General features: G+C 44.3%; 2 protein-coding genes and 2 long non-coding RNA genes across 13 annotated transcripts; 2 read left to right on the top strand and 2 right to left on the bottom strand.

The window, feature by feature from the left end:
* The first annotated feature begins 69,269 nt into the window (after positions 1-69,269).
* Positions 69,270-135,940, top strand: KRABD4 (KRAB domain containing 4). 9 transcript variants are annotated; one of them, XM_087860306.1, is made up of 7 exons: positions 69,743-69,922; positions 70,717-70,820; positions 72,823-72,867; positions 76,877-77,003; positions 77,319-77,414; positions 135,490-135,633; positions 135,808-135,940. In XM_087860306.1, the coding sequence occupies exons 3-7, from the start codon at positions 72,853-72,855 to the stop codon at positions 135,882-135,884; spliced, it is 459 nt and encodes a 152-aa protein (XP_087716432.1). In that variant the 5' UTR covers positions 69,743-69,922; positions 70,717-70,820; positions 72,823-72,852; the 3' UTR covers positions 135,885-135,940. The 9 variants fall into 9 exon arrangements, with proteins under 9 accessions (XP_087716429.1, XP_045651931.1, XP_087716431.1 ...); XM_087860304.1 differs by lacking the exons at positions 135,490-135,633; positions 135,808-135,940 and adding an exon at positions 93,360-94,352 and having other exon boundaries at positions 69,748-69,922; XM_045795977.2 differs by lacking the exons at positions 135,490-135,633; positions 135,808-135,940 and adding an exon at positions 89,894-93,345 and having other exon boundaries at positions 69,749-69,922.
* On the bottom strand, positions 70,449-71,430 carry LOC148106970 (uncharacterized). Its single transcript, XR_015723464.1, has 2 exons — positions 71,088-71,430; positions 70,449-70,913 (listed from the first exon to the last, which is right to left on the bottom strand). It is a non-coding gene; the product is annotated as an uncharacterized LOC148106970 (long non-coding RNA).
* ZNF674 (zinc finger protein 674) lies at positions 100,499-137,449 on the bottom strand. 2 transcript variants are annotated; one of them, XM_087860279.1, is made up of 6 exons: positions 136,793-137,449; positions 135,901-136,044; positions 133,891-133,935; positions 129,773-129,899; positions 129,361-129,456; positions 100,499-104,094 (listed from the first exon to the last, which is right to left on the bottom strand). In XM_087860279.1, exons 1-6 carry the CDS (start codon positions 137,210-137,212, stop codon positions 102,602-102,604), a joined length of 2,325 nt encoding a protein of 774 aa, XP_087716405.1. In that variant the 5' UTR covers positions 137,213-137,449; the 3' UTR covers positions 100,499-102,601. The 2 variants fall into 2 exon arrangements, with proteins under 2 accessions (XP_087716405.1, XP_087716406.1); XM_087860280.1 differs by having other exon boundaries at positions 135,901-136,004; positions 136,793-136,817.
* On the top strand, positions 137,097-142,053 carry LOC148106969 (uncharacterized). The gene is made up of 3 exons (XR_015723463.1): positions 137,097-137,221; positions 137,776-137,963; positions 141,079-142,053. It is a non-coding gene; the product is annotated as an uncharacterized LOC148106969 (long non-coding RNA).
* The last annotated feature ends 2,126 nt before the right edge of the window (positions 142,054-144,179 follow it).

The following is a 144,179-nucleotide window of genomic DNA, read 5'->3' as shown; positions in this document are numbered from 1 at the left end:
TATTCTTCTTTATGCTCGACTGTCTCACATTTGGCCAGTGAGAGCCCCTTTAAGCTGGCCCCTGTGTCCCTTTGACACAACCCCCTTGGTCTTTTAGTGCTTTCTTGATTTCGGACATAAGAAACTCCAGCCTCAGCTTATACTTTGCCTTGACCAAGCCAAGAACAGACCATTTCTCCAAGAAGCACTGTTTCCTTTTATAAGAGAATGGTATTTAGAAATCCAGATCTGGTTTCAATATAAGTTTATTGCTACTGGGATGTCACTGCTTCCAGGCCAGGGCAGTGAACAGCACTGCAGAGTAGAAGAGCCAGCTTCATGGGTGAGCTACCCGTATAGTCACACAGACACTCCTGCGCGGGAGAGCCTCGTGTTTGGTGTTTAACGCTCTGTAGTCACTGTCTTGAGATTCTTGGCAATTTTACCGATTTGTGTTTGGTAAGTGAGGCCCAGTGATAATGAAGCATGCACCAGAGAGCTGGAGCCTGGGCTCATGTATAGCTCCCCGAGACCGGTGCTTGGTTCCCCCATGTTCTGGTGCTCTGCGCCCTGCCCAGCCTCTCCATCTCCAACCCTTACCAGCAACCATTGTTGTCCTTTGTCCCCAGTGAAAACCTAGGTGTGAGCTCAAGAAAGGTTAGGGTTGAGTATGTTTACCCCACAGCATCTCGAGACAAGGTGCGGTGGTGGCATCCCTACCTGAGGCTGGCTATGCCACATCACATTCAGCAGGTGACTAAGCAAGGGTAGCCTCTCACCCATTACCAATCCCGGTCACTAGTGCATCCCAGCACCGAGGCTGCAATATACTTGGAGGTCTCCCATTAGCTGTCGGGTTGGGGCAGCAGGCCCCACAGGAAGAAGAGAGGCCTGGCTTAGCTTCCCAAACCCCCAGCGTTAGTCTAGAGGCTGGTGGGAAGAGGAATCCCACAACCATCAGGTTAGAGGCCCCATGTGGAGGCCCTGTGAGCATCTCCACTTGCCATGAGTATCCCGTACAAAGGGAGTACCCTGGGCCTGGGGACGCCCTTTCTTCTTCCTTCTCACTTCCAGAATCTGGTTTGTGTTAGTCTCTCCTGGCCAGCTCAAGGCAGCCTCCAGGACAAGTCACAAAATAAAAATTGTGAAATTTCAGTTATTCCACATGGGAATTAAATGCTCTTACATTTGCTTTTAAAACTGACATTGCACAATATAAAGATGAAGGGTAAAATTCAGGCTAATAATTTAAGATTTTAATGTTTCTTTACTTAGAACAACATAAAATAGCAAATAAAAAACACTATGACAAGTTGAGTAAGAAAGAAAGGAAAAAACTTTATATTTTAGTATTTTAAGGCACTTTAGTCCTGCTTTTTTTAAGATTTTATTTATTTGAGAGAGAGAGAGCACGAGCAGGAGGAGAGGCAGAGGGAGAGGGAGAAGCAGGCTTCCTGCTGAGCAGGGAGCCCAACGCGGGGCTCGATCCCAGGACCCTGGGATCATGACCTGAGCCGAAGGCAGATGCTTAACTGGCTGAGTCCCCCCAGTCCTGCTTTTTTGAACAAGACACCCTGCGTTTTCATTTTACACTGGGTCAAGAATTACGTCACTGGTTTTGGGAAAAAACCACATATATGTGTAATAGGTAATTATATTTACAATATATTATACACTTTTATGTATTAATCATGAAATCGTATGACATTAATATGCACATATATTAATCAGGAGATTGTGTTGATATTTTTCATTCAAATTTAACATCATAGGATTTCCCAAACATTTATTTTATACACACACATATTTTCTATTACACTGGAAATTTCGGTTCCAAGTATAATTAACATAATTAGTTATTTGCTCTACCTGTAATGCATACATACACCTACATAGTTTCAGATTTTCAATACCAAGGTTGCTACTAACAATAAAACTACCAAGTAACGTTTAAGATTTCTTTTCACTTCTTCTTTACTTCCGTACAGTCTAAGTACTATGTTAATAAGTTATTTGAAATAATTCTTGTCTCTCCGTGATTCTGTTACCCCTAATATGCCATTAAGTTCTTTGTTTGTTTCCAATTTTAGGCTTTGCTTTGTCTTCTTTTTCATTTCACTGCACTCTTTGGCAGCTAAACATTTATATATTTCAAAAGTGAATTCTATGTAAAAAGGCATCCTCAGAGAACTCTCTCTCCAAGTCCTCTTCTTTCCTCCTCAGCCCCTCTGTAGGCCCTCTCTAGGTCACCATTTCTATTAGTGTCTGGTTTTTCTTCCAGTTTTTTTTTTTTTTTATGACGTAGGCTCCATGCCCAGCATGGAGCCCAATATGCGGCTCAAACTCACCATCCTAAGATGAAGACCTGAGCCGAGATCAAGAGTTGGTCGCTCAGCCAGCTGAGCCACCAAGATGCCCCTCCAGTATTTTTTGAAAAAAAAAACAAAAAACAAAAAACAAATCCTTAGACCTATTCTTATTTCCTCCCTTTCATATACAAAAGATAAAACACTATATACATGCTTTGCACATTTGTTTAGCAAAATAGCCTCCATATCAGTATATCGACATCCTCTCGTTCTTTTTATATGCCCGTATAATACTTCATTATGAGGTTATACCTTCGTATATTCAACAGATCCCCTACTGGTGGACACTTCAGACAGTTCCAGTCCTCACTATTAAAAAGAATGCCACGGAGATGAAAAGCACAGTATGGGGAATACAGTCAATAACACTGCAATAGTGTATGGTGACAGACGGTGACTACACTCATCGTGGCGAGCCCTGAGTAATGTATAGAATTGTCGAATCACTATGTTGTACAGCTGGAACAAATGTCACATTGTGTGTTAACTGTACTTCAATAAAAAATGCCACAATAAATAACCTTGTGCATTTATTATTTCATAATTCTACAGGCATACTTACAGGGTAAATTCCCAGATGTGGGATTGCTAGGTCAAGGGGTAAATGTAATTTTGAGAGATACTGCCAAATTTCCCTCCTTGGGAATTGTACCCTGTTACACTCCCACCAGCAACGCATGAGAATGCTTGTTTCTCCACAGGCCTGTCGACAGCGTGCTTTGTCAAACTTTGGGACTTGGGCCAATGTGATTTGGGTAAAATGGTAACAGCGTAGTTTTAATTGGCATTTCTATTATTGTGAGTGAAAGTAAACATCTTTTCAAATGTCATTTGCATTTCTCTGTGAACTCTGCCATTTGCCAATGTTTTCTATGAAAATTTGAGTCTTTTCCTTCTTGATTGTTAAGATCTCTTTATTGAGTTAGAGATTAATCTTTTGTCAGTCACATAGACGTTCAATATTTTCTCCAGATTTGTCCTTTTACATTTGATTATGTGTCTTTAATGTAAATAGAATTTATTCATCTTCAATTTATTGATTCTTAACGTTGAGTCATGGTTCGAAAAGCCTTCTTTACTCCCAGGCTAAAAGGAAATACATTCCTCCTAAGGCCTTCCCTTTACTACTAAGAAACCCTGGGCACACGCAACAACCAAGCATAAGAAGACTGAAAGGTGGAAAGAAGATAACCGATTTCCAAGAGATGGCAAACTTGACAGCAACAAGGGAACTCTCTGGGTTTCTTTATTGCCTCCCTCATATATCCCAGACAGGGCCCTGCAGAAACCTCCAACTCGGAACTGCCAATAGGCACAGATGAAAAAACAAGCACCAAGAAAAGCTTGATATCCGTAGCCAAAGGACCAGGAAAGGGATGATATAAAAACAGAAAAGTTTTTGGTATTATCACCACTACCCCAATCAACCAACAGAAAATCTGCACCCCCTCCCCGACCCCATGGGATCTTCCAACCCCCACTGGCAGAAGCAGGTGGTGCGTGGATTCCCCTGCAGGGGTACTGATGCTCAGTACTCTAATCTCCCCTCACGCCAAGTGTTAGCAGGACCCCAACAGTGGGGAGCTAAGTATCCATCCCTGTCTGGCATCAACCATCCTGAACAAGGTGGTGCCAATAGGGTCTAGTCAGTGCTTCACTATCCACTCTTTCCCTGCCCCTGGTGTCAGCAGGGCCCAGTAGGAAGCTGAATCTCCTCCATGCCAACCCAGTTACGACAAGATTGAACAAGGTGGGATGAAACAAGGCAAGGAGCCCCATACCTTGCCCCCTCACCCCGTCCCCATCAGCCTAGCCCAGTGGAGAGGTGGGCCTCCTGCACCACTCAACATTAAAGAGGCAGAACGAGGTGGTATGAGGTGGGTTAATCCAAACTTTGCTTCCCCTCTACCCAAGTATTAGTAGGATCCAGTCAGAAAATGAACCTCCATCTTCACTGGGCATCAACAGGGCAAAAGGAGGTGGTGATAGGTGGGGTTTGGTGGCCATCCACTTTCCTCTTTCTTTCCCTCTGTGTCTGAGGGGCCCAACTCAAAGCTGAGGTACTACACCTATCCTGTAGTGAAAGAGCATTGAGTCAGACCTTGGCCTTCCTTCTCATGCATGTCGGTGGGGACTGGCGAGGAGCTGAGTTTATATCCACACCAGGAGGCAGAGAGGCGTCATGAGTCAGTGCCTCATTTTCACTGGAAATGTGTTAATGGAGCCAAGGACAGAGCTGGGAGACGAGAAAACGCTGAACCTATATACCCACTCAGCCCTCCTGCTAAACCTCAACCAGGAACTGCTTATTTAAAAAAATGGAATCATAAGATCCAGAGTCTACAAATATAATATCCAAAACATTCAGGATACAATCAAAAGTCACTCATCACAGCAAGAACCAGGAAAATCACAACATGAATGAGAAAAGATGATCAACAGAATGAAGATGAAATCAAATGATGAAGTTATCTGATAAGGATTTTAAAGCAATCATCGTAAAATGCTTCAACAGGCAATTGTAAATTCTCTTCAAATAAATGAAAAAATATAGAAAATCTCAGCAAAGAAATAGAAGTTGTATGAGAGAACCAAACAGATTATCAAACCGAAAAATACAATACTCAAGAGAGTAGAGATGACAGGAGATAAAATCTGTGAATTTGAGAACACATCAATAGAATTTTCCCAATCTGAACAACAAGCGAAAAAAATGGGCAGAGTCTCAAGGACTGATGGGACAATAACAAAAGAACTAACATTCGTATCATGGGATATCAAAAAGGAGAGAGAGAAAAAGGGGCTGAGAAAGTATTTGAAAAAATAATGGCTAAAAACTTCCCGAATGTGGTGAATTCAAAAGGACTCAAAAAGCTGAACTTTCAGGGCACCTGGGTGGCTCAGTGGGTTAAACATCCAACTCTTGGTTTTGGCTCAGGTCATGATCTCAGGGTTGTGAGATCAAGCCCCACGTCAACCTCCATGCTGAGTGTGGAGCCTGCTTGAGATTCTCTGTCTCTCTCCTTCTGCCCCTCCCCCCACTCTCTCTTGATCTCTTTCTCTCTTAAAAAAACAAAACAAACAAACAAAAAACAACAACAATAACAAAAAAAAAAAAACCTGAGTGAACCCCAAGCAGGATAAATCTAAAGAAATCCATGCCCAGACACAAAACTTCTGAAAAGTTCTGAAAACTAAAGAGACAAAAAAAATTATGAAAGCAGCCAGAGACAAATAATGCATTACTTATAATGGAACACCAGTTTGAATCACAAGGTATTTCTCATGTGAAACCATGAAGGCCAGCAGGAAATAGCACATTTTTCAAGTGCTGGAAGAAAAGGCCTGTCAATTGTGAATTTTCTCTCAAGCAAAAATATCATTCAGGCATAAAGAGGAAGTTCTTAGTCAAAGGAAACTAAGAGAATTGTTACTAGCAAACCTACCCTTTCACAATGGCTAAAGGAGATTCTTTAAATAGAAAATAAATGATAACAGATGCCTGGAACTTTAGAAAGGAAAGAACATAGGGATGGGTAAAAACAAGAAATGAGAACTAGAAGAGCAAAATAAACCCAGATGAAGCAGAAGAAGGGAAATGATAAAGATAAGAGCAGAAACCAATGAAATGAAGAACAGGACAACAATACGGAAAAAACTGATGACACAAAAGAAAGTTATTTTTAAGAAATCAATCAAACCGATAAACGTCTAGCAATACTGACAAAGATCAAAAAGCTAGAAAATACAAATCACCGATATAAGAAATAAAACATAAGCTATCGCTACAGATCCCGAAAGCATTAGAAGGGTCATAAAGGAATACTATAAATAACTGTATGCTCATAAATTTGAACTCTTAGAAGTGAACCAATTCCTCCAAATCCACAAACCACCATATTCAACCGTCATAAAGAAATAATAGGTAACCTGAATAGTTCTGTAACCGCTGACAAAAAGTGAATTTGTAATTAAAAAGCTCCTGAATGGTCTCACTGAGAATTCTACCAAACATTTACAGAAGAATTAACACCGATTTCACACAATTGGTTCCAGAACATAGCACAGACAGGAACACTTTCCAACCCACTTTACGATACTAATATGACCCAGATACCAACACCGAACAGAAACAGTACAGAAAAAAAAAAAAAACCTACAGAACCATATCGTTTGTGAGCTTTAATAACACAAAACACCTCCATAAAATATTAGCAAATCTAATCCAGCAATGTCTAAAAAGGATTATGCAGCATGACCTTGTGGGATTTACTTCAAGTATGAAAGGCCGTTTGAACGTTCGAAAATAAACCGTTGTAATCTAGCAAGCTAAAGAAGGCAAATTGTACGATCATATCAATTGACATGAAAAGGCTTCGGACAAAATCTGGTACCCAGTCATGATAAAAACTTTCAGCCAAACAGGGATAAAGGGGAACCATCTCAACTTGTTAAGGAACATCTACAAAAAACCTAAGCTGGGGTGCCTGGTGGGCTCAGTCAGAGCACAACTCTTGATCTCAGGGTTGTGAGTTCAAGCCCCATGTTGGGTATAGAAATTACTTAAAAATAAAACCTAAAAAAAAAAAAACAAAAAACCCTACAGCTGACATCTTACTTTAGTGGTGAAAGACTGAATGTTTTCTTCCTCAGATTGGGAACAGGCAATAATATGCACTCTTAACACTCTTACTCAACATAGTGCTGGAAGTTCTAACCACCGTAATAAGAAGAAATAAAAGGCATATGGATTGCACAGGAAGAAATGAAACTACCTATTTACAGGTGTCATGATCACGTAGCTAGAAAATCCTAAAGAATCTACAAAAAACTCCTAGAAATAGTAAGTGAGTTCAGCAAGGTTGTAGGATAGATCAATGCACAAAATCAATTGCATTTCTGTATACTAACAAACACGTAGAAGCCAATATTCCAAATACGATACCATTTACAGTCTCTCCTAAGAAAACGAAATCCTTAAGTATACATTTAAGAAAGCATGTATAAGACCTGTATGCTGAAAATTACATGCTGAAGAAAGAATGAAAACCAAATTAATGGAGAAACATAGTGTTTCATTGATCGAAATACTCAACATAGTAAAGATGCCAATTCTCCACCCCCCCCAAATTAATCTATAGGCTTATCGCAATTCCTACGAAAATACCAACAAGGTTCTTTGTAGGCATAGACAAGCTTATTCTAAAATCTGTTTGGAAAGGGACAGGCCCTAGAAAAACTAAAACAGTATCAAAAAAGTAGAATAAACTGGTAGGAATCACTTTCCCCAATATTAAGGCCTACCATATAGCTACAGTAGTCAAGACAACGTGGTATTGGTGGCGGAATAGACACATCAGTGAATGGAACAGAATGGAGAAGCCAAAAATAGACCCACATAAATATGCTCAATTGCTTTTTGACAAAGATGAAACACAATCCAGTGGAGGAAGAATAGCGTTTACAACAAATACTGCTGGGACAACTGAACATCTAGAGGTAGAAAAAACCACCTTTACCTAAACCTCATACCTTATACAAAAAAATTACCTAAAAATGGGTCACCTACATAAAGATGAATGTAGGGGTGCCTGGGTGGCTCAGTTATTAAGCATCTGCCTTCGGCTCAGGTCATGATCCCAGGGTCCTGGGATCGAGCCCCGCATTGGGCTTCCTGCTCAGTGGGAAGCCTGCTTCTCCCTCTCCCACTCCCTCTGTTTGGGTTCCCTCTCTTCCTGTCTCTGTCAAATAAATAAAAATGTTTAAAAAAAAACTAAAAATAAAAAATAAAGATTAATGTAAAATTATAAAACTTTAAAAAAATGGTGGGAGAAAATCATCTTGATGTAGGACTAAGCAAACATCATGACTAGGACTGGGCTTAAAAGCATAATCTCTAAAACAGAAACTGATAAATCCTACTTCATCAAAGTCGAGAACTATTGTTCTGTGAAAGGCCCTCTTAAGAAAGTAAAAAAGACAAGCAACAGATGAGAGAAAATCTTTGCAAACTACATACCTGGCAAAGGATTAGTATCCAGAATTATAAAGAACTCTAGGGACGCCTGAGTGGCTCAGTCGGTTAACTGTCTGACACTTGATCTCAGCTCAGGTCTTGATCTCAGGATCGTGAATTCAGGCCCCTCACTGGGCTCCGCACTAGGTATGGAGCCTACTTTAAAAAAAAAAAAAAAGAACTCTCAAAACCCAACAGTAAAGAAAACAAACAATACATGAGAAAACAGACAAACGACCTGAACAGCCATTTCACAAAAAATATACGAATGGCAAATAAACACATAGAAATATGTTCAACATCATTAGCCATCAGGAAAATACAAATTTAAACCCCAATGAGATATCATTACACACTTGTCAGAAGAGCTATAAATAGGGGCGCCTGGTTGGCTCAGTCGTTAAGAGTCTGCCTTTGGCTCAGGTCATGATCCCAGGGTCCTGGGATTGAGCCCCACATCAGGCTCCTCCACTAGGAGCCTGCTTCTTCCTCTCCCACTCCCCCTGCTTGTGTTCCCTCTCTTGCTGGCTGTCTCTCTCTCTCTGTCAAATAAATAAACAACATCTTAAAAAAAAAGAGCTATAAATAAAAAATAGTGAAAATGCCTAATGCTTTCAAAGATGTGAAGAAATGGGATCACTGGTACATTACTGGCGGGAATGGAAAATGGTGCACCCACTCTGATAAAGAGCATAGCACGTCCCCAGAAGACTAAACATAGCTTACCATACAACTCAGCAATTGCACTCTTTGGGGTATATCCCCAAGAAATGAACACTTATGCTCATACAAACACCTGTACACAGATGTTCACATATGTTTTCTTACTAATAGCCTAAAACTGGAAATAACACAAATGTCCTTCAGTGGGTGAACGGTCAAACAAACCGTGACATATCCATACCAATAAAGTATCACTCAGCAATCAAAAGGAACAAACTATTGATACAGCAACCATTTGGGTGGATCTCAAGGGAATTAGGCTGAGAAGAAAAAATTCAACCTCAAAAGGTCATGTGCTCTATGATTCCAGCTATACAGCATTCTGACGTGACAGAAGCATAGAAATGGCGAACAGATTAGTGGTTGCCATAAATCAGAGATAAGGGTGGAGGGTGTGGCTACAGAAGGCAACATGAAGGGTCCTGTTGGTGATGTAACTGTTCTGCACCTTGACTGCATCCGTGTCAATATCCTGGTTGTGATATTGTCCTATTGGTGTGTTAGTCTGCTCCGGCCTCCATAACAAAACACCATAGACCGGGTGGCTTAAGCAACAAACATTGACTGCTCACAGTGCTGGAGGCTGGAAGTCCAAGATCAAGATGCCACAGATACAGTTCCCTGTGAGGGCCCTCTTCCGGGCTTGCAGATGGCTGCCTTCTTGCCATATGCTCACATGGCCGAGAGACAGAGCTCTGGTGTCTCTCCCTGTCCTTCTAAGGACACTAATCCCATCACGGGGCCCCTACTCTCAAGACCTCACCTAAAACTAATTACCTTGCAGAAGCCCCGCCTCCAAATACTATCACACCGGAGGGCAGGGCTTCAACATAGGAACTAGAGAGGGAAGCACAGACATTCAGTTCATTACAGGGAATTTTTTTATTATTGTGATAAAACGTCCGTAGCATGAAGTTTACCATTTAGACTACTTTTAAGGGAACAATTTAGTGGCATTAAGCATAGTCACAATGTGGTGTAATGATCACCACTATTTCCAAGACTTTTTCATCACTCGAAACAAAAACTCTACAACCGTAAGTAATTAATCCCCATTCCCCTTCTCCCCCAAGCCCTGGTAACCTCTATTCTACTTTTTGTCTCTATGAATTCGCCTATTTGTGCTATAGTTTTGCAAGATGTTATCAGCAGGGGAAACTAGGTAAAGGGTACACAGGATCTCTCTGTATTATTTCTTAAAACTGCATATGAATCCACAATGATCTCAAAATTAAAAAAAAAAGAACTTCATTCATGTGTTCCTCTATTATTTGTATAATTTTATGTTTTTATCATTATTTAGATCTTGGATCCATTTACTAATTAACCTCTTAATGACCTGAACTGGTTGTCACATCACACAACCATGGGACAAGCACCCCTTTTCCCCTCCCCTCCCCCCCACCCACTGCAAACCCTTTCCACACTGGATCAAATCATTTTGGTCTTTTCGGCTTCTTCTAGTCCCGCTCTACCCTTTAACCATTTCAGCAGATGTTCCCAGAAGACAGTATACCTCCGAAGGAAAGACAGAAATTGCCGCAGGCACGAAATGAACGCTTAACTCTAATAAACATCAGCTGCGATGACAACAGGAAAAAATGACAATGATTTATTGACTGCTAGGACTTCTAACTAATTGACTCATTTAATCTTTACATCAGCATTGCAGGAAAGGTATGATTAGTCCGACTTTATAAATGAGGAAATTTAATCTTGGGGAGGTTAACTAAGCCAAAATCATGTCTATTAAAATGATGGAGTGTCTCTAAGAATGCAGGTACATTTGGCCTAAGAGCTCATGCGCTTTCCTCTGTGAAGAACTGAATTGAATCCAGGAACTCTCATTTAGAAAGCAGCAGGACATTCATTTGGCCCAGGTCTTTCTTTGTCCCAGGTCCCAGGAATACATATCAGACGCTAGCCCTGTATTACGTTGCTAGGGCTGCCATAACCCAATGCCACCAACTGGGTTGCTTGACAGCAGAGACTTCTTTTCTCACAGATCTGGAGGACGGAAGCCCAAGATCAAGTTGTCTATAGGTTTGGTTTCTCCCGAGGCCTGTCTCCCTTGTCTTGCAGACGGCCACCTTCTCTTCCCTGTGTCCTCTCATGCTCGTTCCTCTGTCTGTGTATATCCCTGGTGTTTCTTTGTGTTCAAATTTTCCTGGGATACCAGTCAGATTGAATTCGGGCCCATCCTAACAGCCTCATTTTAACTTAATCACCTCCTTAAAGGCCCTATCTCCAAAGACAGTCACATTCTAAGGTACTGGGGATTAGGGCTTCCCTGTAGAAATCTGGGGGGCATACAATTCAGCCCATAATGGGCCCTGAGACTGGGGGGAGGGGGAAAGAAAGTTCATAACCCAGAGAAGCACCTCTACAAAATCGTATGTGATTCAAGTGGATACAGTCCTTCTATTCGTTTCCATTTCCTCTCCTCTAGTGTCTTTCAAACTTTTTTTTGACCCTACCCATGAAAAAAAAAATCGTAAACACATTTTGCATTATAGCTCAACACAAACATATATATTTTTATAAAACCGGACAGGTTGTACAAATCCTGATCCTACCGTGTGCAGCGTGTTTTGACATTTTCTATTGTTATTTTCTATTTTATTCTGTTCTTTTTAATTAAAAGACTGCTAGTTGCCCCCTCACTGAATTGATTTTAGGACTACTCTCTTTTACGACCCGCTGTTTGAAAATCAATGCTCTAATTTGTGCTGTCAGCTGCGATTGTCAATTTTTTTGTGTTCATTCTACCTCTCAGAGCCGCGGATCCTCCTTCCCACCACCCCCCACATGTCCTGGATCAATTGGATTTTGCTTTTTACAAAGCCTTGACCCCCCTCATTCATTAGTGTCAGTCCTTCCTTCCATCGTTTCTGTCAAATGCCAGGGAAACTGCGACACCGTTTGCTTAGGTAACAAATAGAAACTCGCCATCTAATGGTGGAACGGAGACAACGCAGGCCGATTTTAAGCATCCTCCCGGGTTCTTTCTCTGCTCTCCCCCATTATCACTGTTTGATGCAATTTTCACAAACACTTAGCGACATTTCAGCAGGAGCTCTTTTAAAATCTTCTTGAAGTTCTGCACATTTAGTGACTCCTTTCACGGAAGCTTGACGATCGGGGTGCTAGACGCAGCTGCCTCTTACCTGAGTCTCAGCTGTCTTAACCACAAAAGCAACATGATAAAATGTGCCCCGGCAACTTCGTCGAGTCTGTCTTGCGGTTTCACAAAGAAAACACAGCTTGCTTCTGCCTCTCCCCTCTCCTATTTTCAACACACCAGCCAGATCCTGTTCAATCTAAGTCAGATCCCGTCCTTCTCTGCTTAAAACCCTCCACTGGGTTCTCCGAGTCAAAATCCAAGTCCTTACGGTTACGGAACACGTCCTACATGATGTGATCTGCTCAGGCCCCTGACACCACCAAGCAGGTGACCGAGCGCGACACTGTCTGCTTCCATTGGGCCGGGGGATAGGAGTTCGATGGAAGTCGGCTCCTTGTTTGGCCCCACTGGACCCGCGCTGGGAGATTGTGATGTGATTGGCTGGAGCAGGGTGGGTATTATCAAAAAAGATTTGCTGCTGGGTAAGGCCACCCTTTTCCTGTGCCTTTGGCTAGGGGACACGGGCTTTTCTTGGAGCTTTTTTTTCTGTCTGTTCCTGTTGGCAGCCGCCTGGACGCTTCTGCAGCCCCTCGTCCAGGATACAATGGGAGGCCAGGAGAAAGCGAAGGAAACTCACTCCCATGTGGTTCCTCAATCCTGCGGTCACTAAGCAGTCCCTCTTCTTTCTACCTTCCAGAGTATCCCTATGCTTGTTTGTGTGGTATTTCCAGGGTATTTGTAGTTTAAGAGGAAGGACCTAGGGGTGCCTGGGTGGCACAGCGGTTAAGAGTCTGCCTTCGGCTCAGGGCGTGATCCCGGTGATCTGGGATCGAGCCCCACATCAGGCTCTTCCACTATGAGCCTGCTTCTTCCTCTCCCACTCCCCCTGCTTGTGTTCCCTCTCTCGCTGGTTGTCTCTATCTCTGTCAAATAAATAAATAACATCTTAAAAAAAAAAAAAAAAAGAGGAAGGACCTAGAAGGAATGGGGTTACTTCACTTGGGAGAGAACCAGAAGGGAATAGTAGACTAGACAGCCTCCGAGGAGGGCCTGGGTATTAAAAACACAGAATGGTGTTTGTGTTGCTTTACAGGAACCCTTCCCACGCAGCACTGAAGAACCACGTTCCCCAGGAAGGACAGAGGGACTTCTGTGTACCTATCTTGCAGATGCGATAGAAACAAACAGGGGCGCCTGGGTGGCACAGCGGTTAAGCGTCTGCCTTCGGCTCAGGGCGTGATCCCGGCGTTCTTGGATCGAGCCCCACATCAGGCTCCTCCGCTATGAGCCTGCTTCTTCCTCTCCCACTCCCCCTGCTTGTGTTCCCTCTCTCGCTGGCTGTCTCTATCTCTGTCGAATAAATAAATAAAATCTTTAAAAAAAAACAAACAAACAGAAACAAACACATGGAACAACCCAACTAAGGTTGGGAGGTTTTGCCCTGAACAGAGGCATCCCGCTGGGGCTGTGAGTAGGGCTGAAACGCAGTCACGTTCCCCTTTCAAAATTCAGGGCCCTGGTGTGTGTAAAATTCTCTGCTTCTTTTTTATGAGGAAGATGTGCCATCCGTAATTCACTAGCCTAGAAATGACATCACTCTGTATGTACAAAGGTGCTATTTGAACTAGGAAGCACTAAATATATGTTCTATCTTCACTAGATTGCTAAAATAGTGGCCCCACTCTTCCTTTCTGTGCTTGTGGACTCAGAGTTTGCCGTGTGTTTGGGTCTCTGGGGAAGAGGAAGTTACCGTCTAAGCAACTGTCCCCCTTTGGTTTTCCCATTCTAGAAATTTTTCACCCACTTAAAATTTCTGGGCCCCTGATGGTACCCTTAGATTTTTAGAGCCTTTATAGAACAATGTTTTAGAAAATATCTGTTTGGATGTTTCACTAGGATTTTGGAAGAAAGGGAAGGCACATGCAAGTGTCAGTGTCTCATCTTCTACTTGAAATCTGACAATGACCTTCGAAAAACTTGCCCAGCATGTCTGTGTCCTATCAACCTTAAAATAATAAATAATAACACATAAATGATGCCATGAAATAAAGTGAAAACCAAATGTACGACTTAATTGAATTCTAAATGATATGGATACCAGAAGTTTATAAAAGAGGAAAGAATAGACAGAAGACTGTAGCCTCATCCCATACCTCGTAACAGCCAAAATGGAGCAGGAAAGCAGATACATAAATGACAGTAATACAATCAGGGAAATTTTCCTTCTTATTTTTTAAACTTTTTAAAAGATTTTATGTATTTATATGAGAGAGGGAGAGCAAGGGGGAGGGGCAGAGGGAGCAGAAGAAGCAGACTCCCCAGTGAGCAGGGAGCCCAACAACGTGGGATTCGATCCTGGTGGCTGAATCCCAGGACCCCAAGATCATGACCTGAGCCGAAGGCAGACGCTTCTCTGACTGAGCCACCCAGGCGTCCTAGAAATTTTCCCAAATATACTATTACTATAATCTTAAACTCTCCCGGCCCCTTCTTCTGTCCCTTCCCCTACCCTCTCTCTTTTTAGACACACACACACACACACACACACACACACACACACACTCATATACACACACACACCACCACACCACCACCACCACAGTACTATGGAGTTTTAGTGAAAAGTTAACTATTTTTGTTCATAGAAAAAGCTTCAGTTTTCTGAACATAAACTCATATAACGGATTAGAAAATATTCAGTTCTTATTTGTGTAGAATTAACCTTCCCCAAAGAGAGGTCTGGCTCGTGTCCACGGCTCTTGAGAAGTAACGTTTAAGTCCTTGTGAGTCGTATCTGCTAAGCGTCTTAGTTTAACGGGGGAGCGTCGGGCCACACCAGATAATCTAACAATGTGATCTGTGATGGGGGCTCTGGTTCATGTGCTATCAGCTCCCCTCTGGAGGAGCTGGAAAGTAGGGGCAGCCACACAGGCAGCCAGCTGTGTCTATGTGACTGAGCTCCAAGGTATTTACCCAAATGAATGGAAAGACAATCTTCACACACAAAAACCTGTGTGCTAATGTTTCAAGAGGCTTTATTCAGAATCACTCCAAACTGGGAACAACCATGATGTCTGTCAACAGATAATTACAGGGGTGCTTGGGTGGCTCAGTCGTTAAGCGTCTGCCTTTGGCCCAGAGAGTGATCCCAGGGTCCTGGGATCAAGCCCCGCATCAGGCTCCCTGCTCCGCTGGGAGCCTGCTTCTTCCTCTCCCACTCCCCCTGCTTGTGTTCCCTCTCTTGCTGGCTGTCTCTCTCTCTCTGTCAAATAAATAAATAAATAATCTTTTAAAAAAAAGATGATTACAAAAAACAAATAAGCAAACAACAACAACAAAACTACATTACATCTATACAATGGAATACACCCTTGACTCATGCAACAACATGGATGAATCATAAATGCATTTTGATAAGTGAAAAAAAGCCAGATTCAAGGCTACACATTATAGGATCCTATCTATACGACTTCTACAAAAGGCAAAGCTATAGGATGGGAAACAGACCAGGAGTTGCCAGAGATTGGGGTAGAGGACTAGTTAACTACAAATGGATTACACAGGAGAATATTTGTATGGTGGGACTGACCCTTCAGTCCAGTACTGGAGTGGTGGATACATGATTCGTAAAAAAAAACAAAACAAAACAAAACATAGAATTTTGCAGCACAAAGAGTAAACCTTATTGTATGCAAATGTTTAAAAAATCAACCAATGGGATGCCTGGGGGGCTCAGTCGGTTAAGCATCTGCTTTCGGCTTGGGTCATGATCCCAGGGTTCTAGGATCAATCCCCCCCCCCCCCCCCGCGTTGGGCTCCCCACTCAGCAGAGAGCCTGCTTCTCCCTCTCCCTCTGCAGCTCCCCCTGCTTGTGCACTCTCTCTCACACACTCTCTGTCTCAAATAACTAAATAAAATATTTAAAAAATAAAATCAACCGAGATGTCAGGGCATTCCAGGATAGGATGGACCCTGTGACAAATGAATGTCTGTATATTACAAATGTATGATGTAACCTCACTGAAGACTGCAAGGGGAAAAGGAGCTGACCTAATTAACTTTTTTTAAACAAATAAACTTATTTTGGAATAATTTGAGATTTATAGAACAGTTACAAACATAGTACAGAGAGTTCCCGTATACCTCTCACAGTTTTCCCCATTGTTTCCGTGGCGCGTTTGTCAGCAAGAAATCAACATTAGTACATTGCTATTAACGAAACTGCAGGTTTATTTGGATATTACTAGTTTTCCCATTACCATCCTCTTTTTCAGGTCCAAGGTCCAATCCAGTGTATCACATCGCATTTTGTTATGTCTCCCCAGTTTCTTCTAGTCCTCACCACTTTCTCAGTCTTTCCTTGTTTTCCATGACCTTGACACTCTTGAGGCATACTGGCCTTGTGTCTTGTAGAGTGTCCCTCATTCTGGGTTTGTTTGATGGTTTTCTCAGGATTATACTGGTGTTACGAGTTTGGGGGAAGAATACCACAAAGATAAAATGCCTTTCTAGCCTATCGGGTGGTGTATGTTATCAACATCACTTATGACTGATAACGTTAACCTTCACCACTTGGTTAATGTAGTGTTTGCCATGTCTTTCCACTGTAAAGTTTTCTTTCTCCTTTTCTCTACTCTAATCAGGATATGAGTCACTAAGTCTAGCCCACCCTAGGAGATGGGGCATTAAGTTCACTTCCTGCAGGAGGGAGTATCGACCTATATTATTTAGAATTTATTGCAAGCAAGACTTGTCTCTTCTCCCCATTTATCAGTGTATTCGACCATTTCCGATGCATTTGTGAAAACAGGGTTTTGTCTGAATAATCTAAGGCTAAATACAAAAAGGACCATACATAAACACTATACTACAGTTGATAAATTTCTCACAGGGGTTTAGCAGTTCCAAATAGACTTTACGTGTATATCAGTGTTGAACAAATGAGTGCCGTAGTTGCTCCTTGCCTGCAAAGGCATATGTTCCAACACCCCCCAGGGATGCCTGAAACCGCAGATAGTAGCAAACTCTATATATGCTCTACTTTTCCCTATACGTGCATACTTATGATGAACTTTAACTTCTAAATGAGGTACGGTAGGAGATTAACAACAATAACTAATAATAAAACAGAACAATTATGACAATAGACCGTAATGAAAGTTATGTGAATGAGGTCTCTCTCAAAATACCTTATTTTACTGTACACACCCTTCTTCTTGTGATGATGCAAGATGATTAAAATGCCTATGTGATGAAATACAGTGAGCTGAATGACATAGGCATTGTGGTGCAGTGTTAGGCTACTACTGACCTTGTGATGATATGCCAGAAGGACAATCGTGACCTGAGCCGAAGTCAGATGCTTAACCGACTGAGCCACCCGGGCGCCCCATGAGTCTTTCATTTTTTTTTAAGATTTTATTTATTTATTTGATAAAGGGGAGGAGAGCACAAGCAGGGGGAGTGGCAGGCAGAGAGAGAGGGAGAAGCAGACTCCCCACCGAGCAAGGAGCCCGACGTGGGGCTTAGATCCCAGGACCCTGGGATCACGCCCTGAGCTGAAGGCAGACATTTAACGACTGAGCCACCCAGGCGCCCTGGGGCTGATGCTCTATTGGCCCCCACAGTATCCAGTTATTTCTCTCATACAGTGACAGTATCTTTCCACGTTGGTGCCCTTTATTAAAACATAAGGCCCTTCAGGCAGAAATTGTGCCTTCATCAGTAATTTCTATTTCCCTAGTTCTGAACACTGCCAATATCTAGCTGCCATCCAAAAAATGCTTCTTGAAAAAAATTCATTCAGTCGGTCAAGCATTCATTTATTCATCAAATATTTACTAAGTGTGGAAAATCAAGCCGGGCAATATGGTAAACCTATATACACAGCAGTGAATAAAGCAGACCGCACATTTGTGCCTTCATCATATGTTAGAGCTAAAAAGAGCTATGGACAGAAATAAAGCAAGAAATGGTAGAGAGAGTCTTGACAATGCAATTATAAATATCGGGGTCACAAAAGGCCTCAGTGAAAGGTGATATATGAGGAAACACCTAAAGAAGGAGAAAGAGTAAGCCAAATGGATGTCTAGAGGAAGAGTATGCCAGACAAAGACACTAGCCAGTGCAAAGACCCTGAGACACAAGCAAAATTGGTATACTATAGACAAGGGTACCAAGGCAGGAGTTACTAGTGGTGGGGCCAGAAAGACAACGAGACAGCAGATTATGATGGTATTACATTATGTAGGTGGGCAAGGGAAAGAAGAAATAAGAAGAAACAGGGTATTATAGTAAATAGATACAAGATAACAGAAAAAGTCTAAATGTATCAGCAATCCTAATAAAAGTGAAAAGCTTAAATTTGTCTATTAAAACAAAAAATAAATACTGGACTTTTTGATATTTTTAAAGGCAAAAAGGCAAAAAAAAAAAACCCCACTGAAAATAAATGAATTGCCAAAGATAATGCCATGACATTCCTATGAAAATATGAACAATAATAATATCAGACGAAATTAAATTCAAGTCAAAAAACAGTAACAAATATAATAGTGTATGTTAATTATACTGGATTTTTTTTAAATAGACAAAGAAGTGAATTTTGTACTGATAAAAGAATGGCTTACAAAGAAGCTATATCAGGGGACACCTGGGTGGCTCAATCGGTTAAGCGTCTGACTCTTGATTTCAGCTCAGGTCATGATCTCAGGGTCATGAGATGGAGCTGCATGTTGGAAGTGTGGAGCCTGCTTAAGATTCTCTCTCTCTCTCTCTTTTTCCCTCTCTCACTCTCTCTCTCCCTCCCTTTCCAAAAAAAAGAAACTATATCAGTCTTGAGTTTGTACATACAGATGAAAAAATTTTTTTCAAGGACTGAATTATATAAAGTAAAAACTGACCAATAGAAAAACAATTGACACGAGCACAAATCCAAAGCTTTACTCTGACCTTACTTTGACCTTCAAGTCCTTGGGCTCCTTCTCCCTGACCGTGGTACCTACAGCTCCTTTGACTTACGCTGCTATTTCACAAACACATTCTCACCTCAGCCTTTGCCCAGACTCTTTTCTTGGCTTAGGACATCCTTCTCCAGACACCCACATGCTTTGCCCACCACTCCCCTTCATTCAGGTTTCTGCTCATGTGCAGGGCCCCCGAGAGCAGGTTCAAGGCTCTGCACAGAGGAGGTAAAAGAACTTACAAGGATTTTCTTGTTGGTATTTGACATAATTGGGTCCTAGACTCCCTCTGGAACCCTGAGTCCCAACTATTGGCAGTCCTGGATTCCCTATCCCCCGTCCATTCGGCTGAAATGGTACCTCATCAGAGAGACCTGCTCTTATACTCTAAAAGAGCATTCATCCTCCACTTCCACCATCCTTGTCATTCTCTGTCCCTTTATCTTCTCTATTTTTCTTCTTCCCACTTACCACCTGAAATATTATGGATATTTTCGTCTGTTTATTTATTTATTTATTTTAAGATTTATTTATTTTAGAGAGAGCGTGGGGGAGGGGGTGACAGGGGGAGAGGGAGAGGAAGAGAGAGAATCACCAGCAGACTCCCGGCTGAGCGAGAAGTCTGACACAGGGTTCGGTCCCACAGTGCTGAGATCATGATCTCAGCCAAAATCAAGAATCAGGCACACAACCAACTGAGGTACCCAGGTACCCTTGCCTGTTTATTTATTGTCTCTCCTCCAACCAGAAGGTAAGCCCCTTGAAAGCACAGTCTTGGGTTCATTCACTACTACACCCCGGGCACGTAAAACAGGGCCCAGGATGCGGCAGGTCCTTAACAAATACTTGCTGAGCTAATGAGTGAATCCTTGTAGGTAATTTACGTGCTCACTCATATTTTGACAGATTGAGTGCCTTAAAATACTCTTGAATATGGAGGATCTGAACCCAGTTAATAGGCTTGGCTTAACAAATTTATGTAAAACACAGAATCCAACAAATAGACTGCTTACTCTTTTCAACTAATGGGGCAGTTACTAAAAGAGACCACGTATTACGGCTCAAAGAATATCTCAGTAAATTCAAAAGATCAACATCACATGAGCCTATTCTTTCACAACACAAAATTTGACATTAACAACAAAAGAATAGCCAGAAAGGAGCTATGTACCAAGAAACTATAAATAACTTAAAAAAAAACTACTAAATGACTCAAGTCAAAACAGAAATAAAAACTGAAATTATGAAATATTTATGAATAAAGACCAAAGACACTATTATGTCAAAACTCTAAGTTACACATCTCCGCTCCACTTTTTCTCCCCCCTCCCCACTGAGAAGAATCGTAATTGTGAATTTGGTAAAATTAATTCCAGCCTTTCATCAATATTTGAATAAAGATAAAAAGGGTTGTTAACAAACTAATAAAACCAGATTTAAAAAAAATAACCACTGGAAGCATTCTTCATATATTCTGGCTACTAATCTTTTTTCTCTTATATATGCTTACAAATATTCCTCTCCCATTCATTTTTTAAAATTTTTTTAAAGATTGTATTTATTTATTTGAGAGAGAGAGACAGCCAGCGAGAGAGGGAACACAAGCAGGGGGAGTGGGAGAGGAAGCAGCAGGCTCCCAGCAGAGGAGCCTGACGTGGGGCTCGATCCCAGAACGCCGGGATCACGCCCTGAGCCGAAGGCAGACGCTCAACGACTGAGCCACCCAGGCACCCCTCGTCTCCCATTCAAATCACAAATATTGACTGAAGATGAGGCCAATTGAAAATTATAGGAAATTTTCAAGTTATTCAAAGCGCTACCCTCCCCAAAATAAAGACACCACACAATGGTGATTTAAGAGAAAGTTCTATGAATACTTCAAGGGCAGTTACTTCGAGGTTCCAATCTAAATCCAGAAAGAACCAAAAGTTGCACAGCTCATTCACACACACTCATGCATGCAAAATTCATATACCAATTTCACTAACAAATATACATAATAATGGAGACAACATTACCAATTACATTCCAGAATTAATCCATTTTGACCCAAAGGGGTTTGTCTCACAAAAGTAAGGGTGTTTCAGCATTAAAAAAAAGTAAACCTAATACTTCACTTAAATAGATTAAATGAGAAAAAAAATCATACACTAGCATTAAAAGTCACCAAAAAGCATATGATAAAACTCAACACTCATTCCTGCTAAACCTCTTGGCAAACAAATAACAAAAAGAAACTCCCTGAACTTGATAAAAAAGATTTATACAAGAAAGCAACAGCAAGCATCTCACTTATTGGTGAAATAAATGTTGTAAGGATTTTTAATGTCAGAATTTTTTAAAAAGATGATCATAATGGGGCGCCTGGTTGATTCTGTCAGTTAAGCGTCTGCCTTCGGCTCAGGTCATGATCCCAGGGTCCTGGGATCGAGCCCCGCATTGGACTCCTTGCTCAGCAGGGAGCCTGCTTCTCCCTCTGCCTGCAGCCTCCCCCGCTTGTGTTCTCTCTCTCTCTGACAAATAAATAAATAAAATCCTTTAAAAAAAAGATGATCATAATGTCTATCATCATTCTATTTTGTGCTGGAGAACACAGTCAACACAAAAATAGTAATTTGATTGTTTCCCCCTAAGGCAGACCTAATAAGTTGAGTAACGTCTTATGCAAGATATACAAGATACAAGATGAACATTCAAGAGCTAATAGCTTTCCCATGCTAACTATAATCGGATAGAAAATGTAATGACAAAATCTTCCATTTACAATGGAAACAAACCTATTTTAAACCTAACAATAATTTTTCTTAGATTTGATTTGAGAAAGACAGCAAGCAAGAGAGAACGAGCACGAGCAGGGGGAGAGGCAGAGGGAGGAGAAGCAGGGCTCAATCGCAAGAGCCAAGGATCACAACCCGAGCTGAAGGCAGACATTGAATCCACTGAGCCACTCACGTGCCCAAACCTAAGAACAGTTCTAACAAGAAATGGATAAGACCTATATTTAACAAAGTATAAAACCTCATCAAAGATAATCTGATTGAGTGAATGGATACATGAAATTATGAGATGCTGAGACTCAATACTGTAAATTATGGGGCTCTCCCCAACATAAGTATGAAATATTCAATAAAACTCTTATAATTCTATCTTTTCATCTCAAATACAACTTCCTCAAGGAGGCTGCCTCTCAGCACTCTATGAAAAATTATCCTTGTCCTCTTGTTTTATAATATTCTGCCCCCTCAATTTGTCCTATTCTTTTTTTAAAGATCTATTTATTTATTTGAGAGAGACAGAAAGGGAGTGGGAGGAGGGGCAGAGGGAGAGGAAGAGAGAGAATCTCAAGCACACTCCACGCTCAACGCCGAGTCCCACACAGGGCTTGATCTCACGACCCTGAGATCATAACCTGAGCAGAAACCAAGAGTTGGATGCTTAACTGACTGAGCCACCCAGGTGCCCCTGTTCTATTCTTTTTTATAAGACAATAACATAAAACACTAACTTTATGTTATATATTTATTTGTTTTCTCTTCTACTTGGTGGCTATCTTTATTAGAAGTAATCTTATAAGAATATATTCTTTTTCTTATTCACCACTATATTCCTAGCTGCTAGAACTGTGCCTGGCACATAGTTAAATGCTCATTAAATACTTTTTGGATGAATGAATAAATAAACACATGAAAGACAGAACATATTACTTCCATGTAATCGAACTACATTAACAAAGTGTTGAGTAGGAAAAATCTTTAAGGGTTCTGCTTCAAGGATGAGATAATATACGTTTGTAATTTGCACATCCCTAATGACAAGCAATTGAAAATCTTTGATATCTTTTTATTCCCTTTATACTGCTCACTCTCAACCGTCGTAAAAATTTTCATTGGTAGTGTCCAATTGAATAAAATTTTACTCTACATGGATGAAGACCATAATTATTTACTTTCCGACTTTTCCAGGATGAAGGAATTCACAGCTCCACCCATGTTGCCATATCTATGTAGCAATTTCCTTAATTTAGTGAATGGAAACTTACTGATTCGTTAACTCCTTCATTTCTCAAATCCCAGAGCTTCTCCTAATCCTGTTACCTGATTGTCAACTGTCCTATCCCAAACAGCCCATAGGCATTCTTCATCGTGGTGCTCAAGGCAAGAGAAAAGTAAAACCTCTTGCTCTCCTTTGGTATCAGGAAGACCCTTATTTTCCCAGTAGGAATGGATGGGAAAGCTTGTTTCCTGGTCAATGATTGTTTCTATGTTTGCGTGCCCATAACGAAGGCCTGGCCCCTCTTCTAGGAATTGGCAGTCAAAGGACTTTTTAATCTTTATAAGAGGGTCATTCCTAGTTTTTCCCATGATGAAATGGGAAACCTCCGAATCTCTTACCTAATAGCCCACATTAAAAAAAATTCTTTAAATCATGGTGGAAAAAGAGAGGTAGAGAAAAGGTATATATACCAGGAAAGTTAAAGATAGCGGAGCTTGTCTTATAAGAAAAGCAGCCAATGAGAAATAATTGCATTGGGCACGTTTTGTTCTCCCCCACTTTCTGGGCTTAGATACTCTACTGTGTGCTTCAGGAGGCCAATACACCAGTATGCTCCATAACTCAGCCATCTCCTTGGCAGGCTTTAACAATTTGGAGAGTATACATTTCTGCTTGATGTTAAGTCCTCAATTTCACTCATACTTGTCCTTCACTCAACTCTCCTTTGAAATATGATCTCCACCTTCTCCCCTTACCTAAATCTTACCTACCCTTCTAAGTACAGATCAAATTTCACCTCTGAATCCTTCCTTGCCTTATTCCAGGCATCACTGTCTTCTCTGAATTCCCAAATCACTTCTCAGTGGCAATGCACGGCCAGCAGGTCACCGTGAGGAACACAAATGCAAAACATTGTCCCTTTCCCTCACCTCATGCTCACCTTGCCCAAGGGTTTTCCTTTCTATTAAGGCAAATGAATAAGAACAAAAATAGACCAAAGTAGAAGAAACATTGCCAACAATTAAGGAATTGCATGAGAAGTTAGACAAGGGAGAAATCACTGAGCCCTGAAGTAGTTTGGGAAAGATTGGCCAAGAAGACACTTGACCTAGGTCTAAGGGAAATGGGTAGGATTTAGAAAGATGGAGAAGAGGGCATTATAGTGGACAGGACAGAAGTAAATGAAGAATCAAGGTAGAGGGGCGCCTGGGTGGCGCAGTCGTTAAGCGTCTGCCTTCGGCTCAGGGTGTGATCCCAGGGTTCTGGGATCGAGCCCCACATCAGGCTTCTCCGCTGGGAGCCTGCTTCTTCCTCTCCCACTCCCCCTGCTTGTGTTCCCTCTCTCGCTGGCTGTCTCTCTCTCTGTCAAATAAATAAGTAAAATCTTAAAAAAAAAAAAGAATCAAGATAGAAAAGAACAAGATATGTTCGAGGAGCAGCAAACAGGAAAAACTCAGAACTGTATTCTTTACTGCTCCTGGGCCTGTGCCTTGCCATGGTAGGTGCTCGGGAAGTATTATTGATTGATTGAATGAACTGTGAAAGGTAATAATATTTTTGCCACATAATAATCTGCCACTCGATGGATATACAGACAGAAGATAGCTTCATGTTACAGAAGTATAAGAGCGTGAATTTCCCCCAAATGTGAAATATTAGCTTATTATTAGCAGTATTAGTAAGATAAGACTTCATCTTTAAAAATGTAGTTGAAATTTAATAATTGAAATATAAATATGACCTCGGGGCACCTGTGTGGCTCAGTCAGTTAAGTGTCCAACTCTTGATTTCGGCTCAGGTCAAGATATCAGGGTGGTAGGATCGAGCCCCGCATTGGGCTCTGTGCTGGGCGTGGAGTTTGCTTGAGATTCTCTCTCTCCCTTTCCCTCTGCCCTTTCCCCCCAGCTTGCTCTCTCTCTCTCTCTTTCTCTCTCTAAAAAAAAAAAAGAAAAGAAAAAAGAAATATAAATATGACCTCAATCAGCAACATTGCCAATGGTCGTTATCTATTTATATTTAGTGATCCAAAATGCCAATATTTAAGTCAAATATCTACAAAAATATGTGCAGTTGATATTAGCGTAGTTCCCTTTTACTACAAGTGTCGACCTTTTTAATTTTTGAGAATGCTTCTTTTGAGACCTTGCTTCATGATGTCTTCTACAAATAAGGACTTCTGTACTCAATTAACCATTGGATATATTGTTTCTCCGAGAGCAATAAATGACTACGAGAAGAGCGTATCTATTTCTGGTTCCCAGAACCACCATTCCACAGTTGCTCGAAGCATAAACACAGCGCCCGTGAGTAAAGGCTTTCTCCTACTGAAGTCTATGACATGGCAGGAAGAGTTGGGCTCGCTGCTGTGAACTTAAGGGAACCAGTTCCCTCATGCCTGGCTGTGACCATCGCACGGACCACATACGAGCCCCTTTTCCCCTAAGCGTCAGACACCCTGACTCCGCTTTGAAAAACCTACCAGTCCAGTTGCTTAATCTCATTAGCCAAGTAATCTGGTTTGTGTTGTGGGAGTGTGTATGCATATGTGTTATGCATGCATGCACCGAGGTGGCAAGTACAGACGATAAGAACTCAAATTTAAAAACAAAAGAGGACAACTAAGTCTCAGGGAACATAAACCAATGTGTCCAAACCATGACTACATGGGGGGAGGATTTCACGTGTTCCTCCCGTTAAGGCATCTTTGACAAGGTCAGTTTTTTCACACCCATGAATGACTTTTCGTGGGTCATTAATTACACCCTTACATAATGATGAAGACATTAATAAGAAAGTTTGATATTAAATCAAAGAGATGAGAAAAGAATTCTTCCTCACGAAGAAAGAGAAAAGCTGTTTTCATATGGTTAAACAAATGGATGGAAGTGTTTTGTTGACTCTTGATTTCAGCTCAGGTCATGATCTCACAGTCCTGAGATCAAGCCCTGAGTTCAGCTCCGTGCTGAGCACGGAGTCTGCTAGAGATTCTCCTTCTCCCTCTCCTTCTGCCCCTCCCCCTGCTCCCTCTGAGTCTCTCTCTCTCTCTAAAAATAAGTTAATAAAGTCTTTTTTATTTTTATTTATTTTTTTAAAGATTTTATTTATTCATTTGACAGAGAGAGAGAGACAGCCAGCGAGAGAGGGAACACAGCAGGGGAGTGGGAGAGGAAGAAGCAGGCTCCCAGCGGAGGAGCCTGATGTGGGGCTCGATCCCAGGACTCCGGGATCACGCCCTGAGCCGAAGGCAGACGCTTAACGACTGAGCCACCCAGGCGCCCCGATAAAGTCTTTTTTAAAAACTCAGTTATGAGAACTGTATAAAAGCTGAACGTGCCTTAATTAATATAAGTGCGAACGAGCAGCATCACTTCCTGTCCCTAATTGTACCGAGAACTCCTCATGAAGACCATGATCAAAATAGTACAGACGTGGGGCGCCTGGGTGGCGCAGTCGTTAGGCATCTGCCTTTGGCTCAGGGTGTGATCCTGGCATTGTGGGATCGAGCCCCACATCAGGCTCCTCTGCTGTGAGCCTGCTTCTTCCTCTCCCACTCCCCCTGCTTGTGTTCCCTCTCTCGTTGGCTGTCTCTCTCTGTCAAATAAATAAATAAATAAAATCTTTCAAAAAAAAATAGTACAGACGTAAAAGATGGGCAGGCAGCAAAGTTTACAACGCCCTCCTCACAGCTAACCATCCTCAAACATACTGCGCTTTGAATTCAAAGTAGGCGTGACCCATGAAAACCCTTCTAGATCTCGCTCTAGACACGACTCTTTTCATCTTTTACTCAAAAAAAGCCAATGCTCCCCAAAATGATAGAATTTGCCAGTCCTCTGAAAACGTGATGGGGAAAACACACAGGTAACAACTTTGCTTTGACAGTCAACCGGCACCTGTATGATGGTCCATGTCAATTATTTCTCCAATTGTGGAAATATGATATATTTTAATTGAACACATAATTCCAGCATTCAGCATCCTTTTTTTTTCCTTCTGATTTTTTTGGCTTGGACCAGAGTTATCCAGTTTCCAATGGAAGGAATTTCAGGACCACAGCCCTTTATCTGCCTTCCCACACTGCTCATATCACAAGGCCAAAAGTACAAATACCTGCCCATAGCAAATAGCCCCAGCATATTTGCTCACAAATTCTCAAATCCCACGGAAAGCAGGCCAACAGCACCGAAGAAACTAGAAGGCAGTGCATTTAAAAACAACCTAACAAAACAGGTACCGTTTCTTATATATTTCACCACCACTCTGCTTGTGCTGGTGGTGCTGGTGAGGGGATGGGCAAAGGCCTTATTTTCTATACTGACTCTTTGCTACTTAGTTTAAAGGATTCCTGTCTCCCCCGCCCCCAAGGCACAACTGGGTGCCCCTCGTTCTTAGACCTTTGGACCCGAACACAATTATATCACCAGCTTTCCTCATTCTCCAGCTGGCAGATGAAGATCAGAACCTATACAATAGATAGATATAGATGATAGATAGATGATAGATAGATAGATAGATAGATAGATAGATAGATAGATGATAGATAGATAGATAGATGATAGATACATACATACATATAAGAAATTTATTAGGGGTGCCTGGGTGGCACAGCGGTTAAGCGTCTGCCTTTGGCTCAGGGCGTGATCCCGGCATTATGGGATCGAGCCCCACATCAGGCTCCTCCGCTATGAGCCTGCTTCTTCCTCTCCCACTCCCCCTGCTTGTGTTCCCTCTCTTGCTGGCTGTCTCTATCTCTGTCGAATAAATAAATAAAATCTTTAAAAAAAAAAAAGTAAGAGCAGAAAGAGATGAAGGGAAGACATTTAAATTCACCACAGACTTTCACAAAGCGTCAGTCTATTAGATATCTCATTCTGACATTAAGCTCAAACTCACCTTCTGAAAACTTGAGCTTAAGGAAGAATGTGGGACGTGAAAACAAACTTTTCAAGAAAAACAAAGTCTTTCCCATACCTAAACAATTTCCCCCAAGAGAGACAGAAGAGCTAATGCAGTATCCTTAAAAGACAAAATGAGATTATGAAGAGTAACATCTATAAAAGGAATTTCCTGGGTTTGCACCAAGATCCTGCTTCACTACATTGATGAGGTGAGAAATCAAACATGGGAATCCTTTGGGTCGACTGAGCGAGGCACACAGAGTACCAGCCTGCATCAACATCAGCCCTGCTCAGGAACCAAGGGATGACCGCTCCCAATAGAAATACAACCATAGCAGGGCGCCTGGGTGGCTCAGTCCATCGAGCATCTGCCTTTGGCTCAGTTCATGACCCCAGAGTCCAAGGATCGAGTCCCCCATCGGGCTCCCTGCTCAGTGGGGAGCCTGCTTCTCCCTCTGCCTCTCGCCCCACTTGTGCTCTCTCTCTCTCTCACTCTCTCTCAAATAAATAAATAAAATCTTTAAAAAAAAAGAAAGAGAGAAAAGAAATATAACCATATGTCCTATAACTGGCATTGACAACAGGCGGGGTCCCATACCAGCTGCTCTCTACCTACATTTAATTCTCACAGCAGTATTTTTATTTTTATTTCCATCTTAAAATGAGGAGACAGGGGCACTGAGAGGCTAACTAATTTGTCAAACTAGGTGTATAGAGGCTAACACAACTAGCAAGCGACAAAGTCAGGGGGCAGGCAGTCCTTGTCTTTCTGATGCCTCCTTTTACGGAACTCTGCCTCCCGGTGTTAGGGACTGACTGTTCATTCCCAGGGCTTCCATGGCCTGTTCTTTCCAGACATTCAAAGGACAATGGCATGGTTAACTCATGGAAAATACCATTATAAAAATCACAGAGGTTTTCTCTAGTCCAGAGACAGCCAAACTAACTACAAAAAACAGGGTGCCTGGGTGGCTCAGTTGGTTAAGCGTCTGCCTTTGGCTCAGGTCATGATCCCAGGGTCCTCGGGTCCAGTCCATCACTGGGCTCCCTGCTCAGCGGGGAGTCTGCTTCTCCCTCTCTCTCTGCCCCTCCTCCCTGCTTGTGTGCTCTCTCTCTTTCTCTCTTGCTCTCTCTCAAATAAATAAATAAAATCTTAAAAAAAAAAAAAAGAAAAACAAAACTCGCAGTCAGTCCAACGTTAATTTACCATGTCTTAAGGATTGAATGCTACATTTTTTATTTGCTAATATATCCCATTTCTAAAGAGTGTTGTATAGCTGATACTTTTGTTTTCAATTAGCATGGGGAAAATACAGGTTTTGAAACTGTTAAAGTTATCATGACAGTGCTTAAAATTATTTTTTTCAGACTGGGAAGTCTCAAAACCAGAGTGGGAAAGAGCAAGTTTGAATCATGCTTTTACAATACTGAGTTTAGCGGACTTACCCAGATGAAGGTCACATCCTGGCACTGAGAAGTTCTGGATTGTCCTTTGGCAGAGGGAAGCAGGGAAGCAACCTATTATAACCCACACCTCAACGTCCCCTTCCGGTGCCTTCCAGTCTTTTGAATAGCAATAACTTGTCTCTCCATCTTAACTCCTCAGCAATATGTCTATGTCCTGTCAATTGCTAATCACTGTCCTTCTATCTCTGCAATCTTTTCCTTCCCACTTCCTTTCTGTTGCAACTGCCCACATCCTCGTTCAGATACTTCTTCACTCTGGCCTCTGAAGTGGCTTCCTTCTCTGCCCCCAGGTCTTCCTTATATTAAGCCAGAGTTGATTTCTAAAGCGCATCAGTCTATCAACATAAACACACAGGTCATCTTCAAACCCTCCAGGGGTTCCCTAGTGCCAAGCCAGAAACAAGAATAACAATGGAAAGCAAAATGCAAAGTCAAACACAGTTCTCAGTTTGGCATTACAGGACCCCCCAGGATCTGATCTCTGTTTATTTTTCCAGACAAGATGGTTTCCCAACGCCCCATTCCCCTGCCGCAGAGCTCCTCTGTCATCTCAGAAGACAATGCAATCGCTCCCTAAAACACCTGTCGTTTTCCTCCCAGAGCATTTTGTGCTTCAAAACAATCACTTACCTGACATGTAAGTTCTGTGAAGGCAGACACTTCGCTATAACGATCTGTTAAATGAGTGAGCGAATGAATGGTATTCTCCCCGTGTGGAATGTTCTTTTCTCCCATCCTTACCTGTCTATGTACTCTCAGTTCCTTCCATGCTTCATTTAAATCATTCCTCCTCCACAATCCCTCCGTGGTGAGCTTCAGAGAGTCTGTCCCTTGACTCTGCTCTTCTCGTGTTTGGCTCTTCTCTGTTCTAACACTTCCACTGGCTGCCTCAGATTACAAGCACCCCTGTCTCTGGTTCCATCTGCTAGAAAAGCCCCTGGAGGGCAGAGGTAAAGGGTGTGTTCCAAGCGTGGGGCTTCGCACATGGTAGAAGCTCAAAAAACAAAAATCATGCATTAAACTGAAGTTTATTAAAGTGTCCAGGCCACACAATACCTTTCTCTCTACAATGTTTTTATCTGTATGATATTTTTTTATCTTCAGGGACAAAATGTGGAGTGTATATATTTATACACTATATATGATTAAATCAAAGATCAGTAACTTCTTCTGAAAAGAGCCAGAGAGTAAATGTTTCGGCTTTGTGGACCGTAAGATCTCTGTTACTCTTATGGCCAAAGCAGCCATAGACAATGTATAACTAAATGGGCATGGATGTATTCCAATAAAGCTTTATTTATAAAAGCAGATCGTAGAAGGGATCAGGATATCACCCCAAAATAGTCCACTTTGACATAAGAATTATTTTGAGTGAAAGGCATTTGAGTTCCTGGAATCTTCTATAGGCTAAAAGCAAAGCCTCCCGATCTTAAGAGCTCAACTGTCTTAATCCCCTTCCTGGGAACAACTCTCATCTTCTCTTCTCTAGGAGAGGAGAAGGTGACACCACACCCAAACAGACATGGCCACAACACTACCGTATCTCCCCCTCTTCTTCTAAGGGCCTCTGCTCCTCCCCATACCCCACTGAGATTACATATAAGCTCCAAATTCTAACTTCCCTCTGAATCACGTTTTGCTGTGAACTACTGAGTACCTCTGTGAATCAATGATAATCCACCTTTCATCAATTTAATTTGCAGGCCTCCAATGACAGAACCTAAGAGGGTAGAGAAAAAAGTTGGGGGTTTTTTTCTCCCCCAAAGTTGGGTTTGGCCCAAGGGGCACAGTTTTCCAACCTCGCAATGAATCATAACATCAAATTAGCAGGAACAAAGAATGCTGTGTTTCTTTAGTTTCTCCTCTCACTGAGGCAGACGAAACTCTGTTTCTAATTAGGATCAAAACACACTCATTCCTGTACTTCAATAAAGGGCTCCTCAGTGCTGATGTCTATGTTCCTGCTGGAGGGATGCAAAAATAAATATGTGAAAAGTCACTTGTGAGAGTCCGTTACACAAATATTTGGCATTTTGTGGTATCATTTCCTTCCTCTCTAAATTTCCCAATTTATATCCTGTTGATCTTTAAACCTTGTTTGCTAATTTTTTTGGCGTTGAAAATAGATTTCTGTTTTCAGAGTGATGTGTCATTCTATACATATCTAACATTTTCCCCTTCCAAAGAATTCCTTTCCAATGGAGGAGGGGAAAGCACATAAAAAACAAATTGAAATACTGGACTGAAAATTCATTATGGTCTCAACTATATAACAAATGTTCATAGAATCGGTAAGGGAATAATTCTCAACTGCAGAGACAAATTTTGTTTCAGTAGAGATCTCCGCCTTGTTTCTAGCACACACTTCTAGTCTGTCAGACTGTGGCCCCATTCGTCCTCAACGAACTATTTCGCGTCTCTTTGTAAATTGCAGGTAATTGATAGATCTACAAAGTCTATCTTGTCTGACAGAGATTTCGTTGACTTCTTCTCCATTTTGAAAAAACAATGTTAGTTCCTACCTGCAAATTGGACTGGATCCTGTTACTTTGCCCAAAGTATCCATTCTTGCTAAATTGTCGATTCTTCTGGTTTTCTTCAGCATCTGGCTACAAGGCTCCAAACTCACATTTCCAATCAATCTCTTTCCGTCCTGCCTCAGAGTCACCACGAACTAAAACCTGACTGCCCAAAGACACTGACTGTTGAGACTCTGGACTCCCTTGCAGCTGGCCTTTCCCCCCCAGGACCTAAAGAAACCTTGCAAGCTAAATCACGAAGACTTGATATAAACCTGGAAAGACTCACCATTGCAACAGACCAGGCCACTGTCTGGACCACTAAAGAAGTCCAGTGAAATGCTCAGGTCATGCATGTCGTGATAGGAGTGGTAACCAAGACTGGACAACATGACCAAGAGTACAAACATACTGACTTAAGAACTTCCGGAAGGTCAGAGAGCTGTGCTGCCTGACTGGTGCTCACAGAATTCTGGCCTCCAGAGAGGGTGCATGAGTAGTAGTGGGAAGCAACTACTATCCATTTGTTCCCCCAAACTTCTCTGACAGCTTTACAGTTGGTAACCTTTACAATTGATAATCACGTTCAAGGTGCCAACCAAGAAATAAGTCAAACATCTACGATTCTCCTGACCCCTGAGCTAAAGATTTTCCTCCACCCATTTTTGGGGATCTAGTTGTGGGTTTTTTTGTTTTTTGTTTTTATATCGGTGTTTTTCTTTTTCACTTCAGGCAACCCTCTTTTGAAATGCCTGATGTCCAGGATCCTAAAACAATTACCTTGGCCAGCAAATCTCAACTGATGGTTTAACTGGGTTTACAGGAACAATGGCAACAAGAGTCCTGGAAAGACTATTTCTTAGACCCTGCTTCCTCCACTGGGGTTTATGATCACCCCTGAGTTGTTAAGTGACTCATGCTATTCGCCTTCAACAAAAGGGGGGGGCACTGACCACATTAAATTTTACTGAGCCCTGGGCTCCCAGGAAGCAACAATGGCTAAGAAATCCCCCCTCCTTTTCCAGGAAAGAGCAAATGCAAAGGACCCCCCTATCCTTGGTATTCAGAGATAAGACCCACCTCCACCTTTCCTCATGACTCCTGATGACTCCCAGAAGATTCCTTGCCCACCTGCCCCATGACACCCTTGATCACTTGCCTCTGTAAAACCTCAAGTGTTCTCTTTCTTCGTTGAGATGTTTCTAATTAATGAACATTCTTCCTCTTGCAATGGCCTGAATAATACCACCTCCTTTACTGTCCAGTGCATTTTGTCTTTTTTGCTATGTTCAAAATTTTTATAATCAGCATTTATTGTCCTAGAAGAGGAAAAACTTAACTTTTTTCCTTGACCCTCTTAGGTTCTTGGACTGGGGCTCTGCAAATTGGATTGACAAAAGGCAGATTAACAAGAGAAAAAACAGTTTATTAACATGAGCATTGTACATATACACAAGAATACTCAGTAATGAGTATTATTAAGTAAGAACTCAAAGAGATGATTAGAACTTGGACTTACACAGCATCTTAACAAAAGAACAAAATATTTTAGAGAAGTGACAAAGGATACGGACTTCGAGTTTTGGGAGGCAGCAAATTGCGGGAAGGCAAATATATGGGGAAACGAATGGAAAATTGGACTAGTTAGTAATGCCTCTGGTATCATCTCTGGGCTGATAAGAGTCTAGAGTTGTCTCCAGTGATTAAGAATTTTCCTGCCCTTCCTGGGAAAGAAAGAGAAGGCAGAGAGTTTGTCTTGTGTCTGGTCATTCTCAGTTGCCTTCTGTATTTTGGGATGGCATGCTCTGACTGCCTTCATTATTCTTATATTTAAAAATAATAATAATAATTAAGTAGCACAAAAGTTCTTTTGTCTGCTTTCCTTCCAAAAAGTGTTTTGGTTTTCTATAATCACATGATGATTTTCCGGAAAAGGGACAAATGGTCTTGGAACTCTGTATTGATCGCTCTGCATACATTTTTTGGTGAGAGCTGCAGTCCTGGATAGTAGGCTCTCTATTTTACTGATGATGACATAGGCTCAAGGATATAATGCCTTGCTGTGCCAGACATGGAGTACACCGGCACTCACCACTTCTTTGCACCTTCTTCTATCCTCTCTTGGTTTTCAGGGGTCAGAAGTCTGGGAACCACATCCAGGATTCTGGATTCATTTTAGGTTCCCCTAATGAAAGGGAGATGCACAGAATTTGGAAGGTGAAGGAAAGGCACCGGGAGGTAGACTGATGAGGTTGGGGACTATAATTGAGGTTCAGCGGGGTGGGGTCCAGAGCCGACGACCGAGAAAGAATTCTTGAGACGTGTTTGGTGCAAAATGGTGGTTTATTAAAGCACGGGGACAGGACCCGTGGGCAGAAAGAGCTGCTGCACCGGGGTTGTGAGGAATGGCCCATTATATACCCTCAAGTTGGGAGGGGGTTAGGGATAGCGTAAGTCTCTAAGGAATTTTGGAAGCAAGGTCTCCAGGACCTTGAGGGGGCTAGCTACTGTTGGGAAAGGGTCATTTATTACTGTCTAATAAAACCTTAGTCATGAGACCCTTCAGATGTATATCGGTGGGTCATATGCTTGGGGATGATTGCCAATATATAACTTGGGGGGGTTAGAGATAAAGGAAGTTTCCAAAGGAATTTTTATACGTTAAAGTAGACTTACAGGATCTTGGTGGAGGGGAGGGGGTCAGGCTAAGACTGCCTTTTGCCCCCAGCAAAGTATTAACATCGAGGCAGCTGAGTTCCTACAGAAATGTCACCATGCCTGTTTCAAGGACTTGTCAATGGGCTGTAGGTAGTAAGGACTATTTCTTTGTCCTTTAGGGCAGCCAGGAGTGTCTGAGGAATGTTGCATACATCCCTTGAGGGGGGTTTGCAGGGTGTCAGCTTCTGCTTTGTCTTCAGCTTGCCTTCCGTTCCCTCGTTCCCTCATCAGGTAGACTTCTATGTGTCAAAAGATAGGATTTTTTTTTTTTCATTAGCCTCCATGAGTTTCTGTGCTAATCACCCGCCATGATGCTACCGGCAGCCATGACTCTGGGTGGTGTCTCCTGCGATTCCTTTCCCAGACGCCTGAAGCAGCCTCCCGAGTCTCTGAAGCTAGCAGTGGATCTGAGAGCCACCCTTCCAACCTTCCTATAAGCACCTAAGTCTCTGTGTTGTCACCCTTTTTGATTGAAATACCAAGAGTAAGTTCTGTTTTGTTGTCCTAACCCTAACTGATACAAGAGCGCCTAATGTTCTAGACCTTGTAAGCACAGAGCTCAACTTTTGATCCAACTCTGATTCCATAGACCAAGCTCCTTGTCTACTGTCTCCCTGGTTTGTCAGCAGTACCCGAATTGCACATTTTCTATCCAGGAAAGACCATCTCCTCCATGGTGTCCTGAGAGCAGGAAGGGAAATGAGAGAAGGCATGAGAAGAATGAGTCCTCCAGGACAATCTCCCCGAGGGGAAAAAACCCATTCTGTAGCTGTTGGACACATGAGAGAAATGTCAAAAGAACATGTAGGTATTTATTCTATACATTAAAAAGGTCCATCAAGAGGACCCTACAATGGACCCAGTTTCTAGTCTAAGTAACCTGAGTCCTACCCAAACTCTCCCCCACCATCATGTAGGGCCTGCGGCATCTGGGGTGAAGGACGGGGCTCCAAGCTAAAGTCTGCCCTTTGGCACCAGCCCATCACTTCTGACATCGCCTCTTTTCTTTCCCTTCTGGGTTTGCACCTCACCAACTCTAGGTGTCCATCTCATTAATCCCCGTTAATTGATCAGAGTTGAAAGTGTGACAGGTTCCCAGGATTTGAATTCCAATAAGGGCTACCCAAGTAAAGCCTTCTCCAACCCTGTCCCTTCTCTTGAGAATATGAGGGAAGGAGGATTTAGCAGACCACTGTGGATACATCTAGAAACTCTGATTTAACCCACACCCACAAAGCATGACACAGACACTATTCCTATGAGATAGGAGTCTGCTCTTTCCTTGGAAATTTTCAGAAAAGTTTCTCCGGTCTCAGGTTCTCATTTCAAACAGTTCAAACATAAAACACAGGGGTTACTACTAGGCTGTTACAAAACCAAGGCACAGAAGGATGGCTTAAATGTAAAACTATAAGGTTGTTGGTCTCTCCGCCCTTGGAAATGTGTGAGGACTGGTGTCAAGCCATTTAAGAAGAGGACTTTAACTTCTGCCCTCATCTTCAACTTCTCCATGGATTGAGTAGATTTCTTCTGACTGCTATCAGACCAGAAACAGTAATATTCTGGGTACATGTGAACACACACACACACACACACACACACACGAGCACGCCTGCATGCACAACCTCTTTTCTACCTCCAGTCTTTCTCAATTGTGTTACTTAAAATTAAATAAATATTGACTCTTCCCGTACACACACATTATGCTCAAAAACCTTTAGGTTAAATTCCCAGCTGTTATCAGCATTCAGGGTACAGTCCAAGACAGCCCCTAGGGTGAGCCTCTCCAAACCCTCTCCCCTGACGGGTAAAATATTGGGTAGTTCAAATCATTTCCACTTCAAAAAGGCTTTAAGAGTTGCTTACTGGTCTCCTCTGACAAAAGTCTTTTGAGCCTTTAACAGAGTGTTTTATTTCCTCAAAGATCAAAGTCACACAGCTCTATGAATAAGTGTATTCAAGATTAAGGCATTCAAGTTTGGCCTAAAAATCTAACCTCTGGCCCACGTTGGGCCCTCCATTTAACAAATATTTTTTACCTTAAATTTAATTTTTTAAAAATCATGCCTGCCTGCAACTCTCCATGGCTCCTCTTTATTCTGTGTCCTTCTTTCATTTAGCACATTCCACAACTACATTTGGGATCTCCTTTGTCTGCAACCCAGAAATGTAATCTTTGTCACCAATCCTAAGAGTTTAAATTTTCCCTGTTCTAGCACGTAGATGAGATCGATTAACACCCTACGGAGTTTTTTTTTTTTTTCTGATGTTTAATATTCAAGTAGGAAATTGAGGCTCGGTGACATCCGTGGTTTCACTCAAGGTGTAGTGAAGTAGGATAAGAGCTCAGGTCCTGGGCGCCTGGGTGGCACAGCGGTTGGGCATCTGCCTTCGGCTCAGGGCGTGATCCCGGTGTTGTGGGATCGAGCCCCACATCAGGCTCTTCCACTATGAGCCTGCTTCTTCCTCTCCCACTCCCCCTGCTTGTGTTCCCTCTCTCGCTGGCTGTCTCTATCTCTGTCGAATAAATAAATAAAATCTTAAAAAAAAAAAAAAAAGAGTCCAGGTCCTTCCAAGATGCCAATTCTGAGACCTGCCCCAGATACCCGGAATCAAAAACTCTGGGGATGAGGCCCAAGAACCTGTAGTAAGTGTAACAAGTCCTCCAGGTGAGTTCGAGGCTCACTCAAGTTTGGGAACCACTGCCCTACAAGATGCTGCACATCTGGCCCTTGCCAACGGTTCTGACCTCATCTAGTTCAACTCTTGCCCTAGCGCAGTCCACTCCAGCCACCCTGGCCTTCTCTTTCTGCCTGTTGAATACTCCAGACTGACATCTAACCCAGAGATATTTCACTCACTATTCCCTCTGCCTGGAATGCTTTTCCTGAGGTCTTGATATGACCTGTGCCTAATTACCTTACAGGTCTCAACTAAGATGTCATCTCCTCAGACAAGCCTTCCCTCACTACCTTCCCTAAAGTCACTTTCCTCAATCCCCTATCTCATTACTTTCTTTTATTTTCTTCGTAACTGTTATCGCCAATGCAGGGGAGGAGAAAGCATTTCCTCTACCCTTTTAGGTTCAGTACTCAAAGCCTGTGAATTAAAGTGACAAAAGACAGTTAACAGGAGAAAAAAAATACAGATTTAATTGATATTTTTAATTTTCTGTGTGTGTGGCAGAGAGGGGGAAGCTATATGGAAAAGAAGTGAAAACTCCAAAGTGGTGATTAGACCCAGGGGCTTATACACCATTATGAGCAAAGGAATGATAATTTGTGAAAAAGTGACCCAACAAAGGAGAAGGGATTTGGGTTCCTAAGGGCAGTAAACTGTGGGAAGGTAAGTATACGGGGGAAACTAATGGTAGATAAGAGCTGTTTTGTACAGTTCATTATGCAAACTCAAGTCAGTGCCATCTCCAGGGATGAGAGTCAACTCTGGTGATGAAGGATTGTTCTCTTCTTCCTGGTGTGTAAGAAGTAGACACCATGACAGATGGAAATTTTTGCCCTGCTTTTAGGCAGAAAGGGGGAGGGCAAAGAGTTCCTCCCGTGTCTCCTGTTTCTCAATTGCCTTCAGCTCAAAATAATCCTTACGCCAAAGTGGCATATTTGGGGGTGGTGTATTCTGACCCTCTTTACCACCTTAAATTATCTAAGTTTCATGTCTTAAATCTGTCTCCTCTCCCTGAGACTGTGAATTCCATGAAGGCGGGGACCTTATCTGTACTGCGGGCTCAGCTGTTAGTTGCTGAATGAACTGACCTGGATCTGTTCTGTCCCTGCTCAAGTGTTCCCTCAGATACATCTCACCTCACGTAATGAACAGAGGAATATTGCTATAAATTGATTGTTTTTTCCTTCTATCTCTAACTTAAAGAGGCAAAAATATGTGAAAATAATTTGCAAAATAAGTGACACCAAAAAAGCCACTTCTAAACAAAACTTGCTATGTACCCACTGAAGAGATCAAAATATGCTACCCCAAGACGTGCCTCTGACAGAAGAATTATTTTCAACCAAAGGCAATGGAGAACCGGCAGACACAGGAGAAGCTCTTTACCTCCCCCTCACTGCCTAAAAATAGAGTACAAATTTTCCCTTTTGTAAAGGAAATTTACATTTATAAAGGAAATTTCCATGTGTCAAGATGTCTCCCACCAGGAAGAGAGCTACTCCTGAGACAACTCCTCACTGGAGAGACAGCTTACTTGTTTACAAGACAAGCCTTGTTTACCCTGTATTTCCTCCCCTTACCTTCCCATAACTCACCTCCCCAGCCCAGAAGCCCCAAGCCCCCTTTCCATTGTGTTGCCTCAGATGGCATATAAACCTCAATCATTTGGCTGCCTCCTTGAGCCACGTTTTTCTTTGTGAACCCCTGTGCGCACATATGTAATTAAAACTCTCTTTTCTCCTATTCATCGGTTCTTTTATCAACTTCATTCACAGGCCTTGGCCAGTGGACCTAGGAGGGTGGAGGGGAAACAGTTTTTCCTCCCCTACACCACCATGAAATATTTTCTGCAAAAAACATTTTAGATTTAATTAATAAAATTCATTTTGCCCCTTAGAATTTATCAAGGGGGAGGCGGCCTTCCTTCTCAGCCTGCTCTGGAAGGTACTTGAAATGAAAAAAAAAATACACACACAAATTTTATTTATTTATTTATTTTTAAAGATTTTATTTATTTATTTGAGAGAGAGAGAGTTCACAAGCTGGGGGAGGGGCAGAGGGAGAGGGAGAAGCAAACTCCTTGTTGAGCGGGGAGCCCCATGTGGGGCTCGATCCCAGGCCCTGGGGATCATGACCTGAGCCAAAGGCAGATGCTTAACTGACTGAGCCACTCGGGTGCCCCAAACCACACAAATTTGAAAATAAAGACCCTTGGTACACATCCAGCAAGTTCTCTCCCATCCGGCCTTCTAAAATCCTCCTCCTCTTCTCCCTCCTCTGCACCATTGGTGCTTTGCTGTGCTAATTCTCTTCTCATTCACGTATCTTGTTTTAGATATTTGCCCAGATCTATTTCTTTGCAATGGGAAGTTATTGATTTTCACTGTTCATGTATAGGTCCAATGGCGATAATAAATTTTTTTTAAAGATTCTATTTATTTATTTGACAGAGATAGAGACAGCCAGCGAGAGAGGGAACACAAGCAGGGGGAGTGGGAGAGGAAGAAGCAGGCTCATAGTGAAAGAGCCTGATGTGGGGCTCGATCCCATAACGTTGAGATCACGCCCTGAGCCGAAGGCAGACGCTTAACTGCTGTGCCACCCAAGCGCCCCGATAATAAATGTTTTTGATTCAAAAGTACTATATAAAGGAAAGGTATTATTATAAGATTATTATACTATTTTTCAAGGACATCCACACGGGAGAAAAGGGCAGATGCTTCTGTTTCCTTTACCGGTTCCCTGTAAGCCATTCCCTGCCATCTGCGCGCCCCCCCCCCCCAACATGCATTGATTTTACGTAGAATCGAACAAGATTCTATGTCTTCTAGAGAGACCCAACCTTAAGTAAACGAAGCTAAGAAGCACGAAATCTGAATCAGAAAGTATCTTTAGGGAGACTCGGAAGGAAATGAAACAACTAATAGGTGTCCAGCTAGAAGGACCAGAGGAAGGTCTCCTGCCCCGACAGCACCTATCAGTCACCAGCTCTACTTCAGAAAGCCACTTATGTCAATAGCTACCAGTAAAACGAGCCACAACCACGTCTCACTGCGTCAGAAATTCTCTTTATAGAGAATGCCCCTGTGCACCGAATGGAAATCTCTGGAAGTATTGCCGTTCTCTTTTTCTCACTAGGCTTCCGTTGTGCAAGCTGCTGCTTCTATTCAAGGCCCCACACCCGCCAGAGTACCTGCCTAACCTGCAAAAAGAGAAAAACTGTATTCTAAGAGAACAACTTAGATTGTCAAAGAGCATGATGCAGCATTTCGGGCAGTTTCTTTTCCCATGGCCAGGATTTGCCCCAACGCCTACCAGGTCCACAGCACGGCATGCTTGCTATTTGTAATAGCGCCTCACATAAGAATCGGCACAGAGTACCATAAACGCAATTTGAATTCACGGGACAGTTGCAAAGTCGTAATCATATGAATAACACCTTGTAATAATGTCATTCCTGCCCCCGTAGGAGCCTCTGGTGCCTCATAGACACTTCTCTGTGGTCAGCTCTGCTCTGCAAACTAGCACTGAGCTTTTGTCACCTTGCTTCAGCAGGGTAAGTGAAAGAAATTTTGTCTTCGCTATTCTTTTTTTTTTTTTAAGATTTTATTTATTTATTTGAGAGAGTGAGAGAGACAGAGCACAAGCCAGGGGAGCAGCAGGCAGAGGGAGAGGCTCCAAGCAGGGAGCCTGATGTGGAACTCGATCCCAGGACCCAGGGAATCATGACCTGAGCTGAAGGCAGTTGCTTAACCGACGGAGCCACCCAGGCGCCCCTGTCTTCACTGTTCTTGAGCCAGCATTCCAAAGCGGAGGCCCTGGTACGAGTTCTCTGGTTAGGTAAGAAATTACTACAAATGGAACAGCAGCTTAAAACAATGCAAATTTAGTATCTCACAGTTCTGTAGGTCAGAAGTCAGGCATAGGGTGGCTGGTTCTGTGCTTATGGTGTGACATGGTTGAAATCCAGCTGTTGGCCTGCCTGGAGTCCTGTCTGGAGACTCGGGAGCAAATCCACTTCTAAGCTCATTCTAATTGTTGGCAGAATTCAGTTCCTTGCAGCTCTAGGACTGAGGTCCTCATTTCCTTGCTTGTTCTCAACTGGGGGCTACGTTCCCCTGTTAGAAATTCACCTACATTCTTTCTCACACTGCCCCCTTCACCTTCAAGCCAGCAACAGTGCCCTGAATCCTTGTGTTTCAAATCTCTGCCTTCCTCTTCTGCCACCAGCCAGAGGACACTCTGCTTTTAAAGGGAATACCTGATTAGGTCAGGCCCACCCAGGATAATCTCCCTTTTGCTATATAACATAACATCAGCAGAGGCCTAATATCCCATATTCACAGGTTTCAACCACCCTCAAAGGGGAGAAGATTATACAAAGGTGAGGTTGATTGGAAGCCATCTTAGAATTCTGCCTATGTCAGCCCACAGGGACAAAGGTGACAGAAATAGTGGATGTGGGCATGCGGAGGGTGTAACAGGCCTCCAAGGTCATTTCAAAGTCACAAAGTCCTTCAGCTTCCTCTTTCCTCTAAGTCTGCTTAGCACCCTTTTAAGGGGGCAATATTGAGCTCAGAACACACTTCAGCTGGTAATACTTTGTCTAACAATTGTGCTTACTGCCGGAACGTCCCCAAACCCCCCAAATTCAAGATCCCCTCTCATGTTCAACTTGTCACACATTTAATCACAAAGGGGCTCTGACAGGCTTTTGTTGCATTTTCTACAAGATTCCAAGTTACAGGTAAGATTGTGTATTTGTCACTGCCATATCCCCACCCACTCAACCCCCGCCACCCCCGTGCTTGTAGACGGAAAATTCAGAATGTATGTCTGCTAAATGGATGACATGTGTAATGACAGAACTGTCCCGTGGTTCCTCCGTGACATACTCATGATTGATCGAGTTCGCTGGCTTCACTAACCATTGTTTTTGCCAGTCGGTGTGGTATTTATAAAACCCTGTTTACATGAACTAGCATTTATCAAATGTCTTTGATGCGCAAAATTTCATGAGGGATGCAGAAAAACAATGACTAAAAAATCCTTCTCAAGGAATTTGCTCTCTGGTAGGAAAGACGGGCATATAAACAACCAGAGCAATAACATAAATCTGACCCCGCCACTCTCCTGATTAAAATTCTCAGATAAACCCCAGCTGTTCTTGGGTTAAAATCCAGAAGCCTGGCCATGGTATTCAAGGCCCTGTATACCTTCGTCTGTGCCACACTTCATTATGGTCCAGCCCTACTAGACACAGCTTTCTTTTGGACTCAAGGTCTTCAAACCCATGGTATACTGGTTGAATGTTTACCAATTGCCTCTCCAGACAAACCAAGACACAGACACTTAACTATAGAGAACAAACTGATGGTTCCCAGAGGGGAGGTGTGGAGGGATGGGGGAAATAGGTGATGGGCACCAGGTGACGTACAGAAGTGTTGAATCACTATATTGTACACCTGAAACTAATACAATAATGAATGTTAACTAACTGGAATTAAAATAAAAACTTAAAAAGCAAAAAACAAAAAACAAAAAACAAAAAAAAACCACCTCTCCAGAAAAAAAAAACAAAACAAACAAACTAAACCTCATTTGTAGCATTTGGCAGTTTCCACGGTGTAAATATTCCCATGGTGGTCAGTTTCAAGCTACTGACGCCAAGTGAACCAGATAACAAAATTGCTAAAGACTTAACAGTCAGCTCTTCAGAGTGGGTTCGAACCAGCTCCAGCACATCACTGCTTCGAATGTATTATTTCTTCTGGTCACCTTCTGTAATGGATTGCATAGTGCCCCCCCCCCCCCAAATTCATGTGTGCTCAGAATCAGAGATTGGAGGGATGTTGCCACATGCCAGTGAGTGCCTGGGGCTACCAAAAGCTGGAAGAAGCCAGAAAGGATGCTTCCCTAGAGTCCCTAGAGTCTTCAGAGTGAGAGCATGACATTGCTGCACCTTGATTTCTGACTTCTAGCTGCCGGAACTGTAAGAGAATAAAATCCTGCAGTTTTAAGCCACCCAGTTTATGGTATTTCATTATGGCGGCCCTAGCAAATGCATACATCCCCCACATTTTATCTTGGATAATCCCTTTCTGCCACTCAAGCTTCAACTTAAATATCACTTCCTCAGAAAAGCCATTCCTAACTAAATCAGATCCCCCCATAAATATTTTCATTGTGCTTTTTCTTTTTTTTTTTCAAAGATTTTATTTATCCGACAGAGAAAGAGAGAGCACAAGCAGGGGGAGTGGCAGGCAGAGGGAGAAGCAGGCTCCCTACTGAGCAGGGAGCCCGATGCGGGACTCCATCCCAGGACCCCAGGATCATGACCTGAGCCGAAGGCAGATGCTTAACCGACTGAGCCACCCAAGCGCCCTGTCACTGTGCTTTTTCTTCGGAGCCTGTTTTATACTTTATAATGAGATGATAGATAGATAGATATATAGATAGAAGATAGATAGATAGATAGATAGATGATAGATAGATAGATAGATAGATAGATAGATAGATAGATAGATGATAGATAGATAGATAGATGATTTTTTTTTTTACCTGTCTGTATACCTTACTTGACATAAGCTCCTTGAGGGCAGGGACATGGTCGATCTTGTTCACTGCTTTAACCCCAATATCTAGCAGAATTCATGTACTTAGATGTTCTTCCTCTCTCCTCACTCTCTCTTGGTGTGTCCTTCTTCACTATCTGCTCCTTCTCAAACTCCTTTACTGTGTCCTCTTCATCTCCCCAATCATTAGATGTTATAAGTTCCCACAGCTTTCTTTGTCCTCAAACCTCTTCTCTATCCGCACCCACTTCCTAGGTGATTTCATCTTGTTTCGTGGCTTTAACTACCATCTCTATGCTGACAAATCTCAAATTTATATCTCCCCTAACAACAGACCTGCTATCCAAATACCTACTTGAAATCACTACTTCTGTGCCTGTGACCGTGTTTTATTCCTTGATCTGGATGCAGGTTTCAGGGCAAGTCAATTTGTGAAAAGTCAATGACTATTTTTCTGTTAGAATATGATATTTCAATTAAAAATATTTTTTAGGGGCGCCTGGGTGCCTCAGTTGTTAAGCGTCTGCCTTCAGCTCAGGGTGTGATCCTGGGGTCCTGGGATCGAGCCCCACATCAGGCTTCTTCGCTGGGAGCCTGCTTCTTCCTCTCCCACTCCCCCTGCTTGTGTTCCCTCTCTCGCTGGCTGTCTCTATCTCTGTCAAATAAATAAATTTAAGAGAGAGTAAGAGGAAGCTCACAGAGGCAGAGGGAGAGGGAGAAGCAGACTCGCTGCTGAGCAGGGAGCCCAATGTGGGGCTCAATCCCAGGACCCCGAGATCATGACCTGAGCCGAAGGCAGACGCTTCACCAACTGAGCCACCCAGGCGCCCCTCAAAATTATTTTTTAAGATAAAAAATAATTAACAACAGGGGTGCCTGGGTGGCACAGTTGGTGAAGCGTCTGCCTTCGGCTCAGGGCGTGATCCCGGCGTTCTGGGATCGAGCCCCACATCAGGCTCCTCCGCTATGAGCCTGCTTCTTCCTCTCCCACTCCCCCTGCTTGCGTTCCCTCTCTCGCTGGCTGTCTCTATCTCTGTCGAATAAATAAATAAAATCTTTAAAAAAAATAATTAACAACAACAACAACAACAAACCCCTCCTCATCTTGCCCTCTTCACCTGCTCCTTCTTTTCCCATCTTGATATTTGGCAATTCCATTTTTCCAGCTGTTCAGGGCAGAAACTTTGGAGCCGTCCTCGATTTCTGACACTCCAAGTCCAATCCGTCAATTCTCCCATTCTTCCCTAGCTTCGAAATACATCCAGAATTTGACCTCTTCTCACTCCTTCCCAGTGGGAGCCGCCATTATCTCCTCTTCTCCCTCTGCCTGCCAGCAGTCTGTTCTCAGCACTGCAGCTCTGTCACGCCTCAGCTCAACACCTTCCAGGGACTTTGCATTCCACCCCGAATAAAAATCCAACCCTGCTCCTAGTCTGATCTTATCTCCTCCCTCTTTCCCCCTCACTCCCTCCACATCATTGTTTTTCCTTGTTTGTTCCTCAAACAAGCCGAGCACAGTTCTGCCTTAGGGCCTTTGTACTTCTTCTTCCCTGGGCTTGAAATACTATTCCCCCAAATAACTGCAGGGCTCACTCCCACCCTTCCTTCAGATTTTTGCTCAAACGTCACCTTCCCAGCAAAGCATTCCCCAACCACCCAATTAAAAAAAAAAAAAAAGTAACACATCTCTCTCCAGCAGTCCCTACCTCCCTTACCTAGCTTTGTCTTTCTCTTAATACGAATTCATTTATTGTCTGCCTGCACCCACTAGAATATAATCTCCACGAGACTGGAGATTATGTTCAGTGTTCTATACCTGGGCCTAGACCAGGGTCTAGCATATAGTAGGTGCTCAACAAATACGCAACACTCAGAAGGCAGATTTAAATTAAGTACTGGAGTAGATGTGTAATGAAACAGGTTTAAGACTACGGAAGAGAGGGGCGCCTGGGTGGCTCAGTCGTTAAGCGTCTGCCTTCGGCTCAGGGCGTGATCCCGGCGTTCTGGGATCGAGCCCCACATCGAGCCCCACATCGAGCCCCACATCGAGCCCCACATCGGGCTCCCTGCTCAGTGGGAAGCCTGCTTCTCCCTCTCCCTCTGCCTGGTGCTCCCCCTGCTTGTGTTCCCTCTCTCGCTGTCTCTCTGTCAAATAAATACATAAAATCTGGGGCCCCTGGGTGGCGCAGTCATTAAGCATCTGCCTTCGGCTCAGGGTGTGATCCTGGAGTTCCGGGATCGAGCCCCATGTCAGGCTAGGAGCCTGCTTCTTCCACTCCCACTCCCCCTGCTTGTGTTCCCTCTCTCGCTGTGTCTCTCTCTGTCAAATAAATAAATAAAATCTTTTTTAAAAATTTAAAAAAATAAAATCTTAAAAAAAAAAGACTATGGAAGAGAAAGGAATTTCTTCTGATACCTGTGGAAGGGTAGAAATCAATAATGCCTGACAAAGGAAGTAGTATTTGAAAATAGTCTGGGAACGTGAGTAGAATTTCCATTGTCCGAGAAAGGATAAAAAGCATTCCGTAATTCCTATACAAGCAAAAATAGAACAGGACTTGAAAACAAAATCCAGAAATGAATTAAAAAGAAAAAGAGATTGTCTCATATTATTAACCAGGACCTTTCCCTACCAATTGTGAGACTAACTGAAGATACAGGAGGGGGTGCCAGGCTGGCTCGGTCGGAAAAGCATGTGACTCTTGATCTCGGGGTTGTAAGTTTGAGCCCCACGTTGGGTGTAGAGATTACTTAAAAATTAAAAAAAAAATCTTTTTTTTTTAAAGATTGTTATTTATTTATTTGACACAGAGAGACAGCCAGCAAGAGAGGGAACACAAGCAGGGGGAGTGGGAGAGGAAGAAGCAGGCTCCCAGTGGAGGAGCCCGATGCGGGGCTCGATCCCATAAAGCCAGGATCACGCCCTGAGCCGAAGGCAGACGCTTTAACCGCTGTGCCACCCAGGCGCCCCTAAAAAAAAATCTTTAAGAAAATACAGGGTAAAACCTATGCTGGCTTAAACAATCTCAAGTAATATATAACTCTTAATAGAATCTGTTTAAGAGCAAAGAATTCACCAACTTAACTGTCAGAGTAAAAACATGTTAAAATTAGACCAGCAACGCCTCTCAAATTTAGCTGATAAACCTGCCTCAATCTGGTTTCAGTTTATTCTAAGCCTGTGCCTATAGGAAAACAAGTTTTTTGACAACTGGCTTGAATTGCAGTTTCTTATATTAAAAGTAGACTTAAAAAAATCACAAGCGTTTATAAACCTGTCTACTAAGATTTCTAGACCTAGCACTATAAAAACACTATAGAAAGTGACTTCTTCAATTTTGTACGTGCTTCACGTGATGTGACAAGTAAATAACAGTGTGGACAATGCAATATCGACATTTCTTGGCTGTGCTATTTGTAAGAGAAGGAATAAAATATAAGACTGAATGACTCCGCAGTAGAATCCATTTGATAAATATATCAGCACCAGATTTAGCAGTTTGGGTGGCCAGAGGGAGGGAACACTAAGGAAACTTGTTCGACGACAAAGCCCGGCTTTCTGATATTCGGGTCTTGGTTGGACAACTTTTTAGCCTGGGAGAGTAAGTCACGGGGCCTCATTTGATCTATACTATTTACAAAGTCAATTTCTGCTCTCATGTTCTATCTGTAGGAGGTAATGCATTTGGAATTAAGTCAAGAAGGCATCGCGGAAGCTCCAATGTTTTGAAATGCTGGTACAGAAAATCATACACTTTCCCAAGGTAATCTGAGATTCAAGAGGAAGTTATTTTAATTAGTCCAGATTCTGATTTTGACGTGCCTCTGGCTTACACCATGGGTCATTGTTTCCCCTTCTAAATTCATCCCACCGTGAACCATGGAATGTTACCATCCATCATTCAAGTTTTAAAATAATCACTGAGCAAGCCAGGTAAATCAGTTGTGAATCTGAGACGTCCCATAAGATCCAAATAAATTAAATGATACCAGCCTACACTCAGTGAGATCCAAGTAAAATTATGAGCCCTCTATTTTTCTTCTAGTCCATTCTCATGTGACAGGAAAGGAAAGAAAAAACAAAACAAAAACGAAACACCACTTCTCCGTCTTGTGCCCCTGCAAATTCCTTCCTAACTGGTGTTGAATCAGGGATGGGGGGTATTATTCAAGCCAACACTTACTGCTTCTTTTTCAGCCTGCTTACAGGACAGCACATGCGCGCCGCCTGAAATCCGACCTCAGACACTGGTCTCTATGTGACCCTGTGAACCTTGCCTGGGACAGTTTGGTTATACACATTCATGAATCATATGGCTATCACTTTCCCCTGTCACAGCTGGTTAACCTCAGGGAATTACCATGGGAACCCTCTTGCTGCATCAAGCACTAAGAGATCCAACCCAGATACTGCGTTACCTGGCTGAATTGAGTTTCCTGGGAAGCGCTCCTCTTTTCTCCCCCAGCCTGTGTCTCCCCGCAGTGAGAGAAGGACTTCATATGCCCCCATGGACCCCAAGAATTGCACATCTGTAATGAATTGCAAACCCAGGAGACTGACTCCCTCGCTTTCCTGATGTTTATATTTGAACTGGGATCTTTGAAACCTAGAGGTTTCCTCATTATTATATTAGCTTATAGGAATTCCAAATATTTTAACCCAGGTGTAGGGCAGGAGTCATTTGAACCTTGAGAAAAGGACTTTCCTGGATGCCAGGGAACCCAGGGTCCTGCCAGGGGCTTCAACATGTTCAGGACTCGTTCTGGAAATTCCAGTGGTGCTTCTGGAGGGCTCCTAGTGCAAGAGAAAACCCTGAAGATCTATAGTTCACTGACGAATTGCCTGGGTCTGGAAATACTCAGCAACCTTGCAGCCTTTTGCTGTTTAAGTTAAGAATATGCTCAGAAAAGTGCAGCATTCAGCCCTCAAACAGCATGATGTAGGCTCTAAATAGCTCCCATGACAGTCTGTCTCAGAAAAGAATGCATTTCACAGACATATTCGGGGATTCCATTTTAAAGAGTTTTTGCAAGCTGGTAAGAACTGCACACATAAGGTATTAGAAAAAAAAACCCAAAGCATGGGAAAATCTCCTTTAGAAGGCACTCCTGAGAAACGCAATTTGAGGTTCTTAAAAAAAAAAGTCACTGCTGGCATGTGCTAACCAGAGCTCTGGCGGAGAAGAGAGGGTCAGGCATACAGGGAACTTCAATATACTTCCAGAACATAACACAAACATCAATATTAGTAGCACGGGTATTTGCTTAAGCTCACTGACATCAATTGGTAGAAGCCATACTGAGCATTAAATGCCCACAACAAATACGCAACGGCAACTTTCTCAGCAAGTTGGACCAAATAGACCTGGCTACCGTTCTCACACTCGAGACAACTCCGAAAGACTCTGCCAAACCAGAGCGCGTGGGTCGGGCCATTTCTGGATTCACAGACCTTCACCGCTACGTGGATCAACAAGGCCTTTTGGAAACCAGAAAAACAAAAGTCAAGTCAGAAGGAGAGCTCTTTATCTACGGACAGTGTCCAACAACTGTAGGTCACTGGAGAGGTCCTGTGAACTTCTCTGTTCCTAGCGAAGACAGCAAACAAACTCCTCTTCCTTGCCCCGTGACGCAGACTTCGAGAACAGTATCTTGCCGCTCATTCTCAAAAGGCCAGAGAAGAAACAGTGAGGGCAGTTCATGCGTAGGGATGAGGTTTGGGGTGAGAAAGAGAAGGTGTGGGTCCAGATAGCAGAAGGAACAAAAAAGCATTACCTCTTCTAGAAACGATTTTCACTTATGTCAAGTTTATTAACTCCAAAGCTAGGCATGTGAAAATTCATTCAAAAGGAGAAAACAATCTATTCCCCGCCTGATCATAAATTGCAGGAAATGCCAGGCACTTTGAATATTACAGCCCATATGCCACGAATTCATTAAAACACAGACCTGTTTAAGTTACAGGAAGCATGGATTTGTGGAATGAGCGCCAGAGTGCGTCCTGGCTCGGCTGTTCTCCTTTACGTGATGTTAGGCAATTTGCTTAGGTCTTTTTCTGTTTTCTAACTCCTCAACTGTGAAGAAGGTTCATGGAGAAAGAGAGAAGGGCAGGAAGGAAAGAAATTCTCCATTTCTCATGTTTAGCATCCAGAGATGCTGGGAAAATCAATGAATAGCATCCTTAGAACACTGAGAGGCTTCTGGAAGCCCGACGTAGGGCATCTCCCAGAGTTGCAGGCCTCTGTCACCACAGGACTCCACAGTGGCTGAGACATTGAGAGGTTCACGCTATAGATTTCCTCCTTCAGGAAGTCCCACTTGTAAATTACGGCTCATTTGTATTCTCCGATGTTCCTTGTGTGGGAGGTAGGAGCTGACTGCCTTTTTCTAAAATAATTTCCTAAGAGGGATTTTTTTTTTAATACCAAGGCATTTTAACTGGGGAGGAGAAGGGAAGGAAATGAAACATCTCATTCAGTGGTAAGTGGATCGATTCATTTACTCATCCCACAAACATGGATGGAGCCACTCCAGCGTGTCAGAAACGCTGCTAGACTCTGGGAATGCAAAGCCAAATCAGGCAGGGCTCGGCCTCAGGGAGCTTAGGTCTCATAACAGAGGAAAATGAAAAGAGTCTGTGATCTGGTCCTGTGCTGAGGGTAAGACTGGGGCTAAGAGTCCATTGTGGACACGGCTCAACCGCAGGAGGGCGTGCCTTTGGGCTGGACTGTGAAGACACAGAGGAATTAGCTCTAGAAGAAGAAAAGGGTATTTCAGGCAGAAGGAGCAGCGCCTGCAAAACAGGTGCAAACCACCTTCCCTACAATGTAGAGAAATATGACATGAGATCTGTAAGGAACACCTAAGAAAAAGTAGGCATTCAACAAATGGGTGAAACAAATGGGGTCGAGCCAGTGAAAGGTAAAAAAAGTGTTAACCTTAAAAAGAAAATAGCCAGCCATCTTAACAACAACAACAACAACAACAACAAATGGGGTGAGGGGGGCATTTATTCCAGAATAGCCGAGAATTACAATTTGGGACATGCAAGCAATGGCAAAACCACAGGTGAGTGCCACAAATGCAGGAGAGGAACACAATTTTTTGGAGAAGGAGGAAGTTGGGAGAGGTTGTTTGGAATGAAAGTTCACTGAAGGAAAAAAAAGCAGGGGTACAGCCAGATGATGGTTTCTCCTTGGTTGAGTTGCAGGGGTAGTCAATTTCTAATAGAAGATGCAACCTACATCCTTAACTCTTGGGGCCTATAATCAATCATTCTTTCCTATTGAGGACTCTTCTATTAGGGTCTGTAATTGACAATTCTTTCTGTAATTGACATTGAATGGTATGCTCCCCCTTCTTTTTTTTTTAAATTTATTTATTTATGTGACAGAGAGATAGCCAGCGAGGGAGGGAACACAGCAGGGGAGTGGGAGAGGAAGAAGCAGGCTCATAGCGGAGGAGCCCGATGTAGGACTCGATCCCGGAACACCGGAATCACGCCCTGAGCAGAAGGCAGACGCCTACCGACTGTGCTACCCAGGCGCCCCGGTATGCTCCCCCTTCTAGCTTTGCGGTTCACTTTAGGGAGGTTTCCCTTTTTAATCTTCACAAGAGTGAGGCAGCTGGTGGTGCCCTCCTGAGTGCCACGCCTCATCCAGGAGACCATGGTGTTTATGGCTGGTAGGGGAACAAGCAAGACAGATGGAGTAGTAGGTACAGGATTGCAACTTTGGCCCTCCCACCCTCAACTTCCACCCCCAGACCTCCAATTGTAGTTCTGGTACTGGCCCCACGTAGGTTCTCAACCTTAATAATAAAACAGCCTTTTATTTATTTTACCAGCAAAAATAGGTTTATTCAGGAATAGCAGAGAATTGCAATCCGGAACAAACAAGGTTCGGCAAAGCCATAGGCAGGTCCGACCAACAAAAGAGAGGAACGTTATGGTAAAATAAGGAGAGAGTTGGGAGCCAGTGCTTTGAATAAAAGTCTGTTGGAGAGAAGCAAGTGTTCAGGTGATGAGGGGTTTCTCAGGGGCTGAGTTGCAGGCATAGTGGATTTCTTGTTGGCGATGCAATGTACATCTTTTCCTCTTGGGGCCTGTAATTGATCATTCTTTCCTCCTGCAGATTCTTCTGTCAGGAGTCTGTAATTGACAGTTTTTTCCTGTAATTGACATTCCTGGTAAGTTTCCTCTACCAGTTCCCCTTTCTAGCTTCCTGAGTGGCTTTCATGAGGTTTCCTTTTATTAATTTTCACCAGGTAAACAAAAAGTAACCATGCCAGATATGCTTTCTCAGAATCACCGATATTTTTAAAGGTTCCTTGAGAAGCTGGGAACGGAAACATGTTGAAATCACAACCGTGGAACTGTAGAAAAGGTGCAGCTCTGCTAGACAGCATGAGTACCCTCAGCTGAAGAGATGCAGGTCCCTGTGATGCTTTGGTGAGTTGGAACAGTTGCCTTCTAAAAAAAAAATGACAACCAAAATTTATTGAGCTCTTAGGAGATGGCCCGCACTATGATTGCCCTGAGGCTATCCAATGCCGAAGAAACATCCCCTTGCTCTCAGTGACCTCTGAAAAACTAGCCATTTAGGAAAAAAAAATCAAGGTCTTACCCAACCTCTTAATTAACAGGTGAGGTCTCTGTTGTTAGTATTTGAAGGATAGTTCTTTCTCTCAGTTTAGCAATCTGGAAAAGACATTTAAATCAAAGAGTGTACTGTGTGTGATCGTTCCATTTATTACAGTTCCAGGAGAGAAAGCTAGGAAAGCCAAGCGTCTGCTGCCCCAGTGTGGCCACAGTACACCTTTTGCTTTCAGCAATCACATGAATGTACGTTTCCTATACCAACATCAGACATGTGAAATTAACAATTTTGGAGAATAAGGCTACAATGTTGGGGAAGGGGGGTTCTCCTTTACCATGTCCCAAGGAAAGTCCTATGATAATAACTGGAAAAAAATTAAATCTCTCCAGGACAGCTTAAGAAATCCCAGTAGTAAATTCTGGTTTACCCTTTTTGAATTGAAGCCTCTTGTTCTGGCATTCTGAATTCTCTAAATTTCTGCAATGTCCAAACTGGTAAAAACAAAAAAACAACAAAAAAACCCCACAACAGTTCATGTCCAGGAATTCAGTAAACAAAGTTTGGAAACTATTTTCATCAATGTCTTAGCTATGAGCTGTGTGAATTGTGAGGAATTTCAACCGAATTTCAAATTGGTTAAGTCTTCTTCAACTAACCTCTCCATCATCCACCCACTCCTTAAAAATCTGTTAGAGAATAAGGTTAGCCAAGCAAATGCATTTGTTCTTCTCCATACATAGGCCAACAACAACTGAATCAAATTATTCTCCCATATGTATTTCCCTTTTCTGGAATGTTTACTTTATGCTTTTCACCGCACCAATTCCTTCCACTCCAGGAAATTTCTACCCGTAAAGTCAACTTTTCTGTAAAATGTTTCCAGACTCCACTCAGAAAACTTAGTCAAACCAATCATTTCAGCATCTTCTATCTGGAGGGGGGAAAAAACAACAACAACAACAACAACAACAGAGACCAAGATAGGGAGACACAGAAAGAGAATGACTGGGAAACAGCTGCTATTCATGTACTTACATATAAACTACTGGAAAGCAAGCATTCCATCTAGTCTTTCTGTTTTGTCTTCTACACAATTTCAATGGTAGATAGATAATGGATGGATTGACAGATGAGAGAGAGAGAAAGAGAGAGGCTTAATAATGAGAGATTTCAAGATGCTGTTATTTAAATCCACCTTTTTCAAGGAGAAGGTTGGATTTTGAGATTAGGTGTGAAACATAATTAGAAAGAAAACCATAGCGCATTGAATACACTTCTATAAATGAAATTAGCTCAAAATATTACATTTGCAGATGTGTCTGTCTCTTCTGTTAAATGTCAGGCACCCTGCATCTTGTGGGTAAGAACTGAGCCTGCTTTGACTTTTTTTTAAAAACCACTTTATCGATGAATAATTTATATACCACAAAATTGGCACATTTTGGATGTACGATTAACTGATTTTTTTTTTAATTTATAGAGTTGAGAAACCATCAACATCACCCAGTCTCAGAACATCTCTGGGGCACCTGAGTGGCTCAGTGGGTTAAGCGTCTGCCTTCGGCTCAGGTCATAATCTCGGGGTCCTGGGATGGAGTCCGGATCAGACTCCCTGCTCAGCGGGGAGTCTGCTTGTCCCTCTCCCTCTGCCCCTCCTCCTTGCTCGTGCTCTCTCTCTCTCTTAAACGAATAAATAGATAAAATCTTTTTTAAAAAAGAACATTTCCATCACTCCAAAAATATCCTAGATGATGTTTGCCATCCCCACTCCCACCACCCAGCCCCAGACAACCGTTAAACTGCTTTCTATCCCTATAGATTTGCCTTCTCCGGACGTTTCATAGAAATGGAATCACACAGTATATAGGCTTTTGCCTCGGGCTTCTTTCTCTCAGCACAATGTTTTTGAGATGCCTCCATGTCCTAACATGTATCAGTACTTCATCTCTTTTTATTGTCCATTGGGTGGATAGAACACATTGATGGACATTTGAATTCTTTTCGCTTTTTGGCTATTAGGAACAACATGGCTGTGAACATGGGCATACAAGTCTTTGCATATTATGTTTTCATTTCTCTTGAGTAGATACCTCAAGAATTGCTGGGTTTTATGATAACTTTATTTAAGAAACAGCCAAACTGTTTTTTCCAGAGTGGTTGTCCTGTTTTAACCTTCCCACCAGCAATACGTGAGGCTTCCAATTTTTCCACATCTTTATCAACGTTCTTCTGGGTAGGAAGGGGTGTCTCATTGTGGTTTTTATTTCCGTTTCTCTGAATATTGATGGTGAAGGGCATCTTTTGCTGCAATTATTGGTCATTTGTAGATTTTCCTTGGTGAAATGTGTAATCAAAACTTTCGCCCATTTTTAAATTAAGCTTTTTGTCATATTATTGAGTTTAAAAGTTCTTTGTACATTCTGGACACAAATCTTGTGCCAGAAATATGATTTGCAACTATTTTTTTCTGGTCTGTGGATTGTCTTTCCATTTTCTTCACAGTGTATTTTGAAGCGCAAAAGTTTTATAATTGTGATGAAGTTCAATTTATTAATGTGTTCTTTCATGTACTGTGTTTGGTGTTACACCTAAGAAATTTTTGTCTAATCCACCATAAGCCACAATATGCTCCCGTGTGTTTCTCTAAAAGTTTTATAGCTTTAGCACTTATGTTTAGACCTGTGATCCACTGTGAGTGAATTTTGGTGTATGTTGCAAGGTAAGGGTACAAATCTATCCTTTTGCATGTGGATAACCTGTTGTCTCAGGACCATCTGTTGAAAAGATCTTCCTTTCTCCGCTGGGTTGTCTTGGCATCTTTGCCCAATTAATTAACCATAAATGTAAGGATTTATTTCTGGACTGTCAATTTTTTTAAAGAGTTTATTTATTTATTTAACAGAGAGAGACAGCCAGCGAGAGAGGGAACACAAGCAGGGAAGTGGGAGAGAAAGAAGCAGGCTCCCAGCAGAAGAGCCCGACGTGGGGCTCGATCCCACAACCCTGGGATCACGCCCTGAGCCAAAGGCAGACGCTCAATGACTGAGCCACTCAGGCGCCCCATGGACTGTCAATTCTGTACCATTGTCTGTCCTCATGACAATACCACACTGTCTTGATTACTGTAAACTTATGGTTGTTTTTATTTATTTTTTTGAAATCAGGAAGTGAAAGTCCTTCAACTTTGTTCTTCTTTTTCAAAAATGTTTTTGTTAGTCTGGGTCCTTTTGGAATCAGCTTTTTTATTTCTGGGCGAGGGGAAGCCAGTTGGGATTTTTCTAAGGATTGAGTTAAATCTATAGATCTATTTGCTATCTATACCAATCTATTGATCTCTCTAACAGTATTTGGTTTTCTAATCCATCAACATGGAATGTCTCTCCATTTACTTAGATCTTCCTTAATTTTTCAACAATGTTTTATACAAGTCTTACATTTCTTTTGTTACACTGACTCCTAAATATTTCATATCTTTGATGCTATTGTGTATGGAATCCTTTCCTTAAATTTCCTTTGCAGATTGTTCATTACTGGTATATAAAAACATAATTGACTTTTGTGTATTGATCTTATGTCCTATAATCTTGTTCAACTTGCTTATTAGTTCAAGTAATATTTTGTGGATGCTTTAGGAATTTTAAAATAAAATTTCAAAATTTTAAAATAAAATTAAATTTAAAAAATTTAAATACAGGTGTATACCTTAGGAATTAAAAAATTTTTAAACCATATCATCTGTAAAGTAAGAAAATTTTTACTTCCTCCTTCCCAATCTGGATGCCTTTTTTTCTTTCCCCCACGGGCTACAACATCCAGATAAATACTGAAGGAAGGTGGCGTGGCAAGAGAGAACATTCTTGCTTTGTTCTCAATTCAGGGAAAGCATTTAATTTTCATCATTAAGTATGATTTTAGTTGTGGCTTTTTCATAGATGCCATTTATCTAATTGAGGAAGTTCCTGCCTATTACTAGTTTGCAGAGAGGTTTTGTTTTTTGGTTTTTAAAATCATGAATGGGTGTAAGATTTTATCAAATATTTTTTTCTGTATCTATTTGAAAGTGTGCTTTTTAATCCATTATGTCATTAATACAATTTATTATATAAATTGATTTTGAGATGATAAATCAATCTTGCATTTGTGAAATAAATTCTGCTTGGTCACAGCGTATGATCTTTTTTACATGTTGTTGGATTTGATTTGGTAATATCTTGTTGAAGATTATTATGCCCATGTTCATGAAGGACATCTGTCCGTATTTTTTTTTTTTCTTGTGCTGCCTTTATCTGGCTTTGGTATCAGGGCAATACAATTCTCATAGAATGAGTTGGAAAGTGTTCTCTTCTCCATTTTCTGGAAAAATTTGTGGGAGTCAAAGTTAATTCTTGTTATAGATTACATAGAACTCACCGGTGAAGCCATCTGAGCCTGGACTTTTCTTCACGAGCAGAATTTTAATTACTAATTCAACGCCCTTACTTATTATAAGTCTATTTAGATTCTCTCGTTCTACTTGAGTCTATTTAGGTCATTTGCATATTTCTAGCAATTTCTTTATTGTATCTACATTTTCTAATTTGTTGGCATAAAGTTGATCATGGTGTTCCCTAACAGTTCTTTACATTTCTGTTAGATCAATAGTGATGATTCCTTTTTCATTCCAGATGGGGAACTTGTGCCTCCTCTCTCTCTCTCTTTTTTTTTTTTTTTTGTTAAGTCTAACTAAAGGTTATTAGAATGCATGGACCTTTCCCAAGAACCAGCTTTTGGTTTCATTGATTTTCTTAATAGTTTTGTTGTTGTTATTTTCCTATTTCATTCGTTTGTGCTCAAATCTCTATTATATTCTTCCTTCTGTTTACTTTGGATTTAGTTTGCTCTTCTTTTTCTAATTTCTTAAGGTAGGAACTTAGGTTGTTGATTTGGGATTCTTTTTTTTCTTTTCTCATATAGGTATTTAAGCTATAAAACATTCCTCTGAGCACTTCCTAATCTGCATCCCATGTATTTTGATATGTTGTACTTTCATCTTCTTTCAACATATTTTTAAATTCCTTTTGTAATTTTTTCTTTCAGTCATGAGTTATTTAAAATAAGTATGTGATGTAGGGGCAGCTGGCTGGCTCAGTCAGTGGAGTGTGAGACTCTTGAACTTGGGGTCATGAGTTCAAGGCCCCCAGTGGGCGTAGGGCCTACTTTAAAAAAAGAGTGTTATTTAGTTTCCAAATATTTGGAAATTTCCCAAATTTCATTCTTTGTGGTTTCTAATTGAGGTCTGCTGTGTTCAGAGAATACGTTCTGTACGATTTCAGATCTTTTAAATTTACTGAGGCTCTTTATGGCCGAGCACACGGTCTATCCTAGAGAATGTTCCATTGGCACATGAAAAGAATGTGTGTTCTACTCTTGTTGGATGGACTGTTTTATAGATGTCAGTCAGTTCAAGTGTGCTGATAGTGTTGTTCAAGTGTTCTATATCCTTGCTGACATTCCGTCTGGCTTTTCTATTTGGTATTGAGAGAGGAGGTGTTGACAGCTCCAACTATTATTGTTAAATTGTCCGTTTCTCCTTTCAATTCCGTCCTCTCTTGCTTCATGTATTTTGGGGCTCTATTGTCACATGCATATAGGTTCAGATTGTTCTATGTTCCCGGTAAATGTACACTTTTATCATTACAAAATACCCTCTTTGACTCTGAGTATTTTTTGTCTTAACGCCTATTTGGTCAGATATTAGTATGGCGACCCCAGCAATTTTATAGTTGCTGTTTGTATGGTAATCTTTCCTCATGCTTTTACTTGTAACATAGCTATGTCCCCCAAAATAAAGTGTGTGTCTTGTAGACAGCATATAGTCGAATCGTGGTTTTTTTTTTTTTTTTAAGATTTTCTTTATTTATTTGAGAGAGACAGCCTGAGAGAGAGCACATGAGTGGGACTGAGGGACAGGGAGAAGCAGACCCCCCCCCCGAGCAGGGAGCCCAACGCGGGGCTCAATCCCAGGACCCCAATATCATGACCTGAGCCGAAGACAGATGCTTCACCAACTGAGCCACCCAGGCACCCCTGAATCTTGTTTCCTGTCCTAACAGTCTATGCTTTTTTACTGGAATGTGTAATCTATTCCCATTTAATCTAATTATTTACATGATGAATTTATATTTTCCATTCTTTTATTTCTTTTCTACATGTTGCATGTCTTTTTTGTTTCACTCTTCCTTCTTTCTTCTTCTGTGTCAGATTTTTTCTCTATTATACCATTTAAATTCCTTTGTTGAATTATTTTACTGTATTTAAAAAAATCATGTTCTTTTTTTTTTTTTTAAAGATTTTATTTATTTATGTGACAGGGACAGCCAGCAGAGAGGGAACACAAGCAGGGGAGTGGGAGAGGAAGAAGCAGGCTCATAGCGGAGGAGCCTGATGTGGGACTCGATCCCGTAACGCCGGGATCACGCCCTGAGCCGAAGGCAGACGCTTAACGACTGCGCTACCCAGGCGCCCCCAAAAAATCATGTTCTTAACTGTTGCTTTAGGGATTATAAAATCTATCTTAACTTATTACTATGTACTTCATATTAATACTAACTTACTTTTTTTTTTAAAGATTTTATTTATTTATTTGACAGAGACAGCCAGCGAGAGAGGGAACACAAGCAGGGGGAGTGGGAGAGGAAGAAGCAGGCTCCCAGCAGAGGAGCCTGATGTGGGACTTGATCCCAGAACGCCGGGATCACACCCAGAGCCGAAGGCAGACACTTAAACTGCACCACCCAGGCGCCCCTAATAGTAACTTACTTTTGGTAAAATACAGAAAACTTGCACTAATATAGCTCCATTTCTTTCTCTCCCGTCTTTGTGTCATTGTTGTCATATATATCTTTATATATCTTTAGATGTTATAAGTTCAATAACAGAATTTTATAATTATTATTTTATGCAATATTATATCTTTTAAATCTGTTAAGAGAATATTTTAAAATATACAGTATTTTTATATTTACCTACATATTTACCTTTTCTGGAGCTTTTAATTTCTTTGGGTGAATTAGAATTACCATCTAATGTCATTTCCTGGCAACCTGAAGGACTTTCTTGTTTCTAGAAAAACACCTCTGTCCATGAAAAAAATAAGATTATTCTGGCTTTACAAAATACTAGGAAACCCAACCTAAAGGAAGGTACAAGGATAAAGTGGGAGTGGTACACATACTTTATTTGTATCCATTAATTCTAGGCATATTCATGTTCATGTGGTGTCTACACATATTCTGGAAAATTTAATTTCTGGTGCCAACAAGTTCTTGGATTATCAGCCCATCCTCCTCCTCCAACTGATGTGAGAGCAGGTTGAAGATTCCTTTTTAAAAATTATTTTTTGAAAGGAAATCTTGCAGTAGAAAGCACTTTGCCCCTTTCTTCTGGAACTCCCCACCAGCACCTCAAGCTAAGAGAGGGGGCCCCCAAGATGATTCAGAATGATGGAGGTTGCCTTCTAGATGGGGAGACGATCATCTGATCTGCAGAAACTCACCGACCCATCCAATCCTGTCTCTGTGGTGAGGCTTGAGAATTTTTGGTAAAGCTTGTCCTCAAGATTTGGGGGTGTGAGGATAGATTGATGACTGCTCCCACCAGGATGAACCTTAAAGAGGAGGCTGGTGTGGCAGCCTGAAATGGCAGGGTGAGGATAGCAGTGTAGACAGTGTGCAGGTCTACAGTTTGGTGGACTGAGGGTGTGAGTTTCCCCAGGGCTCAGGTGGATGCCACGGAAGGCAGCCACCTGGAAGAATCTTGAGGGTCTTGACCCCAGTTGATAGTCTGTCAGGTGAGGAGACCAGGGCTAGGAGTATCCCGTGTGGTAGAAACTGAGGCAGTAAGTAACTGAGCTGAGGAGTGTTTGTATGCGGGTAGTGTCTTTGGGGGCTCCTGGGACCATCAGAATGACCCTACGGTCCCTCTGCCACTCTTCTGTATGGAACTTGCAAGGTCTCGCTGTTGTCGATGGTTTGGTTTCACCCATTTGCATTCTGGGGCTCCTAGGGATGCTTGTCACTTTGTTTTGTTCAAAACGTAGCCTGTAATTTTTTTTTCTTTCACTATAATGGTTCTGTTTTTAAGACAGTGTTCAGGGAAATCAACAACTACACTGCCATCATCACCTTCCCCTGACCGGTTAATACTGCCTTATTAACTGAATTAACTGCCTTATTAACTTATTAACTGAATAACTGAAGAAACCAGTCCAGTTGGCTTATAGAATGTCTCACACTCTGTGTCCTCTAATTGTTTCCTCATGATGTCACCTAAACTTTTCCTTTATCTCTTGTACTTTCTATAAAATTGCAGTTAGGTCTCCGGGCTTGATCAGTTTCAGGTTAAGCATTTTTGCCAAGCATACGTCATGGGTTAAGTGTTCTATGCAATCAGCAAATAATCCGTAGAGTGATGTTTTGATTCTACATTTAAGAATCTGTTCTAGGGGCGCCTGGGTGGCACAGCGGTTAAGCATCTGCCTTTGGCTCAGGGCGTGATCCCGGCGTTGTGGGATCGAGCCCCACATCAGGCTCCTCTGCTATGAGCCTGCTTCTTCCTCTCCCACTCCCCCTGCTTGTGTTCCCTCTCTCGCTGGCTGTCTCTATCTCTGTCAAATAAATAAATAAAAAATCTTTAAAAAAAAAGAATCTGTTCTAAAACAACCTTTTTTCAAATGCTTTCAACATCTGCTGTGGACTGAATGTTTGTGTCCCCTCTTCAAATTCATTTGTTGAAATCGTAACCCCCAATATGATAGTGCTAGCAGGTGGGGGCCTTTGGGAGGTGATTAGGTCGTGAGTGTGGATTCATGAATGGAATTAGTGCCCTTATAAGAAAAGGCCAGAGAGCCAGTCACCCCTTTCCCACCATGTGAGGATACAACAAGAATACAGTCATCTGTAACTTGAAAGTGGGCTCTCACCAAGAACCCGACCATTCTGGCACCACCATGATTTTGGACTTCCAGCTTCCAGAACTATGAAAAGTACATTTCTGTTGTTGATAAGCTACGCAGTTTATGCTATTTTGTTTTAACAGTTCAAGCTAAGACAATATCCCTTAAGCTTCCTTGCTTGAGTCAATTATTACATGGAGTATATAAAATAGTGATGTTCTAATTATATCAATTTTTAATATTTATTAGGTGGCATTCTTATAGAACGACCGCTGTAGTGAAAGGGGCGCCTGGGTGGCTCAGTTGGTGAAGCGTCTGCCTTTGGCTCAGGTCATGATCCCAGAATCCCAGGATCGAGCCCCGCATCAGGCTCCCTGCTCAGTAGGGAGTCTGCTTCTCCCTCTGACCCACCCCCCTCTTGTGCTCTCTCTCTCTCTCACTCTTTCTCTCAAATAAATAAAATCTTCAAAAAAAAAAAAAAAGACAATATGCCCTCTTTGGTGTCTGGCTTCTTGGAAAAAAGAAAGAAAGAAGTGCCGGAGTGAATAGTGTGGTGCTCACTGAGATCTCCTGTTGAGGGCCAATACATCATTCCCCCAGCTTCTGGGAGAATCAGCTTCTGACCTCACAGCAGTCGCTCCCTGGAAACTGCTCTCAGCCACAGGGAAACCGCCTTACTCAAAGTTACACCTTCACTCCCCACCACTGCCCAGAGAGCAGGTGGTAGTGTCTGATTGTAGGAATTGAGTGTCTGATGTAGGAATACAGAGGTCCAGCCCAATCTCCTCAACTTGGGACAACTCTGAAGGGCCATCTCAGCTCCAGAGCCCACTGTAGGATTGTCTGAGGCCTCGGTTGCAACTACATTCTAGGTAAATCCTCCCTCTGTCCAATTCTGTCTTTTTCAACCTCTTGCAGATGTTTCTCCCCAATACATCTGTATGCAGCTCCATCTCTGTTAACTTGGAATTCATTCTAAGAATAAGACAAAGAGCTTTCTCCTTTTCTTCTTTTATCTTTTTTTATTTGTTCCTTTTTCGAGTATCACTATGAACTCATGGATTTTCATTTATTTAATGTATTACAATAAATTGCAGCCATTACTCTTTTTGGTGTTAAAATGATCTCAAATGTGTCCAGTGAAGGTCCTTCACGATGCTTCCTGTGTCCTTTAGACATGTCTCATTAGGCTTTGAGTGCATCTTTGCTCTCTAGAGTGTAAGATAAGAGCATAAGATACCCATACTCATCATGTATTCTCCCAGCCCCAGGCCCAGAACCAGACATTCCTCTAAAAATCTCTGGTTTCCTTTTAGTGGGGATGGTGGTTAAAAATCAAGATCTGGGTACTAGGAGTAAACTGTTTTTCTTTTAATTTCATTTTCTAAATGTCTTTTTGTTGGTATACAGAAATACAATTTAATTTTTATACAGACATTTCACTGTGGTCACATTAGAATTACAACCAAGTTCTCCTGAATATCCTTCTCTATCAGAACTATTTCCAGCTGTAAGTGACAGGAAGTTGGCTCATAATAGCCTGGAAAAGCAAGATGTTTAGTTTGTTCATCTAATAAGGAGTCTGGTGAGAGCCTGTGACTGACGCAATGGCTCAGTGATCCTGTCGGGGAGAGGACACATGAATAGAAGATCTAAATTGTCCTGTATCTATTATAAACATTTAATCCATAATTTAAAACTTTTCCACAAGGAAAACTCAAGGTTCACAGGGCTTCCTTGACGAATTTTATCAGGTGGCTAAGGAAGAACCGACATCGATGTTACACAAACTCTTCCAAAGAAAAAGAACTCTTCCAGAGAAAAGAAGGAACCTTTCCCATCTTGTTCTATGAGATCGGCATTACTTTGACCCAAGAGCTGATGAGAACAAGAAAGGAAAATTCTGTTCAGTCTTTTTCAATATATTCTAAACGAAATGCTAGTATGCTGAATCCATAAATATTTTAAAAGATAATAGGTCATTACAAAACTGGGTTTACTCTGGGAATGCAATATTTGTAAATCAACGAATACAATATGTCCCATTGATACAGTCAGGGAGAAAAAAATCACATCTCACTAGTTACAGGAAAGGCACTTTAAAAATGCAACATCCATTCATATGAAAGCCTCTTTGTGAACCAAGGATAGAAGGAAACTTTCTTAAACCGGTAACCGGTAGCCACAGAAATTGTATAGCAAGGATTCTTCTTCCAAATATGACTGGTTATCTCATCTCATACTAATTCTTTGGCTGATAGAAACCATAAAAACTAGACAAAATACCCAAAACCCCTCAGCTTTTTAAAGGTGTCAGATATAATCCAAGGAAACTAGTCTTTAGAGCGGTCTAGATGATTAAGTGAAGAAAACACACTGAAGTGAGCTGCTTCTTTTTCCCTTGACACATTTGTTCTTCCTGAAGCTGTATGGAGGCAAGCTAAAGCGCAGAAGATGGTAATTCAGAGCTTCTGGAAGTCTCACGAATAGGGCATAAAAACTGGATTTGTGCTTGCTGCTAAGGTAACCAGAACCTGAAGGTCAAGACCAACAAAAAAAGGAACCACAGAAAATGGAACTCCAAATAGTAGGCATCGTTCAATTTCTAAATCACACAAGACAAAATGTCATGAAGTCGAGCAAAAAGCAGCAAGTAAGAGGCCAAAAACTTACGTGGGGCTTTTAGACATCTCATAGTGACAGAGAGACAAAAATCAGAGATCAAGGTCTGTCAGGGTTTCAGGTAAAAATCCTGAATGGCTATGTCCTAAGAGGAGCAAACCAGATATAGATGAGGCCTCATGGGGGCACCTGGGTAGCGCGCAGTCGTTAAGCGTCTGCCTTCGGCTCAGGGCGTGATCCTGGAGTTCTGGGATCGAGCCCCACATCAGGCTCCTCCGCTAGGAGCCTGCTTCTTCCTCTCCCACTCCCCCTGCTTGTGTTCCCTCTCTCTCTAACTCTTCAAAAAAATAAAAATAAAAAAATCTTAAAAAAAAAATGAGGCCTCATGAACATGAAATAGAGCCTCAAATCATCTTATTCCTTGATGGGATCAAGGTCATCTGCTTCTAGTCTATTAGGCTGCCAGAAAAAAAGTAAATTGTTTCTGGAGGATAACATCATCCAGAGAAATCTTTTAAAACTTTTCATATACAATTTCTGGTGTTCAAAAAAAAATCACAGGCTGCCATGAGTCAGATGAAGGAAACCAAGATAATAACAGATGATACAAATAAACCCAACAGCAATCCAAATATTTGCATTATCAGATACAAACTTAAAAAAAAAACTATGATTACTATGTCAAGAAATTAGGTGACAAAATGATTGATATCTATTAGAAAGAATCAAATGGAAATTCTAGAACTGAAAACATAGCTTAAATTAAGCACTAAATAGATGTTAGACACAGCATAATAGAAGCTTGGTGAACCGGAAGAGAGTTAGTACAGAATGTCGAGGCTGAAGCACTGTGGAAAAAAAAAAAGAAAGAAAAACAATGGAAAGAATATAAGAGACATGGAACACGGTGGAAAGATCCAAAAATATGTTTAATTGGAAGGGATAACAATTTGAAGAAATATCAAAATTCACAAAAGATAATGAGCCATTGACACAAAAAGCTCTTCTCATGTAAAGAAGAATGAATACAAAGGAAATCATAGCTAGGCAAATCAGAGTCAAACTGCTGAAAACAAAAGAGAAAAAAGGAAAATCTAATTGCTGCCAGAGAAAAAAGACATCACCTTCAAAGGGGAAACAATAAAAATGGCAGCTGACTTTTCAACAAATACAGTGGAAACCAGAATACAATGAAGTGGTATCATTATATATATATATATATTTTTTTTTTTTTTTGAGAGAAAGCATGTGTGTGCAAGCAGGGGGGAGAGGCAGAGGGAGAAAGAGAATCTCTTTTTTTTTTTAAGATTTTATTTATTGGAGACAGAACACGAGGAGGGGGGTGCCAGAGGGAGGAGAAGCAGACTCTCCACTGAGCAGTGAGTGCCACACAGGCCTCCATCCCAGGACCCTGCGATCATGACCTGAGCCGAAGGCAGATGCCTAGCGGACTGAGCCACCCAGGCGCCCTGGAGAGAAAATCTTAAACAGGGTCCACACTCAGTGCAAAGCCTGATGTGGGGCTCCTCGATCCCACAAACCTGAGATCATGACCCGAGCAGAAATCAAGTGTCGGACGGTCAACTGAGTGAAATGGTATCTTTAAAGTGCTGAAATAAAAATCACTGCTAACCTGGAATTCTATTCTCAGAAAAAACACCCTTTTAAAAAAAAGATTGACTGATTGAGAGAGAGAGAGAACACACAGCTGGGAGAGGCAGAGAGAGACGGAGAGAGAAACTCAGGCAGACTCAGGGCCTAGCACAGAGTGGAGGCAGGGCTTGATCTCACGACTGGGAGATCACGACCGCAGCCCAAACCAAGACTCTGAAGCTTCACTGACTTTGCCACCCAGGCACCCCGAGAAAACACCCTTTTTGAATGAGGATGAAATAAAGTTGGTTTCAGAGAAACCAAGACTGGTAAACTTAATTGTCAGCAGACGTACGCTAAAATAAATACTCAAGATAGGTCTTATTTTTTTTTTTTAAAGATTTTATTTATTTATTTGACAGAGATAGAGACAGCCAGCGAGAGAGGGAACACAAGCAGGGAGAGTGGGAGAGGAAGAAGCAGGCTCATAGCAGAGGAGCCTGATGTGGGGCTCGATCCCATAATGCAGGGATCACGCCCTGAGCCGAAGGCAGACGCTTAACCGCTGTGCCACCCAGGCGCCCCTCAAGATAGGTCTTAAAGTTAGAAAATAATGATCCTTAAAAAATAAAAGTGCAAAAAGGAATGAAGAGGATTCTAAAGAGAAAATCTGTGAGTACACCTACATGGACACTGACTGTCTTAAACATTTTTTTTTTTTTAAAGATTTTATTTATTTATTCGACAGAGAGAGAGACAGCCAGCGAGAGAGGGAACACAAGCAGGGGGAGTGGGAGAGGAAGAAGCAGGCTCATAGCGGAGGAGCCTGATGTGGGGCTCGATCCCAGAACGCCGGGATCACGCCCTGAGCCGAAGGCAAACGCTTAACCGCTGTGCCACCCAGGCGCCCCATGTCTTAAACATTTTAAGTCACATTGAGAGGAATAAAATGCAGAGTTAAAATCCAGGTTGACAACAGTACAAAAGGTAAGATGGAGCTGAGCTAAAGTTTTTTACATCATTGAATTCTGGAGGAAGAAGTATTCATCTACAAGAGACAAATACATCAGTGGTATATGTGATAACCTCTAGGGGATCCATAAAAGTATAATTAAAAATTGCAAGAGCGGAAGCTCGCTCAGCTCCTGCCCAGGGCACGGACCCCGCGCCTCCGCCCCTCAGCGGTGGAAAAGCACAGCCGTGCCCTCCAGAGGCCACGACTCCGGGCTGCAACCTGCGTATCGCTGAGGGCGGAGTCAAACTCGGTTCAGAAGCTCCACCAACTGGGATGGGAGAAACACACTGGAGAGTGAGGACCCATCCGAGCATCTGCACAACGGTGGAATGTGGGTCTCCAAGACCCCCTCAGGCTGGATGATTCCTCAGGACTCAGGACTCGGAAAAGCTGTTGTACCTGTCAGTGCTGTGGGGCATTCTGAGCTGTGTGGTGCACGGTTATGACTTCTGACAGGGCAAGTGTGCCGAGTAGAACAGCAAAGGGAAAAGGTGCAGGGTGAGGTCCAGCAGCACCCAGTCATGACACGCCACTTGTTTTCTCCCAAAGGAGCCCCACGGTCACCGCTTGATTCTCCCGGGAATGGTGTGTGACAAAACCTGCAAAGCGTGGCCAGCCAGGGAAGCTCACCCAAGCCTTGGGGTCCAGGGATTTTCTTGGAGGTTGTGCGGGCATGCAGGATCCACGGGACTGACTCGAGCTCCTCTGTCTACAGCCCTCCAGATGTCAAACTGACACAGCACGGCCCAGGGCCTCACACAGACAGAACCAGATGTTCACCATAAGTCACACTGTTTGCATAAACTATCGGGCCAAACTGGAACAGCGATGCTTAGAATACAAAAACACTCTGACTAGGCAGAATGTGACAGGGGCTTAGTGGTGGTCTCCCAGGAGCCAGACAAGGACCAGTCCTCCTCGCACGGGATTTTCTGTGGAATGCATGGGCCTTGGGCAATCCAGGCCTCCCAGGTTTACCCTTTACAATTACTTTTCACATCATTAGAAGTCTAGTGGCCGACGGAAAAAATGTTTTCAGTTGAATACCAGTGGTGATCCTGGGTGAGGCCGGAACCAGGCACGGGCCCAATCGTGCAAGAAGGTGGAAAAGGGGAAGCCCACACTCCGGGAAGGCACAGCAATGGCACCGGCATGGAACCGAGTGTGGGAAGAAAAGAATGTCAACTGCCACCACACATCAGGTGCCTGCTGTGGGCTAAATCCTGGGTTTGGGGCTCTAAGATGCACCCAACATCAGTCACGACAGCCCTTTAGGCAGGTGGTCTTCAGCTATGACGCAAGGGGCCAGCAAGTGGTGGAATGAAGCCTTCTCCCCTCTGGATTGATACATCCTAATACACCGGGCAGAAGATGGACTGAAAGAACACCTTGCACGTTTCTTGGTTCCGAAATGACACGGTCACACTAGAAATGCTGGCGTTGCAGGAGTAAAAAACATGGGTCCTTCCCTAGGCCCCACCCAAACCGTTAGGTCTTCCCTTTGTGTGCAAGTACCTGTCCCTGTCTTACCAGCATCCAGGGAGAGTCTGACCAGGGCCAAAGATCAGGTACTTCTGCAGCTGGGGGTTTCTCGATTGTTCTCGGAACACTACCATACAAACTCTACTAAGTTTTTCCTGCCTCCTATACTGATGTCTGAAAAGAAGGTTAGCAGGTCACCCCTCCTCTAGAAATTAACAGGTAGCATCTCTGAGCCTGGCCACCACTTTCAAATGCAGGAAGAACACACTCACAGTGGGGGGCAGTACCCACTCACTCGCGTGAGGGAGAACAGGCTCTTCTGGGACTCCTACACAAGGCCTGGACAGTCACTTCCCAGAACTCTGCGCTGTAGGTTTGGGCTATGAACCTCCAAACCACCCGGCGAATGTTAGTGAACTCATAGAGGGGAAAGGGAAAGACAGGGAGAAAGCAGTATGTTCAAACGGGAGCTTACACACGTCTGATGGATCGCATGCTGGTCTTTGTCACAGGCTTCTCCCACAGTGCAGGGCACTTGCTGGCTCTAGCTCAGAAGGAACTGGGTGCATCTGAGCTGAGACCCGACCACGCGTGGCCCACAGAGCTGCTTGGTGACCAGGTAGCCACAAGGGCAGCACACACTTGGCCTCTTCTTCCCAGACCCTGACAGAAAGAGAAAACGTTCCTCAAGGGCACGTACAGACTTTTTTAGCAGCCATGCTACCAGTGGCTGCCACGGGCCGACACCGAGGCTCTCTGCTCCTTGAGGCAGTGTTGTTAGAAAGCAACAACCACTCTCGCAGGACGCCCAGGGTCCCTGAAACGGGAGCAACACGATTTATTTCAGGAGAATCAGGCATCGGGGTTTCCTCGTCTGTGGGTGCGGCTGCCCCTCCAGTCCAGCTCCCAGACCCTCCTCGGGGCCACTTCCCCCGACTGGGCCTGACCCCCTGCTCTCTGACCCCTGGACCTGGGGCGGGCTGGACAATCAGGGAACGGCCCCGCCCCAAGATGGCCGCGCCCATGTGCCGCTGAGGACCACACAGGCACCACTACAGTTTCTCATTCGGACGAGCTGAAGGAAGCGGAGAGGGTGGCTTTGAGGGGTGGAGGGTGCGCAGCGGCCTGCGCGCGCGAGAGCGGCTCGGTCTCGGAGGCGGAGGGACCGGAGCCGCTGTAGACCCTCCGCTGGCACCTCGCCGCCCGGAGACGCCATTCCCGCCCCCGCCGCACCGCATCGGCGTGATGTGCGACGCGTCGCGGAAGATGTTCGCGCGCTCTAGTCGCAACCGCGCCTCACACGAGCCCCGGCCGAATCACCGTCCGCGACACGCGCCATCTTGGCCATGGGCAGTGGGAGGCCCTGCCCCCTCAGTCCCTTGTGCGAGTGCGTCGGGCAGCGGGACGACGGGAGCGGAAGTACTCCGCCGACTCGAGGGCGGTGCGAGGTCGCGCCGGTTGTTGTTATACGCCCCGACTGTCTGTGGGGCTGTGGGAGTCAAGTACGGGGAGGCGGAGCGGACAAGGGCTGCAGGGGAGGGCGGGGGTGATGGCTTCGCGCCCTGCGGGCTCGCGGCACCAAGCGGCGGGCTGAGTGCGCTCAGCGGGCCCCGGGTGACGGCGAGTGATACAGTCAGTGAGTTTCCTGAGTGCCTAGTAAGTGCGAGGCGCCCTTGGGGTTCCCGGTCATCTTCCCGATAGCCCGTGAGCAGGTGCTACGAGTCTCCTCATTTTCTTGCGAGCTAGCAAGAACAGAAAGGCTCAGACACCTGCCCAAAGTCGCACAGCTGGTCAACCCCAGGGGATCTTTCTGTCTTTTTCCCCCTGCCTAGCACTTACCCCTTTCTAACTAACGATCCCGAAATCCATCAAGTTTGTGGTTGCCCTCTGCCTTCCCTGCTTGACTACAGCTCCACAAGGTCGGGGAACTCTGATTATATTGTTGCCTGGTGTATCTGCAGCACGTAGTACAGGCAGAGAGCGAGCCCTCAACGTTTTCACTAAGGGAATAAAAGCGACAGAGCAGACAATCCGTGATTCCAGAGCAGGGACTATTATGAGAGAAGGCAGTGCTCAGCTCCTTGTCTGGTGATAATCGGGGTCCTACTAAAGGTTACTCTTCAAACTCAGATGAGGCCTTGTGCGTCCCTCCATAAAGTAAAACATTTGAGTTTTCTCCAACTTTTTTTTTTAAAGATTTTATTTATTTATTCGGCAGAGATAGAGACAGCCAGCGAGAGAGGGAACACAAGCAGGGGGAGTGGGAGAGGAAGAAGCAGGCTCATAGTGGAGGAGCCCAATGTGGGACTCGATCCCACAAGCCGGGATCATGCCCTGAGCCGAAGGCAGACGCCTAACCGCTGTGCCACGCAGGCTCCCCTGAGTTTTCCTCTACTTGACTCCATCATAGGGGTTGCTAGTTGCATCTGCTGTGTGGGCCTTCTTTCCAGGAGCAGGGTGCCTCCCTGAGACCACTGCTCACCAGCTGCAGGTTCCTACTCACTGGCACCTGGACTTCCTAGTGTGCAGAAGAGCCAGTCTGAGGCCTCAGAAGGTGAGTTCCCCCTGGGTCAGAGGCACAGAGGTGGTGCTGCAGGAATGGTCCCAGCTGAGATGCGTTTGTCTCTGAATCCTTGGGTCCTGCATCCTTAGAAAGAAGAGAACTATTATGAGGGGCCTAGGAGGAGGAGCCTCAGCCCAGACCCAGAGAGCAGGGCAGAGGATTCAGGGTCTCAGGCAGGGGGTGCAGACTCCAGGACAGACCCGGCCCCTAGGGCAGAGGGTGGAGGCTTAGAGGACAGCAGGTTCAAGAGGAACTGACCTGCAGTGGCCTCTGTCCCTCCTCCAGCTGAGAGAGAGCATGCCCCCTGCGTGACGGTGGGCAGTTGGACCCCATCGAGGAGAGAGATGAAACGTGCAGGTGGATGGAGGGATGCTGCCGTGAGGCCGGTGGCCTGCCACAGCCCTGCAAGGGCAGGATCAGGGTGACGAGGTCACTGCCAGCCTCGCAGGACTCTCTTGACTCCTGACACGCCTGTGTGCACAGCAGAATGCCCCCCTCCTTTCCGTTGGCTATTTCTGGCTTTGAGTCAGCCCTAGAGTGAACATCCCATCCACCGCTACACAAATGTTGAATGTCCTCCTAGTCTGAGGAAAGTGCAGCATAGTTTTGTATTGTTTTCTTTTTTCCTTGCTAAAATTTGCAAGTAGTCCGGAGGTACCTTATCTTCCGGTTCTCCTACCTCATTTTGGTGCTGCTGTGACTGGGCCTGAGAGCATGAGTGGTTAAGCTGCATGGAGCTGAACCCTGGTGTCCTGAGGCCGCCACACGAGTTGCTGCGGTGACACCAGCTACTCTGTGCAGAAGCTCCTTGCGGAGACTTTGCTTTGAGAACTGCCAAGCAGAGACACCTGGGTGGCTCAGTCGGTTAAGCAAATGCCTTTGGCTCAGGTCATGTTCCCAGGGTCCTGGGATCGAGCCCTGCATCGGGCTCCGTGCTCCGTGGGGAGCCTGCTTCTCCCTCTCCCTCTGCCTGCAGCTCCCCCTGCTTGTGTGTCTACACATGGGCACTCTCTTTCTGTCAAATAGATGAATAAAATTAAAAAAAAAAAAAAACGAGGAAGAAAACTGCCAGGCAGGGAAGAGCAGGCAATTGAATGGACATCCTGGGAAAGGAGGAAGTCACGAGCCAGGAACGGGTGGAGGCAGGCAGTGACGGGCAGTGTGCCCAGGGTGGCAAGGTCAGTGGTTTCCAGCTCCCCGTGGAAGGACAGGTGATGGGTTCTTTACCTCCCTCCCCGCTCCCTGCCCCTTGTCCAGCCCTGGTTTGTCTCCCTCCTACAGACACAGCCAGAGGTCCCGGTCCTCCAGACTCTGCTCAGGGTTTGTCACCTCTGGGGCTCGGTGTAATCCGTTTTCATTTCCATTTTATGAGTAACAATGTTCACATTCAAAAATACCAAGTAAACAAAAGAGGAAAACTGAAATCACCAGTCCGAGAAAACCAGTGCCAACCTGTTAGTAAACGTTCTGGTACACTGCCGTCCCCCACTGTGTACCTGTTGGTGAACAAATGAGCTTGCCCTGCACTTGAGTTTTCGTCATCTGCTTTTAAATACGTTAAGAAACGCAACAGGGGGGCGCCTGAGTGGCAGAGCGGTTAAGCATCTGCCTTCGGCTCAGGGCGTGATCCCGGCGTTGTGGGATCGAGCCCCACATCAGGCTCCTCCACTAGGAGCCTGCTTCTTCCTCTCCTACTCCTCCTGCTTGTGTTCCCTCTCTCGCTGGCTGTCTCTGTCAAATAAATAAATAAAATCTTTAAAAAAAAAAAAAAAGAAATGCAACAGGATTCATTGAGGGCAATTCGGCAGCCCTAAGACACAGGCCCTGCGCAAAGCCCACAGGAGCTTATCCATGTCCCACGGGACCGGGCTCGAGCTCCCAGGCTCGTTCGCACATCATCTCCCCAGGGACAAGGGTGATTGTCATCGGGCTGGTGGGGATGGTCTCGTGGCTGAGTGCACTGATCTCGACCCCCCTCATTCTGTCTTCCTAGATCCCTGCCCTTTGTCCAGAGCAGAACAGGATGGGCACTGCCCAGGTGAGTTCCTCGTTTCCCCCTCCTTGTTTCCAGGGAACTTGAGGCAGCTTCGGGGCATCTGTATAGTAAGCCTGACAAATCTGTCACTCCGCTCTGCTCTGGCTGTTTTCCGTTCAAGCTGTAATTCAGCCCCGGTTCCTCCGATCCTTCCCCTCGCCACAGAACCCAAAACTATCAAACAGAAAAGACAGAAAGAAGGCCAGTGTTCTCATCTACCTCTTCTTCAGGAAGGGCACCTCCTCTTTGTTCTACTTCTCAGGGAAGCTCGTCGAAGCCCATAGACTCGGGTGCTTTTGCCTGACTTCGCTTCCACCTCCCTGTTCGCTTTTCTGTTGTGATCAAATAAGGAAAGTAAGTCCATGCTTGACATTCTGTGCACTAAAGAGTTGTCAGAACATCCCTGTTTCTTCCGCCCCCGGTGCCACGTTTCTCCTCAGAGTGCCCGCTGGTAACAGCGTGGTGCTGGTGCGGGGTGGCTGGCTTTCCGCCAGTCTCACGAGCTGAACTCAGGCCCACAGGCCGCGTGGGGTGAGCGTTTGCCTGGGTGCCCTCCCAGCCCCACTCCCGTCTTGCTCTTCCCGCCCAGCTCTTTCTGGGAGCTGTTCCTCAGTGAGGAGGGACGGTTGCACTTTCCGTGCCGCGCTCTGGGTGTATCACTCGACTGTTGCTCTGTTCGTGCACAGTCAGCTTTCGAATTTTCTTTGTTCTCTACGGTGCCTCTTGGATGACTCTTCCTGTGTGTGTTCAACAGTGTGGGTACTTCTGGAGGATACACCTGAAAGTTGGATTTGGGGGTCAAAGGTAGTCACACTTGAACCGGCTGTCCCACATCCTAGACTAGTGGCGACTTTCCCAAAATGTTAAAGACCAGATAATGTCTGTGTTCAGCTTTTCCAGGCCGCTGAAAGTTGAAAAGGGATCCAGTTTGTTTTATGAGGCCACTTAACCTGAAAGTTGATAAAGGTACTAAGGAAATAAATTATACAGCTGATCGATTTGAGACTATGGGTGTCAAGATTCTAAACACATTCTGAATAGAGTGTTAATACGTCGAATCGAGCGCTGTGAAAAATGATTTGTACGTATGGTAAAAGATTGAAAGAAAAGCTGGTTTAACAAAAGGTGAAGATTCATTCTCCCTGTCGCCCCATGCCCCGTCTCCTTCCTTGTTCCTTACGTTCTTGAGAGATCACGTATGCACATCTCTTTCCACATCAGAATGCCATTTACTTTGGATCTCTTCCTTCTTTACATATTACAGCACATTCTGGACTTTTCCACGAGCATTCCATTTCATTGTGTGTTTGAACAACCCCGGGGTTTGCACCTGGGCACGCTTGCACTTTGGGGCCAGCAAATGCGTTGTGGAGGGCGGTTGTGTGCGCTGGAGGGTATCTAACCGCGTCCCTGCCCTGCCCTCCCTTGATGCCAGTGTCCCAACCCCTCCCCCTGGGGTGACAGTGAAGAGTTTCTACAGACATTGCCGGCTGTCCCCTGGAGGGCTCACTCACCCCGCTGGTGCCCCATTTACAGCAATGGCTCTGTGATATTCCACTGGCTGCAAATACCTTATTGTGTATTTACCTTTGTGCCACGGATGTACCCTGACCATATTCTTGTGCTTTGCTGTAGGAAATGATGCAGCAGTACTGAGCCGCGTATGCTTCAGTGTGTTCCTTGTGAGCGTGTGTCATCTGCAAGGGTCTAGGTCTGGAGGTGAGGGCTCTAGGTCCGACGCTCTGTGTTCGTGGATTTTGACCGCTGAGGGCCTCTGAGCCAGTGATTCCCCTGTGCTCAGCAGTGTGGTCATGGTCCCTGACACCTGAGCTGTCACTTGGGAGGGTGATGGGGGGTGGGTTCTTCTGAGAGCTCCTCCTGGGGTGACACCTGCCTGTCACTGTCCTGCTGCACAAGGCCTGTCCTGGCTTGTCTCCCTCTGCAGCGCTGGGTAACCGGCTGCCCCGTGTGGCCTGTTGGGGCCCTGCGGGTGCCACCTGTCTCCTGGACTGCAGGCCACCCAGTGAGGGGGGGGCAGGAGGAGATCCAGGGGGTAACCGGGCGGGTCTTGCTCTCTCTCTGATAGGGATCTGGGCACTCAGAAAAGCGAGCTTTTGTTTGGTGCTGGCAAGACCAAACACAGACCTTTCCTTTTTCACCTCAATCTGCTGACCAGGGCAGACTCCCACACTCCTGCTTCCTGTTCCCTCTCCTGCTGGGTTAGCCACGATTAGCAGTTGGGTGACTGAAAGAACAACCCGGTGCGGCCGCGTTCGGGTGGGAACAGCCCGGTCGTTTCCCACTGTGTCTTCCCTGCCTGTCCTCCTCCAGCGTGGCTCCTCCGCCCTCACACAGAGCTCTGTATCTCTGACACTTCTGGTCAGCACATGTGTAGAAGCTTCCCCACCCAAACAGCTCTCTGCCGCACCAGCTGGATGTCCTACCCGGAGCTCAGTTTTGACGCCGTTGCCCTGGAGATAGCATCGGATCCCATGGTTTGAGGGGTCAGTCCCACCAGACTGCCCCCCCCACACCCCCCTCGGACGCCAGCCCTGAGTTGCGGCCTTTTGACCAGCTGACTGTGGATCAGAGGGACCAGTGACACCCTCCTTGGATTCGATTGTTTGCTAGAGCGGCTCATAGGACTCCGGGACACCCTTACTTACATTTCGCAGTTTATTAAAGGCTGTGATGAAGGGCACACGTGAACAGCCAGATGAACACAGGGCAAGGCCTGTAAGGCCCTGAGCAGAAGAGCTGCTGTCCGTGTGGACTTGGGAAGCGTCATCCTCCCGGAATATGGATGTGTTCACGCACCTGGAAGCTCCCCGAGACCCATGCAGGGGGGATGGTATGGCGGCTTCCTAACGCAGTGACGCTCAGTTGTTAACTCCATTTCCAGCCCCTCTTCCATCTCCGGAGAAGGGTGGGTGGGGCTGAGCAGTCCAGAGCTTCCAGTCACAGCTTGGCCTTTGTGGTCTGCAGCCCCATCTGGTCACCTCCAGTCACCTCATTAGAACGTGAGATGTTCCAAGGGGCGCCTGGGTGGCACAGCGATTAAGCATCTGCCTTCAGCTCAGGGCATGATCCTGGCGTTATGAGATCGAGCCCCACATCAGGCTCCCCCGCTATGAGCCTGCTTCTTCCTCTCCCACTCCCCCTGCTTGTGTTCCCTCTCTCGCTGGCTGTCTCTATCTCTGTCGAATAAATAAATACAATCTTTAAAAAAAAAAAAAAGAATGTGAGATGTTCCAGTTCTTCTCTCGTGGGGATTTGTAAGGGTTTTAGCTGTGCAACAGGCACCTAGAGCCACGACCAGTGTTCTGTTACCTCCCAGTCCTGACCGAAGAGCTGTGTTCAGGACTGTTGTCATAGCTCTGTGTCCTCTGCGAAGCCTTCTCTGCCCGCCCCGAGCAGAACGGACTTCTTTCTAGGCGCCGTTCCTCTACTGCCTCTCCCATTGCCCTGGGAGTACAGGCATCCCGCCCTCCTGCCCGCCCTCCCTTACCTGTGCGTTTGTCAGTATCTCTCCCTCTACTAGACGGGAGCCCCTTCAGTTCAGAAAGTGTGTTTTTATCGTTCTTGATATCCGCTGGACTTCCCAGCTCGGTGTGCGTTCCGTCAGTGAGCTGAAGGATTGCGATTCCAGAGGAAGAGATCTTTACCACCTTCTCTGTTTGTTTGTGAAGTGTAAAATACCTTAGGTGACATACGCGCTCCATACGCTGTACGGTGTACGGTTGTGCGGTGAGCAGCAAAGAGCAGTGGTGTTGGGGCAGGCAGTGCAGTCGTGTTGTGTGTGGAAAGCAGAACGCATGCATTCATCCCTCTGTCCTCGCTCTGTGACCCTGGGCAGCTGACGTTCCACTGTGTGCAGCCAGTCTGTCCTCCTCTGTCTGGGATCTCCTGGGGTGGGAGGCACATTGAGTCTCTGCTGCGTGTGAAAGACCGAGGGTGGGATGTAGTGGCCCGAGCGCGGCACTCCGGGCTGATGAGGAATGTGCTGTTGCAGGAATCCTTGACCTTCGGGGATGTGTTTGTGGACTTCACCCTGGAGGAGTGGCAGCAGCTGGACTCCGCTCAGAAGAACCTCTACAGGGATGTCACGCTGGAGAACTACAGCCACCTGGTGTCCGTGGGTGAGGGACGGCTGCGCACTGTGTCTGGGACACACGCGCTCGTGTCACCTCAGCTGCTGCCCGCTCCGGGGCCTCTGAAGCCTGGAATGAGCCTGGGCCTCAGGCTCACCGCTGACAAGTCACAGTCCCGTGTGCACTCCGCCCAGGATGTCTGTGCTCTCGCCCTCTCGGCGACTGTTCTGCACCGAGGGGCACAGAGCTGTCCACACGGGGCCGGTACCGAGGCCGGACTGTCTGTGGTTGGCAGGGATAGGTCTCAGTTCTGGAACGCCTCTGGCATTGCTAATGACGTCCTGTGTCATTTCCCCTCCTCAGGATACCTGGTTCCCAAACCAGATGAGGTCTTGCGATTGGGTCGAGGAGAAGAGGCCAGGAGGGCAGAGGGAGAGCCGCCAACGCGCAGCTACCCAGGTGAGCACGCCCGGGGCAGTCGGGCGGGGCCAGGGACCTAGGAGGTCTGCGAGAGCTGGGCGTCACGGGCAGGCCTGGGAGCTCTTGTCAAAGCCCCTAGACTGGGGGATGTGACTTGGGTTCGATGAAACCAGCCGCCGTGGTATCCACACGATGCCCCCTCCCCACCACCCTTCTGCAGCCCCCTGTCCTTCTCGGGGTTCAGACTGTGCGGCCACCGCTGCTCTTCAGATCCCATGTCCACCTTCCGGTAGCCTGGGTGGCCTTCCCCCTTTCATGCTCCCCCTCCTTTCTGGAAGCTTTGACGGTGTTTTCCCTCCCTCGGTATCAGCCTTTTTCTCAGAAGACATGGGATGTAGGTGTGACACTTCCGCTTTATTTGTCGTCTGTGGGCCCTTTACATCTGACGCTGGGAGTCTTCTTCAGCCTCAGGGAGTCATTCCGCCTGGCTTGGTGGAGTGGTGGGGACCGCAAGCTTTGCTGGTGGCCTCCAGCTCGGCCAGGCCGGGCAGCCCCCCGTGCTCTCTCTGTGCTCCCGTCGTGCTCAACAGCGTCAGCCTTCGTGGGCCAGAGTCCTCTCTTCTCAGCCCCTTCGTCTCTTCCAAATGTGACTCGCCTCTGCCTGTTGTCAGCTTCCTGCTCTCATCACTGCGTCCCTCCCGCTCAGCTATTTTGTCTTCCGTGTCTTCTCTGTATTGACTCAGAACACAAGGGACCTGGAGAGGACATCCCTCCCAGGCGGCCTGCTTCCGTGAGCGCCGCCTCCGTCCTGGGCCCAGTGGCTCTTTGCCTCGTTCGTGGGTTTGGTTGGTCTGGCTCTGGGTCCCTGGTGGGGATCCACACACTTCAGATGCCGCTCTTCCCCTTTTTCTGGTGCACTCACAGCAGCTGCCCCGGGTGCCCACCCTGGATGGCTTCTCCAGGACCGGCCTCTGCTGGGCTCTGCACCCGCTCTCTGGGGGCCTCCCTGGGCTAGTCTCCCTGTCGCCTCTCCCAGGGCTCTTCGGGGTACAGTGTCCCCTTCATGCTCTGTCAAATCCATGTCCACCACCTTGTCCAGATGCATCCGCCTTTCTGCTCTGGTCTTGGCCTGCTTTTCGCACCTCCGGGGTGTCCAGGAATTGAAGTGGCTGAGGCTCCTTCTCAGTTCACTCGTGCCCTGCAAGCAGGAGGCAGAAACTCGGAGGCACAGTCCCCCCTGGAGTCCAGTTCCCTCATATGAAAAACTGTTCTGTTGGAAGGAAGTGCAGCCACGTTGGGTGTGCGTGCGGGCAGTGTGGGGTCCAGGTCATGTCAGCACGTTCCCAGCTGCACCTCCAAGTTCGCCTCTTCTGGGGCTTTCTCTTTGTAGTTCTGCTGATGGCTACTGCCTGGGTCCCGGGAATCACTTCACAGCTGCTCTTCTGGAGATTTCTATTTTATCTCCTCTCTCTGAACAATCCGGCTTTATCTCAGTTACACCTTGGCCTTCTCTCAGCTCTTCACAATGCTCGTTTCTCTGTTGGTACGTTTATAAGGGTAAATAATAGAGCGAAGCTTCTGTTTTTGCATTCCGTTTGGTAACTCTTTTTTCAAAGCTGGCTAAGTGTCTGTGGCTTATTCTCTGCCTAGAACACGGAACCCTAGAGAGAACGCCTGCATCTTACTCTTACCTGTCCAGGTGTGGGGCTGGTGGAACATTCGATAAACAATTTTTCCTTTTGGAGGAGGGCAGAGGGAGGAGGCTCAGTGTTCCTCCACAGCGAGCAGTCACTAGCCCGGCCTTGGAGCTCACGGCCCGGATTCAACTTCTGGCTTCTTTGCGCACTAGCTGTCCCTTGCACACTCGGCTCAAAGTCTCTTTGCCTGTTTGAACTTACGGGATTGTCAGAATTTAATGAGTGAATGAACGTAAAGCACCAAAAAGCGTGCCTGGCCCCCTGGGAGCTTTCGGTAGTGGTTTTCACTGTTTGTATTGTTGTTGATAATAGAGTATGTCTTACTACAGTCTTTGTTAACCCAGGGCGTATCACATGGTGACCTGCGGACCCCTCAGGATCCTCACGGTTAGGCCCCAGCCTGTGGACATTGTTCCAGAAAGCCCGGGGTGGTCCTGGTTTACGAACTGTGACTGACACTGCAGATAGTCCGATGCCCATGGCCAATTAAGAGCCACTGGCTTAAATATCGCAAGAAGTGTTCAAAGGCTGGGGAGGCACAGCCAGGCCTCACCCAGGAGCATGGGGTCAGGTGGGATGAGAAGGACAGGAGCGGGTGGATGGACTCATTACTGGACAGCTTTTTCTCTTCCCCCATTTCTCCAGACTTCAGGCTACTTCGGGACTGCATATTCCCCTGGACCTGGAGGAAATTTCTGGCAGGTCCCAGAAATTCTCTGGTTGTTCTGTTGGGGCTCCTGGGCGGCTCAGTCAGTTGGGTGTCTGACACTTGATATTGGCTGAGGTCGCGATCTCAGTGTCCAGGGCTCCAGCCCTGCTTCGGGCTCTCTGCTCAGGGGGGAGTCTGCTTGTCTCCCTCTCCCTCTGCCCGTCCCCCTGCTCTCTCTCTCTCTCAAATAAATCAGTAGATCTTTAAAAAAACTTCTCTGGTCGTTGTGAGACAAGGGAAATCTTCTAGGAATGGTTAGTCTCAAGAGCGGCCTCACTGCAGTAATCCGACTTGTCCAAGCCCATGTAGTTCACTTCCCCTTTTACCTTTATTTCCTTTTCTGTACTTACACTGGGTTTACTTTGCTGTTCTCTGTCTAGCCTTTCCCCCGACATTTTATTATAATTTTCACACAGAACAAGTGAAAGAATTCTAGTTTGAACTCCCATGGAGTTCCCCCTAGGTTCTACAATGAACATTTTGCTGTATTTGCTTTTGTCTTGTCTGTGTACCAATTCCTCTGTCCTTCCATCAGGCCGCTTTCTTTTTGTGATGAGTTTCTCAGTAAGTTTCAGAGATCGGTACACTTCACCCCTAAATACTTCCATAGGCGTATCATTAACTAGAGGTCACTACTAGTTAATATTGTTTGTCCTTAATGCTTAATAGTTACTTTAATAAAAGGAAATTCATAAATAGCACCATATGGTATTTGGTTGTATGTAATAATGTTTTAACGAATTCCCATATGTGTTTTCCATGTGTTTTCATTATGTATTTATGTGGATGTGACTGTTGTTTTTTTAAGTGAGGTTTATTGAGGTATAACTTATATGCCCTGAAGTTCACCTTTCTTGAGTATAAAGTTCTGTAGGTTTGACAAATATGTTGTAACGTAACCACCGCCACCATCAAGATATTGGACATTTTCAATCCCGCAAAGAAACCCTTGTTTTCTTTCATTCTTTAACTTCTCTCTCCACCCCCAGACCTGGTTTTTTTTTTTCTTTGTAGTTTGATTCTTTCTAGAATGTCACATAAATGAATCTTTTAGTAGGTAGCCTTATTCATCTCACTTCTTTCACTTAAGGCTTTTTAATTACACGTTGTGGCATGTTTTGGTAGTTCGTTGCCTTTTTTTTATAGATTTTACTTATTTGAGAGAGAGAGAGTGTGCAGGCATAAGTAGAGAGAGAGGCAGAGACAGTGGGACAAGCAGACTCCCCACTGAGCAGGGAGGCGACACAGGGCTCGAACCCAGGACCCTGGGAGCCAAAGGCAGACAGACGCTTAACGGACTAAGCCACCCAGGTGCCCGGTTTGTTCCTTTTATAGCCAAGTAGTGTTCCAGTTCGTTTATCCGTGGACCTTTTAATGCCCATTTGAATTGTTCATAGGTTTTGATTATTATTAATGAAACTGGTGAGCATCCTGTACAGCTATTTATGTGGACATATGTTTTTATATTTCTTGGGTAAATATCTGTAGTAGGATTGCTTGGTCATATGGTAAGCATATGTTTAACTTTATACGACATTGCCAAACTGTTCTCCAACATGGCTATACCGCTTTGTTTTCCCACCAACAACACACTTTTTGGGTAGGTGTGTAAGGGTAGCTCATTGTGACTTAAATTTGCATTTTTTAAAAGACTATTTATTTGAGAGAGCGAGAGCATGAACGGGTAGGAGGGCGAGTGGGAGAGGGAGCAGCAGACTCCCTGCTAAGCAGGGACCCGGATGCAGGGCTCGATCCCAGGACCCTGCGATCATGACCTGAGTGGAAGGCAGACGTTCAACTGACTGAGCCACGCAGGCGCCCCTTAAATTTGCAGTTTTGTGATGACTCTTGATGTTGAGCATCTTTCCATGGGCATGTCTGCAATCTGTTTATCTTTGGTGAGGTGTCTATTGTAATCTTCCGCCATTCTTGTCTGTATTATAATTGTTATCTTTATATCTTTATATACATGTATACATATATAAATGTATATGTCTTTAGATATGTCTGTCTGTTAAGTTTATATATTCTGGTTGTAAGTTCTTTATCTTCTATGTGTTTTCCAAGTATTTACTCCCACGTGGTGGCTTGCTTGTTCTTAATAGTGTCTTTTGAAGAAAACGTTTTTATTTTTGATAAAGTCCAATTTAGCAAGTGTTTCTCTTATGGTTCATGCGTTTGTGGCCCATTTATCAAATTTCCTTTTAACCCCGGGTAAGAAAGATTTTTCTCCTATGTTTCCTTCTAGAAGATTATAATTTGGTTCCTATAATTAAAGCTATGACTGAGGGGCGCCTGGGTGGCTCAGTCAGTTGAACGTCTGCTTTCGGCTCAGGTCATGATCCCAGGGTCCTGGGATTGAATGTCACGTCGGGCTCCTTCCTTGGCAGGGAGCCTGTTTCTCCCTCTGCCTGCCACTCCGCCTGCTTGTGTGTGCTCTCTCTCTCTCTCCCCCTTCCCCCGTCAAATAAATGGATAGAATCTTTAAAAAATAATAATAATAAAAATAAAAATATGATAATGAGTTAACTTGTATCTGTTGTGAGGTAAGGGTCAACATTCTTTTATTATTATTTTTTTAAAGATTTTATTTATTTATTTGAGAGAGAGAGACAGCCAGCAAGAGAGGGAACACAAGCAGGGGGAGTGGGAGAGGAAGAAGCAGGCTCCCATCGGAGGAGCCTGATGTGGGGCTCGATCCCAGAACGCCGGGATCACGCCCTGAGCCAAAGGCAGACGCTTAACGACTGAGCCACCCAGGCGCCCCAACATTCTTTTATTATTGCTATTTTTTGCATATTCAATTCCATTTGTTTCAGTAACATTTTTTTGATGATAAGATTTTTTGTAATGTATTCAGTAAAGGGTTGTGTTTATTTTTAATTTTTTATTTAAATTCAATTAACATACAGTGTATTAGTTTCAGAGGTAGAAGTCAGTGATTCATCAGTATTCTATGATATCCAGTGCTCATTACATCACATGCCCTCCTTAATGTCTACCACCCAGTTATCCCATACCCCCACCCCCTCCCCCGCAGCAACCCTCAGTTTGTTTCCTATGATTAAGAGTCTCTTATAGTTTGTCTCCCTCTCTGATTTCATCTTGTTTTATTTTTCCTTCCCTTCCCCTATGATCTTTTGTTTTGTTTCTTAAATTCCATATATCAGTGAAATCATATAATAATTTTCTTTCTCCGATTGATTTATTTCGCTTGGCATAATACCCTCTACTTCTATCAATGTTGTTGCAAATGGCAAGATTTCATTTTTTGATGGCTGAGTAGTATTCCATTCTATATGTACCACATTTTTTTTATCCATTCATCTGTTGATGGACATCTGGGCTCTTCCCATAGTTTGGCTATTGTGGACTTTGCTGCTATAAACATTGGGGTGCAGGTGCCCCTTCAGATCACTACATTTGTATCTTTGGGGTGAATACCGAGTAGTGCAATTGCTGGGTTGTAGGGTAGCTCTAATTTCAACTTTTTGAGGAACCTCCATACTGTTTACCAGAGTGGCTGCACCGGCTTGCATTCCCACCAACAGTGTAAAATGGTTCCCCTTTCTCTGCATCCTCCCCAACATCTGTCATTTCCTGACTTGTTAATTTTAGCCATTCTGACCTTTGTTTTAACATTGTGGTTTTGATTTCCCTGATGCCAAATGATGCTGAGCGTTTTCTCATGGGTCTTTGGTCATTTGTATGTCTTCTTTGGAGAAATGTCTGTTCATGTCTTCTGCCCATTTCTTGATTGGATTATTTGGTTTTGGGTGTTGAGTTTGATGAGTTCTTTATAGATTTTGGATACAAGCCCTTTATCTGAGATGTCATTTGCAAATATCTTCTCCCATTCTGTCGGTTGTCTTTTGGTTTTGTTGACTGTTTCCTTTGCTGTGCAAAAGGTTTTATCTTGATGAAGTCCCAGTAGTTCATTTTTGCCTTTGTTTCCCTTGCCTTTGGAGACATGTCTAGCAAGAAGTTGCTGCGGCCAAAGTCGAAGAGGTTTCTGCCTGTATTTTGATGGATTCCTGTCTCACATTTAGGTCTTTCATCTACTTTGAGTCTGTTTTTGTGTATGGTGTAAGAGAATGGTCCAGTTTCATTCTTCTGCATGTGGCTGTCCAATTTTCCCAACACCATTTGTTGAAGAGACTGTATTTTTCCCATTGGATATTCTTTCCCGCTTTGTTGAAGATTAGTTGACCATAGAGTTGAGGGTCCATTTCTGGGGTCTGTGTTCTGTTCCATTGATCTGTGTGTCTGTTTTTGTGCCAGTACCATGCTGTCTTGATGATTACAGCTTTGTAATAGAGCTTGAAGTCCGGAATTCTGACACCACCAGCTTCGGTTTTCTTTTTCTTTCTTCCTTCCTTCCTTTCTTTTCTTTCTTCTTTCTTTCTGCGAAAGAGAGCACAAGTAGGCAGAGTGGCAGGCAGAGGGAGAGGGAGAAGCAGGCTCTCCACTGAGCAGGGAGCCTGATGTGGAGCTTGATCCCAGGACCCTGGGATCATGACCTGAGCTGAAGGCAGACGTTTAACCGACTGAGCTACACAGGCGCCCCAGCTTTGGTTTTCTTTTTCAACATTCCTTTGGCTATTTGGGGTCTTTTCTGGTTCCATACAAATTTTAGTGTTATTTGTCCCAGCCCTGTGAAAAAAGTTGATGGTATTTTGATAGGGATTATATTGAATGTATAGGTCGCTCTAGATAGCATTGACATTTTAACAATACTTGTCCTTCCAATCCATGAGCATGGAATGTTTTTCCATTTCTTTGTGTCTTTTTCAATTTCTTTCATGAGTGTTCTATGGTTTTCTGAGTACAGATCCTTTGCCTCTTTGGTTAGGTTTATTCCTAGGTTTCTTATGGTTTTGAGTGCTATTGTAAGTGGGATTTACTCCTTAATTTCTCTTTCTTTTTTTTTTTTTTTAAAGATTTTATTTTTATTTATTTGACAGAGATAGAGACAGCCAGTGAGAGAGGGAACACAAGCAGGGGGAGTGGGAGAGGAAGAAGCAGGCTCATAGCAGAAGAGCCTGATGTGGGGCTCGATCCCAGATCGCCAGGATCATGCCCTGAGCCGAAGGCAGACGCTTTAACCGCTGTGCCACCCAGGCGCCCCCCTAATTTCTCTTTCTTCTGTCTCATTGTTAGTGTATAGAAATGCAGCTGATGTCTGTGCGCTGATTTTATATCCTGCCACTTTGCTGAATTCCTGTATGAATTCTAGCAATTTGGGGGTGGAGTCTTTTGGATTTTGCCCGTAGAGTATCCCATCACCTGCGAAGATTGAGAGTTTGACTTCTTTGCCAATTAGGATGCCTTTTATTTCTTTTTGTTATCTCATTGCTGAGGCTAGGACTTCTAGTACTGTGTTGAACAGCAGTGATGATAGTGAAAATCCCTGTCATGTTCCTGACCTTAGGGGGAAAGCTCTCAGTTTTTCCCCATTGAGAATTATATTCACTGTGGGCTTTTCATAGATGGCTTTCATGATATTGAGGTATGTACCCTCTATCCTTACACTGTGAAGAGTTTTAATCAAGAAAGGGTGCTGTACTTTGTCAAATACTTTTTCTGCATCTACTGAGAGGATCATATGGTTCTTGTCCTTTATTAATGTTGTGTATCACACTGATTGATTTGTGGATGTTGAACCACCCTGTCCCCTGCAGTCCAGGAATAAATCCCACTTGGTCATGGTAAATAAACCTTTTAATGTACTATTGGATCCTGTTGGGTAGTATCTTGGTGAGAATTTTTTGCATCCATGTTCATCAGGGATATTGGTCTGTAATTCTCCTTTTTGGTGAAGTCTTTGTCTGGTTTGGGAATCAAGGTAATGCTGGCCTCATGGAGAGAGTTTGGAACTTTTCCTTCCATTTCTATTTTTTGAAACAGCTTCAGAAGAATAGGTATTAACTCTTTAAATGTTTGGTGGAATTCCCCTGGGAAGCCATCCAGCCCTGAGCTCTTGTTTGTTGGGAGATTTTTTATTCCATTTCCTTGCTGATTATGGGTCTGTTCAGGTTTTCTCTTTCTTCCTGGTTCAGTTTTGGTAGTTTATACATCTCTAGGAATGCATCCACTTTTTCCAGATTGCCTAATGTTGGCATATAGTTGCTCATAATATGGTCTTATAATTGTTTGTATTTCTTTGGTATTGGTTGTGATCTCTCCTCTTTCATTCATGATTTTATTTATTTGGGTCCTTTCTCTTTTCTTTTTGATAAGTCTTGCCAGGGGTTCATTGATCCTATTAATTGTTTCAAAGAACCAGCTCCTAGTTTCATTGATCTGTTCTACTGTCCTTTTGGTTTCTATTGCATTGATTTCTTTTTTTTTAATAAAGATTTTATTTATTTATTTGACAGAGAGAGAGACAGCCAGCGAGAGAGGGAACACAAGCAGGGGGAGTTGGAGAGGAAGAAGCAGGCTCCCAGCAGAGGAGCCTGACGTGGGGCTCAATCCCATAACGCTGGGATCACGCTCTGAGCCGAAGGCAGACGCTTAACGACTGTGCCACCCAGGAGCCCCTATTGCATTGATTTCTGCTCTAATCTTTATTATTTCTGTTCTCCTTCTGGGTTTAGGCTTTATTTCTTTCTCTTTCTCTTAGGATGTTCTTTCTCCAGCTCTTTAGGTATAAGGTTAGCTTGTGTATTTGATACCTTTCGTGTTTCTTGAGAAAGGCTTGTATTGCTGTATGCTTCCCTCTTAGGACTGCCTTTGCTGCATCCCAAAGGTTTTGAGCAGTTGTGTTCTCATTTTCATTTGTTTCTATGAATTTTTAAATTCTTCTTTAATTTCCTGATTGACCCATTCATGCTTTAGTAGGTTGCTTTTTACCCTCAATGTATTTGAGTTCTTTCCAAATTTCCTCTTGTGATTGAGTTCAAGTTTGAAAGCATTGTGGTCTGAAAATATGCAGGGAATGATCCCAGTCTTTTGGTACCAGTTGAGACCTGATTTGTGACCCACTATGTGATCTATTCTGGAGAATGTTCCATATGCACTTGAGAAGAATGTATTCTATTGCTTTAGGATGGAATGCTTGGAATATATCTGGGAAGTCCATCTGGTCCAGTATGTCATTCAAAGCCCTTGTTTCCTTGTTGATCTTCTGCTTAGATGATCTGTCCATTGCTGTGAGTGGGGTGTTGAAGTCCCCTACTATTATTTTATTATTATTAATATGTTTCTTTAATTTTGTTATTAATTGGTTTATATAATTGGCTGCTCCCATGTTAGGGGCATAAATATTTATAATTGTTAGATCTTGTTGGATAGACCCTTTAATTACGATATAGTGTCTTTCCTTATCTCTTTTTACAGTTTTTGGTTTAAAATCTAATTTGTCTGATATAAGGATTGCTACCCCAGGTTTCTTTTGATATCCATTAGCATGATAAATTGTTTTCCACCCTCTCACTTTAAATCTGGAGGTGTCTTTGGGTCTAAAATGAGTCCTTTGTAGACAGTATATCGACAGATCTTGCTTTTTTTTTTTTTTGCTTCTGAATCCCAGCCCTTTTTTTTAAAATGTTTTTTTATTATATTATGTTAGTCACCATACAGTACATCCCTGGTTTTTGATGTAAAGTTCGATGATTCATTAGTTGCATATAACACCCAGTGCACCATGCAATACGTGCCCTCCTTACTACCCATCACCAGCCTATCCCATTCCCCCACCCCCCTCCCCTCTGAAATAAGTCAAGCAGAGAAAGACAATTATCATATGATTTCTCTCATCTATGGAACATAAGAACTAGGAAGATTGGTAGGGGAAGAAAGGGATAAAGAAAGGATCTTGCTTTTTTATCCAGACTGATAACCCATGTCTTTTGAGTTGGACATTTAACCCATTTACATTTAGGGTAACTATCAAAAGATATGAATTTAGTGCCATTGTATTACCTGGAAAGTTACTGTTTCTGTATATTGTCTCTGTCCCTTTCTGGTCTATGTTATTTTTGGACTTTGTCTTCACTTAAGGGATTCCTTTAAGTATTTCTTGCAGAGCTGCTGTAGTGATCACAAATTCTTTTAGTTTCTGTTCATCCTGGAAGCTTTTTATCTCTCCTTCTATTTTGAATGACAGTCTTGCTGGATAAAGTATTCTTGGCTGCATATTTTTCTCGTTTAGTACCCTGAATATATCATGCCAGTCCTTTCTGGCCTGCCAGGTTTCTGTGGATAGGTCTGTTGCCAGTCTAATGTGCTACCCTAGTAGGTTATGGACCTCTTGTCCCAAGCTGCTTTTGGGATTTTCTCTGTCTCTGAGATTTCCACACTTCACTATTATTATGTCAAGGTGTTGACCTATTTTTATTGATGTTGAGGGGGGTTTTCTGTGCCTCCTGAACTTGAATGCCTGTTTCCTTCCCCAGATTAGGGAAGTTCACAAGTATAATTTGTTCTGGTATACCTTCTGCACCTCTCTCTCTCTTTCTCCTTCTTTTGGGATCCCAATTATTCTTATATTGTTTTGCTTTATGGTATCACTTATCTCTCAAATTATCCCCTCATGATCCAGTAGTTGTTTATCTCTCTTTTTCTCAGCTTCTTTATTCTCCATAATTTTGTCTTCTGTATCACTAATTCCCTCCTCTGCCTCATTTATCCTAGCAGTTAGACTCTCCATTTTTTATTACATCTCATTAATAGCCTTTTTGATTTCAACTTGAGTAGATTTTAGTTCTTTTTTTTCTCCAGAAAGGGATTCTCTAGTGTCTTCTATGCTTTATTCAAGCCCAGCTAGTATCTTTATAATTGTTGTCCTGAACTCTAGTTCCGACATCTTACTAATGTCCATACTGATTAGGTCCCTGGCAGTCGGTACTGCCTCTTGTACTCTTTTTTGAGGTGAGTTTTTCCATCTTGTCATTCTGTCCATAGAATGGATGAGTGAGAGAAGAAAATACTGAAATGGCAACAACGACCCCAGAGACATATACACTAATAACTAAATCAGAAGAGACCCAAAACTGAAAAAAAAATTTTTTTTTAAAGAGAGAGAATATAATCAGACAGGTGAACAGAACAGAGCAATACACTGGATCCTGAGTGTATTTTGTTCTGTTTGTTAGAAGAAACAACATCCCAAAATTGTAAAAAAAGAAAACATATTTTTACAAAAATAAAATTAAATACAATGTAAGGATAGAATTTAACTGTAAAGATGAAAATCAAAAAAGACTTTAAAGAAAGAAAAAAGAGAATATAATCATATAGGTGAAGAGAACAGAACAATACACTAGATCCTGGGTGTGTTTTAGTCTGTTTGTTAGAAGAAACTGCATCCCAAATTGTAATGAAAGAAAAACTTAAATATACAAAAATAAAATTAAATATAATGAAAGGACAGAATATAACTGCAAAAAATGAAAATTAAAAAAGACTGAAGTTGATAAAATAAATTGGTTGAAAGGGAAAGAAAAAAAATTAAAATTGAAAGACTGAAGAATCATGAGGAAAAAACCCCTGAATTCTGTATACTGCTTTCCCCTAGCACTGGAGTTACGCAGTTCCGTGTGATTGGTAAACTTGGTTTTAGCCGGATATTCTTGGTGACCATCTGGGGTCGGGGCCTGCTGTGCTAATTCTCAGGCGTCTTTGCCCCAGGCGGAATTGTACTGCCCTTGCCAGGATGCTGGGCTAAGGGGTTCCAGATTGCTCCATGTGGCTTTTGTTCCCTGAAGGCTTTCTGCCTTTCTGCGCTGCATTAGAGGATGAGAATGAAAATGGTGGCCTCCCAGTCTCCAGCCCCAGAGCCAAAAGTTCACGCCCTCACTCCTCAGTGCGCCCTCGGGGAAAAGCAGTCAGTCTCTCCTGCTTCCCTGGTCTCTGGCTGCGCGCCATGCGCACCCGGCCTGTGACTGAGCACGTCTGTCTCAGGCATGCGACCCCAGTTCGAGTCTCCGAACCCTGCGGACTCCTGTGGCATGCACCCACTCCTCCTAGTGGGGGAGGGAGAAGGGGGGTCTCACCACGATTCTGTTGCTTGCTGGGCCCCTGCTCAGAGAGCGGTCTCCCAGCTGTGCGGGGGTTCACAGTTCATGGCAACACCAAGCTGAAAGCCCACTCCCCGGTTCGGTTCACAGATCACAGCCGGCTTCCCCACTGCAATGCCTAGGAGCTCTGCCGCACTCAGGCGTCCCCGTTCTTTCTGTGACCCTGAAGATCCTGAGACCACACTGTCCCACCTAGGATTCTGCCCCGCTTGGCTGCCTGAGCACCTTTCAGACAGGGATGCGCCTCACCGGACCAGACTTCTCCACATTCCGATTTTGTGCTCTGCTGCTTTATCACCCTCTAGCCGGCTTCCAGAGGCTCCCTCCCCCCGCGGTTCATCTTCCCGTATATTGCCTCGGATTGCTTCTCCGCACCTCCTGCCTTGCAGAAAGTGGTCGCTTTTCTATTTGCAGAGTTGCAGCTATTTTCTTAGATCTCCGGTTGAGTCCACAGGGGTTCAGAATGATTTGATAGCTATCTAGCTGAATTCTGGGACCAGCCGAAACTAGGGTCTCCTACGCCTCCGCCGTGTTGGAAAGTCCTTGATGTTTCAGTAACATTTTTTAAAAGACTTCTTTCTCAGTTAATTTCCCTAGCACCCTTCTCGAAAATTAGTTGAATCAGGGGCGCCTGGGTGGCACAGCGGTTAAGCGTCTGCCTTCGGCTCAGGGCGTGATCCCGGTGTTCTGGGATCGAGCCCCACATCAGGCTCTTCCACTGGGAGCCTGCTTCTTCCTCTCCCACTCCCCCTACTTGTGTTCCCTCTCTCGCTGGCTGTCTCTATCTCTGTCGAATAAATAAATAAAATCTTTTTAAAAAAAAAGAAAATTAGTTGAATCAGTCTGTATGCCTGTACCACACTGTCTTAATTCTGATAGCCTTATATTAAGTGCTCACATCAGGTAGTGCAAGTCTTCCACATTTGTTGGTTCTTTTCACAATTGTTTTGGCAACTGTAGGTCCTTGCTATTTCCATATAAATTTTAGAATCAGGTTGTCAATTTCTAGAAGAAAAAGCCTACAGGGGATCTTGTTGGAGATTGCCTTGAACCTGTGGATTCACTGACTCTATGGTTATGCCAACTATATCGAGTCTTGTCACTTATCAACAGTGTATAGCTCTCCATTTATTTAGGTGTTTTAGAATTTATCTCAGTAATATTTTATAGTTTTGAATGGACAGGTCTTACACATATTTTGTTGAAGTTACTCCTGTTGTATATTCTTACAACATGAAGAGTGGGGTTTGTGTTTTGTGTGTTCATAATTTGCATCCAGTTTTCCATTGGTCATTTCTAGTTTATAGAAATTTCACTGATTTTTCTGTGTTGACTTTGTATCCTGGGACCTTCCTCAGCTCCCATATTAGTGCTAGTAGCTTTTTTTGTCGATAGTTTGGCATTTTCCACATGAACAATCCTGTAGTTGTGAATAAAGACTGTTTTTTTCCTTCCTTTCCAATCTGGATGCTTTTATTTCTTTTTCTTGCCTTATTGTACCAGCTAAGATCTTCAGTATAATGTTGACTAGGTATAGGGAGAGCAACATCCTTGCCTTGTTCCTGATCTTAGGCCAGAAGCATTCATTCTTTCACCATTATGTATAATTTACCTTGTAGGGTTTTTCATAGATGCCTGGTAGAGGTTCAGGACATTTCCTTCTAATTCTGGTTTTGTGAGAGTTTTTAGTCACGATTGGGTATTGAATGTTGCAAATGCTTTTATGGGTTAATTGGTATGATTATTGATATGTGAATGCTTTTATGGGTTAATTGATATGTAGGTATGATATACATACATTTTATGTATATCGTTGGATTTAAGTCTGTCATTTTATCACTTTTCTTTTTTGTCCTCTCTTTTTTGGTTGTTGTTGTCTTGCTTCCCCATTCCTCTCTTTGGAATATTTGGTTATTTTTTTACGTCATATTTCTATTTTGAGATAACTGTAGATTCACATGCACTGATAAGGAAATAATACAGAGAGATTTCCTGTACCCTTATGCAGTGTCCCCCCAGTGGTGACATCTTGCAAAACTATACTACAAAATAGAACCAGGATATTGACATGAATGCAGGTAAGATACAGAACATCTCCATACCATAAGGAATTTTATAGGCAACCCATTTCTTCCCACCCGTATCCTTGCCTTTCCTTAAACCCTGGCAAGTACTAATTTGTTCTCCATTTTTATAATTTTGTCCTTTCTAGAATATTATACAAATGGAATCATGTAGTATGTAATCTTACGGGATTGATACTTTTCACTCAGCATAATTCTCTGGAGAGTCCTCTAGTTTTTGTATTAGTGTGGCTTCTTTTTTGGCACTGAGTAGTATTCCATTCAATGGATCCGCCACAGTTTACCCATTGTTGTGTGCATTTAAGGTTCCTCCATGTCTTTCTGCAGCTTGGTAGCTCATTTCCTTTTATTGCTGAGCAGTATCCCTCATATGGATATACCAGTTGGTTCATCCTTTCAGCTACTGAAGGGCTTCTGGGCTGCTTCCAGCTTGGGACCATTGTGAATAAAGCCGCTATAAAGCCGTTATTTCCACATGCAAGTTTTTTGTGGACTTTAAGGTTTTTAATTTTTTTTACTACGAACTCCTTTTATTTATTAATTCATTCATTTTAGAGAGAGCAGACCCACGAGCAGGGGTGGGGAGGGGCAGAGGGAGAGGAGAGGGAGAATCTGGAGCAGGGCTCCACGTTCAGCACAGAGCCCGATGCGGGGCTCAGTCTCACAACCCTGAGAGCATGACCTGAGCCGAGATCAAGAGTCGGACGCTTAACCAACTGAGCCACGCAGGCGCCCCTGCTGTGAACTCCTTTTAAGTGAGAGTTATTTTCCATGGAAATTCTGTGTACTCTACGTTGTGAAAGCACCACTGCAGAACTGTTTGGATAGTGCCACAGCCGAGGCCCAGTGGTTTCCACTAATGCAGGACCAGTTGTTCGGGGGATTTTACAACTTCTAGGTTTTGTAGTCTACTTCACATGTCCATTTGGAGTGCGTGGCTACCTGTGGCACAGGACTAGGGTTCTCATGTCTTGTAAGTAACTCCTGATTGTTCTGTTTTCATCACCCAGGGGGTGACATCTTTCTAGTTCCCGTTTTAAAAGCTGCAACGTCCTTTATGACTTCCAGCTTTTAGGAGGTAGCTCAGTTCTAGTTCTTTGTGTCTAGACATTTGTGTCCTGTGGCCTAGAACCCACTCTGCTCATGAATTAGAGCCTTAACCCCCCAACTGCAAAGCCATACAGCATCAGCTTCTGTTGGCCCCTGACTTTAAATCTCCCCTTGATTTTTGTCCCATCATATTCTTCACTGATCTTCAGCTTGACTGAGTGTTAATTATTTTTGTTACAGATGGGCCAGCAGTTCTCTATGCTTGCAGTCGGAGGAGGTGGCGGTGGTGGTCACAGGGAGAGCCCATCCACGTCAGCCCAAGTCCTGGGGACAGGGCTTCACAGCCAGGCTTTTCTGAATTAATTTTAGCCCATAACACGATACACAGTAGAAATGATGACTCACTGCATTTGTTTCCCTAGAACTCGGGCAAGGTGGAGACCGGATAGACAACTGCGAGGAAAGCCAAGACCAGCTTCTGTGGCAAGCTGCATTCGTAGACAGGGAAGCACAGAAGGACCAAAGTGGCCAAGAATTCACAGCCTTCAGAAAAATCACTTATCCAGGCTCAGACTTTGTTTCTATAAGGCAAAGACTCTCTAAATGTTACTCACGGGGAAGGTGTTCAAAACATAATTTAAACTTTCTTTACGGAAGTAAAGGCTTTTTCGTTTCCTAAAGATATTACCTTAATGGGTTTTTCTGCTTCTCGGCAACACTCTTAAGCAAGGAGGATAATGACAGTCCCACGTACCCCAACCAAATGCATATCCTGATGTTTTACAGCTTGAGGAAACAATCATAAGGAGTGTGTTTAAGACGCAGAGAGAGTAAGCAATATAGCAAGCATTAGCCCCCCACTCCGAGTCACGGTCCGTGGCTCCTTTGTGAAGCCCGTGTGTGTGCTCTTCCACAAGGCCCTTCGTCCTTCCCGACCTCACCAATGGCAGAAAGGTGGCAACGTTGCATGTGGTCATTTACTACTGTCTCATTTACTGTCTTGCATTTAAATGTTTAATAGAAAGTAATAAGCAGACTTGCACTTCCGTGGACATTGTAGTTGGTCTTGCCAGGCCAGCAACCATACAACAACTAGGGGGAGAAAGGGGATAAGTGGAAAAAAATATGTTGGAGCTGTTGCAGAGCAGTGGAAACAATGAGGACTAAATGAATTAAAATTCTGGAGAGTGAAGTGCCTTTTCTAGGTGACCAGACAATTGCTGTCCGTTATCTGGAGGTAGTTGCTGATGCTGGGTGTGAGCCGAGGATGGGGCTTGGCCCAGGCTGACAGACTTTACAAGGGGAAGGAGATCCAGAGGAGCTCGTGGAGGTTATATAGGGCAGACTTGCAAAGAAAAGAGCTCCAGGAGCATGACTAGTTTTGTCCATAGGATGTTTGCTGAGTTTGTGATGGGGCGGGGGGGTGGATAGCGGGCTGGGCCAGAAATGCAAAGTGAGCCCTTATGCACTCTCACATGCTTTGGAAACAGTTCAAATCGAACCAGAGGCCTGCACGATCACAGAGCAGGAGGGTAAAGAGCTCAGCTCAATATGCCTGAAGGGGGAACTAAATCTCAAGCAGTCTCAGGTCTGGGGAGACAGAGACCCAAGAGGCTGTCAAGCAGAAGTGCGGAAGGGATAGCCTGAGGAACAGCACTAAAGAGAGCTAGCTGATCTTACCACTGCAGTACAACCCTGGTTGGTTTGAGGTAACCAGGCCCAGACTTTATCTGCCGAATAGAGGAAAAGGCAAACTGTACAGGTTTTTAGTATACGGTGTCTGATACAGGTTACTAGACATGAGAAAAGGCAAGAAAGATGTGGTCGTTAAAACAAAATGAACGACTGTGGTAGGCACGCTTCTAAGAATGACCCCCACAGACTCTCTTTATAATCCGCCCCCACCCTGTGACTGTGGGTAAAACCTGTGAATATGATGAGACAGCATTTCTGTGGTTGTGTTACATTCTACGGCCAAAGGGACATGACCTGAGTGGACCTCATCTTTTCATAGGAGCTTTCTAAAGGCAGTTCCTCCAGCTGGGTGGCAAAGGAGGAATCCAGAGATTTGAAGCTATGGAAGGGGTTCAACAGGAGAGATTCTCTGTTGCTGACATGGGGAAGGATCTGTGAGCACTGTCCGGGATCTGAGAGTGGCCCCTGACTGCCAGCCAGCCAGAAAATGAGGGCCTCAGTCTGGCAGCCATAAGGAACTGAATTTGGCCAACAACCTGAATTAGATTCTCGCCCACAGCCTCCAGATAAGAAGCCAGCCCAGCCTACACCTTGATTCCCACTTTGTGAGACAGAAAGTAACTAAGCCCACCAGATTTCCGAGCTGCAGAACTAAGAATTGATAAATGGGTGTTGTTCTAAGCCACTGTTTGTAGTAATTTGTTTCAGCAGCAATAGAGAGCTAACACAGAAAACCCAGATGAGTTTGACATTGGACTCAGCAAAAAGCACTTTAACCATTAATATAACAAAAATAAAGGAAAAGACAAAATGGGTGAAAGAGGATTTAAATTGTTAGAATCTCTAAAAATGGATAAAATATGTATGCTACAAGTGAAAAAAATACAGTAACCAAGAACTCGTCGTGTATGGGCTTAACAATGGATTAGACACAGAAGACAGGACTAGTGACTTTGAGGACCATAGGCTTGTCCCAAGGAGAGGGAAAAAGTGCAAACAACTGCAAGCAAACTGAGAGGCATTTGGGAAACAACCAACACGTAAAGCACGTGTAACTAACTAGAGCAGGAACAGTTCCGAAACAATGGTAAAATTTTCACAAGCCAATGAAAGAGATCAAGCCATGGGGTCAAGAAGCTCTAAGAATCCCACGCGAGAGTAATACAGTCGCACCATTCCATTTCCAGCCATGATGGAGTAACCAGGACCAAACTCCCCCCCTGCTGTAAACAACTAGATATCATAGATACCGTTACGAGGCTAACAGTTTTCATATGGTGAGCAAAGGCCATGCAGGACTGTAAAGCTGAGAACGAAAAGACCGTTGAGGTGGGCCCTTTGATGGCCTTGGCTTTCTGCTGGGAGGCACGTAGCAAAATACAACGTGGTGGGGGGGAGTCCCAAGAAGAATTTGGTGGTTCGTGGAGTTGAGAAAGAGATGAGTGCTCAGGAAGGCTGAGGCAAGTAGAAGTTTCAGGGCACGATAGTACAAAGGAGGGAGTTGTTGACAAGAAAGAGCAACAGAAGTAGGGAGTCCCCTCCTTGAGAAGAGGGGAATTCACCCAAATCTGTAGGTATTACAGGCAAAGTCTAGCAAGCATTTGGTGCACATTTTGTCTTGGCTCCTGGCCTCAAGAGGCTATGGAAAGTTCCATCTAGAAATTCCTTGTGAAAAACTCCAGCAAAGCACATTTAAAAGAACCTACATGGCCTCTTCTGTTCCTGCTGAGCTTCTGTAAATAATCAGGCCAAGTTGTTAAAACTAGCGTTATTTTACAAACAAAAGTTAATTGGGCTATCTATGGTAAAAATGAGGGTGATTATAGAGAAAAAAAGATGTTTCGATAACATACCTGAGTAAATATTAGATTCTAATACCGTTTTTTTAAAAAAATTTTATTTATTTATTTATTTATTTGAGGGAGGGAGAGAGAGAGAGTAGGGGGAGGAGCAGAGGGAGAGTGACAGGCAGACCGCACTGAGCACGGAGCCTGATGCGGGGCTTGATCTCACGACCCCGAGATCATGACCTGAGCTGAAATCAAGAGTCAGTTGCTTAACCTACTGAGCCACCCAGGCGCCCCTAATACTGTTTCTTATAAGCTGGACTAGATCCTCATTTCTTCTAGCGCCTGACCGCCACTCTCCAAACGAACATTTTTAATTTTTCTCCCGCCTTTGAGTTGGACTCATTTGAAAATGAAAGCCGCCCCTTTTTCCTGAAGCCTTGCAAACTAAACATGAACAGCTGGGCGCGAACTTAAGAGAAATCGCCACAGCCAGTCGTGTGTAGGTGATCGTCACGCCTGTCGCTGTGTGGGACATTGAGAGACCTCGAGACATTTGAACTGCAATCCAGGGAAATATGTCAGACTGCCACTGCCGCTCTCAGTGTAGCTGAAGAAGTTTCAAGCTTGACAGCTAGAAGTCTCCACCGGCTGTCCTCAGGACCCAGAGACTGACTTAAGACTATGACCTAATCATTAACCAGTGTTTTTCTTTGTTTCCATAGAAATGCCTCTTGTTTAATACCTGATTCGTGAACCAGAGGCCTAACTTTGAAAGTGCACCTGCGTCACCATCTCTTAAAATGAGTTTAACTAAACGGACCTTTTGTCAGGACTAAGAGTGCCTCCATGAGTTACGAGCTAACCGACAGCCAGCATCATATTAAATGGCAAAAGCCTATGAACACTTTCCCTCAAGCTCATTAAGTTTTCCTCGTCTGTATCGACTCTGCTGATAAGCCTGGCATCCCTAGGAGTAAAACTGATGGGCAGTCCGTAGGGATGCTGTTTAATTATGATCAGAAAAGGGCAAAATTCAAAGAGCAGGAGTCTGAGGGCAAATTGCTTCATTAAAAAGTAAGGGTCCCTTGCTCAGTTCCCAGATCTGAGCCAGATTTCAGACCTGGAACCAGTCGGAGAGGTGCCCACGTCCCTCAGAGGAAGGACCCTACATCGTTGTCCAAGGGCAAATTGCTTCATTAAAAAGTAAGGGTCCCTTGCTCAGTTCCCAGATCTGAGCCACATTTCAGACCTGGAACCAGTCGGAGAGGTGCCCACGTCCCTCAGAGGAAGGACCCTACATCGTTGTCCAAGGGCAAATTGCTTCATTAAAAAGTAAGGGTCCCTTGCTCAGTTCCCAGATCTGAGCCACGTTTCAGACCTGGAACCAGTCGGAGAGGTGCCCACGTCCCTCAGAGGAAGGACCCTACATCGTTGTCCAAGGGCAAATTGCTTCATTAAAAAGTAAGGGTCCCTTGCTCAGTTCCCAGATCTGAGCCACGTTTCAGACCTGGAACCAGTCGGAGAGGTGCCCACGTCCCTCAGAGGAAGGACCCTACATCGTTGTCCAAGGGCAAATTGCTTCATTAAAAAGTAAGGGTCCCTTGCTCAGTTCCCAGATCTGAGCCACATTTCAGACCTGGAACCAGTCGGAGAGGTGCCCACGTCCCTCAGAGGAAGGACCCTACATCGTCGTAGCAGGTATATGTTGCCCTGAACTATCGCCATTTATTTGGGTGACTACAGACCGAGAAAAGGGGGACTTCCCAGATATTTCTAGGACTGCTGGACACAGCATTCTGAGTTCATGTTTATACCCAGACCCTCAAAGCATGATCATGGCCCTCCTATTAGAGTGGGGGCTGAGTGCTTGCTTAAGTCCGACTCACAGCGGCCCACTGCATCTGCAGACGTGCCCAGTGGTCATTTCCCAGTCTTAGCTGTTGGATTATGTCCATGGTGGGTCCTTGGCCTGTGTAGTAAGATCCTTCACAGTGGGGGAAACAAAATGGAAAACTCTTGCTTTCTCCCTCCCGCAGCAACCAAGATGGTAAACTGAAACCAGTATTGCACCCCTAGGGGATGATGGAGATCAGCGCCACTAGTAAAGACTTAAAGGACGCAAGGGATTAGTGGTCCCTAATCATATTTCTGTTTAATTCATCATTCTGGCCCTTGCAGAAACCAGTTAGAATAATGGGATAATGGGATAATGAGTTTGAACTACCACAGGCTCAAATACACAAAGTTTAACTTCATGAAAGAGAAATGCAGGCCTCTCCGGGATCTGGAGGGAATGTATTCCACACCCAGAAGTCCTTCTCTGGCCCACGTACCAGGCGACAGAAGGCTGCCAGCTTTGAGGCGGCCTAAGGCAGGAAAGACTGTAGCAAGCCCAGGCTGTTGTGCAAGCAGCCTCGTTGCTTGGACCCTGTGATCTGGCTGGCCCTATGGTGTCAAGGGTGTCAGCGGTGGGAAAAGGTGCAGTGTGACTCGGGTCCCTGAGCCTAGAGGGAGGCCATGGAATCTGCAGTAGAGACTACTACTTCTGAGGAACCACTGCTGGACCCTGTTAGACACCATAAACCCCATTCTGTCACACTGTGCCAGACCGTCTACTGAATAACACAAAACGGCCGATTTTCAGTGTGGCCCAGAGCAAGGGTGCACTTTGAAATAGGTCTGGTCCACCAGGCGCACTGTGTCTCGGGCTGTATGACCTAGCGTATCCTGTGCTGCTTGAAGTGGCTGTGGCGGATAGAAATGATGGGTGGAGCCTTTGGGAGGTCCCTGTATGAGTCACGGTACAGTCCATGAGGATTTGGGAGTATAGCAACGCCGTCTTCTGCAGATAACTATTCTTTGGAGAAAGTTTCTAGCTTGCTCCTCCCTCTGCCCTTTCTCAGCCATCCCCCCTCAAAGTTAATAACTACCCTGAATTCTAATACCAGAGAGAAAACTTCCATAGATAGGAAGGTATGTTTGTGACCCTGGAAAAATGGGAAAAGGCAATTAGAAACTCTAGGAAAATAAAGCACTAGGCAAAAAAGTAAATAATTATTGGAAATCATTTGCATTTTCCTAAGAATTTCATTTTATATTTTGTTCATATTATTCAGTTATTTTAAAAGACCGTGACTTGTGTCTATGTCTGAATTACTTGTGGGTCTGCTTCTACTATCCACTTTTTTCTTAACTTGACCCTGGGGGTGCCTGGCAATTTTCAGTTGAATACCACGGTGCGTGAGAAATTGTAGAAACTCTAGACGAGCTCCAGTTCCTGACAGGCAGTTACATAAATTACTTTAATTCAGTTAGCTAGTGAGCTAATTCAGTTAGCTGGTGAGCTCATTCAAGTTGGGGCATCAATCTTCTAAAGATCTGGTTTATATTTACTTCCCCCTAATTCCTAAGGCCCTTCAGATTCCAGCTGAGAGTCTTGTGGTATTTACCAGGGCCCTTCGTCACTGGTGGGATCTGAAGTCCAAGTTTGAGCACCTTGGGACACGGTTCTGCTGAAAGCCCTCCTTGGTACCTCAGGCGCTTGCCTGTTCTGCATCTCTGAATTTATCTTATGCCGTTTACCGATCCGCTCCTTGTGGAAAAAAGCTCCGTCTACTGGGCTTATTTTTCTTGTCTCCAAGATTTTGCCGCTCAAGTCCTACAGTCTTAGCTCAGGGTTCCCTCAGGTCCTGGAAGCCAGCTGCAGTTCTTTGGTCCCGGGGCTTCCTCAACATGGCTGCTTACCTCATCAGACCAGCAAGGGAAGTTTCTTTCCGGTCTGCCAAGATGGAGTTGTTTTTTTTTAATGATTTTTTATTATATTATGTTAGTCACCATACAGTACATCCCTGGTTTCCGATGTAAGGCTCGATGATTCATTAGTTGCGTATAACACCCAGTGCACCATGCAATACGTGCCCTCCTTACTACCCATCACCGGTCTATCCCATTCCCCCACCCCCTCCCCTCTGAAGTCCTGTTTGTTTCTCAGAGTCCATAGTCTCTCATGCTTCATTCCCCCTTCTGATTACCCCCCCTTTCTTTATCCCTTTCTTCTCCTACCGATCTTCCTAGTTCTTATGTTCCATAGATGAGAGAAATCATATGATAGTTGTCTTTCTCTGCTTGACTTATTTCACTTAGCATTATCTCCTCCAGTGCCGTCCATGTTGCAGCAAATGTTGAGAACTCGTTCTTTCTGATAGCTGAGTAATATTCCATTGTATATATGGACCACAACTGCCAAGATGGAGTCTTATATGACATACTCACAGGAGCGACATCACTTCACTTCTGCCGTAATCTGTTGTCTAGAAGCAAGTCTCAGTTCTGCCCACACTCGAGGGGAGAGGATTACATAGGGCACAATTCACTGGGCTCACCTGGGATGTGCCTGCTACAAGTGCTGATGATAGGACAAGAGGAGGAAGGCATGTGAGCAAGTAGCATTCACAGGTATCACTGTGAAACGAGCTTTATATCTGGTGTCAGAAGTCGGTTGTCTCATTGCCTGTGGTATCTGTGACCATTCACTACATCTCCTCTGTGAAATCTGTTAGCTGATAACTTATGTCACAGGATTTGGTGAACTATGGAGGTATTTTTATTTTTTATTAAAAAACCACATACAGATAAAATCAGGATACCTATTCTCAACATCCAAAATATATTCTCAAAACCAAAGACAAAGCTGAAAGGGAAAATGGATGGGAAGACAGAATCAAGTATGCACAGGATTACTTTAAACAATTTATTGGTAGTTTCTGGAGACTACGCTTAAAACATTTAAAAATCAATTATCCCAACACCCAAATGATAATTTGCTGAATAATCTGGCATATTTCCTTCCTAGCTTTTTGTTCTATGTGTCTGTTTACCTACCTACACACACCTAAAATAGATATAATACAAATATATATCTGCATATAATTTTACTCATAAAGTTGCCATATTTCTACCATCCAGAATCACTGATACAATGGTGCATATCCTTCCTCTATGTATTGTTTTACAATGTAAACCATATGGTATATTGTTTTAGAATCCGTTTTTTCATTTAACAGATTACCACAAACATTTCCGCAAATCCTCAAACATAATAAAGAAAAGATGATTCTTAATGGGTCCGTATTACCAATTACCCATTATAGGAGATTCAGTTTATTTGTTTTGCAATTTAAATAAATTGCTGTTATAGGAGATACTCTGAAAATTAAAAATCTCTTATTGCCTCACCATAGTGATTACTCTTTCTTAAAAGACAACATTAGAGTCTAAGCACCGTTTCTACGCGAGGATCCCTTTTCTGTAAGGGATGTGCATTTTTGCACTTAAGGTGCTGAGTAACATGTGTAACATCTCTTCGAGCCCCCTTGTTTCCGGGATCCTGATGACCCATCCTTTCTCATGCTATTTAAGGGAGCAGTTTTTCTATTTGTTTAAGAAATAACACGGGGAGCTTGCCCCAGCTGGGATTAATGGTTTATGCTCTATACTGTTCTCTCAAAAATGTCATACTCTACTCCACAGTGAACCTCACTTTTTATATTTTATGTGCTTGTTTGCAACCTCTGCACCTTTCCCACAAAACGTTTGGTATTGAATATGGAACATGGGGGTACCTGGGTGGCTCAGTCGGTTGGGTGACCGACTCTTGCTTTTGGCTGGGGGCATGATCTCAGGGTCCTAGGATCGGGCCCAGAGTGGGGCTCCAGACTCAGGAGGGAGTCTGCTTGTTCCTCTGCCCCTCCCCCCACTCGCACGCGTGCGCTCTCTAATAAAATCTTTTAAAAATTATGGAACATGTTTCTCTCATAATGGCTAACATGGTTTTCTAAGCTCATTCAATTCTTAGTTCTTCCTCAGCATAAATACTCTTGATAGGCAATGCCATTTAAATTCTTTCTCAAGGTTACCTCACGTCAACACACCCCCAATTTTGCCACTTTTGAATTCTTTGATGTACAATTTTCCACTCATGGGTAAGAATTCTGGGTAAAAAACTGATCACATTTATTACATGCTTCTGGAATTATGCTTTTGTACCATTATATTAAAGGAACATTAAATAAAATCTGAAGAGTTTCTGACATTCTCAACATTTATAAGGTTACTCCCCAGGATGAATTGGTACATAATGAGGTATAACGAATAGTGAAATTATCTCACTCTCAAGTATCTTAATAGGTTTTATCTCCTGTATGACTTCTCTGATGTTTAATGAGAGTTGACTTCCCACTGAAGGCTTTTCCACAGTCTCTGCATTCATAGGGTTTTTCTCCTGTATGAGTTCGGTGATGTACAATGAGAGTGGATTTCACACTAAAGGCTTTCCCACATTCACTGCATTCGTAGGGTTTTTCCCCTGTGTGGATTCTCTGATGTTTAATGAGAGTTGACTTCCTACTGAATGCTTTCCCACAGCTGCTGCATTCGTAGGGCCTTTCTCCTGTATGAATTCTCTGATGTTTTATCAGTGGGGACTTCTCACTGAAGGCTTTCCCACACTCATCGCATTTATAGGGTTTCTCTCCTGTGTGAGTTCTGTGATGGACAATAAGGGTTGACTTTTCACCAAATGCTTTCCCACATCTTCTGCATTCATAAGGCTTCTCTCCTGTGTGAGTTCTGTGATGGACAGAGAGGTGTGATTTCCCACTGAAAGTCTTCCCACATATGCTGCATTCGTAAGGCTTCTCTCCTGTATGAATTCTCTGATGAACACAGAGGTGTGACTTTCCCCTGAAGCTTTTTCCACATTTACTGCACTCGTAAGGTTTCTCTTTTGTATGAGATCTCCGGTGTTTAATGGGGTTGGCTTTCTCATCAAAGGGTTTCTCGTGTTTATTACACTCAGGTTTCTCACCCTTATAAGTCCTCTGATGCAAAAGGCTGGACTTACCACAGTGGATTCCTTCATAAAATGCCTGTCTAATGTGTGTTTTCTCATGTCTGATAAGGTGATATGAACTCTTAAAGGCTTTTGCACATTCGCCACATACAAATGGTTTCTCTACTGTGTGAGTTCGCTTGTGTTTAATCAGAGTTGACTTCTGGATAAAGGTTTTCCCACACTCGCTGCATTCATAGGGCTTCTCCCCTGTGTGAGTTCTCTGGTGAGCAATGAGGGTTGATTTCTGGCTGAAGGCTTTTGCACATTCACTGCATTCATAAGGCTTCTCTCCTGTGTGGGTTCTCTGATGTACTGCAAGGGTTGCTTTCTGGATAAACACTTTCCCACACTCAGAACACGCATACAGCTTCTCCCTGGTTTGAATTCTTTGACTTTGATTAAGTGCCTGCTTCTGGTGGAGGGTTCTTCCACGTTGATCAGGCTCAAAACACTTCTCCACAGCTTGAGAATTATGCAGATTGGAACGGAAGCACAATTTCCAATGTGCCTCACGTTCATCATCTTTCTTCCTTACATAGCTTCTATTTTGACAAAGAAAGTTTAAATTATGTTTTGAACACCTTCCCCATGAATAATATTTAGGGAGTCTTTGTCTTATAGAAACAAAGTCTGTGCTTGGATAAACGATCTTCCTGAAGGTTGTGAATTCTCGGCCACTTAGATCCTTCTGCGTTTCCTTGTCTACTAATGCAGTTTGCCACAGAAGTTGGTCTTGGCTTTCCTTGTGGTTGTCTACCTGGTCATCAACTTGCCAGAATTCTAGAAAAAAATGCAAGGAACTCATCGAACTCGTAAACATTTCTACTGTAATGTTATGGGGTAAAATTAGTTCATAAATGTCTTGCTGTGAGCTCCTGTCAACAGGACTTGAGCTGAGGCAGGTGGGCTCCCTCCATGCCTCGCTAGCACCGCCTCCTCTGACTAAACACAAAGAAATGCTGGCCCATATTTAACAAAAGTAATTTAATTCATAGTCAAGCTTGAAACCGAGAAATGTATTAGGTGTCAACAGTGAAGTGGAAATTTAAAGTGTTGGGGTGAAAAGAAACTGAAGCTTGAGGATTTACACAGAAAACAATGTTCAGGAAACTGGTATGTAATTCCCACTTACAGCTGGAATCACAAGGAGCTTCCATGTTTGTTAATGGGGAGCTAGAAAGACTCTCCACTGGTCAAGGAAACTGGAAAGAAAGATATATAAGAAAGCAAAAGCCTAATAATGTAACTCAATCTGAAATTATTATAATTTTAGTACAGAGCCCACAAGCTGAAAAATTAACATAAAAATTGGTCCTGGTATTTGTAAGTTCCTAGCAGTGGCAAACTCGAAAAGATATATTCTTATGTTTTTATAGCTTAGGACTCACAGAACTTCTATGGAAAACCAATTCTCACTGAAGAGTTCACAGTAAAGTAATTTAAACCTCACAGAGAAATGAACCATCTTGAGAGATAATCAGCAGATACATTTAAAGATACCCCATTCCTAGAACTGTAGGTAACAGAACAATCTAGACTTTAACATAAATGCATTTCAAATATTCAAAGAAACAGGGTAAGAGCTATTTTATGGGGTAAAAAAGGGGAACATTTGAAAAAAACCTATAAATAGAAAATATAGGCATTACTAAAACTCTAAATAGAGAGGTTAAACAGTAGACTAGTCACAGATAAATGACAGATTTAATGAATCAGATGACAGATTTTTAAAAGTCACCCAGAATGTAACATAAAGAGCTAACAAAAATGGAAATGTGGTAAGACAAATAGAAAAATGTAAGTTCCAACATAGGTTTAATAGAAATTCCAAATGGAAAGAAGAGAGAGAAAGGGACAGGGGCAGTATGCCAAGAAAGGATTAATAGAGCAGCCCTGAGACTGCCACACTTAGAAAGGCTAGCCTGCAAGGCTGGGCCCTGGCTGCCGTCGGAATTGGAGTTCAGGAATGTCTCCACCATTCCCTAACTGATAAGGCTGCTTCTACAAACAATGTGATTTATGCTGAACATTTCCTTTCCTTCTGTGAGTCTGGCATTTTGGTATGTGCTAGGCAGAGCAACTGAGGGTGCCGAGTTTCTAAATGGGTTTCCCTGGGCACAAATGTTGTTGCATTTTCTCTGCTGGGAGAAGTGTGCCCTGTGTGACCCTAGATGGGAGGGAGAGAGCATAAGGAATACTGTACATGGATTCATCCAGATTCTGCTAGTGTCTTTTCCCCTTGCGATCCAGTAGAATATCCTTACTACATTGCTGTAATAAATCATAGCTATAGATACAACTATATGTGGAGTCCCACAAGTCCTTCTCGAAGATCTCTAAATATGGTAGTGGTCTTGGGGATCCCTGAGCTAGGCAGTATTTGAAGAGCCAATGACTGCTAGTTTTCTAGATGGAAGAAAGGTACATATTCTACACCTTAATGTCCGGAGTCCTGAGTGTGGTAAATAAAAGCAAAACTGAACCTGGATACAGTTTAGTGGAACCACAAGACTTTTGAGTCAGAAAGTAAGTATGGAGAGCTACCATGGAGAAATTTTTTTAATCACCTATAAAGAAACCATTAGATCAACATCAGACTTCATCAGCAATAAAAGACGCCAACAGATTAAACAATATATTCAGAGTCCTGGGAGAAGCTTGATGTCATCTTAGAACTCTATCCCCAGATAAATTATCACAAAGAAAGATGACAAAATAAAGATGTTTTTGGACAAGAAAAGGTAGGGAATTTATCGCATACAAAGCCTGGCTAACAATAATGCTTGATACTTGAAATTTTCAGGAGGAAAATTACCAAACGGGAAAAGTGGGGGTAAAAAATGCAGTCAAGGCAGGAAAAAGGAGGTAAAGAGGGGCACCTGGGTGGCTCAGTAGGTTGGGCTTCTGACTCTTGATTTTGGCTCAGGTTATGTGGAGCCCTGCACTGGGCTCCGCACTTAGCATGGAGTCTGCTTGGGATTCTCTCCCTCTCCCTCTGCCCCCACCCCTGCTCACTCTCTCGTTCTCTCTAAAATAAAGTCTTTACAAAAAAGAGGTAAAGAAAAAGCAGGATATATAGAAAATACCAGAAAAGAAGAAATACTAACATAGTAATAGCACAATAAATATGTATTAACTCCATTAGTTAAAGGGCAACCATATTAAATTGTATTTTTAAAAATCAGCTTTATGTTTTCCAAAGATGATTAGAGTAAAATGAGAGAGAAATGTTGAAAATAAAATTATGGAAAGAGATGTACCTGGTACTTAATAACCAAAACACAGGTGGTAAAACAATGTTTATGTTATATAAAACAGAGTGACCTTGACGCCAAAAGCAAATAAGGGCAGAATAGGAGACTCTTACAAAACAATTTCACTTAAATAGATGCAAAACTCTTTTTTTTTAAGACTTTATTTTTAACACAGGGCTCCAACCTACAACCCTGAGATCAAGAGTCACACACTCCACTGACTGAGCCAGCCAGGCGCCCCAACCAGATGCAGAACTCTTAAATATACGAGGCAAATTGATTCTACGGATGGGAGACAAAAAAGGCAAATAACATCTAGTAATGTTGAAAATGTACATACTCTACTATGTATTCCACTTGTAGTTATACCACAGAGAAAATTCTGCAAGTGTGAGCCAGGATACACGTACAAGAATGGCAACAAATATGAGAAACAATGGAATCCCCAGGAACGGAGGCATGGACTGACGGACTACAATACTCAGATGCTGGAATGCTAAACCAGAGTGAAAGTGGACGAACTAAGTCTAAGGTATCAGCACACGTAAAGCTCAAAGGGCAACACTGAATACAGAAAGAAAGTTTTAGAAAGAACGCTACAGTTCAAGTCCACTAATCTGGTAAATTTACAAAAGGAACACTGTATGAGTAGATACAAACATATATGGACTGCAAGTATAAAAACTGGATTAGAAGGATACTCACCAAGCTCATGATACCGTTTGCCTGGGGAGTGAATGAGAGGAACAGGCCTCGGGAGAGGAAAAGAGGCCTTTGCCTTTACTTGTAAACCTCTATTTCTTTTATTAAAAAAAAAATGCCACCACCAAGTATCAAAATATTGACATTTGCTAATTCTGGGAGGTAAGTACAAGGGTGTTAGTTACAATGATGACTTTCTGTACTTTTCTGTAGTTTTAAGAGAAATGCCCTAAGGCAGGACTTCTGGAAAGGCAGTGTGAGGGTCTCAGTAAATCTCCCCCATGAAAACACTGGCAAAATTATCAATATCCATCATTTGAAGACTTTGGAAATTAACCAAAAGGCATACAATGAATTAAGAAGTATTTATTCAAGAAGAACCAGTGAACCTCAGTGAGAACAGTCAAATCTGTGGTGTTTCACTTGGCGCTACTCACCCCTTCTCCCCGTACCGCAAACCACTGGCTCCCCAACTCTGGCCTGTAAGCAGTGAACACTGGCAGCCTCACAGCAGCCTGAGGGGCCGACCTGTTCTGGATCTCCACCAAAAGCCCCATCCTCACATTTGCTGTCACTATTAGACCTGACTTGGAGCTCAGCTCTAAGAAAGAAAGGACGCAATACGGGAACTCAGTCCACATGAAGAAATAAAGGTAGCGGGCAGGCAAGCGCTAACACAGCAAGCCTGGCTCCTGGCTGAAGTCCGGGAATTCAGCTTTCGGAATATTCCCTATATTGATAAGACTATTCTGTCTGCTTGGGGCACTGAACGCCTGTTGCTCCCCTGGGAGCCTAGATGCCTGACCATTAGAGGCTGATGATTTTCTGGCCTGAGGGGCCTATTTTTACAGGATCAACTTGGAATCTTCCACAAAGTGAAAGGGCTTTTTAAAAAACCGTGCTTGCCACTTGGACTTGAAATGTAGCCGTCTAGCTCTGCAGCATCTCGGCTCCGCATGAGAAAGGAGCAGCCGCCCCTGTGGGGACTTATCTCCTACCCCGATGCCCAGCAATACTGGTGAAAATGATCCCGTATCAGGGCACATGGAGAACTGTCAGAGAGCATGAGATAAAGGGGGGGAGATAAGCTTACAGACAGAAAAAAAACTGATAACAGGCATCAATAATCAGAATAGATTCAGAGTTCCCAAAAGGAACATTGAAAATCAGAAGACAATGGTGCAATGCCTTCAAAAGTCTAAGGGGGGGCGCCTGGGTGGCTCAGTTGTTACGCGTCAGGCTTCGGCTCAGGGCGTGATCCCAGGGTCCTGGGATCGAGCCCTGCATCGGGCTCCCTGTTCCACTGGGAGCCTGCTTCTTCCTCTCCCACTCCCCCTGCTTGTGTTCCCTCTCTCGCTGGCTGTCTCTCCCTCTGTCAAATAAATAAATAAAATCTTAAAAAAAAAAGTCTAAGGGAAAGACATGTCCATCCTAGAACTCTACCCCAAGCTCAACTCTCCACGTAGGACAAGGATAACAAACATGTCTAGGTATTCAAAAAAATCTCAAAAAATTTACCTCCCATGGACCCACACTCCTTCTTAGGTACTGGAAGAACGTGTTCCAATGAAATGTGGAAGGTGGCAAGGCGTAAAGCAAATGGTGAATCCCACAATGAAGAAAGCAGGGGGAGTCCCCAGAATCATGATGAAGGATGTGAGGATGGCAGCTGCGCCAACAGGAATGAGGGTAATCCACCCAGAAGCGAGAGGGTCAAATGGCTCCAAACTCAGGGGAATAACACGGATGGAACACCTGCTAGTTCTGGAAGCATTCTGAGTCACTCTAGACAGTGGAATATGGAGCCCTGAAGTTGAACTGGCAGTAAGTACATAGTGAAAGAAGCAAATTAAAAAAACAATTATTAACCAAAGGAAACAAAAAGTTATGCAGGCAAGCTAAAGGAATCGAAGATTACCACATGGCTCACTGTGTCCGGTGTTTACACTGTCGTAATGTCGTAAACAACAGTACAACAACACTGGGGAACCAAAATCTGTGTATGTGTATGAGTGACAGGAGCGATGAGGTGAGCTAAATCTCAGTCTTCTGTAGTAGAAAATTCTACATAATTATTTGAAGTTACAATAAATTATAAAGAACACTGATACAAGAAAACACCTGCCTATCCACCACTCATTAAAAAACAAACTATCATGGGGGCGCCTGGCAGGCTCAGGCGGTAGAGCATGTGACTCTTGATCTCAGGGTCGTGAGTTCAAGCCCCATGTTGGGTGTGAAGACAAAAAAACCAAATTATTGTTACCTTTGAAGTTGATGCCCATTTCATTTTCTTTCTTCTCAGATAATCGCTATCCTGAATTTGATGTTTATATGCCTTTGACTTTCTTTATAGTTTTACCACGCTTATTTTATTCTTTAAACCTTGGCTGTGATTTACTTTGATAAAATCAAATCTATTTTTCTTTTCATCAAGAGAATCCTGCCTTAAGTCAGTAAATGTGAAATCTCAAACAAAACATAATTGTCTAGAAAAATGACCAGAACTGACAGAAGATGTACCAAACATGAATAAATCAGTAATTATTGTAAAAATTATAAAATTCACTCTGTAATCCAAAATCTTGCCCTAAAAATGGGCATCCTATCCAGATGGTTTTGTGGGTGATTAGTATCACCACAGAAGAACAGGTCTACATTAGTCAATACAGTTTCAGAAACTAGAAAAAGAAGGGAACGTACCCAGTCTGTTTTATGCAGCCAGTATAAGCGTGTACACCAGAGCAAGAGGACAGCACAAGGAAAGGAAATCTACGCTCTTTCTCATTTCCAAACATTAATGCAAAACCCTTAAACGTGAGTAGACTGCCTTCAATGAATTAAGAAAAAATGCTTCACAACGAAGTACAGTTTAGCACAGAAATGCAAGAAGAGTTCAATATCAGAAAATCTACTAATATAACACCACATTAACAGATTAAAGGAGAAAAAATTATCCTCTCAATAGATGCAGAAAAAAAGCATTTGAGAAAATATAACATCCATTCATGATTTGTTAAAGATTGTATTTATTCGGGAGAGAGCGAGCGAGCGAGCAAGCGCATGAGCAGGGGAAGAGCAGAGGGAGAGAGTCAAGCAGACTGCGCTGAGCACAGAGCCCACTTTGGGGCTCGCTCCCATGACCCTGAGATCCTGACCTGAGCCGAAATCAAGAGTCGGACGCTTCACCGACTGAGCCACCCAGGCGCCCCTCATGATTTTTAAGAAAGTCTTAGCAAACCAGGAATAAAAAGAAGCTTTCGATGAAAGGGAGCTTTCAAAATACCACAGCAAATATACTTAACGGTGAGCTGGAGGAGCTCTGCCATCTCTCTGTGCCTCAGTTTTCTCATCTATAAAGTGAGGATGACAACCAGCCTACTTAATAGGGTTGTTCAGAGAATTAAGTAGGTACGAAGCATCCAGAACACAGCAAGCGCTCAGATACTGCCCATCATTATATTACTATCACTGCCCCCATTATTTTCATTACAATCAGAAACAAACAAGGAATTCAGGATCGTTGCATCTATTAAACCCTATACTACAGGCCCAGACTAATATAAGAAAAAGAAAGAAAATGTATAATTTTTTTTGAAGTTTTAATTTAAATCATAGTTAGTTAACATGTAGAGTAGTACTGGTTTCAGGAGTAGAATTTGGTGTTTCATCACTTACATGTAACACCCAGTGGTCATCCCAATAAGTGCCCTCCTTAATGCCCATCCCCCACCTAGCCCATCCCCCCACCCACCTCCCCTCCAGCAACCCCTCAGTTTGTTCTCTATAATTAAGAGTCTCTTATGGTTTGCCTTCCTCTCTTTTTTTCCCTTTCCCTATGTTCATCTGTTTTGTTTTAAGTTCCACATATGAGTGAGATCATATGGTATTTGTCTTTCTCTGACTGACTTGTTTCACTTAGCATAATACACTCTAGCTCCATCCATGTCGTTGCAAATGGCAAGCTTTCATTCTTTTTGATGGCTGAGTAATATTCCATTGTGTATATAGACCACCTCTTCTTTTTCCATTCGTCAGTCGGGAAAATGTATAATTGGAAAGGAAAAGACAAGACTGTTTTTATGAAGAGAATTGTTTACACAGAAGACACAAGAGAATCTAAAAACTATTATTATTAAGAAAAGCCTCATATGGTTTCACTCATTTATAGAACGTAAGAAATAGCAAAGGAGATTGGTAGGAGAAGGAACGGAAGAATGAAGGGGGGGTAAACAGAAGGGGGAATGAACCACGAGAGACTATGGACTCTGGGAAACAAACTGACGGCTTCAGAGGGGAGGGGAGTGGGGGAATGGGATAGGCCGGTGATGGGTAGTAAGGAGGGCACGTATTGCATGGTGCACTGGGTGTTATACGCAAACCATGAATCATGGAACATCGCATCAAAAACTAAGGAGGTACTGTATGGTGACTAACATAACATAATAAAAAATTTAAAAAAAAAGAGAAAAGCATCTAGAAATGTTTCTGTTCACAAGCTGAATATATAAACATCACTAGCATTCTCAGGCACTAGCATTTACCAATTAGAAAATGTTACAGGAAAAAAAAAAAGATCCCAATCACAACTGCTGTAATAACTAAGAGATATCTAGGAATAAATCCAACAAAAGATGTGCAAGCACTTCCTGAAGACAAATTCAAAACACTACTGAATGGCAGAAAAGAGAAGCTGAGTTGAAGAGTTCGCTGATGGGAAAATTCAACAGTGTCAAGATGCCAATTCCCAACCTACTCCCAGCTCATCTCCCAACACAGAGCAATTGCAGTAGGGATCCCAAACAGGGTTGTCCATAGAACTTGCGAAACTAATTCTAAAATTCCTATATGGACGACCAAAGAGTTAAAGGAGATAAGGGGGAATCATCCGTCCAGCTCCTACCAACGTCAGTAACAGTAACAATGGCGTAGCAGCTGACATTTATGTGGCATTCACTAGGTGTCGGGCATTTTTAAGGCTATATATTTTTTAATTCATTAGAATAATGATAGTGGCAGAGGGACAAGCAGACCAATGGAACAAGAGAGCCTGGGCACAGACCCACGCACCTGGGGAACTTGACCTCTGACTGAAGTGGCATCACATACCATCATGGAAAGAATTCCATACGTGGCATGGTACAAGTGGGTGCCCAGGTAGGGAAAAAAGGTGAACTAAAAGCTCCTTCCTCATGAGTTACATGAAAACAAATTCCAGGCAGACTGTAAGAAAGTAAAAAAGCAAAAGTTTCAAGTGTTAGGAGAATATTATGTGACAACCTCTTTATGACCTCAACCAGAAAAAAAATACTTCAATTTACACAAAAAGCACCAGTAAAGAAAAACTGATAAATCTGATTACATTACAATTAAAACTTCTACTCAAAAAACACCATCAATAACCCAAACTAAGATACTGACTACACACAAAACTGGAATCTAGAATATATAAAGCCGTTTAAATCAATGAAAAAGACAAACACCCCAACAAAAACACAAAGGATATGAACAGGCAAGCCCCAGAGGAGGAAATCCGAAGAGTCAATACCCTATGAAATGATAAATACCTTTACTAGAATGGGAAATGAAAATTACAATAAGATACCAATCCGCACTTACCAGATTACTAAAATGGACGAGTGCGCCCAAGCTACAATTTGATAGAGAGAAAACACGGCCATCAGTGCAGAAAGTTCTGCTGGGCGGCACTGGTCTAAATCACACCCTGTCTGTACTATCGGTTTGGCTGCATTTTACCATCAGTGCTTCCTGTTGCAAACCTCAAGTTGTAGACATCTCAGGAAGCTCTATCTGCCCACCCAGCTGCAACCCATCCTCTTAGGGAACTGGTTTAACGTGATATTAAAACCCATGTAAAGCATGGTGACTATAGTTAATAATACGGTATTATATGTTTGCAAGCTGCTAAGAGAGTTTATCTTAAAAGTTCCCATCACAAGAAAAAAAAAAGCACACTCTTTTTGTTTCAAAGGCTGGTAATACAATCCTACCAAGTGCTTCTCCAGTCCAGAGACACTTGCAGGACTTAAAAGGAGCAGGTCAAACCACTTGTGTCCCTCATAAAACCACCATGTCCCTCAGCACTAACATACACCTTAAAAAGTCTAAGAGGTTAAAGTTGAAGAAGCTGAGGAAGAAAACTGCTTCCGGGAGAGCTGTGGGAAAGCTGTGGCATTTTTTTCTCTCCAACAACAGGGGTGGGGGAGTATGTTCATCTGACCCCTAAACTAGAAAGGATTTCAAGGAGACAACTTGCTTGATATATGTCTGCTAGAGTTTGGGGGACACAGAGGACTTGGTACCTAATTTGCACCTAGAAAAACTACAGGTGCCGGGTGGGCTGAGGCAGTCTGTCGCAGCAAAGTGTTGCACGCGGGTAAAGAGATCGAGGTGCGGACACGGATGGACAGGCACACACACACACGCTCGCTCACTCTCTCTCTCTCTCTCTCTCCAAGCCAGATGTGGCCCTTCTAGATGTGAACAGGGCTGGGTTACTTTGGAAAGAGGGCTTCCTGCTAGCATCAAGGTGACCTCAGCAAAGAGAGACTGGAAGTGTGCCATGGGGCTGGAGGTTTGCTAAATGGGGAGGAGATATGCTAAATGCCTTGCTGGAGTAGAGGCACTGCCTATAAGGAGAACATTGCAGTCAGGGCCCTAGCCGAGGCAGCTCCAAGGAAACCATAAAAGTGCCAAGGGCAGGAAGAAGAATCGGTCTTTGGAATCTGCCATGTGCAGAGGGCACCAATATCAGATTACATCTTTATCAGTGAGGTCAAACTATTTTTGTCCTTTGTGTCTCCTTCCTTTCTCACTTGCTTTGGCCAGGGAGCCAGGGAGCCAGGGAGCCAGAGATGGACTACTTGTTGAGTGGGGGATGAGGAGAAGGGCGAAGAGCTAGCAGAGTAAAGAAAGAAAAAGCTGAGCATGCTTCTTTTGCCACTAACACTGCCCAGCCTGAAGCAGTGAAGCAGGCATTCGTTGGGGGAGAGATTGCGCTTTCAATGAAGTTCATAGTTTTCACTACTACCTGTGATTGGACTTTTAAAACGAGAAACGAGGCTACCATGAACCCTCGGAAATTAAAAGGATAATAGAAGAATATTATGAACACCTTTATGCCAAAAAATTTGATAACTGAGGTGAAACTGACAAACTCCTTGAAAGCCCAAATTACCAAAGCTCATTCAAGAAGAAATAATATGAATAAACCGATATCTATTAAAGAAACTGAAATTGTAGTTTAAAGCCTTTCCACAAAGAAAACTCCAGGCCCAGATGACTTCACTGGGGAATTCTATCGAACATTTAAAGAAGAAATAATACCAACTTCTATACAAATTCTTCCAAAGAACCGAAGAGGGAGGAAATCCTTCCCAGCTCATTCGATGACTTCATTATCGTGATTGTAGTGATGGATTCACGGGTGTGCATGTCAAAACTGACCAGACTGTGCACTATGAAGACATGCAATTTCTTATATGTCAATTATATAACAAATTATACAACAAAGGGGTGAAAACAGCTAAATCAGTACTCAGAGACAGTCAGTGCTTCCCCACTGCTCACATGAGAAAAGGAAGCTATCAAAGCAATGGCCTAAGCTCTACCTTATGAAACCAGGAAAGGAAAAAATTCAATTCACACTAGCAGAAGGACAGAAATAACAAGATAAAAGCAAGAATGAATAAAATCAAGGTTTCCATCACTAGCCGCAATGGAGGAGATCGACCATAGCCTCTCTCTCCTACTGATTCTTGCAACGAAAAACTCTGGACAAAATATGTAAAGCAACTACTTGAGGATTCTGAAAAATAAACAAAAGCTGGCACTCTGAGGGGGAGTCAAAAGGCAGAGAAGCAGCTCATACAGTGAGTTTCCTTTTGTCTCCCCCTCATGTTTCTGCAAGACTCTGTCCCCATGGCATATGAACCTCTACAAGTCCTGAGCCCATCCAAGGGCTATGAGTGCAAAGGCAGGGAAAGTCTCGCAGCAAAGCTTTAAGAACTGAACTAAACTAAGATGTAAACCACAGCTCAAGTCTGAGAGGAACACCAGAGTCACGAAAGCATGAGACAGACCCGAAGCAGGAAAGCAAAGTCTTTGATAATTGCACAAAGACTTAAATCGCCGCTCAAGTCTCAAACTAACCCCTGAATGGTGCAAAGATCCAAAGAAGAACGTCAAAGGCTTTGAAAACTAAACTGAATGGAATTAACGCCCACAGAAGGTGAGACAAAACTGGTGGTCTGAATCTAACCAGGTGTATCACGTGATAAAGATTAAAAACAACAAAACAATCTCCATTATTTAGGATAGAATCCAAAATTTTTCACTACGACAACCAACCAGCAAAATCTGACCAATTATTAAGGGAAAAGACAATCAACTGATGCCAATTCTGAGATCACTCAGGTACTAGAATCATCAAAGACATTTAAGCAACTATTATAACTAAGCTCTACGAGATAAACTTGAAATAACTAGATAAATAGACATTCTCAAGATTATAGAAACTGTAAAAAAAGAAACTGAAATTTAGAACTAAAAAACACAATTATCTGAAATTAGAAAACCAACTCATGGGATAGACTTCATAGAGTGGCAACGGCAGAGGCTAGAGTCAATGAACTTGGAGCTAAACTGACAAAGATGATGCAACCTGCCAACCTGCAGAACAGAGAGAAACAAAGATTGGGAAAAATAAAGGGAAAAACAGTATCAGATACCTGTAGGACAATACCAAAAGGTCCAAAATTCATGTCATTAGAGTCCTCAAAGGAAAAGAACTAGGGCAGAAAAAAAAAAAAGATTGGAAGAAATAATGGCCAAAAAATTTCCAAATTCAGGGGCGCCTGGGTGGCTCAGTCAGTTAAGCGTCTACCTTTGGCTCAGGTCATGATCTCAGGGTCCCGGGATTGAGCCCCGTGACCGGCTCCCTGCTCAGCAGGGAGTCTGCTTCTCCTTCTTCCTCTCCCTCCTCGTGCTCTCTCTAGCTCTCTTGTTCCCTCTCAAATAAACAAAATCTTTAAAAAAATACTTTAAAAAATTAAAAAATTTTTTTCCCAAGTTTCCAAATTTGGAGAAAGACATAAATTTACAGATTCAAGAAGCTCAGCACAGGGGTCCCTGGGTGGCTCACGTGGTTGGGTGTCTGACTCTTGGTTTCAGCTCAGGTCATGATCTTGGGGTCATGGGATCCAGCTCCGTGTCGGGCTCTGCACTCACCACAGAGTTTACCTCTCCCTCTCCCTCTGTTCCTCCCCTGCTCTCTCTCTCTCAAATGAATAAATGAAATTAAAAAAAAAGTTCAGCACACCAGAAAAAATATAAATTCAAAGAAACCCCCAGAAACATTACAATAAATTGCTAGAAAGCAAAGCTGAAAAAAAAACTTTGAACAAAAGCACACTGCATATGAGGAAATAATGGTCCAAATGACTGTGAAGTTGTCATCAGAAACAATGGAGGCCAGAAGATAATGGAACATCTTTTTTTTTGTTTTCAGAATTTTTTTTAAGAGAGGGAGGGTGGGGAGGGGCAGAGGGAGAGGGAGAATCTTAAGCATGCTCCACGCCCAGCATGGAGCCCCATGCAGGGCTTGATTTCACAACCCCAAGATCATCACCTGAGCCAAAATCAAGAGTCGGACGCTTAACTGACTGAGCCACCCAGGTGCACTGATAACGGAATATCTTAAAAATAGTAAAGGTGAAGAAATGTCAACAGAATTCTGTATCCGGCAAAAATATCCTTTAAGGATGAAGATGAAATTAAATTCACACTAGGAAAGTGAAGACATAGTGTCACCAGTAGATTTATTCTAAGAGGAATGATACAAGATCTTCAGAGTGAAGGGAAATAATATCAGAGGGAAGCACAGAACTTCAGGAATAAATAAAGAGCAGCAGAAATGGTAAAATATCTGGGTAAGTATAACAGATTATTTTTCTCCCTTTGAATTCTTTAAGATAATGTATGGTAGTTGAAAGTTGAAATTGCAACATTGTCTGGGGGGTTAAAATGTATATAGATATAATGCATTTGAAAACTATAACATAAAGGAGATAAGGTAAAAGGACCTATATTAGCCAGATCACTCACAGAACATTCTGACAGGGAGGAGTAGGGGACCCCTTTTTCAGCCGGTCCCCTGAGTTGAGCTGGATAGGTACCAGACCATCCTGAACAACCACGGAACCAGCCTGAGACACAGGAAGATACATCTGGATCTCTACAAATGAACATCTCCAGCGCTGAGTATTGAGGTACGAAGGGGGAGCCATGAATCCGCGCATAGATATGGGAAGATGAACGGAAGGGGGAGGGAGCCGCCGCGATCGGGCGCCGGGAAGGGGTAGCCACCTGCACGGGGGAGTGGGTGGACTCACGGATGGGCACCCGCGAGAGAGCAGACTGAGACCGTGAGCCGGGGAACACGCCACCAGACTGAAACGGAGCTCCGGTGCGCTCACTGGAACCAGACTGAGACCGGGAGCTCGGGAGCGCACGTGCGTCCAAACTAAAAACCGCAGCTCCAGAGCACACACTCGAACTAGACTGAAACCTGGAGCTTGGGAGCGTGCGTGACCAGACTGAAAACGGGTGCTCCAGAGTGCGCGCGAGCCACACTAAAACAGGGAGCTCGGGAGCGCGCGGGAACCGGGGGCAGCTGGCAGTGTTAGAAGCACAAAGGACAGAGACATGAAGTGAGGGCTGGGACGCCAGGTGTGGGGCGCACAACCCAGGACGCTGCAGGGTTGAGCAGCACCGACAGAAACAGAGTTAAAGTGGCCAAGAGAGCTCAGTGGAGAGCGGACTGCGATCTCTCTGTTCTGTGACAGAGGCTGAAATTCGGCCGCTGCTGCTCTGACTCTCAGAAGAGGCACAGCAAACGGCCAGGGAAAGCCGCCAGAGAACAAAAGCCTGGAAATACCGGCTCACATTGTGCCCATCCCCATCCCCCCTCACAGGGGACAGGGTGACTCTACCCAAACAGGGTTGCCTGAATATCAGCGTGGCAGGCCCCTCCCCCAGAAGCCAGGCTGAAAAATCAAGAAGCCCACATCCCTAAGGTCCCTATAAAACAAGTGCACACTGCCTGTGCCCTGGTCAATAATTTGGGCTCTGGGCAACCCCGCAACCTCTCCTCATCAGAATGACGAGAAGGAGAAATACCCCCCAGAAAAGAAAAGACAATGAGTCTGTGGCCTCTGCCACAGAACTGATGGATATGGATATAACCAAATTGTCAGAAATGGAGTTCAGGGTAACAATGGTCAAGATGATGTGTAGACTTGAAAAAATATTAACGAAAACATTAACGAGAATATAGACTCTCTAAGGGCGGAAATGAGAGCGAATCTGGCAGGAATTAAAAATGCTATGAATCAAATGCAGTCAAAACTAGATGCTCTGATGGCCAGGGTGAATGAGGCAGAAGAACGAATTAGTGAACTGGAGAATGGGATGGTAGAAGAGAAGTTTAAGAACTTCCTTAAAACAGAAACTTTGCTCAAAAAAATCCAATCTCAAGAATGTAAATTATGGGAGATTACTGATTCAATGAAACGTTCCAATGTCAGAATCATCGCCATCCCCAAGGGGGTGGAGAAAGAGAGAGATCTAGAAGAGATATTTGAACAAATTGTAGCTGAGAACTTCCCTGATCTAGCAAAGGAAACAAGCATTCGTGTCCAAGAGGCAAAGAGGACCCCTCCCAAGGTCAACCATGGCAAACCTACGCCACATCATGTCATAGTGCAATTTGCAAATATTAGATCCAAAGATATAGTATTGAAAGCAGCCAGGGCGAAGAAATTTCTCATGTACAGAGGCAAAAATATCAGAATAACGTCAGACCTGTCTACACAGACCTGGAAAGAGAGGAAGGGCTGGCAGGATATTTTTAAAGCTCCATCTGAGAAAAACATGCAGCCAAGGATCCTTTATCCAGCAAGGCTGTCATTCAGAATTGATGGAGAGATAAGGATCTTCCAGGTTCGGCAGAAACTGACCAAATTCGTAACCACCAAAACAGCCCTACAGGAGATATTAAGGGGGGTTTTATAAAAGTAAAAAGGCCCCAAGAGTGATACAGAACAGAAATTTACAATCTATAGAAACAAAGACTTCACAGGAAACATGACATATCTCTCAATAATCACTCTCAATGTGAATGGCCTAAATGCTCCCATAAAACACCACAGGGTTGCAGATTGGATAAAAAGACATGACCCATCCATTTGCTGTCTACAAGAGACTCATCTTGAACCTAAAGATACATCCAGACTGAAAGTGAAGGGATGGAAAACCATTTTTCATGCCAATGGACCTCAAAAGAAAGCTGGGGTCGCAATTCTCATATCAGACAGATTAGATTTTAAGCTAAAGACAGTAGTTAGAGATACAGAAGGACACTATATTATTCTTAAAGGATGTATCCAACAAGTGGATATGACAATTATAAATATATATGCCCCCAACAGGGGAGGAGCAAGATACACAAGCCAACTCTTAACCAGAATAAAGAGACATATAGATAAAAATACGTTAATAGTAGGGGACCTCAACACTCCACTATTGGCAATAGACAGATCACCTAAGCAGAAAATCAACAAAGAAACAAGAGCTTTGAATGACATCCTGGACCAGATGGACCTCATAGATATATATAGAACACTACACCCCAGAACAACAGAATACTCATTCTTTTCGAATGCACGTGGAACTTTCTCCAGAATAGACCATATACTGGGTCACAAAACAGGTTTCAACCGATACCAAAAGACTGAGATTATTCCCTGCATATTCTCAGACCACAATGCTTTGAAATTGGAACTCAATCACAAGGAAAAATTTGGAAGAAACTCAAACACATGGAAACTAAAAACAATCCTGCTCAAGAATGATTGGGTAAACCAGGAAATTAAAAATCAATTTAAACAATTTATGGAGAACAACGAGAATGAAAACACAATGGTCCAAAACCTATGGGACACTGCAAAGGCAGTCCTAAGGGGAAAATACATAGCCATCCAAGCTTCACTCAAAAGAATAGAAAAATCTAAAATGCAGTTTTTATATTCTCACCTCAAGAAGCTGGAGCTGGAACAGAAAAACAGGCCTAACCCATGCACGAGAAAGCAGTTGATCAAGATTAGAGCAGAAATCAATGAATTAGAAACCAGGAACACAGTAGAGCAGATCAACAGAATTAGAAGCTAGTTCTCTGAAAGAATAAGTAAGATCGATAAGCCACTGGCAAGACTTATTCAAAAGAACAGAGAAAGGACCTAAATTAATAAAATTATGAATGAAAGGGGAGAGGTCACAATCAACACCAATGAAATAGGAAGGATCATTAGAAACTTTTATGAACAGCTTTATGCCAATAAATTAAACAACCTGGAAGAAATGGATGCCTTCCTGGAAACCTATAAACTACCAAGACTAAAACAAGAAGAAATTGATTTTTTAAACAGACCGATTAATTATGAAGAGATTGAAGCAGTGATTAAAAACCTCCCCCAAAACAAAAGTCCAGGGCCTGACGGATTCCCCAGGGAATTCTACCAAACATTCAAAGAAGAAATAATACCTATTCTCCTGAAGCTGTTTCAAAAAATAGAAACAGAAGGAAAACTACCAAACTCATTCTATGAGGCCAATATTACCTTGATCCCCAAACCAGGCAAAGACCCCATTAAAAAGGAGAATTACAGACCGATATCCCTGATGAATATGGACACCAAAATTCTCAACAAGATCCTGGCTAATAGAATCCAACAGTATATTAAAAGGATTATCCATCATGACCAAGTGGGATTCATCCCTGGGATGCAAGGGTGGTTCAACATTTGCAAATTGATCAGTGTCTTAGATTTTATCCAGAAGGAAAAATTCAGAAATCATATGATTCTCTCAATAGATGCAGAAAAAGCATTTGACAAAATACAGCATCCTTTCCTGATTAAAACACTTCAGAGTGTAGGGATAGAGGGTACATTCCTCAATCTCATAAAAACCATCTATGAAAAGCCTACAGCAAATATCATTCTCAATGGGGAAAAGCTGGACGCCTTTCCCTTAAGATCAGGAACACGACAAGGATGCCTACTCTCGCCATTATTATTCAACATAGTACTAGAAGTCCTTGCAACAGCAATCAGACAACAAAAAGGGATAAAAGGTATTCAAATCGGCAAAGAAGAGGTCAAATTGTCTCTCTTCGCAGATGACATGATACTCTATATGGAAAACCCAAAAGACTCCACCCCCAAACTACTAGAAGTTACAGAGCAATTCAATAATGTGGTGGGATACAAAATCAATGCTCAGAAATCAGTTGCATTTCTATACATGAACAATGAGATTGAAGAAAGAGAAATTAGGGAATCCGTTCCATTTACAATATCGCCAAAAATCATACGTTGTCTCGGAATTAACTTAACCAGAGAGGTAAAGGATCTATATTCTAGAAACTACTAGAAACTACAAATCACTCTTGAAAGACATTGAAGAAGACACAAAAAGATGGAAAAATATTCCATGCTCATGGATCGGAAGAATTAACATAGTCAAAATGTCTATGCTACCCAGAGCAATCTACACGTTCAATGCCATCCCGATCAAAATACCAATGACATTTTTCAAAGAACTGGAACAAACAGCCCTTAAATTTGTGTGGAACCAGAAAAGGCCCCGAATCGCCAAGGAATTGTTGAAAAGGAAAAACAAAGCTGGGGGCATCACATTGCCGAATTTCAAGCTGTACTACAAAGCTGTGATCACAAAGACAGCATGGTACTGGCACAAAAACAGACACACAGACCAATGGAACAGAACAGAGAACCCAGAAATGGACCCTCGGCTCTTTGGGCAACTAATCTTTGACAAAGCAGGAAAACACATCCAGTGGAAAAAAGACAGTCTCTTCAATAAATGGTGCTGGGAAAATTGGACAGCTACATGCAAAAGAATGAAACTTGACCACTCTCTCACACCATACACAAAAATAAACTCCAAATGCATGAAAGACCTCGATGTGAGACAGGAATCCATCAAAATCCTAGAGAAGAACATAGGCTACAACCTCTTTGACATCGGCCACAGCAACTTTTTCATGACACATCTCCAAAGGCAAGAGAAACAGAAAATGAACTTGTGGGACTTCATCAAGATAAAAAGCTTCTGCACAGCCAAGGAAACAGTCAAAAAAACTAAGAGGCAGCCCACGGAATGGGAGAAGATATTTGCAAATGACAATACAGATAAAAGATTAGTATCCAAGATCTACAAAGAACTTCTCAAACTCAATACACGGGAAACAAATAATCACATCAAAAAATAAAGAGAAGGGGGAATAAACCATGAGAGACTATGGACTCTGGGAAACAAACTGAGGGCTTCAGAGGGGAGGGGGTGGGGGAATGGGATAGGCTGGTGATGGGTATTAGGGAGGGCACGTATTGTATGGTGCACTGGGTGTTATATGCAAGTAATGAATCATGGAACTTTACATCAAAACTAGGGATGTACTGTATGGTGACTAACATAATATAATAAAAAATATTGTTAAAAAAATGGGCAGAAGATATGAACAGACACTTTTCCAATGAAGACATACAGATGGCTAACAGACACATGAAAAAATGTTCAAAATCATTAGCCATCAGGGAAATTCAAATCAAAACCACATTGAGATACCACCTTATACCAGTTAGAATGGCAAAAATTGACAAGGCAGGAAACAACAAATGTTGGAGAGGATGTGGAGAAAGGGGATCCCTCTTACACTGTTGGTGGGAATGCAAGTTGGTACAGCCACTTTGGAAAACGGTGTGGAGGTCCCTTAAAAAGTTAAAAATTGAGCTACCCTATGATCCAGCAATTGCACTACTGGGTATTTACCCCAAAGATACAGACGTAGTGAAGAGAAGGGCCATATGCACCCCAATGTTCATAGCAGCATTGTCCACAATAGCTACATTGTGGAAAGAGCCGAGATGCCCTTCAACAGATGACTGGATTAAGAAGATGTGGTTCATATATACAATGGAATATTACTCAGCCATCAAAAAGAACAATTTCTCAACATTTGCAGCAACATGGACGGGACTGGAGGAGATAATGCTAAGCGAAATAAGTCAAGCAGAGAAAGACAATTATCATATAGTTTCACTCACTTATGGAATATAAGAAGTAGGAAGATCGGTAGGAGAAGAAAGGGAAGAAAGGGAAGAAAGGGGGGTAAACAGAACGGGGAATGAACCATGAGAGACTATGGACTCTGGGAAACAAACTGAGGGCTTGGGGGGGGATGGGATAGGCTGGTGATGGATATTAAGAAGGGCACGTATTGCATGGAGCACTGGGTGTTATAAGCAAGTAACGAATCATGGAACTTTACATCAAAAACTAGGGATGTTCTGTATGGTGACTAACATAATGTAATAAAAAATTATTATAAGAAAAAAAAGGACCTATATTAAAGCTTCTACGTATTGTTTGAAATGTTAAAACATAAATCTAAGTAGCCAGGAGGAACTTCACTCTGTGTGGTCCCCAAGGCTCCATTAACTCTGACCCTCAGGCAAGGACCATCTCCAAGCCTGGTGTGGGCTGCCCTCCTGCCCCCCTCTCTGGGCCCTCCTCCCCCAGGCTGTTCCCCAGGAGGCACAGCCCAGCCTCCTCTGAGCTGCTGCCTGCTGACAAGGCTGCCAGAATCTGTTGCCATGGCAACCTTCTCAGTTACCAAGGCCCCCCAGTGGGACATCATTGGAGCAGCTGGTGACATTTGAATACGGACAGTGTGTATTGATGTGAACGTTCCCAATTGTGATGACCGCAGTGGGTTTTAAAAGGGAATCCTGGTTTTTAGAAAATGTACAGTGATGTGTTATGGGTGAAGGGACATTGCACCTCCAGTCTTAAGTGGTTCATAAGAGTGCATTTAAATGTAAGTCCATGCATATAGATAATAGATAGATATAGACACAGAAGACAACAAAGCGAACAGAGCAAAATGCAACCAACTGGTGAATCTGGGCAGAGTCTACAAGGAGTTTCTGGTATTGATTTTGAAATTTTCTGTAAATTTGAAACTATATCAAAATTCAAAGTTATAAAAACAAAAAAGCAAAATAAAATACGTGTCTAAGCAGAATGTAAAAGGTTAACTGTGTATCTTAATCCCTAGAGCAACTATTAAACTAAAAAAATGAGATACTGACAAAAAGTAAATATACTGAAAATAGAATAAATTACAATTGCACTTCCTGTGTAAGACCTGTGCCATCAAAACTACAATATTACTGAAATGGATTTTAAAAGACCTAAATAAATAGAGAGATACATCGTGTTCATGAATTGGAAGGCTCAATATTGTTAGTACTTCAGTGATCCACAGATTTAATGCGATCCCAAACAAAATCTCCGGAGGCTGTGATGTAGAAACTGACAAGCTGATTCTAAAATTTAAATGAAACTATCAAGGACCTAGAATAGCCAAGACATTATGAAAAGGAAGAATAAAGCTGGAAGATGCACATCATCTGATCTGAACACTTCATGTAAGGCTATAGTAATTAAGAAGTGTGGTATGTAGACCAACGCATATGTGTTCAACTGTTTTCAACAAGGGGGCCAAGGTAAACTGATAGAGGAAATACAGCACTTTCGAAAATGCTGCTGGAGTAATTGAATATGCATAGGCAAAAAGAAAGAACATTGATCCTTACCTCACACCAGGTATTAAAGTACTTCTCTCATGTCCATTGGCCTAAATATAAGGACTAAAATTGTCAATCTTCTGAATGAAATCATACGAGGAGTTCTTTGTTACCATGGAGTAGAAAGAGAATTGTTTAATAGGGCACAACAGGCATGGATCGTAAAAGAAAAGCTGGATAAATTGGGCATTATCAAAATAAAGAATGTCTTTTTTTGAAAGACCCTATGAAGATAAAAACAAGCCACAGCCTGGGGGGAGACACATGGGAAACACATAGCTGCTAAAGGACTGGCATCCACAATATATAAACAGCTCTTAACCATTTGATAGCAACAAAAACGGTAAGCGTTACCACAAACAGCTCACCCAAGATGTAGAGATGGCAAATAAGCACTTGAAAAGATGCTAAACATTAGTTATGGGAGAAATGCAAATTGAAATCAAAATGAGAAGCTCCAACACAGCTACTAGAAAGAAAGACTAACAATACTCAGTACCAAGTGCTAGCAAGGATGCAAGACACCTAGAAGTCTCCACGTTGCTGATGGTCGACAAAAATGGTACAGCCGTGCTGGGAAACAGTGTGGTGATGTCTTGTGAAGCTAAACATACATTCACCCTATGACCAAGCAATTCCAGTCCAGAAACTTACCCAAGAAGATAAATACGTGTCCATACAAACACCAGGACATGAATGTTCATACCAGCTTCTTTCATAATAACCAAAAATTCAAAACAATTCAAATACGCGTAAACTGCTTAGTAAATAAACAGATATAACATTATTTACCTTCAAAAAGGAACAAAATGCTGATATACATCAAACATGGATGAACCTAAAAAGCATTAAGGTAAGAGAAAGAACCAGGACACACGAAATTATTTACTATTACATGCATTTTATAGGATATTCTAGAAAGAATAAATGAGAAGAATAGAAATGAGAAGATTCCAAATCCAAATCCCAGATATGGAAGTAAGAAAGAATTTTAATTACATAGGGGCACAAGGGGATGCTTTAGGGGAATAAAGAGGTCCGATATGTTGCTGGTGTTCGTGGTTACATGACTAAATCTTCGTTAAATCTACAGAACTATATACACATAACAAAGGTGAACTTCAGGGCATATAAGTTATACCTCAATAAACCTCACTTAAAAAAACAACACTCACATCCGCATAAATACATAATGAAAACACATGGAAAACACATATGGGAATTCATTAAAACATTATTACATACAACCAAATACCATATGGTGCTATTTATGAATTTCCTTTTATTAAAGTAACTATTAAGCATTAAGGACAAACAATATTAACTAGTAGTGACCTCTAGTTAATGATACGCCTATGGAAGTATTTAGGGGTGAAGTGTACCGATCTCTGAAACTTACTGAGAAACTCATCACAAAAAGAAAGCGGACTGATGGAAGGACAGAGGAATTGGTACACAGACAAGACAAAAGCAAATACAGCAAAATGTTCATTGTAGAACCTAGGGGGAACGCCATGGGAGTTCAAACTAGAGTTCTTTCACTTGTTCTGTGTGAAAATTATAATAAAATGTCGGGGGAAAGGCTGGACAGAGAACAGCAAAGTAAACCCAGTGTAAGTACAGAAAAGGAAATAAAGGTAAAAGGGGAAGTGAACTACATGGGCTTGGACAAGTCGGATTACTGCAGTGAGGCCGCTCTTGAGACTAACCATTCCTAGATTTCCCTTGTCTCACAACGACCAGAGAAGTTTTTTTAAAGATCTACTGATTTATTTGAGAGAGAGAGAGAGCAGGGGGACGGGCAGAGGGAGAGGGAGACAAGCAGACTCCCCGCTGAGCAGAGAGCCCGAAGCAGGGCTGGAGCCCTGGACACTGAGATCGCGACCTCAGCCAATATCAAGTGTCAGACACCCAACTGACTGAGCCGCCCAGGAGCCCCATCAGAACAACCAGAGAATTTCTGGGACCTGCCAGAAATTTCCTCCAGGTCCAGGGGAATATGCAGTCCCAAAGTAGCCTGAAGTCTGGAGAAATGGGGGAAGAGAAAAAGCTGTCCAGTAATGAGTCCATCCACCCGCTCCTGTCTTTCTCATCCCACCTGACCCCATGCTCCTGGGTGAGGCCTGGCTGTGCCTCCCCAGCCTTTGAACGCTTCTTGCAATATTTAAGCCAGTGGCTCTTAATTGGCCATGGGCATCAGACTATCTGCAGTGTCAGTCACAGTTCGTAAACCAGGACCACCCCGGGCTTTCTGGAACAATGTCCACAGGCTGGGGCCTAACCGTGAGGATCCTGAGGGGTCCGCAGGTCACCATGTGATACGCCCTGGGTTAACAAAGACTGTAGTAAGACATACTCTATTATCAACAACAATACAAACAGTGAAAACCACTACCGAAAGCTCCCAGGGGGCCAGGCACGCTTTTTGGTGCTTTACGTTCATTCACTCATTAAATTCTGACAATCCCGTAAGTTCAAACAGGCAAAGAGACTTTGAGCCGAGTGTGCAAGGGACAGCTAGTGCGCAAAGAAGCCAGAAGTTGAATCCGGGCCGTGAGCTCCAAGGCCGGGCTAGTGACTGCTCGCTGTGGAGGAACACTGAGCCTCCTCCCTCTGCCCTCCTCCAAAAGGAAAAATTGTTTATCGAATGTTCCACCAGCCCCACACCTGGACAGGTAAGAGTAAGATGCAGGCGTTCTCTCTAGGGTTCCGTGTTCTAGGCAGAGAATAAGCCACAGACACTTAGCCAGCTTTGAAAAAAGAGTTACCAAACGGAATGCAAAAACAGAAGCTTCGCTCTATTATTTACCCTTATAAACGTACCAACAGAGAAACGAGCATTGTGAAGAGCTGAGAGAAGACCAAGGTGTAACTGAGATAAAGCCGGATTGTTCAGAGAGAGGAGATAAAACAGAAATCTCCAGAAGAGCAGCTGTGAAGTGATTCCCGGGACCCAGGCGGTAGCCATCAGCAGAACTACAAAGAGAAAGCCCGAGAAGAAGTGAACTTGGAGGTGCGGCTGGGAACGTGCTGACGTGACCTGGACCCCGCCCTGCCCGCACGCACACCCAACGTGGCTGCACTTCCTTCCAACAGAACAGTTTTTCATATGAGGGAACTGGACTCCAGGGGGGACTGTGCCTCCGAGTTTCTGCCTCCTGCTTGCGGGGCACGAGTGAACTGAGAAGGAGCCTCAGCCACTTCAATTCCTGGACACCCCGGAGGTGGGAAAAGCAGGCCAAGAGCAGAGCAGAAAGGCGGATGCATCTGGACAAGGCGGTGGATACGGGTTTGACGGAGCACAAAGGGGACACTGTACCCCGAAGAGCCCTGGGAGAGGCGACAGGGAGGTGGGTGCAGACTAGCCCAGGGAGGCCCCCAGAGAGCGGGTGCAGAGCCCAGCAGAGGCCGGTCCTGGAGAAGCCATCCAGGGTGGGCGCCCGGGGCAGCCGCTGTGAGTGCACCAGAAAAAGGGGAAGAGCGGCATCTGAAGTGTGTGGATCCCCACCAGGGACCCAGAGCCAGACCAACCAAACCCACAAACGAGGCAAAGAGCCACTGGGCCCAGGACGGAGGTGGCGCTCACGGAAGCAGGCTGCCCGGGAGGGATGTCCTCTCCAGGTCCCTTGTGTTCTGAGTCAATACAGAGAAGACACGGAAGACAAAATAGCTGAGCAGGAGGGACGCAGTGATGAGAGCAGGAAGCTGACAACAGGCAGAGTCGAGTCACATTTGGAAGAGACGGAGGGGCTGAGAAGAGAGGACTCTGGCCCACGAAGGCTGACGCTGTTGAGCACGACGGGAGCACAGAGAGAGCACGGGGGACTGCCCGGCCTGGCTGAGCTGGAGGCCACCAGCAAAGCTTGCGGTCCCCACCACTCCACCAAGCCAGGCGGAATGACTCCCTGAGGCTGAAGAAGACTCCCAGCGTCAGATGTAAAGGGCCCACAGACGACAAATAAAGAGAAAGCGTCACACCTACATCCCATGTCTTCTGAGAAAAAGGCCGATACCAAGGGAGGGAAAACACCATCAAAGCTTCCAGAAAGGAGGGGGAGCAGGAAAGGGGGAAGGCCACCCAGGCTACCAGAAGGTGGACATGGGATCTGAAGAGCAGCGGTGGCCGCACGGTCTGAACCCCGAGAAGGACAGGGGGCTGCAGAAGGGTGGTGGGGAGGGGGCATCGTGTGGATACCACGGCGGCTGGTTTCATCGAACCCAAGTCACGTCCCCCAGTCTAGGGGCTTTGACAAGAGCTCCCAGAAATGCCCGTGACGCCCAGCTCTCGCAGACCTCCTAGGTCCCTGGCCCCGCCCGACTGCCCCGGGCGTGCTCACCTGGGTAGCTGCGCGTTGGCGGCTCTCCCTCTGCCCTCCTGGCCTCTTCTCCTCGACCCAATCGCAAGACCTCATCTGGTTTGGGAACCAGGTATCCTGAGGAGGGGAAATGACACAGGACGTCATTAGCAATACCAGAGGCATTCCGGGAACCGAGACCTATCCTTGCCAATCAGAGACAGTACAGCCTTGGAGCCAGCCCCGTGTGGACAGTTCTGTGCCCCTCGGTGCAGAACAGTCGCCGAGAGGGCGAGAGCACAGACATCCTGGGCGGGGTGTACATGGGACTGTGACTTCTCAGCGGTGAGCCTGAGGTCCAGTCTCATTCCAGGCTTCAGAGGCCCCGGAGCGGGCAGCAGCCGAGGTGACACGAGCACGTGTGTCCCAGGCACAGTGTGCAGCCGTCCCTCACCCACGGACACCAGGTGGCTGTAGTTCTCCAGCGTGACATCCCTGTAGAGGTTCTTCTGAGCGGAGTCCAGCTGCTGCCACTCCTCCAGGGTGAAGTCCACAAACACATCCCCGAAGGTCAAGGATTCCTGCAACAGCACATTCCTCATCAGCCCAGAGTGCCGCGCTTGGTCTTTCACACGCAGTGGAGAGTCAATGTGCTTCCCACCCCAGGAGATCCCAGACAGAGGACAGACTGGCTGCTCACAGTGGAACATCAGCTGCCCAGGGTCACAGAGCGAGGACAGAGGGATGAATGCATGCGTTCTGCTTTCCACACGCACGTTGGCAACACGACTGCACTGCCTGCCCCGACACCACTGCTCTTTGCTGCTCACCGCACAACCGTACAGCGTATGGAGCGCGTATGTCACCTAAGGTATTTTACACTTCACAAACAAACAGAGAAGGTGGTAAAGATCTCTTCCTCTGGAATCGCAATCCTTCAGCTCACTGACGGAACGCACACCGAGCTGGGAAGTCCAGCGGATATCAAGAACGATAAAAACACACTTTCTGAACTGAAGGGGCTCCCGTCTAGTAGAGGGAGAGACACTGACAAACCACAGGTAAGGGAGGGCGGGCAGGAGGGCGGGATGCCTGTGCTCCCAGGGCAATGGCAGAGGCAGTAGAGGAACGGCGCCTAGAAAGAAGTCCGTTCTGCTCCGGGCGGGCAGAGAAGGCTTCGCAGAGGACACAGAGCTATGACAACAGTCCTGAACACAGCTCTTCGGTCAGGACTGGGAGGTAACAGAACATACACACTGGTCGTGGCTCTAGGTGCCTGTTGCACAGCTAAAACCCTTACAAATCCCCATGAGAGAAGAACTGGAACATCTCACATTCTTTTTTTTTTTTTAAAGACTGTATTTATTTATTCGACAAAGATAGAGACAGCCAGCGAGAGAGGGAACACAAGCAGGGGGAGTGGGAGACGAAGAAGCAGGCTCATAGCGGAGGAGCCTGATGTGGGGCTCGATCTCATAACGCTGGGATCGCGCCCTGAGCTGAAGGCAGATGCTTAATCGCTGTGCCACCCAGGCGCCCCTTGGAACATCTCACGTTCTAATGAGGTGACTGGACGTGAGCAGATGGGGCTGCAGACCACAAAGGCCAAGCTGTGACTGGAAGCTCTGGACTGCTCAGCCCCACCCACCCTTCTCCAGAGATGGAAGAGGGGCTGGAAATGGAGTTAACAACTGAGCGTCACTGCGTTAGGAAGCCGCCATACCATCCCCCCTGCATGGGTCTCGGGGAGCTTCCAGGTGCGTGAACACATCCATATTCCGGGAGGATGACGCTTCCCAAGTCCACACAGACAGCAGCTCTTCTGCTCAGGGCCTTACAGGCCTTGCCCTGTGTTCATCTGGCTGTTCACGTGTGCCCTTCATCGCAGCCTTTAATAAACTGTGAAATGTAAGTAAGGGTGTCCCGGAGTCCTATGAGCCGCTCTAGCAAACAATCGAATCCAAGGAGGGCGTCACTGGTCCCTCTGATCCACAGCCAGCTGGTCAAAAGGCCGCAACTCAGGGCTGGCGTCCGAGGGGGGTGTGGGGGGGCAGTCTGGTGGGACTGACCCCTCAAACCGTGGGATCCCATGCTATCTCTAGGGCGACGGCGTCAAAACTGAGCTCCGGGTAGGACACCCAGCTGGTGCGGCAGAGAGCTGTTTGGGTGGGGAAGCTTCTACACATGTGCTGACCAGAAGTGTCAGAGATACAGAGCTCTGTGTGAGGGCGGAGGAGCCACGCTGGAGGAGGACAGGCAGGGAAGACACAGTGGGAAACGACCGGGCTGTTCCCACCCGAACGCGGCCGCACCGGGTTGCTCTTTCAGTCACCCAACTGCTAATCGTGGCTAACCCAGCAGGAGACGGAACAGGAAGCAGGAGGGTGGGAGTCTGCCCTGGTCAGCAGATTGAGGTGAAAAAGGAAAGGTCTGTGTTTGGTCTTGTCAGCACCAAACAAAAGCTTTCTTTTCTGAGTGCCCAGATCCCTATCAGAGAGAGAGCAAGACCCACCTGGTGACCCCCTGGATCTCTTCCTGCCCCCCCCTCACTGGCTGGCCAGCAGTCCAGGAGACAGGTGGCACCCGCCAGGCCCCAACAGGCCACACGGGGCAGCCAGTTACCCAGCGCTGCAGAGGGAGACAAGCCAGGACAGGCCTTGTGCAGCAGGACAGTGACAGGCAGGTGTCGCCCCAGGAGGAGCTCTCAGAAAAACCCACCACCCATCAACCTCCCAAGTGACAGCTCAGGTGTCAGGGACCATGACCACACTGCTGAGCACAGGGGAATCACTGGCTCAGAGGCCCTCAGCGGTCAAAATCCACGAACACAGAGCGTCGGACCTAGAGCCCTCACCTCCAGACCTAGACCCTTGCAGATGACACACGCTCACAAGGAACACACTGAAGCATACGCGGCTCAGTACTGCTGCATCATTTCCTACAGCAAAGCACAAGAATATGGTCAGGGTACATCCGTGGCACAAAGGTAAATACACAATAAGGTATTTGCAGCCAGTGGAATATCACAGAGCCATTGCTGTAAATGGGGCACCAGCGGGGTGAGTGAGCCCTCCAGGGGACAGCCGGCAATGTCTGTAGAAACTCTTCACTGTCACCCCAGGGGGAGGGGTTGGGACACTGGCATCAAGGGAGGGCAGGGCAGGGACGCGGTTAGATACCCTCCAGCGCACACAACCGCCCTCCACAACGCAGCATTTGCTGGCCCCAAAGTGCAAGCGTGCCCAGGTGCAAACCCCGGGGTTGTTCAAACACACAATGAAATGGAATGCTCGTGGAAAAGTCCAGAATGTGCTGTAATATGTAAAGAAGGAAGAGATCCAAAGTAAATGGCATTCTGATGTGGAAAGAGATGTGCATACGTGATCTCTCAAGAACGTAAGGAACAAGGAAGGAGATGGGGCATGGGGCGACAGGGAGAATGAATCTTCACCTTTTGTTAAACCAGCTTTTCTTTCAATCTTTTACCATACGTACAAATCATTTTTCACAGCGCTCGATTCGACGTATTAACACTCTATTCAGAGTGTTTAGAATCTTGACACCCATAGTCTCAAATCGATCAGCTGTATAATTTATTTCCTTAGTACCTTTATCAACTTTCAGGTTAAGTGGCCTCATAAAACAAACTGGATCCCTTTTCAACTTTCAGCGGCCTGGAAAAGCTGAACACAGACATTATCTGGTCTTTAACATTTTGGGAAAGTCGCCACTAGTCTAGGATGTGGGACAGCCGGTTCAAGTGTGACTACCTTTGACCCCCAAATCCAACTTTCAGGTGTATCCTCCAGAAGTACCCACACTGTTGAACACACACAGGAAGAGTCATCCAAGAGGCACCGTAGAGAACAAAGAAAATTCGAAAGCTGACTGTGCACGAACAGAGCCAACAGTCGAGTGATACACCCAGAGTGCGGCACGGAAAGTGCAACCGTCCCTCCTCACTGAGGAACAGCTCCCAGAAAGAGCCGGGCGGGAAGGGCAAGACGGGAGTGGGGCTGGGAGGGCACCCAGGCAAACGCTCACCCCACGCGGCCTGTGGGCCTGAGTTCAGCTCGTGAGACTGGCGGAAAGCCAGCCACCCCACACCAGCACCACGCTGTTACCAGCGGGCACTCTGAGGAGAAACGTGGCACCGGGGGCGGAAGAAACAGGGATGTTCTGACAACTCTTTAGTGCACAGAATGTCAAGCATGGACTTACTTTCCTTATTTGATCACAATGGAAAAGCGAACAGGGAGGTGGAAGCGAAGTCAGGCAAAAGCACCCAAGTCTATGGGCTTCGACGAGCTTCCCTGAGAAGTAGAACAAAGAGGAGGTGCCCTTCCTGAAGAAGAGGTAGATGAGAACACTGGCCTTCTTTCTGTCTTTTCTGTTTGATAGTTTTGGGTTCTGTGGCGAGGGGAAGGATCGGAGGAACCGGGGCTGAATTACAGCTTGAACGGAAAACAGCCAGAGCAGAGCAGAGTGACAGATTTGTCAGGCTTACTATACAGATGCCCCGAAGCTGCCTCAAGTTCCCTGGAAACAAGGAGGGGGAAACGAGGAACTCACCTGGGCAGTGCCCATCCTGTTCTGCTCTGGACAAAGGGCAGGGATCTAGGAAGACAGAATGAGGGGGGTCGAGATCAGTGCACTCAGCCACGAGACCATCCCCACCAGCCCGATGACAATCACCCTTGTCCCTGGGGAGATGATGTGCGAACGAGCCTGGGAGCTCGAGCCCGGTCCCGTGGGACACGAATAAGCTTGTGTGGGCTTTGCACACGGCCTGTGTCTTAGGGCTTCCAAAATGCCCTCAATGAATCCTGTTGCATTTCTTAACGTATTTAAAAGCAGATGACGAAAACTCAAGTGCAGGGCAAGCTCATTTGTTCACCAACAGGTACACAGTGGGGGACGGCAGTGTACCAGAACGTTTACTAACAGGTTGGCACTGGTTTTCTCGGACTGGTGATTTCAGTTTTCCTCTTTTGTTTACTTGGTATTTTTGAATGTGAACATTGTTACTCATAAAATGGAAATGAAAACGGATTACACCGAGCCCCAGAGGTGACAGACCCTGAGCAGAGTCTGGAGGACCGGGACCTCTGGCTGTGTCTGTAGGAGGGAGACAAACCAGGGCTGGACAAGGGGCAGGGAGCGGGGAGGGAGGTAAAGAACCCATCACCTGTCCTTCCACGGGGAGCTGGAAACCACTGACCTTGCCACCCTGGGCACACTGCCCTTCACTGCCTGCCTCCACCCGTTCCTGGCTCGTGACTTCCTCCTTTCCCAGGATGTCCATTCAATTGCCTGCTCTTCCCTGCCTGGCAGTTTTCTTCCTCGTTTTTTTTTTTTTAATTTTATTCATCTATTTGACAGAAAGAGAGTGCCCATGTGTAGACACACAAGCAGGGGGAGCTGCAGGCAGAGGGAGAGGGAGAAGCAGGCTCCCCACGGAGCACGGAGCCCGATGCAGGGCTCGATCCCAGGACCCTGGGAACATGACCTGAGCCAAAGGCATTTGCTTAACCGACTGAGCCACCCAGGTGTCTCTGCTTGGCAGTTCTCAAAGCAAAGTCTCCGCAAGGAGCTTCTGCACAGAGTAGCTGGTGTCACCGCAGCAACTCGTGTGGCGGCCTCAGGACACCAGGGTTCAGCTCCATGCAGCTTAACCACTCATGCTCTCAGGCCCAGTCACAGCAGCACCAAAATGAGGTAGGAGAACCGGAAGATAGGGTACCTCCGGACTACTTGCAAATTTTAGCAAGGAAAAAAGAAAACAATACAAAACTATGCTGCACTTTCCTCAGACTAGGAGGACATTCAACATTTGTGTAGCGGTGGATGGGATGTTCACTCTAGGACTGACTCAAAGCCAGAAATAGCCAACGGAAAGGAGGGGGGCATTCTGGGGCGCCTGGGTGGCACAGCGGTTGAGCGTCTGCCTTCGGCTCAGGGCGTGATCCCGGCGTTATGAGATCGAGCCCCACATCAGGCTCCTCCACTATGAGCCTGCTTCTTCCTCTCCCACTCCCCCTGCTTGTGTTCCCTCTCTCGCTGGCCGTCTCTATCTCTGTCAAATAAATAAATAAAATCTTAAAAAAAAAAAAAAAAAGAGAGTCCTGCGAGGCTGGCAGTGACCTCGTCACCCTGATCTTGCCCTTGCAGGACTGTGGCAGGCCACCGTCCTCATGGCAGCATCCCTCCATCCACCTGCACGTTTCATCTCTCTCCTCCGATGGGGTCCGACTGCCACCGTCACGCCGGGGACATGCTCTCTCTCAGCTGGAGGAGGGACAGAGGCCACTGCAGGTCAGTTCTTCTTGAACCTGCTGTCCTCTAAGCCTCCACCCTCTGCCCTAGGGGCCGGGTCTGTCCTGGAGTCTGCACCCCCTGCCTGAGACCCTGAATCCTCTGCCCTGCTCTCTGGGTCTGGGCTGAGGCTCCTCCTCCTAGGCCCCTCATAATAGTTCTCTTCTTTCTAAGGATGCAGGACCCAAGGATTCAGAGACAAACGCATCTCAGCTGGGACCATTCCTGCAGCACCACCTCTGTGCCTCTGACCCAGGGGGAACTCACCTTCTGAGGCCTCAGACTGGCTCTTCTGCACACTAGGAAGTCCAGGTGCCAGTGAGCAGGAACCTGCAGCTGGTGAGCAGTGGTCTCAGGGAGGCACCCTGCTCCTGGAAAGAAGGCCCACACAGCAGATGCAACTAGCAACCCCTATGATGGAGTCAAGTAGAGGAAAACTCAGGGGAGCCTGCGTGGCACAGCGGTTAGGCGTCTGCCTTCGGCTCAGGGCATGATCCCGGCTTGTGGGATCGAGCCCCACATCGGGCTCCTCCACTATGAGCCTGCTTCTTCCTCTCCCACTCCCCCTGCTTGTGTTCCCTCTCTCGCTGGCTGTCTCTATCTCTGCCGAATAAATAAATAAAATCTTTTAAAAAAAAGTTGAGGAAAACTCAAATGTTTTACTTTATGGAGGGACGCACAAGGCCTCATCTGAGTTTGAAGAGTAACCTTTAGTAGGACCCCGATTACCACCAGACAAGGAGCTGAGCACTGCTTTCTCTCATAATAGTCCCTGCTCTGGAATCACGGATTGCCTGCTCTGTCGCTTTTATTCCCTTAGTGAAAACGTTGAGGGCCCGCTCTCTGCCTGTACTATGCGCTGCAGATACATCAGGCAACAATATAATCAGAGTTCCCCGACCTTGTGGAGCTGTAGTCAAGCAGGGAAGGCAGAGGGCACACACAAACTTGATGGATTTCGGGAACGTTAGAAAGGCATAAGTGCTAGCAGGGGGAAAAAGACAGAAGGATCCCCCGGGGTTGACCAGCTGTGCGACTTTGGACAGGTGTCCGAGCCTTTCTGTTCTTTCTCGCTCGCAAGAAAATGAGGAGACTCGTAGCACCTGCTCACCGGCTATCGGGAAGATGACCGGAAACCCCAAGGACGCCTCGCACTTACTAGGCACTCAGCAAATTCACTGTATCGCTCGCCGTCGCCCCCGGCCCGCTGTGCGCACTCAGCCCGCCGCTTGGTGCCGCGAGCCCGCAGGGGCGCAAAGCCATCACCCCCGCCCTCCCCTGCAGCCCGTGTCCGCTCCGCCTCCCCGTACTTGACTCCCACAGCCCCACAGTCAGGGCGTATAACAACAACCGGCGCGACCTCGCACCACCCTCGAGTTAGCGGAGTACTTCCGCTCTCGTCGCCCTGCTGCCCGAAGTCGGAGCGGAGCGCATGCGCACGAGCGGTTGAGGGGGCGGGGCCTCCCACTGCGTATGGCCAAGATGGCGCGTGTCGCGGACCGTGATTCGGCCGGGGCTCGTGTGAGGCGCTGTAGCGACTAGTGCGCGCGAACATTTTCCGCGACGCGTCGCACATCATGCTGATGAGGTGCGGCGGGGGCGGGAATGGCGTCTCCGGGCGGCGAGGTGCCAGCGGAGGTCTCAGCGGCTCCGGTCCCTCCGCCTCCGAGACCGAGCCGCTCTCTCGCGCGCAGGTCGCTGCGCACCCTCCACCCCTCAAAGCCACCCTCTCCGCTTCCTTCAGCTCGTCCGAATGAGAAACTGTAGTGGTGCCTGTGAGGTCCTCAGCGGCACATGGGCGCGGCCATCTTGGGGGCGGGGCCGTTCCCTGATTGTCCAGCCCGCCCCAGGTCCAGGGGTCAGAGAGAGCAGGGGGAAGTGGCCCCGAGGAGGGTCTGGGAGCTGGACTGGAGGGGCAGCCGCACCCACAGACGAGGAAACCCCGATGCCTGATTCTCCTGAAATAAATCGTGTTGCTCCCGTTTCAGGGACCCTGGGCGTCCTGCGAGAGTGGTTGTTGCTTTCTAACAACACTGCCTCAAGGAGCAGAGAGCCTCGGTGTCGGCCCGTGGCAGCCACTGGTAGCATGGCTGCTAAAAAAGTCTGTACGTGCCCTTGAGGAACGTTTTCTCTTTCTGTCAGGGTCTGGGAAGAAGAAGCCAAGTGTGTGCTGCCCTTGTAGCTGCCTGGTCACCAAGCAGTTCTGTGGGCCACGCGTGGTCGGGTCTTAGCTCAGATGCACCCAGTTCCTTCTGAGCTAGAGCCAGCAGGTGCCCTGCACTGTGGGAGAAGCCTGTGACAAAGACCAGCATGCGATCCATCAGACGTGTGTAAGCTCCCGTTTGAACATACTGCTTTCTCCCTGTCTTTCCCTTTCCCCTCTATGAGTTCACTAACATTCCCCGGGTGGTTTGGAGGTTCATAGCCCAAACCTACAGCGCAGAGTTCTGGGAAGTGACTGACCAGGCCTTGTGTAGGAGTCCCAGAAGAGCCTGTTCTCCCTCACGCGAGTGAGTGGGTACTGCCTCCCACTGTGAGTGCATTCTTCCTGCATTTGAAAGTGGTGGCCAGGCTCGGAGATGCTACCTGTTAATTTCTAGAGGAGGGGTGACCTGCTAACCTTCTTTTCAGACATCACTATGAGGAGGCAGGAAAAACTTAGTAGAGTTAGTATGGTAGTGTCCCGAGAACAATCGAGAAACCCCCAGCTGCAGAAGTACCTGATCTTTGGCCCTGGTCAGACTCTCCCTGGATCCTGATAAGACAGGGACAGGTACTTGCACACAAAGGGAAGACCTAACGGTTTGGGTGGGGACTGGGGAAGGACCCATGTTTTTTACTCCTGCAACGCCAGCATTTCTAGTGTGACCGTGTCATTTCGGAACCAAGAAACGTGCAAGGTGTTCTTTCAGTCCGTCCTCTGCCTTGTGTATTAGGATGTATCAATTCAGAGGGGAGAAGGCTTCATTCCACCACTTGCTGGCCCCTTGTGTCATAGCTGAAGACCACCTGCCTAAAGGGCTGTTGTGACTGATGTTGGGTGCATCTCAGAGCCCCAAGCCCAGGATTTAGCCCACAGCAGGCACCCGATGTGTGGTGGCGGTTGACATTCTTTTCTCCCCACACTCAGTTCCATGCCGGTGCCATTGCTGTGCCTTCCCGGAGTGTGGGCTTCCCCTTTGCCACCTTCTTGCACGATTGGGCCCATGCCTGGTTCCGACCTCACCCAGGATCACCATTTGTATTCAACTGAAAACATTTTTTCCGTCGGCCACTAGACTTTTAATGATGTGAAAAGTAATTGTAAAGGGTAAACCTAGGAGGCCTGGATTGCCCAAGGCCCGTGCATTCCACAGAAAATCCCGTGCGAGGAGGACTGGTCCTTGTCTGGCTCCTGGGAGACCACCACTAAGCCCCTGTCACATTCTGCCTAGTCAGAGTGTTTTTGTATTCTAAGCATCGCTGTTCCAGTTTGGCCCGATAGTTTATGCAAACAGTGTGACTTATGGTGAACATCTGGTTCTGTCTGTGTGAGGCCCTGGGCCGTGCTGTGTCAGTTTGACATCTGGAGGGCTGTAGACAGAGGAGCTCGAGTCAGTCCATGCATGCTGCATGCCCGCACAACCTCCAAGAAAATCTCTGGACCCCAAGTCTTGGGTGAGCTTCCCTGGCTGGCCACGCTTTGCAGGTTTTGTCACACACCATTCCCGGGAGAATCAAGCGGTGACCGTGGGGCTCTTTTGGGAGAAGACAAGTGGCGTGTCATGACTGGGTGCTGCTGGACCTCACCCTGCACCTTTTCCCTTTGCTGTTCTACTCGGCACACTTGCCCTGTCAGAAGTCATAACCGTGCACCACACAGCTCAGAAGGCCCCACAGCACTGACAGGTACAACAGCTTTTCCGAGTCCTGAGTCCTGAGGAATCATCCAGCTTGAGGGGTCTTGGAGACCCACATTCCACCGTTGTGCAGATGCTCGGATGGGTCCTCACTCTACAGTGTGTTTTTTTTTAATGTTTTTTTATCATATTATGTTAGTCACCGTACAGTACACCCTGGTTTTTTATGTAAAGTTCGATAATTCATTAGTTGCATACAGGACCCAGTGCACCATGCAATACGCGCCCTCCTTACTACCCATCACCAGCCTATCCCATTCCCCCCCCCGAAGCCCTCAATTTGTCTCTCAGAGTCCATAGTCTCTCATGCTTCATTCCCCCTTCTGATTACCCCCCCTTTCTTCATCCCTTTCTTCCCCTACCGATCTTCCTAGTTCTTATGTTCCATAGATGAGAGAAACCATATGATAATTGTCTTTCTCTGCTTGACTTATTTTACTTAGCATTATCTCCTCCAGTGCCGTCCATGTTGTAGCAAATGTTGAGAACTCGTTCTTTCTGATAGCTGAGTAATATTCCATTGTATATATGGACCACAACTTCTTAATCCAGTCATCTGTTGAAGGGCATCTCGGCTCCTTCCACAATTTAGCTATTGTGGACAATGCTGCTATGAACATTGGGGTGCATATGGCCCTTCTCTTCACTACGTCTGTATCTTTGGGGTAAACACCCAGTAGTGCAATGGCTGGATCATAGGGTAGCTCAATTTTTAACTTTTTAAGGGACCTCCACACTGTTTTCCAGAGTGGTTGTACCAACTTGCATTCCCACCAACAATGTAGGATGAAAACACAACGGTCCAAAACCTATGGGATACTGCAAAGGCAGTCCTAAGGGGAAAATACAGAGCCATCCAAGCCTAACTCAATAGAAAAACCTAAAATGCAGTTTCTATATTCTCACTTCAAGAAGCTGGAACAGCAACAGAGGGACAGGCCTAATACATGCACGAGAAAGCAGTTGATCAAGATTAGAGCAGAAATCAATGAATTAGAACCTAGGAGTACAGTAGAGCAGATCAAAAGAACTGGAAACTGGTTCTTTGAAAGAATAAATAAAATTGACAGACCACTGGCAAGACTTATCCAAAAGAATAGAGAAAGTACCCAAATTAATAAAATTATGAATGAAAAGGGAGAGGTCACAACCAACACCAATGAAATTGGAAGGATTATTAGAAACTTTTATCAACAGCTTTATGCCAATAAATTAAGCAACCTGGAAGAGATGGAGGCCTTCCTGGAAACCTACAGTGTGTTTCTACCATCCCAGTTGGTGGAGCTTCTGAACCGAGTTTGACTCTGCCCTCAGCAATACGCGGGTTGCAGCCCCGAGCAGCGGCATCCAGAGGGCACGGCTGTGCTTTTCCACCGCTGAGGGGCGGAGGTGCTGGGTGCGTGCCCTAGGCAGGAGCTGAGCGAGCTTGCTTTCTTGCTGTGCTCTGCCGAGGGTCCCCGGTACCTGCCTCTTCCCGGAGTTCTTCCCCACAATGGCCGAGGTGACAGGCCCGTCAAACAATGCGTTGCTGCTCTTTGAACTACAGGAGTCGCTGTCAAGAATGGAAGGCCAGTTGCAGGCGTTCTCCTGTCTGGACCGCACTGCCCTCTGTCCGGCCGGCCGTGCAGATTGCCAGAGGCGGGAGCACACCAAGAGTGAGCGGCGCTGCTGTAGTCAGAAATGAAGGTCTTGGGGGCCAGTCCCTGTAGTCATCTGTGCTTTATAGTCCCCTCCTCTGTTGAAGTCACTGTCTCCTGTGACTTTAATAGTTGTTTTTGTCAGATATCTTTTCAGTGGGTAACTTTTACTGTAATACTGGTTCATGTAAGAAAATCATTGCCTACAGTCAAATAGATTTTTACTTTTCTGCCCGCTTCGGGTATCTCCGTATGGATTTCCTATTGGTTAATAATGTTGAAGCACAGAACAAAATGCTTAATGTCCATCTCTAGTGTGAATTTCCCATGCTAAGCCAGGGATGACTCATGAATTACAATTATTTACATTTCATTTTGTTGTCATAATAAATTAGTTGATGAATAAAGTATAAGCTATGGGTAAAAGATTGTACTGTAGATGCATATCATCTCTATTTTATATGAATTCGCTGATGCTGAGTAGGAGGTGAACACATTCTTTCCTATCTTCGTTCATTACATTTATCGGGGTGTCTCCAAGACGAATTCTCTCACGCTTTCCAACAGTGCAGCCATGTCTGTATTTGGGATTTCCCAAATCGAATACATTTGTAGGATTCTCCCCAGCAAGAATTATGTCACATTGATGAGGGTGAAGTCATGTCTAAGGGCCTTTCTTTCCTCATTGACATCATTTATATATTATTTCATTTATGTTCATTTCAGTACGAATGCTGTGATGTTGAGTAAAATGTGAGGATTGGCGAATTCAGCACATTTGCAGGATTTCCCTTCAATGTCGATTTTCTTTTGTTGAGTAAGGTGTAGGTATTGGCTGAGGCCATGTTCCTAACTTTTTTTTTTTTAAGATTTTTAAAATTTATTTCACAGAGACCATGCACAAGTAAGGGGAGCGGCAGGCCGAGGAAGAGGGAGAAGCAGGCTCCCACAGAGCAGGGAGCCCGTTGCAGGGCTCGATCCCAGGACCTGGGGATCATGACCCGAGCCGAAGGCAGACATCCAACCGACTGAGCCACCCAGGTGCCCCTCCGTGTTCCTAACTTTAACAAGGTTCCTATTCAGTAGGAATTATCTAATGCTGAATAAGTTGTAATCCAGAACTAAATGCATTTGTAAATTGATTTAAATCATAGGCTTTCTCTGTACTCTCTGCATAATCTGATGTTAACACAGAGTCTAAGCATCACATAAAAGCCTGTCTTTTCTCCAAAAGACAATCTCTGTCCTTGAGCAAACAAGTAGAATTCCTTTCACATCCATTTCATTTCAAGGGGGTTTCTTTTGCATAAGCAACTTGCTTTATTATAACTAAATTTATTTGGGAATATTTGATCATACATATAATACCGTTCTCTAATTTCTTTTGTGAAATTTTTGTGAAAAATTTCTTTTAACAACCACTGACTTCAAATGGAAACCTTCACCAGTTACATTTGCCTCTTCTTTTCTCAGTGTTTTTCTTTAGTATGGATAACTCTCTTACCTGAAATGCCTCCCTTTTCCCCTCTGCATCTCAGATCAACCTTTGCATTGTCACTTTTTTTTCTGAAATGAAAATTGTATGATTCTCAGTATGCGTGGACCTCCTAGCTAGATACCAACTAGGGACTTTGTAGAATCTAGAGTAGCCATCATGCACATGTCAGTGATAACTAGTAAAATAAATATACTAGGAAGAATTATGCACATCAAAAAGCAAAAATACAACTCTAAATAAACCTAAGAAGATTGCACATCATCTATATAAAAGAAAAGAAACTATATTTCTGAATATAAATGCAATACTCTAAAAAAACCAATTGCCCATAAACCTAGTCCATGAATTTCAGGCACTTTGAATCATTATCCTTGTGAATCATTATCCTTAATAAAATCAAGGGCCAATAGTACAATTCATCATTTTAATTGTCAGGGAAACTATATATATGAAAACAGCCAAGGGTATTCTGAGGATAGTTGTAATAAGGGAAGACATATTATTCTCCGTTATAAACTACACTAAATAAAACGTGGCACACAGAAAAAAATTTAAAAATATAATGTGGTATAGAGCAGAATTAAAGAGATCACTGAAACAGTAAGAAATGAGAATCAAGTATGTGAAACACTAAATGTCTAAAGTTTAGCTAACAAGAGTATGAAAAAATAAGAAATTGAGAGCGGAATTTGACTTACTATATACAAATTCTCTTTTTTCTTTTTTTAAAAAAGATTTTATTTATTTGACAGAAAGATAGACAGCGAGAGAGGGAACACAAGCAGGGGGAGTGGGAGAGGGAGAAGCAGGCTAACTGCCGAGCAGGGAGCCCGACGCAGGGCTCGATCCCAGGACCCTGGTATCATGACCCAAGCTGAAGGCAGACACTTAAAGACTGAGCCACTCAGGTTCCTCTATATGTAAATTTTCTATTAATTTACTTAATGTTAGGTTATGATGGTTGACAAAAAAGTAGAAGTGGTCCAATGTATATTCATGCAGATATGGAAAATAATATATGACAAAAGTGTCAGGTAAACAAAACCAACCTGAAGCCATGAAGTAAATCCTAGACTTCATTATAACATCTTTAAGGGACACCTGGGTGGCTCAGTCAGTTAAGCATCTGCCTTCGGCTCAGGTCATGATCCCAGGGTCCTGGGATCAAGTCCCGCATTGGGCTCCCTGCTCAGTGGGGAGTTGGCTTCTCCCTCTACCCCTACCCCTGCTTGTGCTCCCCCTCTCTCATGCTCTCTCTCATGTTTTTTCTCTCTCTCTCTCAAATAAATAAAAAAGAAATCACTGAGAAGAAACTGGAACCCTCCTACTTTGCTGGTGGGAATGTAAAAAGGTACAGCCATTTTGGAAAACAGTTTGGCAATTCCTCAAAAAGTTAAACATAACCATATGGCCCAGCAATTTCACTCCCAGGTGTACACCCGAAAGAATTGAAAACGTGTTCACACACAGAAAAAACTTGCACATGAATGTCCATAGCTGCATTATTCCTAA

This window comes from Ursus americanus, chromosome X (assembly GCF_024610735.1).
Source record: "Ursus americanus isolate L20-20 chromosome X, mUrsAme1.1.p, whole genome shotgun sequence".
Classification (NCBI taxonomy): domain Eukaryota; kingdom Metazoa; phylum Chordata; class Mammalia; order Carnivora; family Ursidae; genus Ursus; species Ursus americanus.
The sequence above is the reverse complement of the archived record's forward strand: the minus strand, read 5'-3'. Positions and strand labels throughout refer to the sequence as shown.

Excerpts from the sequence above, each read along its gene's own strand:
- KRABD4 (XM_087860303.1), top strand. The coding sequence starts at position 69,512 with ATGTGCGACGCGTCGCGGAAGATGTTCGCGCGCTCTAGTCGCAACCGC. Across the intron at positions 69,708-72,822 it reads ACTCCGCCGACTCGAGGGCG|ATCCCTGCCCTTTGTCCAGA; the intron begins GTGCGAGGTCGC and ends CTGTCTTCCTAG. Across the intron at positions 135,634-135,807 it reads AGGGACAGAGGCCACTGCAG|GATGCAGGACCCAAGGATTC; the intron begins GTCAGTTCTTCT and ends CTTCTTTCTAAG.
- ZNF674 (XM_087860279.1), bottom strand. The coding sequence starts at position 137,212 with ATGATGTGCGACGCGTCGCGGAAAATGTTCGCGCGCACTAGTCGCTAC. Across the intron at positions 129,457-129,772 it reads CAGCCACCTGGTGTCCGTGG|GATACCTGGTTCCCAAACCA; the intron begins GTGAGGGACGGC and ends TCCCCTCCTCAG. Across the intron at positions 104,095-129,360 it reads GCCAACGCGCAGCTACCCAG|AATTCTGGCAAGTTGATGAC; the intron begins GTGAGCACGCCC and ends ATTTTTTTCTAG.